Raw genomic sequence first — 144,179 nt, 5'->3', positions numbered from 1 at the left:
AAGGTAGATAGCTTCTCCATGGGGGAGGGGTGGAGGCTGTGGGGGTGCGAGAGGTCCTTCGGGTGGGGGTGCGAGAGGTCCTTTGGGGTGGGAGTGCGAGCGCTCCTTCCGGTTGATGAATCGGGCGTCGGGGGGGGGAAACTATGTAAAAAAAATTTTGTACAACGCGCTCACGCGTATAACACGCAAGGGTATGCGCGGTTCGTAAAAACCACGTATAACGCCCGCGTTATATGCAAGAAAATACGGTACATCAATACACCCATTGTAAAACTAAACAAGCCAGGCCAGCACAGATCAATCCTACATCGTCAATCCTAACAGAAAACCATGTCTTTCAAACACAAAGAACACAGAAAACACCTTCGCCTAGTATGGAATATGTCATCACAAACGAACCCCTCCCCCTTTTACAAAACTGTAGTGTGGATTTTAGCCACGGTGGTAACAGCCCTGACGCTCATAGAATTCTGAGCATCAGAGCTGCTACCACCACGGCTGGCGCTAAAAAACGCTCCACAGTTTTGTAAAAGGGGGGATAAAATAGAAATACACAGTTTCAACGCTCTAGCTCAGAGATGCCCAAACTTTTTGGGCTTGCGAGCTACTTTAAAATGACCAAGTCAAAATGATCTACCAAAAATAAAATAAAAAAACACAAAACACACTATACGCTGAGAAAATGTTAATTATCATTCCTATTCTGGGTTTTTTCAAAGAGGTCAAGGCAGATGACTCTATGCATTGTCACCTCAGTAACAACCATACAAAAATAGACAAATATACCCCCCATCCTTTTTATTAAACCACAATAGCAGTTTTTAGCGAAGGGAACTGCGCTAAATGCCCAGCGCTGCTCTACGCTCATAGGCTCCCTGCACTAAAAAACACTATTGCGATTTAGTAAAAGGGGGTATAGTGCAAAATATAGACAGCATATATAAATTCAGACACATTTTGATCACTAAATTGAAAATAAAATCATTTTCCTACCTTTGTTTGGTAATTTCATCTGGTTGCACTTTATTATTCTGACTGTGCATCCAATATTTCTTCCCTTTTTTCAGCTTCCTGTATGCTTCCTCTCCTCAAGACCTCATTCCCTCCCCCAACTTTTTCTTTCTTTCTCTATGTCTGTCTTTCTCTGATTCTGTGCCCCATTTTTTTGCTTTGTTTCTGGTTTCCTGTCCCCCCCCCCCCTTCTTCTTTCTTTCTTTCTTCCTTCCTTCCTCCGTGCCCCATTTTTTGCTTTTTTTTCTGGCTACTTGTCCCCTCCCCCACCTTCTTTCTTTCTTTCTTCCTTCCTGCTTCCCCCATGCCACCACCGCCGCGGAATGGGCTGCTGCCGCTGCCGCTGCCACAATCAGGAACAGGCCGAAATGTCCCTGCTTCTCCCCGCCCGACGTCAATTTTAACATCGGAAAGGACGTTCCGGGCAGCCAGGCAGCGATTGGCTAGCCAGAACATCCTCTCGACGTCAGAATTGACGTCGGGCCGCCGCGAGAGTTGGTCGGCCCAGCAGGGAGATCAAAGACACGGTGCCGGCCTGATCCCCGATGGCAGAAGTGAGAAGGGAAGGGAAGCAGGTTGGGCACCACTGCTCTAGACGAGCCGCACGCTAAGGAGAACAGTTGACCGCGCCCCCCCCCCCCCCCTTGGTACGCCACTGGAGCAGCAGCGTGTCTGGCCGGCTCATTCGTTCAAAGCCGCGGGTGGCGGCTCCTTGCGAGATCCGCGCCTGCGTCTGAAGCCTCTCTGATGGTGTGACATCAGAGAGGCTTCCGATGCAGGAGTGGATAGCACAAGGAGCCGCCAACCCGCGGCTTTGAACGAACGAGCCGGCTGCTGCTCCAAAAGAAGAATGATCGCCTCCAGACCGCGGGCCACAAATAAAACCTGGAGAGCCACACGCGGGCCGCGTGTTTGAGACCGCTGCCTTAGAGGGAACACTGCCTAGGACCCTGGGGGAGCCCGGGCCCCTGAATGCAGGACTGGTAGTACTGCCCTGATGGCGGCCCTGGCAGCATGTACTACTCAATTTCTTTATCTCTGGTTAAAACACAATAAAAACTTATTTTTGGTATGTCTATTATCCATTGACAGTTAAATAAATGGGATCCCTCTGTACCACTCACTTGTTGGAAGGGCTGCAATGACATTAGTACACTTATTCTTATGTGGTGGGATTGCCCATTTATATAGTCATATTGGACTGTGGTGATACAATATGTTAACAAATCCAATTATTACTTTCAATGATTTTTGCTAAGTGTAACTTCCCCTTCCAATACCACCTTGTAACACTGCAAATCTTTAAAGGCTCGTTGACAACTTACTTATTTCAAAAGGTAATTAATACTCTGCCGTAGCTCATGCTTTCATGATCTGGTGTTGCAGGTTGGGGGCTAAGCATCGGGTGTGTGGAGCACAGCAGTCCAGTGGTTTCTCTCCCTCTTTTCTTTGTGATGATTGTGGTTCCTTTCTATAGATATTTTTTAATTTTATTATCCAGAGCTTTGATGGTTTTCCCAAATCACTTACAAAATTATTTTGTTAACATTCAAAACCAGACAAAATAACCAACCCGAATTCATTAATAATCTTCTTATCCTTTATAATCCATCTAGGACTAAGATCGGCTGCCCAAAACCTTATTTCAATCCCGTCACTGAAGTACATAAATACAATGAGGTCTACCATTTTCTCTGTTAGTGCCCTGTCTCTTTGGAATAATATTCCAACCTACTTATGTGAAGAATCAATTCTTAATAATTTCAAGACAAAGTTAAAAACATTCCTCTTTCTCGATGCCTTCGAGACCTAACTGTCCTTCTAAGGGCAACCTAGCTTGATTTTATCTCTAGAAAGCCCCTCCTATTGTTTTTTCCCTAAATGTTTTCTTTCACCATGATTATTGTATTTCCTGCCCTATTACCCATTGTTCCCATTTGTCTTTGTTTTAAATGTCTTCAAATGTCTTTGTTACTCCTGGTGATGTCTTGTCATCTTAAATTTGTATTTTAACCAAAGTATGTTTTTACAGTTTTGTACACTGCCTAGAAGGTTGATTGGGTGGTATAAGAAATTTTAAATAAACTTGAAACTTGAAACATGAACATCCGGATTTCCCCGGACATGTCCTCCTCTTCAAGGACATGTCCGGGGGTCCACACGGCTTTTCAAAACCTGGCGCTTTAATGGGACAGGTTAAACTTGGTGGGAATCCTTGTGCCAAATATATAAATGTGAACATATGAGAGCAATACAATTGGGATATTATGAGAAATTTAAGGATGTTTGGGACCTATTGACAAAATTTTGTAAAGATTGATTATTGATTTTAGCCCTTTAGTTATACACATCCAGGATGGGTGGATGGGAGGGGGTATGTAATTAATTTATTCTTTGATTCCAAGGTTGATTATTTTGATCATTTGCATTATATTAAGTCTTTATAGGAAGGGTGGGGGGATGGGGAGAGAGTTATGTATGTATTGTTATCATTTGAAGGAAGTGAGTGCTGTCTATAGTGTTAATTGATTGAAAATATGTTGCACTTTGTGCTGGTTTTAAAATGAATAAAGATTAAAAAAAAAAAAAACAACCCCGGCGCCATGTCCAGGTTTTGAAAAGCTTCCAGTCAGCAGCAACACCAGGATGGCATATGCGCGGGCACAGCACGATGACATCAGGTGCACGCGCGTGGTCAACAAGTCACAGCAGCACCTGCGCAGATGCCCTCCCGACAAACGAAAAGGTTGAGAGGTGTGGCTGGGAGGCAGAACAGGCTGTGACTCGTGCGGAAAGGGATGGGGCTGGGCGGAACTGGAGTGGATCCATGGGTCCAGATTTTCGTTACAGAACTACCCTAAAGTGGGTAATCAAATAAACCTTGAACCTACTGAAAAGGTCCTTTAGATGATCTATCTTAGGGCTAGATTCACTAAGGGCATGGATCGGATCGGATCCGTGAGGGATCCGATCCAATCCATGTCCAGGGGGCTGATTAACGTATCGCCCTCATGCAAATGAGGGTGATCGGAATCATGCCCCCAACTGCCTGCCCGTATCGCTCTATAGCAATCCCAACGCATGCGCAGACCATCTGTAGATGGTCTGCGCATGCCCTGGCTCTCCATGCCCGGCAGAGCTAAATTTTATTTTTTTTAAACTTTTTTAAACTTTTAAAAACTTTTTTGTGAGCCTATGGTTTTAACCTGCTTAAAAACCCACAGGTTAAACCCATGGGCTTGCACAGCGCGGAAGGGCAGGAGAGTCGGGGCAGAGCAGGGTGCAGGAGAATCGCGACTTCGGGGCAGAGAGCAGGAGATTCGGGGCAGAGCAGGGCGCAGGAGAATCGCAGCTTGAGTTGGGGCAGAGAGCAGGATATGCAATCAGAAACCATTGAATGACTGCTCCCCAGCCATGGAGTATTCTAAAACCATTGCTGTAAGTGGCTAACAGCTGCATTCTCAACTACATAATTGAGGCTATGTGGTCAACCTTGAAATCGATCCTTCATGAGGCAACTATCCGCTACATAAAATCGGTAACCAAACAACAAAGAAAAAAGAAACCCCAATGGTTCACAAATGAGGTATCGTGCCTCGTCAAGGAGAAGAAAAGAGCATTTCTCTCATACAAACGCACGGGGGAAAAAGAAGCAAACATTGAATACAGGAAAAAGTCTGCAGCAGTCAAAACAGCAGTCAGGGAGGCCAAAATTCGTATGGAAGAAACTCTAGCAAAGAACATCAAGAAAGGGGACAAATCCTTCTTCAGATACATTAGCGACAGGAAAAAGAACGCAAACGGGATAGTACGCCTTAGAACACCAGACGGGAATTATGTAGAAACAGACTCCGATAAAGCCAAACTACTGAATGATTACTTCTGTTCAGTCTTTACCTGCGAAGCACCAGGGCACGGGCCTCGGCTAGCAGCAAAGCAAGGCATGGAAGACCCATTTCAGAAGTTTGAGTTCACACCAGCTGATGTTTACAAAGAACTGTCAAAAGGTGAACAAAGCCATGGGACCGGACAATCTGCACCCAAGAGTGCTCAGAGAGCTATGCGATATTTTGGCGGAACCATTAGCAATACTCTTCAATCTCTCCCTAAGCATGGGGAGAGTCCCCCTGGACTGGAAAACTGCCAACGTGGTTCCTCTGCACAAAAAGGGTTGCAGAGCGGAGGCCGCAAATTACAGACCAGTAAGTCTCACATCGATAGTGTGTAAACTCATGGATACTCTACTTAAAGAGAAATTAGACGCAATATTGGATGATGGGAATCTGAGGGATCCCTGTCAACATGGATTCACTAAGGGCAGGTCATGCCAGTCCAATCTCATCAGCTTCTTTGATTGGGTGACAGGAAAGCTGGACTCGGGAGAGTCTCTGGACATAGTATACTTGGATTTCAGTAAAGCTTTTGACAGTGTCCCACACCGTAGACTATTAAACAAGATGAAATCGATGGGGTTAGGTGAGAAACTAACGGCGTGGGTCAACGATTGGCTGAGTGGAAGACTTCAGAAAGTGGTGGTCAATGGCACCCTCTCTGAGACATCGGAGGTGACTAGCGGTGTGCCGCAGGGCTCAGTCCTGGGACCATCCCTTTTTAACATATTCATAAGGGACTTGACCCGAGGGCTTCAGGGTAAAGTAGCGCTGTTCGCCGACGACGCCAAACTGTGTAATATAGTGGGTGGAAGCAATCCCACGGATGGTATGACGCAGGATCTGATCAAGTTGGAAAAATGGTCCACGACATGGCAGCTGGGCTTCAACGCTAAAAAGTGTAAGGTCATGCATCTCGGCAGCAGAAATCCATGCAGAACATACACCTTGAATGGAGAAACACTAGCTAAGACTTCAGAGGAACGGGACTTGGGAGTGATTATCAGTGCAGACATGAAGGCTGCCAAACAGGTGGAGAAGGCCTCATCCAAGGCGAGGCAAATGATGGGATGTATCAATAGAAGCTTCGTCAGCCGCAAACCTGAAGTCATAATGCCACTGTATAGAACCATGGTGAGACCTCATCTGGAGTACTGTGTGCAATTCTGGAGGCCACATTACCGTAAAGATGTGCTTCGAGCTGAGTCGGTCCAGCGAATGGCCACTAGGAAGGTCTCTGGACTCAAGGGTCTCTCATACAAGGAAAGACTGGGCAAATTGCAGCTGTACTCTCTAGAAGAGCGCAGGGAAAGGGGTGACATGATTGAGACTTTTAAGTACGTCACAGGTCGTGTCAAGGTAGAAAACGATATATTCCTTCCCAAGGGACCCTCGGTCACAAGGGGGCACCCGCTCAAACTCAGGGGAGGGAAATTTAGAGGTGACATCAGGAAGTATTTCTTCACAGAAAGAGTGGTGGATCACTGGAACAAACTTCCGACGCAGGTAATCAAGGCCACAAGCGTGCTCGACTTTAAGAATAAATGGGACATCCAGTGGGATCCCTACGTGGGTCGAGCAGCACTCAGACTTAATGGGGTGGGTCAGTAGAGTGGGCAGACTTGATGGGCTGTAGCCCTTTTCTGCCGTCACCTTTCTATGTTTCTATGTTTCTAATTCTATGTGCCTGATATTAAAAATAATTTAAGTGGGCAGGAATATATCAACAGGCAAAACTCAGTTTTGAATCAAGGTATAATTAAGGTTGTTATTTTTTGGGGCTTGAATATTTTTGCATAGGTTGGAAAATTAATCAATAGCTTACAAACAAAATATTTAGAAAAAATAAGGGTGCCAAATAATCTTTGAACAAAGAAACCCCACAAAAGCAACCTCAGCAAACTAATCCCTCCCCCTTTTACAAAATTGTAGCATGGCTTATAGCACAGTTCTTCAACCGCCGGTCCGCGGACCTGTGCCGGTCCGCAGAAAATTCCTGCCAGTCCGCACAGGACCGGCGAGATCAACATCTTCAATTTCCTGCTGGTCTGCGCAGGACCGGCAAGATCGAGGAGCGCAGGGCCGGAGAGATAATGGGGAGCCTCAGACTGTGCTTTCTTCCCTCCCAGCGGCTCTCCTTACAAGCACAGTGATTCAGGAAGGAAGCCTTGGAGCTTTTGCTGAGTCGGGCCGCCTCTGATGATGCAACTTCCGCTTTCCTCAGAGGCAGTGCGACCCAACAAAGGACCCGAGGCTGCTTTACTGAATCGCAGCGCTGGCAAGTAAGGAGAGTTGCTGGGAGGGGAGAAAGCTGCTGGGCATGGTGAAAAAAAAAAAGGGACAGCTGTTACTGGACCTGGAGAGTGAGCAGAGATGCTGCTGGGAGGGGAGGAAGGAAAGGAGTCTGGGAAGCTGCTGGATAAGTGGAAAAAGGGACAGCTGCTACTGGACCTGGAGAGGGAGAAGGAGAGATGCTGCTGGGAGGGGAGGAGGGAAAGGAGTCTGGGAAGCTGCTGGGCATGGTGAAAAAGGGATAGCTGCTACTGGACCTAGAGAGGGAGAAGGAGATTGCTGCTGGGAGGGGAGGAGGGAAAGGAGTCTGGGAAGCTGCTGTGCAAGGGGGGAAAAAGGGACAGCTGCTACTGGAGGGAGGGAGAAGGAGAGATGCTGCTGAGAGGGAAGGAGGGAAAGGAAAGGGAAGAGAGTTACTGTTGGACAGGGGGAGGAGGGAAGGGAGAAGAAAAAAGGAAGGAAACAGCTTGCAGGGAGATTAGAGGAGGGGAAGAGGAGAGACAGAAATGAGATGGGAAGGGGGATCAGCAGAGAAATTGAGAGGGACAAAGATGCTAGATCTGGTGTAGGAGAGATAAAAATGAAGAGAGCAGTGAAGCTGGAATGAATCGTGTAAAAAGGAGAGAGGGGCATAGGCTGAATGGAAAGGGGAGGGGGCATAGAAAGAAGACAAATACCATATGGAAGGGGGAGAGATCAGACAGTAGATGGAAGGGGCAGATGCTGGATTGAAGAGACAGAGAGGGCAGACGCTGGAAGGAAGAGAGTGAAAAGAAGATGAAAGCAGAAACCAGAGACAACAAAAGGTAGAAACAAATAATTTTATTTCTATTTTGTGATTAGAATATATCAGATTTGAAATATATATATCCTGCTAGAGCTGGTGTTAGACATAACTGGGGACTGCAAAGTCCAGGCAGTGGTTTAGGGCTTTCTCTGATCAGGGGGGCAGTTGCCCTAGTTGCACTCCCCTAACCCTATTCCTGCAATGTGTGACTGCGGTATTCTGTTAGCATGATATTTCTGTGTAGCATTCTGTAATAATTTGGCTTATTCAGTTTTCTTGATAGTAGAGGGGATATATGTGAAGGGGAGGGGAGACGGGGGTTTTGTTGATCCTTGCTCTGTATTATTTGTATTTATAAAATGACAATTGTACAGAATATTGTTTCTTTTTATACTTTAATAAAAGACATTCAGTATACAATCATAACTGAGGCTTGTGCGGATGGGATCAGATGGTTTGCGAGGACCGAGCTCACGGAGACGGGTCGGAAACGGGGTTTTTAAATTTCAGTCCAAGTAGTTTGCCGGTCCACAAAATAATTTTTTTTTCCCGCCGGTCCATAGGTGTAAAAAGGTTGAAGAACACTGGCTTATAGCACCAGCCTACAGTGGAAACAGCTCCGATGCTCATGGGAATTCTATGAGCTGTTACCACCCTGGCTAATGCTAAAATTCATGCTACGGTTTTGTAAAAGATGGGGGATAAAAACATTGAAAAAGGATAAAAAAGGTAAACTTGGAAATAATTTAAACAGCAGCAGAAAACTGTCAAATATCACTCTATATGTAATCATTTACCTGAAAAAAATCTCCCTCCCCCCCCTTAAAAACCCAGAAAGTCACCAAAGTATGAAATAGTCACCATGAAAAATATGCCTCTTATTGTTTATATAAATGTAGAATTACTGTATATTCAGAAAACTTTATTTAGTTGACTGGTCAGCCTGCCATTCCCTGGCATTCTTCATCTACATCTTCCAAATCTCAGATACAATAAAAATTGTTGCCATTGCCAGCTACTTCAGGGAAGGGAATGATACACAAGATTAAAAAAAAATCTAAAAGTCACATGGAAAAATAGGGGACCTTTTACTAAAGTTTAGCACATTTCATCTGTTACAGGACCCATTTTATTCCTGCTGCAGATGGCACGAGCTAATCTTTACAAAAAGACCATCATAAAAGTACACAGTAATGTTGGTTCTGGTTGTTTGTAGTTTTATATTTTGTATAAGTGATGCTACTATAAGAGCTTTTCAATGTATTGAGCTATATATTTTCATATCAAGTTTTGATTTTTTTTAAATATCTAATATGATAATATTTTGCCTCAGGTGGACACTGCAGTTATATATGGCTAGAAAATCAATCATACAGATTTTCAATACCAGTGGCTGCTGGCGCAGTCACAATGAAATCTATTGGACTCTTTTATGAAGCTGAATTTAGCAATTAATGCATATTAGAACAACCAGTTTGACAAAAATCTGCATTGAGGATATAATTCTACAAAGGGTACCTAACCTAGTTGACAAAATGCCCTTAATAGGCTTAATAATTGCTTAAAAAAAAAATAAAATTGGATGATAGGCACCTGGAATACTGTGTGCAATTCTGGAGGCTGCATTATCATAAGGATGTGCTGAGACTGGAGTCGGTACAGAGAATGGCCACCCAGATGGTCTCGGGACTCAAGGATCTCCCGTACGAAGAACGGTTAGACAAATTACAGCTATACTCGCTAAAGGAGCGCAGAGAGAGGGGGGACATGATCGAGACGTTCAAGTATCTCATGGGCCGCGTCGAGGCGGAGGAAGATATCTTCTTTTTCAAGGGACCCGTGGCAACAAGAGGGCATCCGTGGAAAATCAGAGGCGGGAAACTACGAGGTGACACCAGGAAATGTTTTTTCACTGAAAGGGTGGTTGATCACTGGAATGGTATTCCACTGCACGTGATTGAGGCCAGCAGCATGCCTGACGTTAAGGCCAAATGGGATCGACACATGGGATCTATTCACAAGGCAAAGGTAGGGGAGGGTCATTAGGGTGGGCAGACTAAATGGGCCGTGGCCCTTATCTGCCGTCTATTTCTATGTTTCTATTGTATGGCATTTAGCTGCGTCTAACGCCTAAGTGGGCATTTCTATGGGTAGAGCGTGACTTAGGCACCGCTAAGAATGATTTTATAAAAACTTAGGCACCTGAAATGTAGGCCATTAAAACCCTGGCCTACACTTCAAGTGTCTAAGGGCTAGATTCACAAAGCAAATCGATCGTATACCGATCGGTTTGCGACACCCTTTGCGACCAGATTTCCCTTAGGCCCCATTCACTAACTTCTCCGATCCGCTTCGATCCTGTGCATGCAAATGAGGAGAAACTGAGAGAGAATACAGCATGGAGGCTCTGGATACATCCCGGAAAGTCCTGACATTAGACAGGTGAAGGGGGATGAAAGGAAGACAAAGATCACTTTTCTCTTTACAGAAAAATCTGCTCTCACCCCCTGCAACTGACATCTACCTTATCTATCTCTGCAGATGATAGAAACAGTAGATTAACTATGGAAAGATATTTCACCATTAACTGAAGAGCATGCAAAGATGGAGAAATACGCTGTTTTATGAGTTCAATTAGCTACTAAAACTAGAGAAAAAGCAACAGGTCCTGAGGTTGTGGGCTAGCTGTGGTTTTACACCAAGGCCCACCCAGCCAGATACCATGAAGAGATAAACAGACCATGGTCAGAAGACAGAATTCTCAGAAGAAAGAATTCATAAGAAAAATCATCTAATAGAAAGTATCAGGGATGTTTAAAGTTGGGAGGGGGGCTTGTGCTCGGAAATACTAATATGGTGGGGAAACAGGCATTTCGGGGAAAAGGTAGGTTTTACGGAAAACAGAGTAAAACATATAACATGACGTAGGTGAGAATAGCCAATAAATGAAAGTAGTTAGGCAGTAATGCATAAGTAAATAACCAATAAGGATGTATCATGTGATGTAAACCAACGTGGTGTTGGCCACTAAGAAATGTATAAAAACCAGGCCTTTAGAAGGGAGAGGGCAGAACAGACATCAGAGGACCTCTAGGCCTAGAGGTCACCTTCTGTATCACCTTCTGTTACACTATATACTATATGATTTATTCCTGTAAGCTGTTATTGATTGATAAAATAAATATATACTTATTGAAACCAGTATATAGTGTTCGAGGTCTCATTACCGAGGTAGGCCTGGACAGCGGCCTATCTACCTCAGTGGTGACCCCGACGTGACCCCGACAAGTGGTTATGTCTAACCAAATAACTGACAGGCATTAAGTATAACTGACAATGTAAAAAATAAACACACCCTTTGTCTTTCTAGGTCTGGGATTTTTATTATGGGCTTTTCCCATCACCTCACTTTTTCCCATTACTAACGATCATTTGTTTTCTAGATTTAGGAAAAACTACAGTGCACTTGAATTATACAAGAGGGGGACTCCCTTAATACTTACTAGCAATTAATGTCTGTCTATTTTTCAGCGTTACAGTCTTTTTTGTTACTATGAGTCATTATCTGTTGTATTGTGCCCTGTGTCAACTTCAGTGTTTATGGAAATACGAGTGGATTTCCATTTATGAGCGCTCACTATAATTACCAATATAATGAAAGAAGATTTATTTTTTACTACTCACCACAACCATTTCAAACCTTATTCTTTGTCTGTGATCAAAGTTTAAGAAAGAAGTTATGCTTCTTCTTCTTTTTTCCGTTACACAAACATACCGAGCTACTTCCTGGTTGATGTGTCTATGTTTAGGGACACTGGGAAATGTAGTGCTTTATTTCTTTAACTTGAAATTATCAGTTGCTATTTTCTCTTTGTTTTTTCATTATTCATGTCTCTACAATAACTGGAACATATTGCATAGGGTTCTTATGATCCGCTTCTATCCCAAATGGTAATATTAATTAATGTCATGCTAACACACCGAAGCGAAAGTAACTTCTGCTTTCTTCATGTACTGTACTGTTAACCCATTGCACGGTTAACAGCAATATAAAAGGGAAACTATTGTTCCTTTACTTATCATAACAGTTTCGGAAAAAAAACCAAACTTCTAGCAGTCTTTCTCTCTCTGCCTTTTCTTGGAACTTGTAAAAGAAATGTTACTTCTTCTTTTCCTTACATATTCTCTGATACACGCAGAAATACTTTTTGGTTTAACACAATGCAATTAGCGTTTGGCTTTATTTAAAAAAAAAAAAAAATGGTTCTAACTGTTGTTTAAGAACTTTTCTAATAAGTTGCTGAAGAAAATGTCCAGTCCTATTGATTGGAATTCAAAATACTGTAGTTTAGGTCTTTTTGCTGATTGACATTCAGAATATTAGTGAAAGAAACAAAATTGAACCCATGATTTGATAGAATCCCATGGGAAGGACATTTCTCCCATAAATCCTATTTTATTTTAATTTTTAGGGTTTATCCTCTTTATTTTAGTATGTTTCAATATAACCTATGTGTTAATATGTTTAAGGCTATATCTTAGCCATCCTTTTGCTTGGGTTTGACTCTTTGCTAATTCATATTTATGTTTAGCATATTACTCCTGTCCTTTGAACATCATATGCCATTGTAACTATAACTCCCTTAGGCTGACAAATATAATTCAGCTAATACATATATTAGACCTTAGCCTATCTGAATTAAAGCAGATAAGTTTTTGTTTTCTTTTGTATGTCATCTTTTAACGCTGTACTTATCCTGTTAGTAATATTGCTCAGGTATTGTTGGAAACAAGTTAAATGATATATACAGTATAGATATTTTTGCCTTATTAATTATGGATCACTTCACAAAGACAATTGCCTATCAGAGGAAGCTGTATGCTACATGAGAATCCGTGTTTACATCCTTTTAATGTCTATTAAGGACTTATTTGCATAATTATGGACTAATGCTATTTGAAATATCATCGCTGGAAGAAAGATGTTCGGCCGTAGGAAACCCCGATGACGGGTGAGCCCCAACGGAAGGATCTTGCTACCGGAGAAGAAACTGAATAAGTGCCTAGACTTACCAGCGAAGACTTCCTGACGGTTGCTACCAAAGACGGGATGACCTTTATGACCTTGAACTTTTACAGCTTTAATTATGGACTTATTAATTTGCACTTTTAACTCTTTTATGGACTCATGCAGTATTAGTACATATATATATTTTCATGTGTTGATAATTATTTCTAACAGCCCTATTGCAAGATTCATGTGTTTTTCTTGATTGTGACTTTATGCATTTTCATCCTGTTTTGACTCCCACAATAGCTCCCTAGTTATTTTCCCCTCCAGTTGGATTCTTTCCATTCCCTTTCTTGCTGCTAAGCTGAGGAGAACTGCAGTGAAGAAGAAGTGATGAGCCCAGCTGAAGGATGATGATGTAAGATTTGATGTGGTTACCTGGACTTTCACCCCTGGCGTCTGGACCCAGCCGAGTCTGCACCGATCCCAGCTGTTTTGGAAGAGCATGGAAATAATCTAACTTGTTAATTTATCCCGCCATCCCTTTTGGATGTAGTATGCTCATAACAGGATGAAGCCATAAAGAGAGAATATATTAAAATGTATCAGGTTAAATTATGAACCCCTGCAGATGCCTGGTTGCCTGAACTATCCCAAATGTTGAAATAGAGACCCCTACACAGACCCATACACAACATTTTTGATAATCTTGACTTGGCTGATTTTTAATGTACCTCCCTATGAAACACAAGCAGCTGATTTCCCCTCCCACGAGTCACCACCTATCCCCACTACATCAGTAATTTATGCTGATGTTTCTATCACAGCCCGGCAGGTATAAGTCATTTATTTGAAGCTTAAATGCCCATGATTTCTGCTTTACACAAATATCTGAATTATTGACTGCTTAGCCTAGTATTATAGGCAATAAGTACACTACGACATGTTATACTGCTCTGTTCACGGTAGCATAGCAAGGGTGGGTACTTGTCTCTTTCCTTTTCCATGGGTGATTCCTAGCACATAGCCCCGGCCCATAATATACAGTTTCTGATACAAACTAACTCCTCACCGAATGAACAGGGGTCAAAGCCACCTGGCGGGGCTTTGAAGAGGGGATGAGAGAGAATACAGCATGGAGGCTCTGGATACATCCCGGAAAGTCCTGACATTAGACAGGTGAAGGGGGATGAAAGGAAGACAAATATCACTTTTCTCTTTACAGAAAAATCTGCTCTCACCCCCTGCAACTGACATCTACCTTATCTATCTCTGCAGATGATAGAAACAGTAGATTAACTATGGAAAGATATTTCACCATTAACTGAAGAGCATGCAAAGATGGAGAAATACGCTGTTTTATGAGTTCAATTAGCTACTAAAACTAGAGAAAAAGCAACAGGTCCTGAGGTTGTGGGCTAGCTGTGGTTTTACACCAAGGCCCACCCAGCCAGATACCATGAAGAGATAAACAGACCATGGTCAGAAGACAGAATTCTCAGAAGAAAGAATTCATAAGAAAAATCATCTAATAGAAAGTATCAGGGATGTTTAAAGTTGGGAGGGGGGCTTGTGCTCGGAAATACTAATATGGTGGGGAAACAGGCATTTCGGGGAAAAGGTAGGTTTTACGGAAAACAGAGTAAAACATATAACATGACGTAGGTGAGAATAGCCAATAAATGAAAGTAGTTAGGCAGTAATGCATAAGTAAATAACCAATAAGGATGTATCATGTGATGTAAACCAACGTGGTGTTGGCCACTAAGAAATGTATAAAAACCAGGCCTTTAGAAGGGAGAGGGCAGAACAGACATCAGAGGACCTCTAGGCCTAGAGGTCACCTTCTGTATCACCTTCTGTTACACTATATACTATATGATTTATTCCTGTAAGCTGTTATTGATTGATAAAATAAATATATACTTATTGAAACCAGTATATAGTGTTCGAGGTCTCATTACCGAGGTAGGCCTGGACAGCGGCCTATCTACCTCAAAACGCATGCAAAGTAGGCAGGGACGCGATTCACAACACAAATTTTATGATCCGACTGAGTTGGCCGATCAACTCAAGAAGTGACTGCTGGGGACCAGTCGCAAACCTTCTTTTCCCACTCTCTAGCTCCATTGCCGCCCTGCTCTCTGCATGCCCTGCTCTCTGCTGCCCCGATATCGCTGCCTTCACTATTTCAGGGGCTGCAGTGCCTGTTGGCCGCGTTGTAGTTTAGGGATTGTTTCATTCCAGTTTAGAAGGACAGGTGCAAACACGAAGCTGCCTTCACAAAAGAAAAGGTTAAGAGCACCCCTACTTCCGTATGGCAAGAAAAAAAAAAAAGCAAACAGCTAAATGCCGAGAGGCTCCTCAGACCTGAAATTGTGAACACGTCGGCCGTGTTATTGTGATAAAAATACTAGGCTCCCTGACAAATGAAGCTGGAATGGGCATTTTTTATTAGCTCTTCTCGCTGCCCAGACTGATCTCTGCTGCCTTCCCTGCAGTGCGAGCCCGCGGGTTTAAAGCAGGCTGCACACCGCAGTTCAGCCCTACTTTAAACCCACGGGCTCGCACTACAGGGAAGGCGGCAGAGAGCATGGGAGTCTGGGCGGCAAGTTTGGCTAGAAGGGGAGAGCAGGAGAGTCAGCACGCGTGAAGTAAACAAAGTTAGAAAATTTTTTAAAAAGTCGCAGTTGGACGGGTCTAGACGCATGCGTAGACCATCTACAGATGGTCTGCGCATGCATTGGGATCACAGACCTGCGATCCGTGCCAGTCCGATTGCCCCCATCTGCACATTAGAGTTTAGGGAATTCATCCTAAATTTTTTACATAGACGCTGCTAGCCGCAATTTTTTACATGGTGCTTAAGTGTGATTGACACGCAGCTGGCACCATTTATTTAGATGCCAGCCGATTTAGGCACCATTTATAGAATCAGCCTCTGAGTGTGCATGACAAGGGACGAGCATAGTTGTGGACAATTAACACATGAGCACTTACTAACACCTATTTTCTAGGCGCTATAGGGGGGTCATGTGCTAATCATGCCCTAATCGGGTAGCATGTGACCATGTAGCTCCACTACACGCTTTACTGCTTGCTGCAACTCAATAAAAGGGCCCCATAGTGTTAGTGCTTCATTTTGTTTAGTTCAGTTTGCTTTATTTTATAGGGGAGTTATTGTCACTGCCTTTCAAGTTTATCTAATACATATGAGGAGCGTTCAGTAATTTATGTATCTGATTATGAAAAAAAAAGTAGCAAGCGTGTTGAAACAAGTCTATGTATGTTGTGACATGTCTTGAGGTTACTCATGCATAGCTATGGCTCAGTGCAAGTCTAACATTCCAAGAGACAGGATGTTAAGAGAGTCCTCGTACGAATTGAGTAAGAAACTGCTAGATTTGGAGCACCATTCAGTGATAAAAGAGGAGGTAAATATACAAATTAGCATATTTTATAATCAATGCATGTAGTTGCAAACTGTGCCCACGCTGACCAGATTATGTCCCTAGAAATGCCAATTATAGAAGTACACACAAAAATGCCTTTATAAAATTACTCCTCCAATGTGTAATTTTAATTATCTATATTTAGGGGGTGAGGTGGTAAGGCAATGTGGGGAGATCAAACGTCCTGTGTCTGTTTTTGTTTTCAGCATTGCTGAGTGCTGCAATCTGCAGATTGGTCCTGGGAGATGAAGCACCAGCTGTAGCAGCAGAGGAACAGGCGATGCTTGCCTAGGAGAGTGAGATGAGAGGAAGAGGACATGATGGCCCAAGAAGAGATGAGAAAAAAAAAGAGATATACTGTATAAGATGAGATAGATGTAAGAAAAAAGTGGGGAGTATGGGAGAGCAAAGAAATGCTGAATGTGAGACATAATAGGAGATATTTTGGCTGAGAAAGGAAAATATTTTGGTTCATTTGAACTTTTTCCCTAATATTCAGACATTTCTTGTTCCACACATTCATTTCAATTAACAAAAAATTGCTAAAATACAAATAAATCTTTTTTCAGAGATGGGGAAGTGGTTGAACTTGAGGACATGAACTGAGGTTGCAAGATGGCAGACCTAGGAGTGACATCAGAAAATGCTTTTCTCATGGAGAGAGTGATGTATGCCCGTATTACCCTCTTGATGGGCAGCTAGCTTATGCAATGTTAGTAGTCGTTGATGTTTGATATCTATTTTATTGTGTTGTTAGTAACTAATATGAGTTGCTTCAATCATTGTACATTTTATATTGCATTTTATTGCTATTAATTGTAAACGAATTAGTGATTTGGTCTTTAGAAAAGCAGGTTATATATTTATAAATAAAAAATGAAGCCCTTTGATAGCATAAAAGCAGTGAGTTAATCAGCCTGTATATGGTGCAACTCATGCATGTACTTGAATGAAATGCAAAGAGGTTCTTTACAAGTACATCTTAGTAAAACATGCACATTTTTAAGCAATGGCTCTGCTCCTATACTGATCGGTGTGACTTCATAAATCACTCGTGCTCAGGTTCTGCACTTCTTGAAAGAGGCTCTTCTGCTGTAGCTTCCCTTGATAAAATTATTCATTATTATTTTTGCAGACAGCTCATTATCTCATAGTGTGCCACAGCTCTTGAAAGACCAAGAGACCTTGTAAGTAATCCAAAGAAGATGGTACTCTTCTCCTGTTAACCCTATATTTAGGTAGGTCTGAATTGTCATAAGATTATGAAGTGATTATTGGCTAGTCCAATAATCCATACCAGTCTATGTCTAACAGAAAATATTTTCTTTTATCTGTGCACTAATGATGTAATAGAAATGAATCCAGTTTTGTTATTGCAGATGCTGTTGCCTTAATTACCTTTGGACTGCTGCTCCAAGCTTATCCCTTCATTCATACATTATTCATTGGGAATTATCTTGCTACAGAATTAGCCAATCAGTCTTTCTTGACACTTGTCTGCTATTAACTGGCCAATTCAGTGGCTGTTAAGCAGGAATGAATGTCTAAGGATCTATGCTGAAAAACATGTAGACATTTAATAGTAATTACATGGAGACCAGAATAGACACAGACAATATATTCCCAGTGTATCTTAAATTTCTGTTAAGCTCTTGACCTTGTATACCAGCTAATAACAAATTATTTCATATTCACAAAGCCCAGGTGATCAACCGACAAAAGAATAAGCAATGCAATGCACATTTGTTCTTGATTACTAAGATTTACTATGGCTGTGTGTAACCTGTTCCCTTGCGTGAAAGCTATGCTTAAAAGTCATATGAATATGAAAACGAGCATACAAATGATACATTTTACACGTTTACAACTATTCTTCACTGATTACTTGCATGTAAATAATAACACTGACTTAAGACAAAAATGTTAACATATAAAATTGTTTTTCTATCTTACAGAGTTCTGTTAATTGGTGCTTTTGTTTTGCTGTAGTTGGTGGAATTCTGCAACAGCAACTTTTAGATTGCAGGAAACTGAGGTTTTTTGAGCTTTTGGAGGTGTAAGTGAAAGACACCATAAAAACTGGACAAAGAAGGACAAGAAGGACAAAGTAGGCAAGGCAAGCAACCAGCACTGGTCACCAAGCATCCCAGAAAACAGCACAAATGCTGGAGCTTGATCATGTCTAATAATATAGCCTACTCGGATATCTCCAGGGTCTCTGCTATCTTTTTAATGGATATTCTTCAATTGTCCAGGATCATGGAATGAATGGCATCCATGTTTGCCTCTTGAGTTGGTCTCCCAAAATGTTCTTTGTCTTTTGTGCTCCAATGTCCTGGTCTAAACGCGGTCTTTCAATTCTTAAACACAACAATTCTATAAACTGTATCCATAACCTTATATTCTACGCTGGTTCACAAAACACCGTTGGGGTACAGGAGGCTTCAGATTGCCACAGGTGTAACATAACACCAAGTGGTTGCAATCCTCATTAGTGTCCTGTATCACAGTGCTATTAAATTTTTTAGTTTTTTTATTTTTATTTATTTTAAATTCTTTTTTCAATAACTTAATTCATTGTTTGATACTTATTTTGCTTCTTATAAATTTTCATACTTAAATATATAAACTTAGCTTAATGCTGCTCCAACACTGACTCGTTCCCCCTCTCTCTCTCCGACGCGTTTCGATCACTTTTTCAAGGTCGGGGAAGACACTGAAAAGTAAAACATAATGAAATGACACTCCCGAAAAGTTAAATCCACAACGGGAGGGCAGGAAATGTCCTGCACTTAAGTCTAATAAAGGAGAGCTTAGCATGAATGTTGTCCGTTATTCAACACTGCCGGTATCAAACATGGTCGCAGCATCCACCAGTGATTTTAAAAAAATTCTTACTGACATCATCACCCAGCTAACCAATCCATATTCTTTGACCTCATTTAAGCAACTCCCTCCAGGAACATCTAATCAGCTAACGCCATCCAGTCTTCCATATCATTAAGACCATTATGTTTCATAGAATTTTAATGGTACAGCCATCTAAGTTCTTTAATATTTTAGTTAGAACAATTTTGTATTGAACACACCAGAAATAGAAACAAAGACAATGAATACAACAGAGAATGCAAGGGTACCCCCAAGAGCCATAAAGCAAGTATCCCCCAAGCCCAATAACACACCAACCCCCCCCCCCCCAGTACAACAATGACCAAAAAATAGAAAATGAGAAAAACTGCCAAAGGAACCCAACCCAAAACAGAATGCAGTAGAGACTGCTGCCAGCATAACAAGAGAGTTACCAACCATAAGATAGCAGTAAATGAACAAGCCGCCCAACCAATCCAAAGAAGGAGGTCACAACAAGAACCAAACAGAAGCGGAACCTTCAGGGCCCTGGACTCTTTCGAGCCCCAAAGGATTATGTAGAGGACCTCCCAAAGAGAGAAAAAAAAAAGAGAAGAAAAGAAGAGAAAATAATAATAATAATGAAAAGTTATAAATGAAACCAAAATAAAGGGGGGAGAAGCTGGGGAGAAGCCACCCCAAGGCAGCAAACCCCTCACCGCTCAGTGCAAATCAAATAGGCAAAGTATTAAGAATCAAACTACAGGTTCTAGGAGACAAGGAGTAAATATAAGACCTCACACTTGCAAAAAAAATTTCAATTGGCGCAAAGAATGACGCACCTGACCCCACTCTAGCAGCATTAAAGCATGCAAACAGTTACGCCAAGCCCAATAAGAAGTAGCACGATCTGAAACCCATTCTCCCAAAATAATTTTCTTAGCCACTAATCCTGCCTTCCGACCTACCCCAGGGGGAAAGCGAAAAGCTTCATATTTATCTAAAAGAAACCCCACCGGAGTGAGAGGTATAGAGCGGCCTAACAAAAGCTCCAAATAGCGAATTACCCATCTCCAAAAAGCCCAAACTGCAGGGCAGCTCCATAAAGCATGGAAAAAGGACTTAGTAACACTAGTGCATTTGTCACATTGCGCCGCCTCTGCGAAATCTGAGTGAAATAATTGAACTCGCGTAAAATAAGCACGATGCAAAACCTGAAACTGACATTCCCAAAGCTCAGCTGAAACCGAAAGGGTCGGAATATGCTTAATAAGACATGCTATATCCAAATCAGTGGGCCGCAAGCCCAAGTCCGGAGCCCAATGAGCACACAAGGTGTCCCATGACCTGGGCGGGGCAATACAGTACAACGCCTTATGCAACGCCGAGACAGACAGGCCATCCTCCGAAAAGGGATCAAAAAAGGCGCGGAGCCTACCTCCCAAACCCAGCTGCAGACCCTCCACCTCCAAAGAGCGCACATAATGACCCAATTGCAAGTAAACAAAAAATCAGCGCCGTGAATCCCATCGTGAAGCTGAAAAGAGTGCTCTGAGGGAAGCGTGCCATCCGAAGCAAGGACATGCTCCAATACCATTAAACCCAACTGGGTCCAGCGTCTAAAGGGGGGAAGATGTCCGTCCAGGCAAGAACTGATGATTCCCCTGAAGAGGCAGCAAATCGGACCCTCCTGGGTTCCCCCCAAGTTGATTACCAAAACCCTCCTACAGTCACGTAAAGAACCCAGTAGAAGACTAGATCTTAAGTGGGTAGGGAAAAAAGATTGAGGAGCATGTAACAAAGAAGATAAATGCTATGGATGATAGAAAGCTAATTCATAATCATAACAGGTATAGTCGTGTTGCTCCAAGATCAAATCCCCCAAATAACAAAGTAAACAGTTCTTTAATATTTAATGTCCATTCAATATTACCTCCCTCCCACCCCAGCTTAATGCTATCTATAACCCACCATTTTAAATCCTGTAGCAACCCAGTTCTTGACTATGGAGTAGGAAGGGCACATCCCCCAATGTAACTGACCTATCATTATAAATTTGTTGGATCAAGTTCCCTTTTAGTAAAAAATATGTCACCACTGTTTGGTACTCTTTTGCAGTGAAATCTCCATTGTTTTGCACCATTTTCACTTCGGATCTGCAAAAAAAATTAAATAATCAAGCTACAGTTAAGAAATTTAGGTCACACACATACGAAACGATTAACTTCAATATGATTAAAGTGTTATTAGCCTAAAAGTAGGTAAAATAGGAAAAGACAAAGACTTAGCACCTTCTTCTATGTTTAACTGCTCTGATACTAGTTTTAATGTGTTTTGTATTGCATGTTAATGGATTTTCAAAGGAATGAAGGTCTGGAAAATGCACCCCCAACACCACCCCCAATCCAATCCCTGTGCTTACCAGGGGTTCCTGGTGTCTAGTGGGGTGAGACAGATGCCTAATAACTTCCACCTCATGCCCTCCAAATTTCAAAATGTCAACCAAGACCTCTACTACTATAGGTCAGGCTTCCATATATGGGCTGTAATATTTACTGGCAGGTGACAAGGGGTTTGTTGCTGTGAGGGAGAGTCCGGTGTCCTGCTAGGGAGAGTTACTGTAGCTGTGGTTCCAGAAAAGGGAATTGTGTGTGCTGTCAGGGATTGTCATGTGTGGTACCAAGGAGGGAGGTTTGGTGTGCTGTAGGGAAGGGTTGGCTGTACTGTCAGGGGATGTCAGGTGTGCTGCCAGGAGGTCTACGTGTACTGTCAAGGAGGGGTAGGGGTGGGGAAGCTTGCATCAGGTCACTATTAGAAGGGTGATGTACTGATCATGGAGGGAGCAGCAATATCACGCACTCCTCATCCTATCTAAGTTTCAGAAAACTTGTAAAAACAAACTTGTTTAACCAATTTGTAACCAAGTCCTCTCAAGCCTCTCCTCTCCAACCCTAACTGAATTGTTCCCAAAATCTCTTGTGCCTCACCTCTGTATCATGCTCTCCTGTATTTTGATGATCTTACGTCCACATCTGGAATACTGCGTTCAGTATTGGTCGCCGCACCTCAAGAAAGACATGGCGGTACTTGAGAGAGTCCAAAGGAGAGCAACGAAACTGGTAAAAGGGCTGGAACACTGCCCATACGCCGAGAGGTTGGATAGGCTGGGGCTCTTCTCTCTGGAAAAAAGGAGGCTCAGGGGAGATATGATAGAGACCTTCAAGATCATGAGGGGCATAGAGAGGGTGGATAGGGACAGATTCTTCAGACTGAGGGGGACAACAGGTACGAGGGGGCATTCGGAGAAACTGAAGGGAGATAGGTTCAAAACAAATGCAAGGAAGTTTTTCTTCACCCAAAGGGTCGTGAACACTTGGAATGCGCTACCGGAGGAAGTGATCAGGCAGAGTACGGTACATGGATTCAAACAGGGATTGGACGGATTCCTGAGGGATAAAGGGATCATGGGATACTGAGAGAGGTGCTGGGATGTAACACAAGTATAGAAAGCTAACCAGGTAATAAGTATAGAAAGCCAACCAGGTCGTGCATGGGCAAGACCGGAGGGTGAGGACTTTGATGGGAAGATAGGACTTTAATGAGAAACCAAGGTGGCAAGGGGCCCCTTCTGGTGATTCAGACAGGTCGTGACCTGTTTGGGCCGCCGCAGGAGCGGACTGCTGAGCAGGATGGACCTATGGTCTAACCCGGCGGAGGCACTGCTTATGTTCTTATGTTCTTATGTACATTGCACCTGCATTCGCTGTTTGTCCAGCTCTTCTTTGTTGTAAACCGCCTCGAACTACCACGGCTTTGGCGGTATATAAGAATAAAATTATTATTATTATTATAAAACTGACCCCTTGTCTATGTGGAGGGAGAATATATTTTTCCCACATCTCCAGACTTCTAAAATCTCTGCTCCCTCTTGATGTGGAGGGGCTGGATGGACATTTTACATTTAGCTGAGCTTCTTATAGCATAGGATTCCATACCTCCTGAATTGAATGTTTGAATTTCCTCTGCATATCATTTCTAAAATGTGGCTCTATATTTCAATCCTTTATACTGTATTATTATTTCTGTAACTAAGGGCTCCTTTTACTAATGTGCGCTAGCATTTTATAGCGCACGCAGCAGATTAGCGCACGCTAACCCCGCGCTATGCAGCTAGAACTAGCACCAGCTCAATGCTGGCGTTAGCGCCTAGCATACGCGGCATTGTAGTGCACGCTATTCCGCGCGTTAATACCCTAACGCAGCTTAGTAAAATGAGCCTTAAGAAAATACTTAACATTTTTACCCATATAAACAAAAAAAATGTTTACATTAATTGTGGTGGCTTAGTATGACCCAGTTCTACCACCCTACTCTCATATTACTCATAAGCTACCAAGGGCTTGATTCACTTATTTTTAGACTATTTTTGGCAAATAGTAGATCATATTTGAGATTTATCAAGTTGAAATTCAACAGCTAACAGCAGAGTTTTTCAAAAATAATACATTTATGTTTCTGGTGAAAATCACTATAATGTTCTTTCTAGAATTACTTCATACAGTCATCAAAACCCTCATCATTTAAACAAGAAAAAAAACTCCTACTAGTTATATAATGTTATTTATACTTATGTTGTACCAGAATTGTGATTCATTTTGGGATTCATCAATAATGCATTTTCCTATATTAGTAATAAAAATCTTACAATGTTTAAGTATTTTCTTAATGAATATATAAGGAATGTTATACTGTTTGCAATAATTAAAATGAGAACGCATGGATACAGTAGTAGCTATTACTGGTAGTAATGGCTGTACCTTTCATCTCTTCTCAAGCAGAATGTAGTGGATTAAGACCAGAAGGAGGCTATCATCTTTCTCATTTCCTGACTCAGACAAAAGGCAAAAAAAAAGGTGCCCGTCTGAGCTGATAGGTGTCTGATCAAAGAAGCGAAACTGTCAGAAGTCAGACAGACTCTGAAGCCAGATTGCTATTGAATGGAATATATATTGTCTTTGATCTACTTACAATTTAACTGCAGGGACTGATGTAGGGGAAAAATGTGATAAAGAGGAAAAAAAAGTGCCTTTGTCTACAATGAAGATGCAATATTTGGCAATACTAGTTTTGTTTTACTACTGGTACAAAATGGGAGAATTTATTTTTTAAAAAATCAGTTAATACATCTGAAACAAATTAGCAACCCCTTCCTTTACAAAGCCGTGCTAGCGTTTTTACCGCCAGCCACGGTGGTAGCAGCTCGGATGCTCATAGGAATTCTTTGAGCATCGGAGCTGTTACCGCAGCGGCTGGCGCTAAAAACGCTAACGTAGCTTTGTAAAGAAGGGGGTAAATAAATTGATGGGATAGAGAGGGTTAAATCACTCTATTTATTGATTAATTTACCCCTCCCCCATTTACAAAACCACACAAGAGATTTTTAGCGCTGGATGATACGCCGAATGCCCTGTGCTGCTTCGATGCTCATACGAACTCTTTAAGCATCAGAGAAGCGCAGAGCATTCAGCGCGCCGGCCAGCACTATAAACCTCTTAAGTAGTTTTGTAAAAGAGGGGGTTAATTTGTTTCTGAAGTATTAACAGATTTTTTTTTTTTTTTTACAATTTTACCTAAGGTGGTATACAGCAAGCAGAACAGGGCATAGTTTAGGCAATTATAGTGACTTTATAACCATTTAGAAACTCAAATATCAACACAGTATGCAATCAGAAAAAGGCAATAAAATGATGTAACAAAACAATAATTTATTCAATTTTCTATACCATTCTCCCAGAAGAGCTCAGAACAATTTACATGGGTTTATTCAGATACTCAAGCCTTTTTCACCTGTCTGTCCCGGTGGGCTCACAATCTATCTAATGTACCTGGGGGCCATGAGGGGATTAAGTGACTTGCCCAGGGTCACAAGGAACAGCAAGGGTTTGAACCCACAACCCCAGGGTGCTGCGCCTGTAGCTTTAACCACTGTGCCACACTCTCCCCTGTCTCCACTGTCAACACGGTGCACATTTAAATGACACCGATGGATGCCTCTGTACCCCTCAGAAGGGAATCGCCAACCACCACTATTTTTTACCTCCTAGTGGTCACAGATTTAGCAACTTTGGGGATTTGTAGCTTTGTGCTTCCTTTCTCTGGAATGCTTTTACCTCCACCACTTCCAGGGCTGCATACTGGTTCTTCAGTTTGAGGAGTAGAATGACTGAGTCAACCCTTCTTTAACTGATAATTTACTCAAGTACGAGATATCTAATAATCCCATGCAAATGTATTCACATCCTGGGCACTCTTTTTCTGTTTACACATATGAGGAGTAAATCTCACCATGTATTAAGACATGATTTACTATGCATGTAAGGTCTAAGAATCTTCCTCCTGCTTCAGACAACTTTTATATATGTTTTTAAACTTCGTATTTTCTCCCTCTATTAAACAACAGTGCATGTAAATTGGCTTTGCAACTCAAAGCTGTTCAGTTCACTTTAATAGTCTGTGAAAATATATTTTCATATAAAGGGATTATATAGCATCCTTCCAGTGGAGATATTCTAGCAAAAACCAGACAGAGAGAATCAACAAAGGCCATACATTTTTAAGAAGAGAAAAGAAGGCCAGATATCAATATCTTTAGAAAGGTATGACTAATTGGTGGCAGACTATTTCAACAGATTGGCCCAAGTGTGTGATCTATGGCTAGTCAGCTATGCACCCCAAAAGTATAGGTTGCGTTTTAATAAGAGAAAACATAAAAGCACTACTTTCCCATAAGTCAGGCTTGGATACAAACTGTCCAAAAATTGTTGCACCAGTAGATCTGCTTACTTCCTACATTCAGCTCCTGTACAACATAACCATGTTAGCCTGAAAAACTGGCTCCGGCAAATTTAACTTCAACATGGTAGGATGGCAACTGGAGAGATGATTTATAATCTGTCTTCTTCCTATAAATGTGAGATGTATATTGGCATATTTACATTAATATAATTGGGATTAATGCATTTATTAAGATTTATTAATTGCCTTTTTGAAGAGATTTACCCACAATGGGTTAAGGATACATCCATGAAGTAAATGCTTTGATAAAATTTTTGCAGATATATTTGGGGTTTATTTTCTCACTATGGGTGCAATGTATTGCTCACAATTGTTGATTTCCTGCAAAAGAATATAAAGATCCATTGGGCCCTATTTAAGAAAATGCTCTTTTATATGTGAGTCAGGACTTTCCCTATAAGAAGAGGACCCTGGATCTGTGATATAGGAGAAAGGGAGGCTGCTCCCATTTTCCTAAAGAGAGGGATAATATTATAGAGGGGGAACTCAATGAGTCCATGGGATTCAGAGAATGAGCAGCGGCCAAGGTGATATCCAATCTTTAGATGGTATGTCAACATATAGTGCTTTGCATGGACACAAAATATGTGGTGCATACATTTTTCTTCACTCAGGATTATTTTTTATTTTGTACATCCAAAGTTATGTTAATTTTTTAATTGACAGGAAAAATGTTTTTGCAGGTCTCTGAAAATTTGAAGAAAACTTGCAGATTGGGTATAGTCTATCACAGTCCCTCTCATGGCCAAGCCTACTTTTGAGATTCATGTGGTAGAATTTATTCACACAACTCTAGAAACTATGCTTAGCAAGTTCTGTGCATATATTCTAATTATTGCCAGTAATTGCTTGTTAGCAGTATAGAAGCTTTCAATAAACAATAAGTGGCAATTATTGATGCTGATTGGCTTGTTAACCAATCAAACTGTGCACGCAAATCACCAGTGCATATAGGCCTGTGCATAATGGGTTTCAACAATTTTGGGATTTTATATTTGCTTGCTAATGAATGTTGCCAGAAGTGGAGCACTCTGGATGCCTCTATGCATTATTGAATCCTAAAGCAAATTCAGCATTGCAAAGTGTACATTCTACAGCTGATCACATGGTACTACTGAACCCATAGAGTAGTTTGTCTCAAATGTGGAAATACCTCTGAAAGACTGCAATTTCACTGAACTAGGTGAAATGGGCAGAGAATCATTTTTGGAACACATTCTTCGCAGTTAAGATAGCTCATACACCACACAATTGAGCTCAGTAAGTAGGAAGAGTGCAGCTAAATATAATGACTCTTGGCGACAATATCCAAGACTTAACTCAAAGTTACTCAGCCAGATGCTAGTCACAAAGTCTCATAGCAAGTGAATACATAAAATATGGAGCAATTTCAGAAGCCTTTAGGGATCATGCAAAAGGTTTAGAAGGACACACAAACAGTGGCATAGCAACCGAGTGGAATGGGTGGGAAATCCAATGAGCTCCTGAGCCTGGGAGGGCCCCCTAAACTCTAAGATAGAGAGTTGCACAGGGACGTTTGATGCCCTTCAATATTTCAGCGCAGCCTCACTTGCTCTCTTCAAAAAGCTGCAAGCAGTGGTTTCTACACACTGCCCATGGATGACTCTGAAACGTTCCCTCTGACGTGTTTTGCATTAGAGGGAAGGCTTCCGGGTCAGCTGCTAGCAGCGTGTAGAAACCACTGCCCATGGCTTCTTGAAGAGGTAGGAGGGAGTGAAAGGAAGTGCTTCATGGCAGGGGGGGGGGTAAATAGAGAGGAAAACTACAATATGGAGAATATTATATGGGGGCCTTATCAATATTTTTGCCCATGGGCCCACGATGTTCTAGCTATACCACTGTACACTGCGAGAATATTTGTAAACTACAGAAAAAATGCCTTAATATGTAAGCCAAGACGAGTACTCGAAGTGGTTGAATTTAATGAAATAAAGCATACAAACTCTTATGAAAGCAGTCAGCAAGTTTAAATTAACACTAATAACGCTGTGGTAGGTTTTCAGTCAGGTTAAATATTCACTGAAATAAAAGGCCAGCAAGATAAAGTATGAACAGAACATAGGAGCACAAGCAAATATAATATCACTGAAACTGTTTAAATAGCAAAGGTTTCACAGAAACTATACAGCTTGGCACCAAGTAGCTTTTTGGATACAGAAGCAAACAACTGATGTAATAAGTATACACACCATGGATTGCAGATACAGATTCCACTAGCAAACCTTGATATTATGCATCCTGCTGATTGAACACCAAAAGTGGAACTTAAAGCATGCCTAGATCTCCAGGTTGTTCAAGAAAACATTTCCACCAGTCCAGACAAAACATCAAAGGAACATTAAAGTGTGTTTGAAATCCTGGTGAAATCTTCAGGAGACAAATTAAATTGGAGGATGCTAAGGACCAAGTTAACCTATTAATACAAAGCTTGTGTTAAAGAATCTGCAAACAAAAAAATCATAGTGGTATCAAAAGACCTCAGATATTGACAGAAATCCCTCAGAACTCAATTCTTATGTATTTTAGTTAAGCCAAGTTCTATATTCACTGGTTTAAAAAAAAACCCAAACTTCCATATATTAAAAAAATCTTTTTTACAGATACTAATCCAATCTATTAATCCATTATCACTGAATTTGTACATAAATATGACTAAAACACATGTGGTTATGTCATCAGAATTTTTTTTTTTTAAACTACACATGTAAGTGTGCTATCAAAAAAATAACAGCTTATGAGGGAGTCGGGGATTCTCCCTCACGAGTGATGTTGTTTTATTGGTGGGCAGTAGAGGGCGCTGGCCAATTAGTGAGTAAACTACAGGGCCAGAATGCATTGAGCTCTGTAGTTCAGAGTTCAATTCTCATCCAGCAGGTGACACTGAATTACAGGATCCAAGATGCATTGAGCTTTGTAGCTCAGAGCTCAACCCTCATCCAGCAGGTGGCACTGAACTGTATGAACAGGCTACCCTGCTGAGTCATGGGGTGGAACCCAGGCAGGAAGAGCTTCATTCTGAGAGGTCCCCAGGAGAGGGTACCTGTGGGAAGGTGAGAGCCTCCACAAAGAGACTTCCCCGAACAAAGAAGGCTCAGAAGCTGTGGGTTAAGGAGAACCCCGGGGGAAGACTGATAAGAATTGCTTGGAAGAGCTGGTATGGTGAATGGTGGTGTGCTTTGCTGGATGAGTAGCCTTCTGAAGGTATTGGAAGCTTGGACAGTAAAGGTGCTGGCTAAGATAAGCTAATTATTATTTGGTTGAGGCTGTGTGCTGAAGAGCCTAACACTGCTGGGAAAGGAACAGCTAATGTCTGGTGTGGTTGAGGTAAGCCACGCAGGTTTTGAAATTGCTGAGATCTGATTACCTGACTAAACACTGAATGGGAATTGATACTGACTATAGAACAGACTGTTACACTGGACTAAGAGACGGAACTTAATGTACAGAGTTTTGGTTTCTCTGAGCTTGTGAAGGAACAGACTCAGGTCCTGTATACCATTAAGAGTGTTCATTATACCTTCAAGAGTGTCTAGAAGTATATATGTGTTTGAATACAGAGAGGGTTGTTAGAAAACCTGGCCTGGAGCACTGCAGGTCCTTGCAATGTGATGGGAAAATGACCGCTCGGCTCGTCACACAGCTAAAGTGGGGGAAAAAAAAACCACATTTATAATACCTAGCAAAATTCAGAGAGCAGCTGCTCAACGAATTCATTTGCACTTAATGCACAGTTCCACCACTAAGGATACGAAATGCATGTGTAGTGTAAAACTCCAACAGAGCTGAGAAAAACCAAGACAAAAAAAGCATCAGGCATGGGATTGCTAGGAAAGAGGAGGCTACCTTCCTCAGTAAAGCAAAAGAGTTCAAACATTTGTGCAAATCTGCAGATTCCAGCATACAAAATGAAGTCTAATTTGACCTCAATTAGAGAATTTGTGAGCACAGGTAAACTTCAAGCCATCAGGAGGTTATAGGCAACGTTAATATAAAGAGGCACCCATAAAGTGCAAGGGACCACATCACAGAACCAAACTGCAAACAGTTCTATAAGAGGAAATCTGAGTAATGATGCAGGAACTAAGCTACAAGGATTGAATGAAACCGATTATATAAACGCCAAAACGAGAGAGCAATAAGTCACAAATGACCTGCTCTAGCCACTTATTAAAACCACCTTAACATCTAGACCAGGGATTCTCAATCCAGTCCACAGGACAAACCCATCCAGTCAGATTTCATGATACCCACCATGAATATGCATACAATAGATTTACATTCAGAGGAGGCAGTACATGCACATTTTTAACTCATTCATATTCATTGAGAATATCTAATCTAATCTTTGATTTTTTTTTTTATTCATCCCAACAGGAGGGCTCGACAAAGCTGTCAGCCAAGTGGATGACCCAAATGTTTGAATGCTGATGAGAAACAATGTTGAGTGTACACTTCCAAGTTGATTTTGCAACATTTTCAGTGAGCTGGTACCAACATTTTGGAATGACTATTTACTGCTGATGAAACATGGTTACACCACTATGATCCTGAGATAAAGCAACAGTCCATGCAATGGTGGGGTTCATAGACAACGGCGCGAAAGACAAAAGCGCACGCCGACAATTGAGCGCAGCGCGCGCTGCCGCGCCGCTGTAAATTACAGTTTTTAGGTGCTCTGACGGGGGGGTTTGTTGGGGAACCCCCCCAGTTTACTTAATAGACATCGCGCCGGCGTTATGGGGGGTTTGGGGGGTTGTAACCCTCCACATTTTACTGTAAACTGAACTTTTTCCCTAAAAACAGGGAAAAAGTGAAGTTTTCAGTAAAATGTGGGGGGTTACAACCCCCCACACCCCCCACAATGCCCCCACAACGCGGCGCAATGTCTATTAAGTAAAGTGGGGGGATTCCTCCCCCACGCCCCCCCCCGTCAGAGCACTAAAAACAGTAATTTAGAGCGGCGCGGCGGCGCGCGCTGCACTCAATTGTCTGGGCACGCCTTTGTCCCGGCGCGCTTTTGACCTGACACCCAATGGCGGCACTCAGGTTCTCCAAAGTCAAGGAAATCTGAGACACAAAAGTTAGCAAGAAAGATAAAGACCACAGGAAGGCGGGATGAAGAATATATTTAATGACTATCTTCCACGAGGACAAATAGTTACTGCAGACGACTACTGTAATTTATTATGCTGATTCAAGGAGGCATTGAAAGAAAAAAGGAGATGGAAGCTGCGGAAAGAAGTTCTCTTTTTGTAAGACAATGTACCTGCTCACCAGGCTGGCAAAATGATAAATGTCTTGACACAGTTGGGGTTTCAGAGCATAGACCATCCACCCTATTCACCAGATCTTGCTCCATCTAACTGTTTTCTGTGTCCAACCCTTAAAGAGCTTGAAAGGGTAACAATTTATGAGTGATTCAGAGGCGATTGCAGCAGCGGAGTAGTACTCCAGTGACTAGATATCAGAGTATTTTTTGGGAAGGGTTACAGAAACTTCAGCCACAATGTGTCAACTATGTTGAACTTAGGGTTGAATATGTAGAATAGCTTGTACGTTTCATGGTTCTACATACAGTGGTGCCTCACACAACGAACTTAATTGGTTCCAGGAGCAAGTTTGTTATGCGAAAAGTTCGTTATGTGAAACGCGTTTTCCCATAACAATACATGTTAAAAAAAAATAATTCGTTCTGTAGCATAAAATATGCTAATATGACATAAAAAAAGATAAATTTTTTGTTATTATTTTTATTTAGATACATCTAAAAACATAATTGTTTTTTAAAACAACACACATTTTTTAAATTTAAAGACAGACTAAGTAGAGTCTAATTTTACAGTGAGAGAGGGCAGAGTCTCAGCGGCAAAAACTGGGACTTAACTGTTCATTTTTTTTTTTTTCTAGCATCGGGGAAGCGGCGAGAGTAGCTCCGCCCCCCCAACGCATCAGCAGTAGGCGCCGGGCCCCTGCGAGCCGACGGTCCGCCACTGCACAGGGAGCCAGGCGGAGAGAGGGCAGTTAAGCGCAGTGCCTGCGCGGAAGGATGCAGCTCGGGCGACTTCGTTGTGTGAAACGAAGTTCGTTGTAGGAAGCAAGACATGAAGTTCGTTGTGCGCAGCGTTCGCTGTGCGAGGCGTTCGTTATGCGAGGCACCACTGTAATTCCCTTCTTGGTTAAGCTGAGAACTTTTCAACACCACCTTATACAATGAGGTCACCACATGTAAGCACTCAGCAAGACTTTGAAATAAAGTTTATTCTATTCCCTATCACTAGCTTGCTGATAAATACTGTGCTGTGCCTTGCCCCCTAAATTCCACTGAATTCAGGCAGACAAAATTTGACTGCTCAGATGGGGCACTCAGCTTTTGCTGGAAATGGCATTGTAAGTTGTAAAGAAGTTTTAAAAAAAATATAATATGTGCTGTAAACTAATTTATTTTTTTCACTTTTTATTTGCTTCATATTTCTTCTAATAGTCCTTCTTCAGTCAAGGGTATATTGTGTGTCATCACATTTCAATAACTAATGTAAACAAATTAATCCATTAATACTGTGTAAATTAAAGTTTAATTCATTCAAGGGATGTTCTTGTCTCCAAGGACACCCGCTGAAAATTGAAGACTATACAATAATTTTAATGAGTCTGACTTTTGTATAAAACACTGGCACTCAAATTCATATACTTGCTGTAAAACTGAATTTTAATAAATCATCTTTGTTCTGTGTACTTATTTAGGTCACTGTTTAAAAGTTAAGAAGTCAGTATTCAAATGCAGTTAAACATTTGCTAGTGGCCAGTGAGAGAAGCATGTGCAGGTCAGGGGAGTTCACTAAAGATGTGCGAAGTATAACTAAATATTGGAGCTCTGCACCTAACTTATGTGCTGTCAGTTGGTGTAAATCCTTGCGCCCAAAGTTTAGCATGGAAATCATCTATAAGTACTATTCTATAAACATGGTATGCAACTCAAAGCATCGTTTATAGAATAGCCCCCATGCAGATTTTTGGGTGCCATTTTCTTGCTGCCATTTATTGAATCAACTCCTTAATGTTTCTTTTTTATTATTATTATTTTATTTATCATTATGCAAATATTAAGAACATAAGATTTGCCGCTGCTGGGTCAGACCAGTGGTCCATCGTGCCCAGCAGTCTGCTCATGCGGCAGACCTTAGGTCAAAGGCCAGTGCCCTATTTGAGTCTAGCCTTACTTGCATATGATCTGTTCCAGTAGGAACTTATCCAACCTTGGCTTGAATCCCTGAAGGGTGCTTTCCCCTATAACAGCCTCCAGAAGAGCGTTCCAGATTTCTACCGCTCTCTGGGTGAAGAAGAACTTCCTTACATTTGTACGGAATCTTTTCCCTTCCCCTAGTTTTCCCTTCACCTTTGCGAGGATGAACAATTTCCCTTTCTCTACTAAGTCAATTCCCTTCAATATCTTGAATGTTTCGATCATGTTCCCTCTCGGTCTCCTTTTTTCAAGTGAGAAAAGGCCCAGTTTCTGTAGCCCCTCATACAGCAACTCCCCCAGTCCCTTAACCATTTTTGTCGCTCTTCTCTGTACCCTTTCGAGTAGTACTATGTCCTTTTTCATGTACCGTGACCAGTGTTGGACACGGTATTCCAGGTGGGGGCGTACCATGGCCCAGTATAACGGCATGATAGCCTTTTCAGATCTGTTTGTGATCCCCTTTTTAATCATTAAGAATATGAGAACATAAGAAGTTGCCTCCACTGGGTCCAGACTAGGGATCCATCGTGCCCAGCAGTCCGCTCACGCGGCGGCCCATCAGGTCCATGTCCTGTAAGTGATCCTTTGTCTAAAAGCCTTTCAATCCCCATTGTTCCTTTTTCTATACCCTTTCATAATCCTATCTCTACCTCTATCCTAATCCTATCTCTACCTCAATTTATATCCCTCAATCCCCATATCCTTCAGGAACTTGTCCAATCCCTCTTTGAATCCTCTTAATATACTCTGTCCTATCACATCCTCCGGAAGCGCATTCCAGTTGTCCACCACCCTCTGAGTGAAGAAAAATTTCCTAGCATTTGTTCTAAACCTGTCCCCTTTCAATTTCTCCAAGTGCCCCCTTGTTCTTGTAGTTCCCAATAGGCTGAAGAATCAGTCCCTTTCCACCTTCTCTATGCCCTTCATGATCTTGTAAGTCTCTATCATGTCTCCTCTGAGTCTCCGCTTCTCTAGGGTGAAGAGCCCCAGCCTTTCCAGCCTCTCTGGTTATGAAAGGTTTTCCATACCTTTTATCATTCTTGTCGCTCTTCTCTGAACTCTCTCAAGTATTTCCATGTCCTTCTTTAGGTACGGCGACCAATATTGGACACAGTATTCCTGATGCGGGCGCACCATCGCGCGATACAGCGGCATGATGACTTCCTTCGTTCTGGTTGTAATACCCTTCTTAATAATACCCAAAATTCTGTTTGCTTTCTTTGAGACTGCTGCGCATTGTGCCGTTGACTTCATTTTTTGTCCACCAGCACACCAAAGTCTTTTTCAAGGTTTCTTTCCTCTAGTACTAATCTCCCCATTTGGTAGCTGAACATCGGATTCTTTTTTCCTAAATGCATGACCTTGCATTTCCCTACATTGAAGTTCATCTGCCATTTATTCGCCCACTCCTCCAGTTTGTTCAGGTCCCTTTGTAGGTCCTCACATTCTTCCACAGTTCTAACCCTGCTACAGAGTTTAGTATCATCCGCAAATTTTATAAGTTCACACTTCGTCCCCGTTTCTAGGTCATTTATAAATACATTGAACAGCAGCGGTCCGAGTACCAACCTCTGCGGAACGCCGCTCGTGACCCTCCTCCAGTCCGAGTAGTGGCCCTTCACTCCAACCCTTTGCTTCCTGCCTGCCAACCAGTGTTTAACCCATCTGTGTACGTCCCCTTCCACCCCGTGGTTCCACAGCTTCCTAAGTCAAAGGCTTTTTGGAAGTCGAGATAAATGATGTCTGCGGGTTCCCCTTGATCCATCTGGCTGCTTACCCCCTCAAAGAAGTGCAGCAAGTTTGTTTGGCACGATCTTCCTTTGCAGAAGCCATGTTGGCTCGCTTTCATTAGTCCATTTTTATCAATGTGTTCACAGATCCTGTCCTTTATCAGTGCTTCTACCATCTTGCCCGGAACCGATATCTGACTTACCGGCCTGTAGTTTCCCGGGTCTCCTCTCGATCCCTTTTTAAAGATAGGTGTAACATTTGCTATCCTCCAGTCCTCCGGTATCTCACCAGTTTTCAAGGATAGGTTGCAAACTCGTTGGAGTATTTCCACTATTTTATTTCTTAGTTCTTTTAGTACCCTTGGGTGGATTCCATCCGGGCCTGGTGATTTGTCACTTTTCAATCTATCTATCTGTTGGAGGATATCCTCATGGCTCATCTCTATTGTTGACAGTTTATCTTCTTGGTCTCCATTGAAGATCTCTTCGGGTTCTGGTACACTGGATGTGTCTTCGCTTGTGAAGACTGACGAGAAGAACTTGTTTAACCTATCAGCTACATCTTTTTCTTTTTTTATCACTCCCTTTCTGTCTCCATCATCTAACGGTCCTACTTCCTCCCTCGCTGGTTACTTCCCTTTAACGTATTTGAAGAACGATTTGAAATTTTTTGCCTCCCTGGCCAGTCTTTCTTCATATTCCCTTTTTGCTCTCCTAACCACTCTATGACATTCTTTTTGGCATTTCCTGTGTGCCTTCCAGTTTTCCCCAGTTTGGTCCTTTTTCCATTTCCGGAACAATTTTTTCTTGTCTCCTATCACTTTCTGCACTTCATTAATTATCCATACTGGGTCTTTTGTTCGGGTTTTTTTGCACCCTTTTCTAAAATTGGGGATGTACATATGTTGTGCTTCTTGCACCATGTCCTTGAATAGGGACCAGGCTTGCTCCACAGTCTCTGTTTTCCGTGAGCTGTTTCCTAGCATTCTGTTTGCATTGCTCGGATGGTTTCATTGACTTATCTACAAATACTCTCAAGTCTCTTTCCTGGGGGCTCTCTCTGAGTATAGCACCGGATATTCTGTATTCATACAGATGATTTTTGTTACCAACATGCATCACCTTGCACTGATCCACGTTGAACTTTATTTGCCATTTTGCGGCCCATTCCTCGAGCATATTTATGTCTCTTTGTAGGTCTTTGCAATCCTTCTGTGCCCTCACTACTCTGACTAACTTTATATTGTCCGCAAATTTAATCACCTCACTCGTGCCAATTTCTAGGTCATTTATAAATATGTTGAAGAGCACAGGCCCAAGCACCGAACCCTGTGGCACTCTACTTGTGACGCTTTTCCAGTCCGAGTATTGTCCATTCAGCCCCACTCTCTGTTTCCTATCCGCCAACCAGTTTTTAATCCACGTGAGTATATTGCCCTCAATTCCGTGGCTCGCAATTTTTTGAAGTAGACATTCATGTGGAACCTTGTCGAACACCTTCTGAAAATCTAGATATACAATGTTGACCTTGTTTATCTTCGAAGAAGTGCAATAAGTTTGTCAAGCAAGTCCTCATCAGTTTGTGTCCGTCAAGGTGATCGATGATGCAGTCCTTTATCAGCACCTCTACCATCTTTCCCAGTACCAAAGTCAGACGCACTGATCTTTAGTTTCCCAGATCTCCTTTCTAACCTTTCTTGAAGATCGACGTTACATTCGCCACTTTCCAGTCTTCTGGAATCTTTCCTGATTTGATCAACAGATGGCTATTAGTTGGAGCAGTTCAGCTATAACCCCTTTCAATTCCTTGATTACCCTCGGGTGGATGCCATCCAGTCCCGGGGATTTATCATTTTTAAGCCTATCAATCTGTCTGCATACCTCTTCTAGACTGACAGTTCCTGTCAGTTTCCCATCTTCATTTCCTGTGTATAGCCTGTCGGCTTCCGGTATATTGGATATATCCTCTTTGGTAAATGCAGATGCAAAAAAATGTATTCAGTTTGTTGGTGATGGCTTTATCTCCTTTAGTACTCTTTTTATTCTCTGGTCATCTAACGGCCCCATCACTTCCTTCACAGGTCGTTTCCTCTTAATATATCGAAAGAACGGTTTAAAGTTTTTGGTCTCCTTGGCTATTTTTTCTTCGTACTCTCTTTTGCCCCTCTTACTGCCTTATGGCACTTGCTTTGATGTTGTTTGTGCTTTTTCCAGTTTTCTTCTGTCTTTGTCCTTTTCCTTTCCTTCCATCCAAGACACCATTTTTGTTCATTTGCCGAATGGCTTGGGTACCGGCAGAAAAAAGCTCTTCCAGAGATGCAAAACGATGTCCACGCATAGGTTGTTTCAACTTTGGAAAAAGGTTGAAGTTTGGTGGACTCATGTCTGGACTGTAGGGAGTATAAGGTAACACCTCCCAGCCGTATTTGTGTAGTTTTTCAATGACAACGTTCCCTATGTACAGGTGAGCGTTGTCATGAAGAACGAGCAGCCCAGCCAAGAGCAACTGAGGTCGGGTTTTGTGCATTTTTCTGCTCATTTTTTGCAAAAAAAATCACTATAATACACTGCTGTGACACTTCTTCCACATGGAAGTTTGTAATGATGATGCTTTCATGATTATAAGGAAAAATCATCATTTGTTTGACTTTTGATTGAGCTCGTCAAAATTTTTTTGGCCGTGGGGAAGATGGAGCTCTCCACTCATCATTGAAAAACTACACAAATACGGCTGAGATGTTTACAAGAAGTTATCAGATTGGGATGATGCAGAGAAAATATAGAAGGGGTAAATATTCAGGTTAACATTGTTTTATAGCTGGTTTACTCCTATATTAAGAATAAAGTTAGAATATAGTTAGTGATTTTAAGTAGTGTGGTGTTATTTTTACATATAGCTATTTAATGAAGTTGGTTTAACATAGAGCACTGAGCACTTTTGGAAAATTGATTAATGAAAAATTGATAAAATAAAATTAACGGGTCTAATGAGGAAGCCAATGCCACACAAGTATTTTTAGCCATTGAAAACACTTGGCTAATACTGGCACTTCTGAACACTTTAGAATAAGATAAAAAAAGAAAAAATGATTTTATGATACTGGTTTGTGTGTGGAACATTTTATGTGATTTGATGTGCTTTTATGCCTTATATTTTGTAGTATGTGGTTTTTATTTTTAATATAAACATTTTTCAATAAACCACTCAATTTTCCTGAATCATCCATAGATTTCTGTTCCACTTTTGTTTTCTCTATTTTTGACTTGCTCAGTTTTAGTGTGGAACTAAGGTTTTTCTTTTTGTTATGGTATAGTTTGCCCATGCTCAAAATGTCCATGCTCACTATATTTTTGTACCTCTATATTGGATCCTACAGGACAAAACTTCCACTTTCTGGGTCTAGCCCAAAGGCATTCTTCCCTAACAGATATAGCAAGTGTAGTCTCATTTGTTTCCATGACAGATAAGAACTTGGTGATAAGACTTTTCTTCAGTACAAAAATATCCTTATTCAGAACTTTCCGACTGTGAATTCATAGACATAGCAAAGGCTTAACCTCCCCAATATTCAGTCAGCAATAGTCAGCATACTGTTGCCAGCTAAATTAGTCCCCAACATTCAGTGCCAGGCCAAGTCTGAACACTGGCACTGAATATTGAGGGCTAAATGTGGACGCTCTGGGTGCTAGAGCTTATGCAGGCCAGCTAATATTCTGCCGGGCCAACATCAGAGAATTATGCAGACCCCAGCTGAATATCAGACTAGCACCCACATAACTTTTTAAAATCAATTTAAGCATCCCAAGCCCTTTTCTCCTCCTAACAAAGCCCCCTCCCTCCCAGTCAGCAGGAAGGCCCACCAAGCCTACCTCTATGCATGATGGTCCAGTGAGGATCATTGGGGGCAGTAGTGCAGTCCCCTTACTTCTTCCCCTCATGGTTGCTTGTCAAAATGGCTGCCACAACCTCTTGTGGCAACTCACAGTACTACACAAAGTACTGCAAGCTTTCATGAGAGGCTACAGCAGCCATTTTGACAGGCAGCCATGAGTGACAGGAGCAAGGGGGCCGAACCCCTGCCCCTAATGACCCTCACTGGCCATCGAGGATAGAGGTAGGCCCTCAGATGAATGGCTTGGAGAGATGGATGTGGGAGCATTCCAGAGGGAAGGATGGACTGATTGCTGTCTGTCAGCAAGGGGAGGGATGGAGGGCGACAGCTTTGTTGTGGAGGACAAGAAAGAGCTCCAGAGGTTCAAATTTTTTAAAAAATTATGCAGATCCTAGCCCAGTTTTCAGAGCTGGCATCCACATCATTCAGCAACCTAATTTAGGACAGCATTTGAGACCACTAAAGTAGGACTATTAGCTATGCAGGTATTCCCAACACCTACATAACCCCTAGATCTACTTTAACTCAGTCCCCTGTCCCATCCCAACCTGTCCATTGTTTTGTGAACAGCCAGAGGTGAGAGAATGAAAGGGCACTCTCTAAAGTTAAAATGGGATAGATTTCGTACAAATGTAAGGAAGTTCTTCTTCACCCAGAGAGTGGTAGAAAACTGGAATGCTCTTCTGGAGGCTGTTATAAGGGAAAACACCTTCCAGGGATTCAGACAAGTTCCTGCTGAACCAGAACGTAAGCAGGTAAGGCTAATCTCAGTTAAGGCACTGGTCTTTGACCTAAGAGCCGCCGCATGAGCAGACTGCTGGGCACGATGGACCATTGGTCTGACCCAGCAGCGGCAATTCTTATGTTCTTATATTCAATTGCACTGCCCAGTTTAGCGCCACTAAGATTGGGGGCTTAGGTGACCCAAGGAGATTTAAGCCTCTCCTGCCTGCTTAAATTGCTTTGAATATTGGCTCCAATGTGTTTTACAGATGGGTCAAGAAATGGTGACTTCAGGTAATGAGATTTTCTTGATATGTATCTTTCTAAGGGGTGAAGCTACTATGTGAGCTACTATTAAAAAGGGTTATTTTACTCTGCCATGCTCTTTTAGCAAAGGGTCTCATTGTATAAAATGGAACCCTATATTAAAATCCAATAAAAGAGAGCAGAACAACTCACTTTAATGGTTTGTTACTATCAGGGACTCCTGATGCAGGCGGTTTAGCCAAAACACATTGCGTGTTGGGTTCACGAGCTGTCAGATGTTTTTATGGTTTATTGACTATTTTATGCAAGTTCTGCACTATTGGTTGCCATTAAAGTGGGTTTCAAAGACCTGGCTTATTCTGCTCTCTTTTACTGGATTTTGCTGCATCCGAGCAGAGGTGTCTGTCTCCTTTGTTGTTGCTGACCCTATATTAAAATAGCATGATTTGAGATAAAATAAACTGTCTTCTAATAGATGCAAGGAACCAAAATGGGACTGAAATGACAGATTAGCATGGAAATATACTTATATTCCCAGTTATAGGATAGTGCCTAAGTGTATCAGAATGCATCTGCAAAGAGGGTATTCCCATCGGAGAAACATGGGCGGGTCAGGGCATTTTGGAAAATTGCATGCAGTATTATGGAATACTGCAGATGCATGCCCAAATTACATACCAGGATTTATACCTGGTTTTAGTTGGTTTAAGTCAGGGATAGGGAACTCTGGTCCTTGAGAGCCGTATTCCAGTCGGGTTTTCAGGATTTCCCCAATGAATTGCATGAGATCTGTTTGCATGCACTGCTTTCAATGCATATTCATTGGGGAAATCCTGAAAATCCAACTGGAATACGGCTCTCGAGGACTGGAGTTCGCTACCCCTGGTTTAAGCCCTCACGCCCAAAGCTGGGTGTCAAATTCAACATCCAACATTGTTCTATAAGGAGTGCACGCCTCAAAGCGCCCTTTATAGAATACTGCCAGACGCTAATTTTTTTCAACACCTATATTTGGGCACTGTTTACTGAATACTACCCTTAGGGACCAATGTTAAGCCCACAGCGGCTGGCAGTTTTTTAAACCCCTGACAGCTACAGCATTAATCCTGGATATTCAATGCTGGAACATGTCCAGGCTCAGCCACTGAATATTTGGGGTTAGCCACCAGCTTGGAAGTTATACAGATGCCGGATGATATTCAGTGGCTGACACCCACAGAGTTAAGCGGGCAAAGAGAGGACCACATAAAAGGTAGCCCTGTCTGCCCATTTAAGTATGCACTAAATATGACCATTGCTTACATAACTTCTTGCTCCTTCCCGATTCTATCCACAGACCACCCTAGCATGCCGCAGTAGTCAAAGCTAATATTTAGTGACACTGCCCAGTTAAGTGCTTCTGGATACTGGTGCGTGGATGCTGAGCATAATTTAACCCAGGGCTGCCCAAGTCCGGTCCTCAAGATCTACTGGCAGGCCAGGTTTTCAGGATATCCACAATGAACATGCATGAGAGAGATTTGCATACCAGGAAGGCAGTGCAGACAAATCTCTCTCATGCATATTCATTGTGGATATCCAGAAAACCTGGCCTGCCAGTAGATCTTGAGGACCGGACTTGGGCAGCCCTGATTTAACCAATCATAGGCCTCTCCAGCACAGTTACATTTATTTATATACTGCCTATTAATTGTCTAAGCAGTTTACATTCAGGTACTCAGTCATTTGTCCTGTGGGGCAATGGAGGACAAAGTGCTCTGCCCAGGGTCACAATGAGCAGCATGGGATTTAAACCCACAAACTCAGAGTGCTGAGGCTGTAGCTCTAACCACTGCACCACACACTCCCTAAGTCACAATTATTCTTCTAATTCAGTGGTTCCCAACCCTGTCCTGGAGGAACACCAGGCCAATTGGGTTTTCAGGCTAGCCCTAATGAATATGCATGAAGCAAATTTGCATGCCTATCACTTCCATCATATGCAAATCTCTCTCATGCATATTCATTGTAGATATCCTGAAAACCTGGCCTGCCAGTAGATCTCGAGGACCGGACTTGGGCAGCCCTGCTTTAATAGGTTGTTGTATCCTCCTCCCAAACCCCTTTAACTGCTTGCAAATGATTGGTCCTGCTGCATCTCCTAACCTCCACCCCCCCCCCCCCCCCCCTCCTCAACATCAGGCTATCTGGAAGTGAAAAACAAGCATTCAAGGTTTCTGTTTCCCCCATGTTCCCCATGGACTATAAGGACAAATTAAATGAAATAAACGATATAGAAACAAATTTTTCCTTGCTGTCTTTATTTCATTTAATTTGCAAATGACCTGAAACAGTCTGTTTCATTGCATTTTTCATTTCTTGTGCAAATGAATGCACATCTCTAATTAAAATTAGTAAAGTAGAAATGAGAGAGAATAAAGGAAAATGAAAAACTCATAAAATTAGCATTACAGAACTCTTTAAATTTGCATTATGAACCCTGTATGTAATGAAACACTGCAGTAATCTCATATCGCAAAGGGGTTCTCACCATGAGTTAAAGAATGGCTTAATATTAATAGTTAAAATAATCTAGGAATACAATGTAGCATGTTTTATTGGTAGCATTCAAATAATTCTCTAAACTTTCCAACAAAAAAGCCTTCGTTTCTCCTTACCTCTGTTTCTTCCCACATTTGGCAACATCTATTTATTGACTCGTTGTCATCTATTAAAGGGAAACTCTAAAATGTTTTCCTTTGTACAGTATATTAAATCTGCCTTCTCTGTCATTATAGCAGAGACAGCTGGAGAGTATTTTGATAGCCTGGAAACTAACATAATATTAAATCAGGGGTGTCCAACCTGCGGCCCCATGAAGTATTTTGTGCGGCCCCGGTCGAAGGTGATGCAGTGTTTTCCTCTGCTGCCCACTGGTGTTTACCGTCTTGCCAGCTCCCTCCTCTGTCTTGCTGCAGGGTTTGCACATTTGTGCGGTCCCTGAAACATTTTTTTTCGGCCAATGAGGCCCAGGGAAGCCAAAAGGTTGGACACCCCTGTATTAAATCAATACACCAGAACTTCTTATTCACTAAAATGAGCTACAACCTGCAGTAAAGAACAAATATTTCCTCCCTTCTGCTGAAAATAACCATTCAATCACTTATTCAATCTAAAAAATAAATGAAGAATAGTTCTGGGAGCCTACCATCTGCAACGTCCTTCTATCATGTATGTACCCAACTGCTCAGATATCTTATTATTACTGCAACAGATTCATCCACCGTTGCTGGCATCAAGAAACACTTCCAACATTGAATAGATACTAACACTCTCTTTTACTAAGGTGTGCTATGCTTTTTAGTGCATGCTAATCACGCGCTAAACGCTAATGCGTGCATGTTATCCTATGGACGCGATAGAGGTTAGTGCATGCGTTGATTTAGTGTGTGGTAAAACGCTTAGCACACCTTAGTAAAAGAGGGCATTAGGAGTCCTTTTATTAAGGCGCAATAACCGATTTAGCGCACTCTAAATACTAAGGCACCCATAGAATATTATGGATGCCTTAGCATTTAATGCACGCTAATTTTTAACACACACTAAATCGGTTAGCATGCCTTAATAAAAGGACCCCTAATTTTTATGTTCATTCACTACATAGATTCTCTTCTACCCCCATGCCTGAAACACAATCTGATTATCTTCCTACATCAGGGATGTCCAACCTTTTGGCTTCCCTGGGCCGCATTGGCCAAAAAAAATGTTTATGGGGCCGCGTAAATACTGCAGCAAGACGGAGGAGGGAGCCGGCAAGACAGTAAACACCCGGGGGCAGCAGAGGAAAACACTGCATCACCCTCAACCGGGGCCACACAAAATACTTCAAGGGGCCGCAAGAGGCCCTCGGGCCACAGGTTGGACACCCCTGTCCTAGATGATATAGAAACACAGACAACTGAACCTTTGGAAATGTTGTACCAAAACCAGAACAAAATAGAAGGCTCTATTTGTGATTTATAAAATTCTACAGAATATTGTCCATTTTTATAAGAACATAACATAAGAATAGCCTTACTGGGTCAGATCAAAGGTCCATCAAGCCCAGTAGCCCATTCTCACGGTGACCAAGCTAGGTCACTAGTACCTGGCCAAAACCCAAGGCGTAGCAATATTCCATGCTACCAATACAGGGTAAGCAGTGACTTCCCCCATGTCTTTCTCAATAAGAGACTATGGACTCCAGGAACTTGTCCAAACCTTTCTTAAAACCAGCTACGCTATCTGCTCATACCACATCCTCTGGCAATGCGTTCCAGAGCTTAACTATTCTCTGAGTGAAAAAAAAATTCCTCCTATTGGTTTTAAAAGTATTTCCCTGTAACTTCATCGAGTGTCCCCTAGTCTTTGTAATTTTTGACAGAGTGAAAAATCGATCCACTTGTACCCGTTCTACTCCACTCAGGATTTTGTAGACTTCAATCATATCTCCCCTCAGCTGTCTCTTTTCCATGATGAAGAGCCCTAACCATTTTAGTCTTTCCTCATATGAGAGAAGTTCCATCCCCTTTACCATCTTAGTTGTTCTTCTTTGAACCTTTTCTAGCACCACTATATCTTTCTTGAGATAAGGAGACCAGAATAGAATGCAATACTCCAGGTGAAGTCATACCATGGAGCGATACAGGGGCATTATGACATTCTTAGTCTTGTTAACCATCCCTCTTTTAATAATTCCTAGCATCCTGTTTGCTTTTTTGGCTGCCGCCACACATTGGGCGGAAGGTTTCATTATATTATCTACAATGATACCCAGATCCTTTTCTTGGGCCCTAACCCCTAAGGTGGACCCTAGCATCTGGTAACTGTGATTCAGTTTATTCTTCCCAATGTGCATCACTTTGCATTTGTCCACATTAAATTTCATTTGCCATTTGTATGCCCAGTCTTCCAATTTCCTAAGGTCCGCTTGCAATTTTTCACAATTCGCATGTGTTTCAACATTCCAATTTCCAGATCATTTATAAATAAGTTAAATAGCACTGATCCCAGTACAGACCCCTGCGACACTACACTGTTTATTCTCCTCCATTGAGAAAAATGACCATTTAACCCTACCCTCTGTTTTCTATCCGATAACCAATTCCTAATCCACAACTGAACTTTGCCACCTATCCCATGACACTTCATTTTTCTCAGGAGCCTCTCATAAGGAACTTTATCAGAAGTTTTCTGGAAATCTAGATACACTATATAAACCGGCTCATCTTTATCCACATGTTTATTCACACCTTCAAAAAAGTCAAGCAAATGCGTGAGGCAAGATCTCCTTCGGCTGAACCCATGCTGGCTCTGTCTCATTAAATCATGGTTGTCTACATGTTCCACAATTTTATTTTTTATAATCATTTCTACCATTTTGCCCAGCACCGAAGTGAGGCTTACCGGTCTGTAATTTCCCAGATCTCCCCTGGAGCCCTATTTAAAAATCGGCGTAACATTGGCCACCCTCCAATCTTCAGGTACTACAGACAATTTTAGCAACAGGTTATAGATCACTAACAGCAGGTCAGCAATTTCATGTTTGAGTTTTTTTAGTACCCTGGGATGTATACCATCCAGTCCTGGTGATTTATCACTTTTTAACTTGTCGATTTAGTTCAGTACATCTTCCAGATTCACCGTGATTTCTTTCAGTTTCTCCGCATCATCACCCTTGAAAACCATTTCTGGTTCAGGTAGATCTCTTACATCTTCTCCAGAAAGACCAAAGCAAATAATTCATTCAGTCTTTCCGCTATGGCCTTATGATCCCTGAGTGCTTCTTGATCATCCAACGGTCCCCCAGATTCCCTCACAAGTTTTCTAATTCTGATGTACCTAAAAAAATTGCTATGAGTTTTTGCCTCTTTTGCAAGTTTCTCTTCATATTCTTAGCTGTCTTTATCAATGTTTTGCATCTAACTTGCCAGTGCTTGTGTTTTTTCTTATTTTCTTCATTCGGATCCTTTTTCCATTCTTTAAATGATGTTTTTTGGCTCTAATAGCCTCTTTCACTTCACCTTTTAACCACGCTGTCTCTCGTTTCCTCTTCTTTCCACCTTTGCTGATATGTGGAATACATCTGGTCTGGGCTTCCACGACGGTACTTCAGGGAATCGCTATCGCAGCAAGACATAGCCAATCTCTCCTGCCGAGACACAACCCCCCCAAACCAATACGGGCAGGAGGGAGCCCAACCCCTCCTTCCCATGATGAACCCCACTCCCCCAAACTGATATAGGCAGGAGGGAGTGCAACCCACGATGACCCCCACCCACCCCTAAAATACGGACAGGAGGAATCCCAGGCCCTCTTACCCATGATGCACCACCCCCCTCCCCCTGTGACCCCCTGACCAGCCCCCCACCCCTGACACACACCCTTTACTCAAAATCAGTTGGCCAGGTGGACGGGTTCCAAGCCCGTCCGCGCGGCAGGCCCACCATCTGCCGAATGGCTGACCTTAGGGCCTGATTGGGCCAGCGCCTAACGCCCCACCCATAAAAGGGGCCTTAGGCGCCTGGGCCAACCGGAATAGACCCAGTTGCCTTAGGCCCTTCCTGTGGGTGGAGCCTTAGGCACATGGACTGGGATGGCCCCATGTGCCTAAAGCCCTGCCCACAGAAGGAGCCTAAGGCAACTGAGCCTATTCTGGTTGGTCCAGGTGCCTAAGGCCCCTCCTGTGGGCAGGGCTTTAGGCACCTGGCCTAATCAGGCCCTAAGGCCCACCATTTGGTGGATGGTGGGCCTGCCACACGGACGGGCTTTGGGACCCATCTGCCTGGCCAACTGATTGTGAGTAAAGGGAGTGGAGGGGGGCTGGTCGTGGGGTCGGGAGGTGAGGGGTCGATCAGGGCTTCGGGGAGGCGGTCATGGGGGGTGCATCGTGGGCAAGAGGGCCTGGGATCCCTCCTGCCCATATTGGTTCGGGGGGGTGGTTCACGGCAGTTACACTGGTTAGAGAATCCAGCTTTTAGGCAAAGTACTGGCCCCTCCTTTGCATAAAAGGTCTGGTTTTGGGCATTTTAGACTTAGGCTATATTTTGGTTGATGATGTGTTGTAAGTTTAGATGTAGTGATGGGCTGGCCGTTTAAACTGCTGAACGTAGAGGTAGACCATTCTCAAAAAAAACCCCTCATTTTTGATTGTTTGGTTGTTTTTTTGACAATGGACATTTTCCCTGCTGCTACTTTCAGCGTTTAGGGCTTTAGGCCAAAAGGGAACTTAAATGTTTTTTTTTTATTATTATTATACCCCTCATTGTGTTTTGACAGCAAAATCTGAGCATAAGAATACTATTAAATCTGAGCATAAAAATACTATTAAATCCTTTGAAAAGCTTTAGTCCCTCTTGCTGGACATCTCACATTTTTCATTTAAACATAACTAATGTGCTGATGGTTCCACATCTACTGTTCATAATTGTACTAATAGTCTCATCACGCTTTCTATTCCAACTTGTCCCAGTTATACTTCTATCATTTGTAACAACAATTGTTATTTGTTAACAGCATATTAGTCACCAAAGACCGTATCGTTAGGTTTTATTGACTTTGTTTGTACTATTTGATTATTGACTATTGGTTTAGTCAATGGCACTGTATTATATCTTTAATATCAGAACACTTTCACTAAGAAAAATGCACGTCAAGTGGTGTATTGATAACACAGGTCAGGCTTTAATGACAAACGAAGGAAAAAGCCTCAGACAAGGGCCCTCCCACCTCCACAAATGGTGGTTAAGCGTCCTTTACATAAAAAAGCACTGTGCTGTGTTACACTTTGCTTATATAAGCAAAGTGTAACACAGCACAGTGCTTTTTTTATGTACAGGAGGTTTTTTGCCAATGAGGTGAACGCTTAACCACCGTTATACCACCATTTGTGGAGGTGGGAGGGCTCTTGTCTGAGGCTTGGAGAACCTTTCATATTCCGAAAGGTTAGACAAACTGGGGCTCTTTACCCTGGAAAAGCGGAGACTGAGAGGAGATATGATACAGACGTATAAAATCATGAAAGGCATAGAGAAGGTAGAGAGTGGCAGATTCTTCAGACTAGCGGGGACAACAAAAACAAGAGGTCATTCAGAAAAACTGAGAGGGGACAGATTCAAAACGAATGCAAGGAAGTTTTTCTTCACTCAGAGGGTGGTGGACACCTGGAACACGCTTCCAAATGAGGTAATAGAACAGAGTACAATACTGGGTTTCAAAATGGGACTGGATGACTTCCTGGAAGCGAAGGGGATTACAGGGTATAGATAGAAGGTTACTCTACAGGACATAAGCGAAAAGCGTATGACAGTTTTAGGGTATGAGCACTATCAGGTCCTGGACCTGAGGGGCCGACGCGTGAGCGGACTGCCGGGCACGATGGACCTCCGGTCTGACCCGACAGAGGCAATTCTTATGTTCTTATGTTCTTTTTCCTCTGTTTGTCATTAAAGCCTGATCTGTGTTATCAATACACCACTTGACGTGCATCTTTCTTAGTGAAAGTGTTCAGATATTATTGTTGACTTTTCACAATATCTGAGTTTTGACTGTATTATATCTTTACCATAAAATCTTATAAAACTTATTGAATTTAAATATATTATCCAAAATAAAACACTTCAGCACATATGCCTCTTAATATTGTCTTTCATCTCTTTGAATTCCCCAATCTTAACATTTGTTTTACCTGCATTGTGACTAGTAATAACTCCATTTGGAGTTTCCTTTAAAGCTTCACAGTTTGAAAGAGAAGCTATATCAGCTTGATTATAAGTACAAAAGAACATGTCTTCAGATTTTTTAAAAATCATTTTGGAGAAATCAGAATCACCACAAAGAATGCTTTGTTTTAGTCCCTTGGCAAACAATATGGACTGAAACTAAAATTGACACCAGCTTTGCCCTTTCAATGAGAGAAGTTAATGATTTAGATATTAAGAAGTGGTTAGTCGATGAGTACGTTTGAAGGAGGTTTGAACTGAAAGCGAAAACTTTCACCCTGGAGTGCAGTAGCCTCTGTAGATCAATCATTCAGTAACATTACGTCACCTTAATTATACTATAAACCTTCCAGGGTCTAATTCTAAGCCTTGCTATCTTTCAAGAGCTGTGTTAAGCAGCTGATTTCAGCCTTGTCCTAAGGTCATGAAAAGTGGAAGAGTAGCCTAGGCAGAGCAGTATGTGAGACACAATAAAGCCAGTGTTCAAATCATGATTCCCATACTCATAGGTTTAATGATTTTGGACAACTTCCATTGCCTTAGGTGAAAATTTACACTGTATGTCCTCTGATACAGGGAAATAAATCCAAGGGCTATTACACTGTCATCACTGGAGTGCAAAAGTTACAAACTCTAATATAATACACCAGTGGGTAACCAAGCAACAATTTTATCTAGAAGACTAAATGGAACTGCAGAGATTTTTATTGATAGGAGAAAATTACTTATCACTATTATTTATACACAGAATTGATAACACACAGAAGGTGTTTGTTAAAATGAAAAATTAGTCTAATCATCCTATTCATATATTGCCAGATGTTATTCATAACGGTAAAAAATATGATCATGTCACTCCTTTTCTGATTAAATCTCACTGGCTCCCAATTAACCATCATATTACTTTTAAAATTTTGCTCTTAGTATTTAAAACCCTTTTCACTAATGAACCTCAATTCATTAATAAATTACTTATCCCTTATAGTGTGTCGCATTCTCTCCGGTCCACTAATCAAAAGCTCATAGTAGCTCCCTCTTTGAAAGTTATTGAAATCCGACGACATGATATGTTTTCAGTGATGGCCACAACTTTGAAACACTTTGCCTCAGCATGTAAGAGAGGAAAATGATTTGAGTCGTTTTAAAAGTAACTTAAAGAGTTTCCTTTTTAAAGATGCTTTTAATCTTTAAATTATGTTCAAATGTTACAATAGTCTCCTTCCAGGTTTCCACTTTTTCCTCCCTAATGTTCTTTCCATTTATGGTTCTCCTCTGTACTTTAAAGCATTGAATTGTAGCAGTGGCGTACCAAGTGGGGGGACGCGGGGGGGGAGGTCCGCCCCAGGTGAACGGCTTGGGGGGGTACACAGCCATCCAGGTCCGGGTCCTCCTGCCCTTCCTATCCCCCGACCCACACCGCTACAATCTTACCTCCCCCCGCCAACAAGAAGTCTTTCCGACGTCAATTCTGACATCGGAGAGGACGTTCCGGGCCAGCCAGGCAGTGATTGGCTGGCCCGGAACGTCCTCTCCGATGTCAGAAAAACTTCTTGTCGGCGGGGGAAGGTAAGATTGCAGGCGCAGACCGGGGAAAAGGAAGGAGAGAGGTGCTTTTTTTTTTCTTTTTTCCGCGGCAGGGAGGGCATGATGTAGGCAGGCAAGCTGGCTGGCTTTAGTGAAGCAGGGAGGGAGGGAGATAGGTATGCAGACAGGCAGGCTGGCTTTGGGGGTGGACAAAATCTGGTAGGCAGTGGGGGGGACATAAGGAGGCACTGGAGATACTAAGGACACGGGAAGGAGGCCCTGGGGGCACCATGGACACAGGAAGGAGGCACTGGGGGCACTAAGGACATGAAAAGGAGGCACTGGGAGCACCATGGACACAGGAAGGAAGCACTGGGGGCACTATGGACAAAGGAAGGAGGCACTGGGGGCACCATGGACATGGGAAGGAGGCACTGGGGACACCAAGGACACAGGAAGGAGGCACTGGGGGCACCAAGAACACGGGAAGGAGGTACTGGGGGCACTAAAGACATGGGAAGGAAGGAGGGAGGGAATAGAAAGGGACAATTGTTGGGCCTGAGTGCAGAAAGAAAGAAATGAAAGAAAGAATGCACAGTCAATTAATAGATGTCCCCTTTTGATGAAAAAAATAAATGGTCACGTTACCTCTGACTTACTTTCTCTGCAGCAGAATCGGCAGCCGCGCTGAGATGCAGGAAGGTCCCGCGATGACTCGTCTGCCGGCTCTGCTCTGGAAGAAGTAAGTTACATCGGAGGGAGTGGACCCGGCAGATGCAGTCATAGCAAGACTTTGCCATAACTCCCTGCGTCTGCCGGAGCAGAGCCAGCAGACGAGTCATTGTGGGACCTTCCAGTTTGCGGTTGCTGAGTCTGCTCCAGAGCAAGTACGTCGGAGTGGGGTGGACTAGCAGCCGGCAGCTACAGTCATCGTGGGACCTTGCTGCATGAAGGGACAGAAAGGAGCAGGATTGCTGGAATAGAAGAGTGGTTGAGGGAAAGAAAGAGGGCAGGGTGGAATGGAAGGGTGGTGCTGATAGAATTGATGTAAAGAGAAAGGGGAGAGACATAAGGGGGAAGGATATTGGAGGGAAAGAAAGGGGGCAGATGCTGATTGAAGAGGAGTGGATGGCGAGAGAAAGGACAGTCATTGGATAGTAGTGGGGTGCCTATGCTGGAAGGAAGTGCAGATGGGAGAGATAAGGGAGCAAATGCAGGAAGGAAATGGGAGGAGAGAAAGAGGGGAGCAAACGCTGGATGGAACTGGATAGAGAGAGGAGAAGGTACTAGATGGAAGGGTTGGAGAAAGAGGGTACATGATAGAAGGAGGGGATAAATAAAAAGAGGGCACATGATGGGGAGAAAAGGATTGAGTTAGGGAAACACTGGAGGGGTGAGGGAAAGAGGTGGCAAGCTTTAGATAGACAGTAAAAAGGACATTGATAAGAGGGTAGTAAGAACATAATCTAGACAGATGCAGAAAATAAATTGAAAAGGAAAATGAGGGAAAAAAGGGAAAGGGATTGCAGAGGAAAGGTGTGGGAGAGGGAAGGAGAGGAGAGAGATGCCAGACCAAGGAGAGATGGAAGGGGGAGGCATACAGTTTCTGGAAGGGGCATAGAAGGAGAGAAGATGCCATATAGGGGAAGAGAGACAGCAGACAGTGGAAGGAAGAGAATTACAAGAAGATGAGGAAAGCAGAAACCACAGAAGACAAAGGTAGAAAAAAAATTTCTATTTATTTATTGCTTTAGGAGACATGTGTCACTGTTTCTGTGGTGCACTGTATGCAGAGTCCAGCTTCTTACTGGTTCAATTTAACCTTTGTCTATGTATTTCTATTTTATCCCCCCTTTTACAAAACTGTGCAACGTTTTTTAGCGCCAGCCGTAGTGGTAGCAGCTCTGATGCTCAGAATTCTATGAGCGTCAGAGCTGTTACCACAGTGGCTAAAATCCACACTACAGTTTTGTAAAAGAGGGAGGGGTTACTTTGTGATTACATATTCCATACTAGGCGAAGGTGTTTTCTGTGTTTTGTGTGTTCGAAAGACATGGTTTTTTGTTAGGCTTGACTGCAGGATTGATCTGTACTAGTCTGGCTTGTTTATAATGGGTGTATTGATGTTGTACTGCTCACTGCAGTATGTAAGATGCTGCCTTTTCCTAGGTACTCATGTGTGACATGTGGCTTGTTACTAAAAATCATGTTTTTCGTACAGATGGGGGGTGTCAAAAAATGATGGGCCCCAGGTGTCACATATGCTAGGTACGCCACTGAATTGTAGTTCTGTCCCTTTTTACCTTGTGTATTGATTAGTCTGTAAGTCTGTTGGTCTAGCCCATTATTTTAAATTTTAAATGATATGTCTAAATATATGCTTATATTTTTTATTATTGTTGTATCTCGCTTAGTATAACTAAATAAGTGATTCATCAAACTAAAATAAAACTTGAAACTTAAAATAGCTACAGAGAGCAAGGTTGTGCAGAGACCTGAACCAAAAAAGGGAGAACATAGACAATTGATCTCAATGCTTTCAAGTCTTAGGAATCCTTAGTCCCTCCATATTAGAGGACTTGATTGCATCAAAAGTTGGCACACTGAGTCAGCATGTTCTCATTGTCGGAGTAGAATGTAGGGTTACAAACCCATTTGGAAAGGGTCAAAAGAGATAGTCCCTAGAAACTTGGCATATGTGAGGAGGCATCTGGAGGAACTTACATAGGCAGGGATTGTCTCTGAATCCCGTAGCCCAGACGTTTCACTTATTATAGCTGTAAAAAACAAAGGCATGAAGACTTTGGGCTCCTTTTACTAAAATGCGATAGCGTTTATAGCATGTGCAGGATTTTAGCGCGCTTAACCCACGTTACGTGGCTAGAACTAATGCTGGTATTAGCGTCTAGCACGCATGCCAATTTAGCGCATGCTAAAACCGCTATCGCAGTATAGTAAAAGGAGCCCTTTGTGTTGTACCCTAAATTCAAGGACCACATCTGACCGGTGCACAATTCCACAATAGCTTTGATTTTTCTTGAACCAGAAGTCAATGTTTCTTTTGTTTTGGACCTAAAAAATAGTTATTTGAATATGTCAATCTACTGTAAGGGGTTTGAACCAAAAGAAGTATGAGAAGAGACTGGAAGACCTAAATATGTACTGTATACTCTGGAGGAGAGGAGAGACAGAGGAGATATGATAAAGATGTTTAACTACTTGAAAGGTATTAATATAGAACCAAATCTATTTCAGAGAAGAGAAAATGGTAAAACTAGAGGGCTTAATTTGAGGTTGCAGGGAGGAAGACTCAGGAGCAACGTTAGGAAATTATTTTTCATGGAGAGGATGGTAGATGCCTGGAATGCCCTCCTGAGGGAAGTGGTGGAGAGGAAAACGGTGATGGAATTCAAAAAAGCTTGGGATAAACATAGAGGATCTCTAATTAGAAAACTAAGGATGTAAATTAGAGAAGTAAGGCTCGTACTGGACAGACTTGCAAGGTCTGTGTCCCATATGTGGTGATTTGTTGTAAGATGAGCTGGGGAGGGCATCAATGGGAACTCCAATAACTTGGAACATGAGGATGTTACTGGTCAGACTTGATGGTAGATATCCTGCAAACTGGATGGTTGGATAGGCTGGGGTGAGCTTGGACAACAACTTCCGCATTTGGAACCTAGCACAATACCAGGTGGACTTTACAGTCTATGACTCTGAAATATGAAAGAAGAGACAAATTAATTTAATCATGTATTTGTAGTAGGTATAATTAATGGGAAGACTGGATGGACCATTTCTGCTGTCATTTACTATGCTACTCCCCCACGGGTATTAAGGAATCCTACAATTGTCCAAAGATTAATAGAGAAGTGGAGGACATTAATCTCCTAGAAGTCCTAGTGCTGTGAGAGGACTACTAGAGACATAAAGATCTTCACTGGTAAGACTTTGCTAGGAAATTGCTTACAAATTTGAGAAAAGGGAGACCTAAAGCTAAATAGTGTGAATCATCAAGGAACTAGCAGCACATAAAAAGAGCAGGGCTGATTTCCCCCCTTAGTCCAGAAGAGGTGCTTGACGGGACTACCAGAGAAAGAAATCTTCACTGGAGTTTTCTTTTAGGCATCAGGATAAACACAGTGTTCAGTTATCTGTCAAACCACAGTGACCAATTAAAGACAAAAGTTCAAAAGAACCCTACTGACACATTATTTATGGTGTGAATCATCAAGGAACTAGTAGCACATAAATAGGGCAGAGTTTTTACCGCAGCCTGGAGCGCTAAATGCTCCGACGGTGCTCCAATGCTCATAGAATTCATTTGAACGTAAGAGCAACGTCGGTGCATTTAGCGCTCCAGGCCGCAGTAGAAACCTCTATCACAACTTAGTAAAAGAGGACCTTCCAAGTTCCCAAGTTTATTCAGAGCTTACTATCCCACTCCAAGGGTCAAGGCCTTACAATTTTCTTCTTAGGAAGTCCTTGCAAAATTAAGACAATGCTCCTCTCCTCCAGATAAAACAAGCTGAGACCTTGCTTTTTATCATTTTGGTTTTGAACTGCTGATCTAAGGCATCAGATTTAAGGGATGATACATTTGGTTTTGCAGTGCTGACTTTTGGGCATAATTGAAAAGTTTATTATGCACAATGTTGTTATACTGTGCATAGGTATCGGAACAGAGGGGGCCACAGAGGCCGTGGCCTCCTCCAAAATTGCCACTTTTAAATTGACATTTAATCCCTGGTGGTCAAGAAGTGCAGCGGGCAGGAGTGAGCTTTCTGGCTCCTGCTCCGCTGCTCACCCAGTCAATTGCAGCTGCTTTCTTCTGCCGCTGAGTGGCAATGAGCGGGAGCACGCTGTGGCGCTCCTGCTCAGTGCTTAGCGGCTTCTTTGACTGGCTCCTGTGAATTCTCATGATTCGTGAGAATTCATGGGAGCCAATCAAAGAAGCCGCTGAGCGCTGAGCAGGAGCGTCAAAGTGTGCTCCTGCTCATTGCCACCCAGCGGCAGAAGAAAGCAGCTGCAACCAGACCAGAGGAGGTAGGATGACAGGGCAGGGTGCACAGTGAGCGAGCGAATGAGCGAGGAGGGAGGGAGAGGGACGGGGAGGGGATGCAATTGGACGAAAGGATAGGGGGAGAGAGGAGAGCCTGCTGGGGGATGGCTGGCTGGGTGCAGAGTCTGACAAGGGCTGGCTGGATGCAGAGTCTGACAGAGGGTACAGAGTCTGACAGGGGGGTGGCTGTGGGTGCAGAGTCTGACGGGGTGGCTGGGGTGTGTAGAGTCTGACGGGGGTGCAGAGTCTGATGGGGGTGGTTGGGAGGTGCAGAGTCTGACGGGGGAGTGGCTGGGGGTGCAGAGTCTGATGGGGTAGCTGAGGAGTGCAGAGTCTAATAGGGAGGTTGCAGAGTGACAGGGGGATGGCTGGCCAGATGCAGAGTCTGACGGATGTGGCTGGGTGCAGAGTCTTATGGGGTGGGGTGGCTGGCTGGCTGGCTGGATACAGAGTGATGATGGGGTGGGGGTGGCTGGCTGAGTGCAGAGTGATGGGGTGGCTGGCTGGGTGCAAAGTCTGACGGGGTGGCTGGGTGCAGAGGCTGATGGGGTGGGGGTGGCTGGCTGGGTGCAAAGTCTGATAGGGGCTGGCTGGGTATAGAGTCTGACAGGGGAGGGGTGGCTGGGTGCAGGGGGTAGGGAGTTGGGAATACAGATGCTCAGGGGGTTGGGAAAGACAGATACTGCACTTACTGGGAGAGGGTTGGGAAGGACAAATGCATGGGGGGAGGGGGGTTAGGAAAGGAGGAAAAGAGAGATGCTGCACAGGTAGAAGAGAGAGAAGAAATGCTGCCAGTGGGGGAGGAAAAAGGAACAGAGAATTGGACATAGGTGTGTGGCGTGAGAGGGAAAGAGAGATGATGTATACGGGGAAAGGAAGAAATAGGGAGAATTGTTGGACATGCTAGTGGTGGAGAGGAAGGAGGGAGAAATGTTACACTGGGAGGGAGGAGAGATGACCCAAAGAAGGGAGAGATGTTAGACCACTGTAATGGGAAGGAGAGAGAGAGAGAGAGAGAGAGAGAGATGCCAGACCACAGATTGGAAGGGAAGGAGGGGAGAGAGAGATGCCAGACCGCAGAAAGGAGAGGAGAGAGATATTAGACCTCAGGAAGAGGGAGAGAAGGAGAGAGATATGCCAGACCATGGGAGAGGAAAGAGATTCCAGGCTAAGGGAAGGAAAGGAGAAAGATGCCGGACCATATGAGTGGGGAAGGGGGAAGACAGAGATGGCTGGTCATGGGAGAGGGATGAGATGGTGCATAGTCATGGAGAGGGAGACAGAGGGTACACATGGATAGATGGGAAGGGAAGGGATGGAAAAGTAGATTTTGAGAAGAAAGCAGAATTTTAAAAGTTAATGCTAAAGATGGATCTGTTTGGATCAAAGATGGATGGATGGCAGAAAGTGAAGGAGAGAAAAACATCAAATAGATAAGGTGGCCCTGGATACACAGTTAAGAGCACAGATAGAAGGAAATGCAGCCAGAGACTGGAAAAAGAAGGTTTGAAAACCAAAATCACCAGACAACAAAGGTAGGGGAAATGATTTTATTTTCAATTTAGTGATTGAATTGTGTCAGTTTTGAGAAATGACGTCTGCTGTCTATATTTTGCACTGTTCAGGAAGAAATGCATGTTTTTATTTCTCTGGGGGTTGTACTGCATGCAGAGTTTTTGCATCTTAGGGTTTTGTTTATATATATTAGTACTTTAGTTTCTGGTCCTGTATTTGCATAGGGGTTATCTGTGTTCTGTATGTGTGACCAAGGCCAGGTGTTCTGGTAGGAATGAATGTTGAGAAACATACACTGTGCTTTGCGTAGTTTAATTTTGTGGTTAACCATTGTTAATAATTGTATGGTTAATAAGATTGTATTGTGTGTATATATGAAAAATGAATGGGAAAAAATTGTATTACAATTAGTACTATTATGGGGGTTGGGTCTGGGGCAGATCTTGCGGGCCCCCCCAAACAAAAAGAGTTCCACTGCCTATGATACTGTGGATTTGATAGCACTGCACAGTATGAACTATGCATATTCCCCTCTTTTACTAAACCACGATAGCAGTTATTAGCGCAGGGAGCCGCGCTGCTCCCGAACCTCATAGAGTTCCTTTGAGCATCGGGAGCCACACAGAGCATTCAACGCGGCTCCCTACACTGCTAATAACTGCTATTACAGTTTAGTGAAAGGGGAGGTTACTAAGTTTTAAATCAGAACACTCATATATTCTTATGTTGTCTGGGAGACAAACTGTGTTCTCTTTCTTCCTATGACTCTATTAGGGTGGTTTTTCTTAGAGAGCTATGCCGATCCAGTTAACATGCTTGAATTATTTGGAAAATATACACGTATTCCCCTGGGATCTTAAGCAAAATATCTGTAAGTGTTCTGCGTTCTGTAATACTCAATTAACTTAATGACTATTGTTGAGTGTTACAAAGGGTTAAATTATCCTATTAAGAAAAGCAACAGTTTAACCTTTCCTAAGAAATTTAAACCACTGGCAAAGCTACAGGAAACATTTTCATCATCATCAACTATTTCAGGTTGGGCAGCCATGCCTGCGAGCTTCATTATAGATCACTCTCAGTCCACCTTTCTCCTAAGTCTGTTGGATCTCATTTCCCCGTAGGTCAGTATTAAATATCTAGGAGACATCTATCATATGAAGAATCACTGAAACTGAAGCAATACTGGAAAGGACCAATAGAAAGCTAGGATGTGTCAGGAGAGGAAAAAATGAGGCAATCATGCTTTTGTAGAAACCATTGTCGAACATCTATCTAAAGCCTGATGAAATGAAACTTAACCCTTTCAGGACCATAAGGATCGTAGGCCAATTTTTGTGGTTTTGACGACATTTTTATGGTAAAAAGGACTTGCAGATGCCAAAAAATTGATTTTTTTTTGTGAAATATCATAATTTTTTTTTAAAAAAATCAAACTTCTGGCTTATGGACAGTGTGGCAAGTGAATCTTCTCGTCAATCTGGCAACGACGCTAATGAATGAATGTCGGAACCAGTTTGTTTACATAAAGGCAGTATCCTATGGAATCCGTACATATCAAATTTAGAACTGTAGACTATCCCAATCAAAATTTATAGGATTTTAAAGTTATGGGACAAATATGTCCCTTGGTCCTGAAAGGGTTAAGGACCTAGATATACACTAGAGGGGATAAATAATAAAAGGGATACAGTATTTAAAAGGGTTTAACCGAGCAGGAGAATTGCCTACCCAGTTAAAACCTGCTGAGCTAGTCATCCACTGATATTCGGCAGAAGTTAACTGGGCAGTGCTGCTGAGTATCAGCCATGACCACTGTGACACCGTTTGCTTCATGGCAATGCAGTCCACAGGCAGAGACAGCACTTAACTGATTGGCAGTGACATTCAGTCCACTAACTGGTTAAGCAAGCAAAGTTAGGACATAAGAATAGCCTTACTGGATCAGACCAATGGTCCATCTAGCCCAGTATCCCGTCTTCATTGTGGCCAATCCAGGTCCCTAGTACCTGGCTAAAACCCAAATGGTAGCAACATTCCATGCTACCGATCCAGGGCAAGCAGTGGCTTCCGGTGGCAAATCTAATGCGCGCAAGACAAACGCGCGCTGACAAATGCGCGAAGACAACTCAGCGCATGATAATTGAGCGCCCGTATGTCCTCGCGCTTTTGTCTTGCGCGCAACTGGCTATGAACCGTGGCTTCCCTCATGTCTATCTCAATAGCAGACTATGGCCTTTTCATATAAGAACTTGTCCAAACATTTTTTTTTGAAAAACCCACCCAGCTATATCATTTGGTTTTCTAAGACAAGCCAAAACCTCCCAAACCCCAAGAATAAAAAATGGATAGGGGGGAGAGACAAAGACAAGCAAAGAACACAGCTAGCTTTAACAAAAATTATTAAAACGGGAGAGCCCTCAGTCACACAGCCACCGCTGGGAATTCCCAGAGGAAAGGCTGTCACTGGCTTACACCCAGAAGAGTGTTAACTGTGAAACATCCCCGGGCTCTCTCCGTGTGAGTGAATAAATAAAGTGCACCCAACACATGCAGTGTGTGAAAAATTATATGTGAATAAATCAAAAAACGCACTCTGGTGACTAAGTTTGAGTTTGTCTCTATCCCCTATCCAGGGGGCCAAAAGGAAAAACAAGTGTCCAAATCTAACCAAGCCAAACACAATCTGGAAGTACTTAGCTTCTCCGTGTGAGAACAGCCAGCAAATGATGACTTCGTCCAACAGGACTCCGTTTCGGGGGTGCACACCCCCTTCTTCAGGAACAACTGGACTGCGCTGAGTCTCTCAATTCCTCCGACACAGCTTGGAAAGCGAGGTAGAAAATGGCACTCAACCGAAGAGGACGCCTCCGATTTAAACTGCAGACACAAGTATGATTGGTTGAATAAGTCAGCTGACAAGTCAGCTGACTCACCGGTTCCACATCCATTCAGAAAAATAAACAAATAAAAACACTGAAAAAAATGTAAGTAAGTTGCCACGAAAGTGACAGTACAGGCTAAACGAGACCCCAAAACAACTAATACTAATAAGTATATTGCCATTCGATGTAATCGTTATGTCCATTGGGGGTCAAAGCTTGGAGTTCAAAAATCCAATACTGTTCATCATTTGCTGGCTGTTCTCACACGGAGAAGCTAAGTACTTCCAGTACTGGCTGAGTGGCAGACTTCAGAGGGTGGTAGTTAACGGTACCCTCTCTAAAACATCGGAGGTGACCAGTGGAGTATCTACTATGTTACTATGTTACTATGTCTTTTTATGATCATGACAGGCATAGCTGTTCAATTGATTACGAGTAACTGGAAAAACCATGACAGAAAAAGTTACACTTTTTGGTGGGTGAATTTGTGTACAACGTACACATATGAAAGAATTAATGTGGAATGTAGGGGTTTTAGTAGTGTATTTGATAAAGTTTGGAACCCATTGACTAAATTTGTATAATTATAATAATAATGTATTTTAAATCTTTTCTTTCCTTCTGTTCAATTACCTTTACACATCCTGGGGGGGAGGGGGGTTGGAGGGTGGGGATTAAATATTGATGGTGACATTTGGGTAACTTATTTTATTTTCATTTACTTTATATATTATGTTATGTTATTATTAAATGTAGGGAATCTGAAAATCTTGAATGATATATATATTACCTGTATAGCTAATAATGCATTGTATGTAATAATCATTGTTCTTTTATTTGTATGGCACTGTCTTTGATTAAAAATCAATAAAGATATATTTAAAAATAGGAAATTATCCAAACCTTTTTTAAACCCTGCTTATCTAACTGATTTTATCACATTCTCCAGCAATGAATTCCACAGTTTAATTACACATTGTGTGAAGAAATATTTTCTCTGATTTGTTTTAAATCTACTAATTAGTAGCTTCATCACATGCCCCCTAGTCCTACCGTAGTATTTTTGGAAAGTGAACAAGCGATTCACATCTACCCTTTCCACTCCACATTTTATAGACTTCTATCACAGTGATTCCCAACCCTGTCCTGGAGGAACACCAGGCCAATCGGGTTTTCAGGCTAGCCCTAATGAATATGCATGAGAGAGATTTGCATATGATGGAAGTGATAGGCATGCAAATTTGCTTCATGCATATTCATTAGGGCTAGCCTGAAAACCCAATTGGCCTGGTGTTCCTCCAGGACAGGGTTGGGAACCACTGTTCTATCATATCACCCTTGAGCCGTCTCTTCTCCAAGCTGAAGAACCCTAGCCACTTTAGCCTCTCCTCATAGGGAAGTCATTCCAAACTTTTCTAATTCCACTATATCTTTTTGAAGATACAGCGACAAGAATTGCACACAGTATTCATGTTGCAGCCGTACCATAGAGTGATAGAAGAGCATTATAACATTTTCATCTTTGTTTTCCATTCTTTTCCTGATAATTCCTAACATTCTATTTGCTTTCTTAGCCGCCGCCACACATTGAGCTGAGGGGTTTCAGCGTATCCTCAACAATGACACCTAGATCCTTTTCCAGGGCAGTGACTCCTAACATATAACACTCTCCCCTGAAAGTGAAGCCAGAAAAGAAAACCTGGGTCTATGTCAACTGCAGGCATTATGGACATTCTGAACAAAGCAGCAAATAAGTTAGAAAGTAGCCTAGATCAGGGGTAGGCAATTCCGGTCCTCGAGAGCCGGAGCCAGGTCAGGTTTTCAGGATATCCACAATAAATATGCATGAGATAGATTTGCATCTCAAATATTCATTGTGGATATCCTGAAAACCTGACCTGGCTTTGGCTCTCAAGGACTGGAATTGCTACCCCTGGCCTAGATAAATCACTAGGAATACAGTGAACACAGGTTTAAATCCTACTGCAAAGCTATTAATTTTTTTCTGGGGTTCCCTCCAGAAGCAGAAAAATTTTTACTGTACCTGAAGATATAAGACACCCACAAGCATGAATGTGTACATTCAACTCCAGTAGGTATTTTACTGTTTTTAGAGGGATGACATTTACAAAACAAAAAATAGAGCTACTCTGGGATTTGAACCTGTATCACTTGGGGCTCCTTTTACGAAGGTGCGCTAGCATTTTTAGTGCACGTGGGAAATTACCGCGTGCTAAACTGGTGCTACGCTTCTATAACTAACACCAGCTCAATGCGTGGCAATTTAGCATGACAATTTAGCGTGCGCTATTCCGCCCGTTAAAGCCCTAATGCAGCTTAGTAAAAGGAGCCCTTGGTTTACAGTCCACTCCACTGTTCTATAAGGGCATCTGTGTGGCCATTTTCATAAGAATTCTGCCAGACAGACATACTTGGGTTTGTTTTCCCCTATTTACAATTTAAATGTTTCAAATTGTAAAATGGTTGTTTAGGATGGATGACTCCAGACTAAGGATGTCCTTCTCACATATTTTTGAACAGGAAATCTGGACGTCATTCCTGCTTGAGAACAGCTGTGAACTAGACTTTTTATTTTTAACGTTATGAGCAAGATGTACCAAATCTGACTTGGCCGTTCTTTTGAAAATGCCCCTCCATGTGTCAAATTAGTCTCCCAAGGTAACAATGGTTTACGGTTTATTAAATTTAATTTACTGTACTGCCTTTCCTGAATACATAACAAAGTGGTATAAAATGTGTGTTTGTGCTTCACAATGTAAGTTATTGCATGGTTAATTTAGAGCTCTTAAGAATGCACCTATATTCATGTGTAATAGAAGATTTTGCTTTGTAAAGAAGTACCAAATACAGGATTATCAACAACTCAACAGAAGTGCTTAATTGTGCTAGTCACCTCATTATTTTCTTGACATAATCATGGCTGTCAGACTGTTACCCTGAAAGGTTCTTCCTCCATTTTCTATCTTTCATTTAAATGGTGTCTGACCAATAGACAAATTGATGAATGGTCAGGCTTCTGTTTTTCTGCAGCCTGGGTAATGATGAATGCAATATATTTGTTTCCAGTTGCAGACCACTGCCAGTGAATCCCATTTGTTTCCTGTGATCTTGCTGACCTAGTTTTTCCTTATGATTAAAGCGCATTTCATAGACTCGTTCAAAGAAACATAAGACACTGACCCCCGGAGTTACTCTTTCTTTCTTCCCAAATTGTATCTTATGCAATATATCTTGTGACAGAAATCTGGATACAGTGCCATAGATTTCTTCAAATTCCCTCCTTTGATTAATTTCTTCAAGAATTTGAATGATTTTTTTTTAATGGTCAAAACAAATCAAGGCCTTCTGAATGATGTACATAAATTCAGCCCTGTATAATAAATAATTGTAATTTAGGCTAACTTTTACTGGGATTGAAAGGTATACTAAATATCCAGAATGTCCTTCTACTAAATCCATTAACATGACATAAAATCTTCCTCATCTTGGTAAAAAGAGCTATGTAAAAGAATGGCCTTCAGATTTTCTTTCCAGTGCTCTGAGAAATTTTATATAAACATGATTTTTTTGCCAGATGAAATGGAATGTAGAGTTTCTGACTTAGGCCCTCCTTTACAAAGCTGCACTAGCGTTTTTAGCGCCGGCCGTGGCGGTAAGAACTCTGACGCTCATAAAATTCCTATGAGCGTCAGAGTTCTTACCGCCATGGCCGGCGCTAAAAACGCTAGCTCGGCTTTGTAAAGGAGGGGGTTAGAGATAAACAAACTTGCAAGGGAGGAAAATGTAATAACAATATTATATAGCTAAAAAAACACAGATTTTGTGAAAAACTCAATAGTATCTAGAATACACTTTCACAAGAGCAATATGCAATGTCAAGTGGAAAATAAACAGCACAGCTTAGGCTTGATTATAGTGTGCAGTTAAAAAATTGAGGATAAAGCTTCAGACTGGAACCCTCCCACCTCCACAAAGGTGGTTAACAGGTAGTTAGGCGTTAACCTCACTGGCAAAAAATCTCCGTTGCACTCCAGAATATAAAAACCTTAAGCAGAGCTGTTAGTGTTGAACGATAGAAGAAATGACTTTCAACTTATCTTTTGTTGATCGGTACACCAACGGTGGCCAGCGTTTCACAAGTCTGCTGCCTCAGGGTGTAACGTATCCAATCAAACTTTAATAAGGACGTCAAAACGCATCCCTATTAAAGTTTGATCAGATATGTTACACCCTGAGGTAGCAGACTTGTGAAACGCTGGCCACCGTTGGTGTACCGATCAACAGAATATAAGTTGAAAGTCATTTCTTCTGTCGTTCAGCACTAACAGCTCTGCTTAAGGTTTTTATATTCTGGAGTGCAACGGAGGTTTTTTTGCCAGTGAGGTTAATGCCTAACTACCTGTTAACCACCTTTGTGGAGGTGGGAGGGTCCCAGTCTGAGGTTTTTTCCTCCATTTTTTAACTGCACACTATAATCAAGCCTAAGCTGTGCTGTTTATTTTCCACTTGACATTGCGTATTGTTTTTGTGAAAGTGTATTCTAGATAACAATATTATATTACACATGAGATTTTGATCTCTAAGGGATCCTTTTACTCAAGGCAAGCTTAGTGAACACTAATGGACATCAGTGTGTGCTAGGTGCTAAGAAGCCCATGAAATACTTATGGACTTCTTAGAACATAGCATACTAAAGCGTGTCAATTTTAAGAATAGATTGTTATTTTTTTAAACTTTACAAACTACTATTGACCAAATTATGCACTTTTGCATGCTCATTCTAAGGGCTCCTTTTATCAAGCCACGCTAGCAGTTTAACGCGTGCAATAGCGCGCGCTAAACTGCCGGATGCGCTAGCCGTTACCGCCTCATCTTGAGCAGGGGTTAGCGCGTGATGAAAAGTCGCGTTCGTTAACCCCGCTAGCGTGGCTTGATAAAAGGAGCCCTAAATCTTTCTTCAGAAAATGCTTAAAGTAAGTTTTGCCTACATCAAATCACAGTTGAAATATGAAGAAATTAACTCCCTCCCCCCCCCCATCTTTTACAAAACCATAGTGCAGATTTTAGCACCGGCTGTGGCGGTAACAACTGTTACCGCCACAGCCGGCGCTAAAAACTGCACTACGGTTTTGTAAAATGGGGGATAAGTCGTTTTTATTTGAACATACAAATAATATGAACTACATCTGTATCCACAAAATTGTAGTTTAAAAGTCATTTATGCCGTAAATTTAATATTATTTAAAACAATCCAGCAAAGGCTTCTGTTTCGGCTCATGAGCTCCCTGCTGACCATCTGACCCTTAATAAAATGTTTCCTATTCTTACATGGCTAGCAGCTATCATTTTTACACACCTTTCTGTGGTATGGGTTTGTGAGGGCCAGTCTGGAATTACCATGGACTTACTCAGAAATGCCTTGATCTCTGCTGTTACCATGATACAACTAAGACATAGCTTGGAAAAAGCAGGTTGAGACCCAGGAAAACACCATCCATGAACAATGAGACAACTACACTCATCCTGGTATAGGAGTGCCCTATTTTCTTTGATAGTTTTCTGTTACCAGTTTCTTTGGAGCACTTTTCTGATATATTTTTCCTACTTCTTAGTAGGTTTTTTAACTAACATGCTCTTTTTTTTCTGGTATTATTAGCTAATGATAGGATTCTGTGCTCCTGGATAGCGTGGAAGGGCATAATCAAAATAAATGTCTATGTCCATTTTGGGTCCAGGGCGCTATTCGCCCAAAGTTGGCAGCATCTAAAGTACATTCTCAAAAAATATGTCCAAAATTAAAAAAAATAATAATAATCTATTTCTACGTCCAGCCATTTGATCATCCAAACCACTAGTACATCTATCTTTATACCACATTCTCGTCCAAAAAATCGTCCAAGTCCCAGACTCCTAGAACAAGACCTTTTGGATGTGGGAGGGGTCAGCAAAGTGAAGGACTGGCCACCTAGACATGGCAACAGAGTAGTGGGGCACCTTACAGGGCACTGTTGTGAACTTCACAAAAAGGGTGCCACATAAACATCTCACCATAATTCCCTTGCAGGTCATGGTGAGCCCCTCATAACACCCCCAAAACCTACTATACCCACCTGTCTACAACCCCAGTAGCTCTTATGGCAGTACAGTAGGATTTGGGGGGCGTTTGGTGGACTCACATTTTCCATCATGAATTCAGTGGTTAGAGTGTTTTATGAGCCTGGGTCCTCCTCTTATGGTTTACTAGCCTAGCCCCCAGACTACTTAAGCCACCTCTGTGCAGCTCTACTTGGCTTTCCTATGCCAGGTGCTGATGTTCTGGAGGTAGGTATGTATGTTTTTAGTATGATTTTTATGACGGGGGGTCAGTGATCACTGTGGGAGTCTGTACTTTGTGACTTCAGTGGTTATATGGTCACTTTGAATACCTTCTGGGCACTTAGACCTGTTTTTAGATTGCCTAAGTCACAACGTATAAGTTCCATCTAGGCAGTCTCGTAAAACTGTTGATTATCTCTGCAGTACAACTATGTCTAGGTCTGCCCACATCCTGCCCTAACTACTCCTTCAAAAATGCCCCTTTCAGTTCTGGGCACACAGCAGGATTCAGAGGCCTAAAAAAAATCTCTGGATACATCTAAAAACCTGTTTTGATTATCGGCACTTGGACGACATGTCTTTTAGGTTATTTTGAATTATGTAGGTAAATGCTGTAATTTGCTTAGATTTTAAGCAAAATACACATTCTTTTAATTAAAAAAATAATAAATTTGATTCTCAAAGGGTATGTACATAGTCTATCATCATAGATTTGCACCATCCTTCAAAGCAGAACTTCTGACCTTTTTCAAGCTGTTTGATGTCCTTTCCATTTGATTGCCTCTGAAACAACCCCCAATCCTACTCTCTTCCTTCATGATCATCACTGAAACATGGACACTCAGGCCTAGATTCTCAAAAAGCCGCTGAAGGTTAGTTGCTAGCAGGCTCCTAGATTATACCTATCAGCAACTAACTTAAGGGTTTTAATTGGTTCTAAATGGCATGATAATTAGTCATGCCAATATAAACCAATTAAAACCTAATCAAAACAAAAAATTAAGCAATGCTAGGTGGTCTCCCAGACTTGCGCCTAGGTCCATGGTGCCTAGCATCACCTAGTGATGACAAAGCCCAGAAATGGGCATGTTTAAGGGTGGCACCAAGCTTCAGCATCACTAGGTGACGATAGCTGCAATTCAAAATGGACCCCGGCCTACATTTCCGGCTCTTTGGATCCTTGGGAGCTGCGATTCTCGAAGCAATGCCTGTCAGTGCATGCAGCAAGTGCCCGTTTTGTAGGTGCCTGTTATGGCAGGTGTTGCTTACAGAATTCAAACCTCAATCTTTCTCTCTCTCTCTCCTAACTGATTGTCATAGAAAGATGACCTCTATACTTATTGATGCATCAGTAGGTGGCATTGTGCCATTAGATGGTAAACCATGGTGATCTCAAGAGGGCTTTTATGTTTCTCTTGCTGGTGAAGATGGAGACAATTGACAATTTAAAACATAAGAACATAAGAACATAAGCAATGCCTCTGCTGGGTCAGACCTGAGGTCCATCATGCCCAGCAGTCCACTCACGCGGTGGCCCAACAGGTCCAGGACCTGTGCAGTAATCCTCTATTTATACCCTTCTATCCCCTTTTCCAGCAGGAAATTGTCCAATCCTTTCTTAAACCCCAGTACTGTACTCTGCCCTATTACGCCCTCTGGAAGCGCATTCTAGGTGTCCACCACTCGTTGGGTAAAGAACAACTTCCTAGCATTCGTTTTGAATCTGTCCCCTTTCAACTTTTCTGAGTGCCCTCTTATTCTTTTATTTTTCGAAAGTTTGAAGAATCTGTCCCTCTCTACTCTCTCTATGCCCTTCATGATCTTATAAGTCTCTATCATATCCCCTCTAAGTCTCCTCTTCTCCAGGGAAAAGAGACCCAGTTTCTCCAATCTCTCAGCGTATGAGAGGTTTTCCATCCCTTTTATCAGACGTGTCACTCTCCTCTGAACCCTCTCGAGTAACGCCATGTCCTTCTTAAGGTACGGAGACCAATATTGGATGCAGTATTCCAGATGCGGGCGCACCATCACCCGATATAAAGGCAGGATAACTTCTTTCATCCTGATTGTAATACCCTTCTTGATTATACCTAACATTCTATTTGCTTTCTTAGCGGCTGCTACGCACTGTGCCATCGGCTTCATTGTCATGTCCACCATTACCCCAAGTCCCTTTCTTGGGTACTCTCATTCAATAACATCCCTCCCATTGTATAGTTGTACCTCGGGTTTCTGCTTCCCACATGCAATACTTTACATTTCTCCACATTGAACTTCATCTGCCATCTTGCCGCCCATTCCCCTAGTTTGTTCAAGTCCCTTTGCAATTCTTCGCATTCCTCTTTAGTCCCAGCTCCACTAAATAGTTTTGTATCGTCCGTTTATAGAAGGGTGGTGAGTTACAGGTGGGGTCTAAGGGAGATCTCACTACTTTGGGGCAAGAAAAAAATCTGGAAGAAGTTGTTGGGGAGCAAAGGGTGTCATGCTTCCATGATGATTGGACAGGAGGGAAGAGACTGAGGAGGTCCATTTTCTGTGGTAATCAGATAGAAACGGGGGTGAAATGAGGATGTTTGTTTCATTAGAGATTAGAGGAAATTTTGTTGATAGAATCTACCTGTCTAACATTCGTAAGACATTAGGAAGTAGGTCTTAGGACAAAGATATAAATTCAGTAAGCCATTCAACAGCTAACTAGCTACCAATTGTGGCTAATTTTCAACCACAGCTGGTCTTAGCTTTTCAGCTTTTCTTTGAAATTTAGGGCTTCTTTTACTAAGCCACATTAGGGTTTTAACACGCGGAATAGTGCATGCTACATTGCCATGTGCACTAGACCTAAACGCCAGCATTGAGCTGGTGTTAGTTCTAGAAGCGTAGCACGCGGTAATTTCCTGCGTGCGCTAAAAACACTAGCATACCTTAGTAAAAGGAGCCCTTAGTCCTTATTCAACTAAGGGCTCCTTTTACTAAGCTGCACTAGCGGATTTAGCGCGCGCTTAGTGCACACTACAATGCCCCGCGCGCTGGACGCTATTGCCTTTATAGAGCTGGCGTTAGTTTTTCCGCATAGCACGGGGGTTAGCGCACGCTAAAAATGCTACCGCAGCTTAGTAAAAGGAGCCCTAAAAGATTCCAGATATTTTGGACATTTCTATTATAGTATCTCTGAATTTCAACAGTTTCAGCTTTGTATATCAAACATACTATATTTTACTAGTTATTTATTTCTAGGAAAGGGCCATTCAAGCCACCTAGAAATAGTTTAAAAGACAAATTTAATTTTATTTATTTTTAAACAGTCATTTATATTCTGCTTCTACCCCATTACTAGGATTTAAAGCAGACCACAGCAAATAAAATCAAAATATAATGAATAAAATTACAATCCTTTCAGTTAAAAAGACAGAAAATATATGTACTGTAGTTTCTTTATTACTGGTAGAAATATTTTCTGTAATTGCAATTAATATCCATAAAATATTTTGAAATAAAAGTTCATATAGAATACTGTAGTATACCCTTCATCAGTCCTCATATCCTTATCCATAATTTCTTATGGATACAGAATGTTACAGAATTTATAACATGTGATATGCAGTCGTTTTCTACATCTATCAAAACCAACATTTTTTTTCTGCTGAATACTGAGTTTGGACATTTAACAATAATTCAGACTGTCCTATGAACAATTAAAATACAAATTTCAAGTGAAAAATGCAGCCAATAAAATCTGAAATGATTTGATCTAAAAATAGCAGATTAAGCCAGGTTTTTAAAGTCCTGATTTACTAAGATGGGAAAAAGTTTTATTAAATCATGCCTTGTTGTTACATATTCTGGATTAAAGTTCCTATGGGGATAAGCCTGAGAGATGGGGGGAAAGGGGGGAGGTGGGGAGAGCTGGGGGAGCTGGAGATCCTGACCTTAGGTACGATGTCTTACATATGCTCTATGTTATGCATTGTTGTTCCGGGGGTGTTTCCCCCTTCATTTGTTCCATGAAAATATGATGACTTCGATTTCAGTATTTTCTTTTCTCTGTGCAACATTTTCACTTTTGTTGACCATGGTGTTTTATTGTACTGCAAGTGGTTTTGTCATCAATAAAAAAAATTGTTTAAACATAAATCGTACCTAAAGCCCCCCACAGAACTTCTAAATAATTGCATTCTGCAGCAACTGATAGACTCCAAAGCCACTTTAGAGGACACTAGTAGAGTATGACACATTAAAAAAAAAATCTTGTGTTAAGCATCTGAGTAGCTGGGGGGGGGGGGGGGAGTTTCATGCAAAGAAAAATGGGATAGATGAAAACTCCAAACTCCTTACTGGAGTGCAATGTTAGGCAGAGATAGAGCTAACTCACAAGGCCATACCTCTGTAGAATATTGTCATTTTCATTTGGCAGTACAAATTCCTTCGTCCCTTAGTAGGGTTACCATATGGCTCCAAAAAAAGGAAGATGGATTGGGGGCTCCTTTTACAAAGGTGCATTAGGACCTTAACGCGCGGAATAGCATGCGCTAAATTGCCACGCATGACCTTAACGCCAGCATTAAGATGGCGTTATTCTAGAAGCATATCGTGCGGTTTAGTGCATGGTAATTTTGTGCATTCACTAAAAACGCTAGCGCACCTTAGTAAAAGGAGCCCTGGGTTGAAAGCAATGGAAGTAAGGAGAATAGATTGAGCCATCTGGGTTTTGCTTTCCTTGAAAGCAATGGATATAAAACCCAGATATCTCAATCTGTCCTCCTTTTCCTGGAGACATAAGGTAACCCACACAAATTTTTGGATGTGCGGGATATAAATGTTTTTCAAGAAATTAATTAATTAATCCTACGCCTTAGGCACATTACAAAGTCAACTCTCCAAGCCAGTCTCTGAACAATAACTGCTTTGGATAATTCTAGATGTCAGAAAGGTAATCTATAGATCAGGGGTGTCAAAGTCCCTCCTCGAGGGCCGCAATCCAGTCGGGTCTTCAGGATTTCCCCAATGAATATGCATGAGATCTATTTGCGTGCACTGCTTTCATTGTATGCTTATAGATCTCATGCATATTCATTGGGGAAATCCTGAAAACCCGACTGGATTGCAGCCCTCGAGGAGCGACTTTGACACCCCTGCTATAGATTGTTTTAAATACAGGGGTAGGCAATTCTGGTCCTCAAGAGCCGGAGCCAGGTCAGATTTTCAGGATATCCACAATGAATATGTATGAGATGGATTTGCATGCACTGCTTCCTTGAGATGCAAATCTATCTCATGCATATTTATTGTGGATATCCTGAAAACCTGACCTGGCTCCGGCTCTCGAGGACCGGAATTGCCTACCTCTGTTTTAACAAATAAATGAATAGCAGTTTATTGCTGTGGTTTACTCAAAGAAAAAGGCCAACATACAGGATTTAAAAAGTTGCAACAAACTCTTCTATGAAAATGCTGTAGGGTAGTCTGAATTTTTTTCTTTACTTTCACTGACTGTGAATTGTAGTAAGATCTTTATCTTTTCCCTTCTGGTTCCTGTTTTATTGTCCTTTGCATCTGTAAAGCACATTATTTTTTCTCCTTGGTTGTATCTTAAGTTGTGCAGGGCATATTTCCTCTGTCTTCTACCCCCAGGTAGTTTCCAGCCAAGAGATACTTTATAGTAAGTGCTAGGTGCTGTATTTTGCCTCTGATTGTCTACCAAAATGGTAAAAAATTACTTGCAGGATTTCTTCTCCTGTCTCAATTACACACTAACCTACTCACTCCTCACTACATGGTCCAAATACTTCTCAGCCTTGGCAGTCTTTTGGTAGAGGGAAGAAGAAAAAGGAGACCCTAAAGTCAGTGTATCGCAAACTGTGTGCTGTGGCACACTAGTGTGCCGCCCGAGATTTCAGATGTGCCCCCAAGACACCAGCGCCGGCCGAGTGCCTACAGGAAATGCCTCTCGCAGTGAGAGGCACATTCTGTAGGCAGTCAGCCAGCGTCATCACCTCTCCTCTTCTCTGTGCATCTTGCCTTCCAGCACCCCCACTAGTGGCTCAAGGCCCATCTGGAGGGCCTTCGCGTATGTGCTGACGTCGACATGATGTCGTGTTGACATTCACACACTCCTGGATGCCTCCAGCCACGGCTACCATAAGAACATAACATAAGAACATAAGAAATGCCTTCACCGGATCAGACCTTAGGTCCATCTAGACTGGCGACCCGCGCACACGGAGGCTAAGCTAGGTGTTCCCTGATGAATACCTTGTTAACCCATATCCCTCAATGTGATTTGCATGAAGGTGTGCATCCAACTTGCCTTTGAATCCCAGTAGAGAATGACACGGTGACAAAATTCATCACCGTTCCCGTCCCCGCGGATAACCGCGGGAAATAATCCCATGCCATTTTCTAGTGTCTATTTCAACCTCAGTCCTTCTACACCAGCATTCTTCAAAGCAAAGCTTGCGGGTCAGTGGTTGTGGCCATTCATACTCTGATTCTTCCCTCTCTCCTTAAAGAATGACATGGAAGATGGTTTCCCGCGGTTATCCGCGGGAACGGGAACGGTGATGAATTTTGTTACCGTGTCATTCTCTATTATCCCAGAATGGTGGTCTCCATCACAAACTCCTCTGGGAGAGCATTCCAAGCGTCCACCACTCGCTGTGTGAAACAGAACTTCCTGACATTTGTCCTGGGCCTGTTGCCCCTCAGTTTCAGTCCATGACCTATTGTCCGTGTCACATTTGACAATGTGAATAACGATGTTTCTTGCTCTATTTTGTCAAATCCTTTTAGTATTTTAAAAGTCTCTATCATATCCCCTCGCAGTCTTCTCTTTTCAAGGGTGAACAATCCCAGTTTTCCGAGTCATTCCTTGTAGCTCAGATTCTCCATACCTTTTACTAGCTTCGTGGCTCTCCTCTGCACCCTCTCCAGCAGGGTTATATCCTTCTTTAGATAGGGAGACCAGTGTTGGATACAGTATTCCAAGTGTGGTCTGACCATTGTCTCCTCCCAAACGGGCGCCTAGATTCCCCTAAACTTTCTCCACTGACCAAGACCACTCTTTCTCACATCCAAATATTCAAATTTCATTTTGCCACATAGTAATAGTGGGCATATCCACTTGCTTCCACAGGAGAAGTATACATTTACAATCCATCAAAGAAGCCTTCTGCATTAGGGGGGGTTTCAATTGAGTCGGACAGCACTAGCCAAAGAAACTCCACAAAACACCACCAAGCAGCTCATCAGCAATACTTACCTTTGGTTCAGATGAAAAAGTGCTACTCGCAGTGTCACATGCGGCTCGGGCTCCCTTTCCTGCTTCTGCCTCTGCTGCGATCCACCCCGCTGGAAACAGGAAGTTAGTGACGAAAGTACACTGATACTAAAGCGCATCAAGCTCCAACGGGGGGTGTGGCCATGGGAGAACGGAAGGTAAGAAAGAGGGCTCAGCCTGGATCACGTCGGGGACTCGCAAAAGCCTTTGCGTTGGGCCATGAGCAGCGAAGTTCCCGGGCCATGACTCCAAGGCCGGGAGCACCCCCCCATGAGCTTGTACCCAGGGCGGACCGCCTCCCCCCCTTAGAAACATAGAAACATAGAAAGATGACGGCAGAAAAGGGCTATAGCCCATCAAGTCTGCCCACTCTACTGACCCACCCCATTAAGTCTGAGTACTAATGACCTAGTTCCTTAACTCGACCCTCGTAAGGATCCTACTAGGGCATCCCATTTATTCTTAAAGTCAATAACGCTGGTGGCCTTGATCACCTGCTCTGGAAGCTTGTTCCAGTGATCTACAACCCTTTCTGTGAAGAAATACTTCCTTATGTCACTATCGAATTTCCCTCCTCTGAGTTTGAATGGATGTCCCCTTGTGACCGAGGGTCCCCTGAGAAAGAAGATGTCTTCTTCCACCTCGACACGTCCCGTGATGTATTTAAATGTCTCAATCATGTCCCCCCTCTCCCTGCGCTCCTCTAGAGTGTAGAGCTGCAATTTGTTTAGTCTTTCTTCGTACGAGAGACCCTTGAGCCCCGAGATCATCCTAGTGGCCATCCGCTGAACCGACTCAACTCTAAGCACGTCTTTACGGTAATGTGGCCTCCAGAATTGCACACAGTATTCCAGATGAGGTCTCACCATGGTTCTGTACAGTGGCATTATGACTTCAGATTTGCGGCTAACGAAGCTTCTATTGACACATCCCATAAGTTGCCTTGCTTTGGATGAGGCCTTCTCTACTTGTTTGGCGGCCTTCATGTCTGCACTGATGATTATTCCCAAGTCTCTTTCTTCTGAAGTCCTAGCTAGTGTTTCTCCATTTAAGGTGTAAGGTTTGCATGGATTTCTGCTACCGAGATGCATAACCTTACATTTCTTAGCGTTGAAGCCCAGCTGCCATGTCGAGGACCAGTTTTCCAACTTAAGCAGATCCTGCGTCATACTATCCTGCAGATTGCTTTCACTTACTATATTACATAGTTTGGCGTCATCAGCGAATAGAGTTACTTTACCCTGAAGCCCTTGGGTCAAGTCTCTTATGAATATGTTAAAAAGGAGTGGACCCAGGACCGAGCCCTGTGGCACTCCGCTGGTCACCTCCGATGTCTCAGAGAGGGTGCCGTTGACCATCACCCTCTGACGTCTTCCACTCAGCCAATCTTTGACCCATGCAATTAGTGTCTCGCCTAACCCCATCGATTTCATCTTGTTTAATAGTCTACGGTGTGGGACGCTGTCGAAAGCTTTACTGAAGTCTAAGTACACTATGTCCAGAGACTCTCCCGAGTCCAGCTTTCCTGTTACCCAATCAAAGAAGCTGATAAGATTGGATTGGCATGATCTACCCTTAGTGAATCCATGTTGACTAGGATCCCTTAGATTCCCCTCATCCAAAATCGTGTCTAATTTACATTTAAGTAGAGTTTCCATGAGTTTACACACTATTGATGTGAGACTCACTGGTCTGTAATTTGCAGCCTCCGCTCTGCAACCCTTTTTGTGCAGAGGAACGACGTTAGCTGTTTTCCAGTCCAGGGGTACTCTCCCTGTACTTAGGGAGAGATTGAAGAGCATGGTTAATGGTTCCGCCAGGACATCGCACAGCTCCCTGAGAACTCGTGGGTGCAATTTGTCTGGTCCCATGGCTTTGCTTACCTTGAGTCTTGACAGTTCGCTGTAAACATCAGCTGGTGAGAACCCAAGATTCTGAAATAGGTCTTCCTTGCTTGGCTTTGCTTCCAGCTGTGGCCCGTGTCCAGGTGCCTCGCAGGTAAAGACTGAGCAGAAGTAATCGTTCAGTAGTTTGGCTTTTTCGGAATCTGTTTCCACATAAATCCCATCTGCTGTTCTAAGACGTACTATCCCATTTGTGTTCTTCTGCCTGTCACTAATATACCTGAAGAAGGATTTGTCCCCTTTCTTAATGTTCTTTGCTAGAGTTTCTTCCACTCGAAGTTTGGCCTCCCTGACTGCTGTTTTCACCGCTGCAGACCTTGTCTTGTATTCAATTTTAGCTTCTTTCTCCCCGGTGCATTTGGATGAAAGAAATGCTCTTTTCTTGTCCTTGACTAGGTGTGAGATCTCATCAGTGAACCAACGGGGTTTCTTCTTTCTTTGTTGTTTATTTACCGATTTTATGTAGCGGATAGTTGCTTCGTGTAGTGTCTTTTTCAGTGTTGACCACATAGCTTCCACATCATCCGTTGTTTCCAGAGCCTGTAGCGTCTGATGGACGAAATCACCCATGCTTGCGAAGTCAGTGCCCCGGAAATTGAGTACCTTCGTTTTTGTTTGTGATCTAGGGAAGCCCTTTCTAAGGTTGAACCATACCATGTTATGGTCACTGGTTGCCAGCGTTTCTCCCACCAAGACTTCCGTGACGCTTTCCCCGTTCGTAAGTATCAGGTCCAGGATGGCCTGGGCCCTAGTGGGCTCTAGTACCATTTGTTTGAGCTGTACTCCCTTCATGGATGTTAATATCCTCTTGCTACTACAAGTTGTTGCTGAGAATGTGTTCCAGTCTACATCAGGCATGTTGAAGTCCCCTAACAGGACAACGTCCCCCCGTAAGGTGATATTCTCAATGTCTTCAATTAATTCATTGTCTTTGTCCTCCGATTGTCTTGGAGGTCTGTATACCACACCGAGGTATAGGCATTTCTCTCCGCCTCTGGCCAGGTTTACCCAGATGGATTCCCCAGTGTACTTGACATCTGTGATCCTAGTTGTCTTGATGTTCTCTTTGATGTAAAGTGCTACCCCACCTCCCAACTTACCCTCTCTATCTTGGCGAAGCAGGTTATATCCTGGTATAGTTATATCCCACCCATGAGAGTCAGTGAACCATGTTTCGGATATTGCTACCACGTCTAGGTCTGCATTTACTATTTCTGTTTCTAGTTCTAGAAATTTATTCCCTAGGCTGTGTGCATTTACATACATAGCTCTCCACTCTTTGTGTCTAAACCCCTTTAGAGAGTTACCCATCTGAATTAGAGTGTCTCCTAGCGAATCTTTTGCAGCAAGGGTACTTACCTCTGACTTAGAAGTGGAGTTTTGGTTCACCTTATTAGGATTGTTACTTACTGCTCCGGTATATAAATGGGTACCCTCCCCCAACTTACCTAGTTTAAAGCCCTTCGAAGCAGGCGGGCTACTCGGTGTCCGAAGACGTTCTTACCTCTGTTGGTCAGGTGGAGTCCATCTGATCCCTGGAGTCCCTGTAGTGCCTCCCCGTGATTCAGGAATCCGAAGTTCATTTCCCAGCACCATCGTTGTAGCCACTCATTTGTCTTCAGAATACGTTCGTCCCTGTCTCTTCCCTTGCCCCTAACAGGAAGAATTGAAGAGAATACTACCTGTGCTCCTGTCTGCTTCAGCCTCTCCCCCAGAGCTCTGAAGTCTCTAGCTATGCCCTCCAGAGTGTTCTTGGCAGTGTCATTTGTTCCGACGTGGATGAGCAGCATCGGGAAGTGGTCCTTGGGCCTGAGAAGCCTATCAAGACAGGCTGTCACATCTCGTATTCTGGCTCCAGGCAGACAGCAGACCTCCCTCGACTGCATATCTGGTCTGCATATTGGTCCCTCGGTGCCCCTCAACATGGAGTCCCCGATGACTATTACTCTGCGCTTCCTTTGGGGATGTCGATCAGATGTCCCCGGAACTGGAGTCGTGTGATGGGCGTCTTCCTGATTCTCGTCGGCCTTTCCTTCCTGTAAGATCTGGAATCTGTTCCTCAGGGTGAGTTGTGGGGTTGATGTGAAGCTACCCTGTGTACGAGAAAGAGAAGAAGATGAAGCTAAATAAGGTGTGGGTCTTCTGCGCTTGCCTGTTGAGGAGGTTACTAGCTGCCAGGAGTCGGCGTCTCCGGCCACCTCCTGCACCCCAATCATTGGTCTCAAAGCTGAAGGTTTGGGCGTCTCGAGGATGGACTCGTCGTGCGCCGGCACGGTGATGTGGGACAGCTCCTGGACGACCTCATCGATGAATGCCTCATCCTCTCGGATGCTCCGCAAGCGTTTCACCTCCTCCCTCAGGTTCCATAGTTCCTGCAAGATGTCACCGTCCAGCTGTTCCACCTCCTCTGTCTGCGTAGAGACTGTGGTATACTGCAGGGGGAAGGCCTCAGTCTGCACAGCGACCTCTGTCCACCGTCTCGGGTCCTCCTCTGTCTGAGCGCAGGCCGTGACCACCCCCTTCAACCCCTCGGTGACAGGAATGCTGTTCTTGATGGTAGTCTTAACGCTTCTTGTTCTCCCTGCCATATCCAAGTTGGATAAATAAAAAGAGAAATTAGAAAAGTCTGCCTAAGGTCAGTGTGAGAGTGACTGTGTCGGGCTGCCTTCTATATAGTTAGAGAGGTCTGCCTGTTTGTCAGAGTATTTTTGCCTACTTGTAAGTGAACCCGCTTGTGAGTGTGTGTTGCCTGCTTTTAAATGATCCTGTTTGTTAGTTTTTATAGCCTGCTTGACAGTGAGCCTGCTTGTTAAAGTGTTTGGCCTGCTAGTTAGTGTTTTTGCCTGCTTGAGAATGAGCCTGCTTGTGAGTGTGTTTAGCCTGCTTGTGAGTGTGTTTGGCCTGCTTGTTAGTGTGTTAGTGTTAGCCTGCTTGTTAGAGGATAAGAGGGGACCTTTTTCTGCCCTAAGGTGTCCTGTAGTCTGCCCTCTGGCTCTTCTTAAGGCTCTTCGCGAAGGCGATCTCGCTAAGGCGAGCGCCTTTGCCGCTCGCCTTCGCCGCGCGCCGAACGGCCGCGCGCCGTTGGCACGTCCCCTTTTATGGGGGGAGAGAGATCGAGATCGGGTGTGACGTCAGCAGTGGGCGGAGCTACCACCCGCCTCTTCTCTTCTCTCTGACCCGACTGCCTCTTTCAATCCCCTCCTCCGATGGCTTTCTCCGCCCCCTCTGCTCGCCTCTCCTGCCTTCTCCGCTCCCCTTATCTCCTCCTCCGGTTCTCCTCCGCTCCTGCTGCTATTCCACCCGCCCTCACAGCTTGTGTCAGTCTGCTGCACCTAACCTGAAAGAGAAATCAGCACAATCTCCTGCTTGCGGATCCTCCGATCTGCTCCACCACGTGCTTGCTCCCCTTTAGGCTGGCCCAGTGCTGACTATCCTCCGTTGGCACGTCCCCTTTTATGGGGGGAGAGAGATCGAGATCGGGTGTGACGTCAGCAGTGGGCGGAGCTACCACCCGCCTCTTCTCTTCTCTCTGACCCGACTGCCTCTTTCAATCCCCTCCTCCGATGGCTTTCTCCGCCCCCTCTGCTCGCCTCTCCTGCCTTCTCCGCTCCCCTTATCTCCTCCTCCGGTTCTCCTCCGCTCCTGCTGCTATTCCACCCGCCCTCACAGCTTGTGTCAGTCTGCTGCACCTAACCTGAAAGAGAAATCAGCACAATCTCCTGCTTGCGGATCCTCCGATCTGCTCCACCACGTGCTTGCTCCCCTTTAGGCTGGCCCAGTGCTCTTGGTACGCCACTGCTGAAGAGAGCTGATCAATGCAGCAGCTCTCCAACTAGCAGGGATCAGGACTCAGATTCTGGGGAGGTTTCCAAAGATCAGGAGCCCTGGGAGGATTTGGGACACTATGGGGGTAGAAACTCCTTTATGCCTAAGCCAGCCACTGTTAGGACACAACCTAAGAAACAAGCACTGGCTCCTTTAGGCACACACCTGCTGAGTTTAATAGCAGAGCAGGAGAAAGCCCAGGGAAAGCTGAAACCTGCCCATCCCCCACATAGGCTTGGGCGTGGCTCTCTCAGAGAAAGGCAGGTGGAGTAGTGCAAGTCAGGGAGAAAGAAGGCTGAGCTAGCAGAGGAAACAGATCCATGGCTAGGTGCTCCAGAGGTTAGGCAAGATAATGAGGTGAAAATTACAGAATACATGGGGAAAAAATTTGTCCCCGTCTCCGCAAGCTCACCCCCATCACCGTCCCATCCCCGTGGACTTGGTCCCCATCACCGTCCCGTCCCCATGAGTTCGGTCCCCGTCACCTTCCTGTCCCCGCAAACCTAGAGAGAAGATTGTTCTGTAAGTGGAAGGAGTTAACCAAAGTGGATGGGATTGGGGAAGGGAGGTGGGGAGGTAAAGATAAAAGGCAGGGGAGATTGATAGGTAAGAATCAAAAGGGGATAGCAATTCAAATATTCTTAATCTAGTCTCTTTCCCTGCGTCTTCTCCCTATTCTCACTTCCCCATTTCTCAGTGTCTTCTCCCCACTGTTTCTTCCTCATTTCCCAGTGTCTTCTCCCCTCTCTTTTTTCCCCAGTTCCCTTCAGGTTGCTTCAGTATCTTCTCTCCATCCCCCAGCACCCTTCGCACAGTCCAGCAACTCCCTCCCACCGGCAGGCCGTGCATCTCCCTCCCTCCCTTCCCCTTACCTTCTCTTCGTGGCGATTTCTATAAGGCACATTGTATTGCAGCCAGAGCCTTGAAGTCACGTCGCGTTGGCTGCTGGAAAGTCTCCTCCGATGTAACCGGAAACAGGAAGAGGGGAGAGGGGACTGCCGGACCTCACGCTCGTTCACCACGCGTGCTCACTCCTTTAACTGTGGAGACAAGACCATTCACCTGTGACCTTTTTTTGTCACCGTTTCGGCGGGCTACCCACAGCTAGCCATGGGTAACAACCACCGTGTCATTCTCTAGTGGAAATGAAAGATTGAGAAGAATCTTTGCCTGTAAACTAGCCAGACTGCCTGAGGCCAGAGGAAACTATGGACATTGCACTGCAACCAGTTTGTGACCAGATGGATGTGAGTTAAGTTTTTTCCTTTTATTTCTTTTGGCTGGAAAAAAAATCAACTGCACTGTGTTTTTGGAAGAAGGAACTGTGTGTTGGCTGGCTGCTTTTGAACCAAGCAGCCAAATGCTGTTTTGGGGGGGAGGGGGGAATTTAAAAGACAATTGAAGGGGAAAACGGTCCTGCCTAGAAAGGACAGAGACTGCTACAACTGCTACATTGGAACACTGTGAGCATTTGTCCGTGCTGTTTGTGGAACTTTATTTTTTTTTGGGGGGGGGGGTTCTCTGGTTTTTCCCTAGCTTGGCTGTCTTAAGCCACTCATGGCTGTGGTGGAGATTGTTTGGGGCAGAATCCACAAATAGATCCAAGGGTTGGGATTGCAGGGCCTATAAGAATATTACTTCAGTGGATTTGGCAATTCTCCCCTTGCCCCCACTCACCTGAGTTAGTGGTAAGCCTGACTGTATCCAAACAGGCACAGGGAGGTTTATAGCAGAGTGTTTGTGGACTATATGAACTGCTATGAGCATGTATGATTTGTGGTTTGAATTTTTTGTTTGAGAAAACTCAGAAGTTTAATTCCTGGACTTGCCCTGGAGAAAGGGTATAGCAAGCCATGTGCTAACCTGGCAGCCTGAGGAGCTGCACTGTAACCCCAGGAACAGCTGAACTGTTTTTGCTTTTTGCTTTATTTGTTGGTCTGGATATCACCTATAAGGAGGGACTGTTGTAATCTGTTTTATAGGAAGCTGAGTAAGCTCGGCAACTGAACTGGCATAATCTTTTTGTTAAATGTTTTGCAAGTTGCTGAGTGCTAAATAAAGGACTACTTTATCTTACCAGTGGCTGAGCTGCGGCCTTATTGATGTTTTGAACTTTGCCAGTCTAAAGACTATCACCCAAGCAGGGCTTTCACCTTTTGAGGGCACACCAAGGTCAGGAGTTGTGCCCGCCTTTGTACCCGGCACTGGCTGCGTGACAAGATGGATGACTTTCTTTTGTCTGCTTCGTTTGGTTGTATTACTGTGTTTGTATGTTTTATATGCTTAAATAAAGACATTTGCAATGTTAAAAAAAAAAAATTATATGAATTTCCTTAACAGGAACTGAAGCAATCTCCACAGGGATTTAAAATATTCAAGAGGCCTTCTAGAGTGAGAAAATGCAAATTTCTGTGCCTCCTGAGATTTGGGAAACAGAAAAAGTCATAAGATCTGCTTTAATATTACTACTACAAAGAGAAACCAAAACTCTATAACCTGCTAAAATATGTACCGTGTATTTGTAACTCTGTTTGCATGGTTTTCTTTTGTAAATTTTCATATTTAACATGAGTCCTTATAATCATAATAAAAAGAAAAAAATGTTAATATTTAACAATCCTGAGAAACTCTTATATATGCTGCATCAATATCATCCATCCTACGAAAGGTAATTTATAAGGAGGTGCCTAGTTTAAGAGGGTAATTATACACCTAGTCAGGTGCTTTTTTTATAAAGATATAGGTGCATATGTGTCCTTATAAAATACTAATGTAAGCAGCAGAAATTGAATCTACGTTGCAGACATGAACAATAAAACCTGCTCTCAGACTTGCCTCATATTTATTTATGCCACATATCTATTTAAATGTCTTTATCATATTTCCCCTTTCCCCCAAAGTATAGGTATTGAGATCTTTAAGTCTGTCACCTTATGTCACCTTATGGCTTAGACCAGGGGTAGGCAATTCCGGTCCTCGAGAGCCGGAACCAGGTCAGGTTTTCAGGATATCCACAATGAATATGTATGAGATGGATTTTCATGCACTGCCTCCTTGAGATGCAAATCTATCTCATGCATATTTATTGTGGATATCCTGAAAACCTGACCTGGCTCCGAATCTCCGGAATTGCCTACCCCTGATTTAGACCATCAACCATTTTAGTTGCCTTCCTCTGGACCAATTCCATCCTGTTTATATCTTTTTGAAAGTGTGGTCTCCAGAATTGTACACTATATTGAGATCTCACCAGAGTCTTATACAGTTGCATCAATACTTCCTTTTCCCTAATGGCTATTCTTCTCCCTATGCACCCAAGCATGCTTTTAGCACCGTTGCCTTTTCAACCTGTTTGGCCACCTTAAACTGAAATTATCATTCCCCTCTATAAAAGGTATATCCCGCGCAGGAAAACTTGGAACATCCCTCCCCTTTAGAACCACAGAACTCTGGAACAACCTCTCATCCCCGCTCAGAAATTCAAGCTCCCTCCAATCCTTCCGCAAACACTTGAAAACTTGGCTCTTTTCAAAAATCTAATCTCCTCCCGCTCTCTGGTACCCTTGTCCCTCTCTATCTTCTTAGCTCCTCTCCTATAACCCTTCAAAGAAGTCAAATGGAAAAAAAAACTGTACAGTGGCCTCCTGGCCACACAAGCAGCGAGATTAGACCACCAACTCTCTGCTTTGCTGATAACGACCCCAGACTACAGAACATTTAGAAAAGAAATAAAAACCATACTATTAAAAAAAAACCCTAATATCCAACAATTGAAACCAACCTAAAGCCTCTCTACTCTCTATAACAACCTAACGCCACAAGAACCACCTCATCTCTACGAACCAATCTATCTATTCTATAATTCCTCTGGAAATGGCCAGATAGATCCTTTATGTAATCCGCCTTGAACCGCAAGGTAACGGAATAGAAATCACCTAATGTAATGTAATATAATCTATTAGCATACAATGAAAGCAGTGCATGCAAATAGATCTCATGCATATTCATTGGGGAACCACCTTTCCTCCTAACTCTGTAAACCGTGCCAAGCTCTACGCTTGTGGAGATGGCGCGGTATACAAACCTAAGGTTTAATTTAGTTTCGTTTAGTTTAAGATGATCACATACTATTACACCTAAGTCTCGATCCTCTTTCATGCACAAAAGTTCTTCAGCCCCTAAACTGTACCATTTCTGCAGCCCAAATGCATGACCTTGCATTTCTTAGCATTAAATCTTATCTGCTAAATTTCAGACCGTTCCTCGAGCTTTGGTAGGTCCTTCCTTATCTTATCCACACCATCAGGGGTGTCTACCCTATTATGAATTTTGGTATCATCTGCAAAGAGATACACCTTACTTTCAGCAAGATCAGTTACAAAATGTTAATCACATAACAAATTGCAGTATAAACCTGTAACAAAGACTTCCTCTTTTCCCTTTGTAAGAAAATTGAAAATTTCAATAAAAATAAGAATAGCCTTACTGGATCAGATCAATGGTCCATCTAGCCCAGTATCCCATATTCGCACAGGCCAATCCAGGTCACATGTACCTGGCTAAAACCCAAACAGTAGCAGCACTCCATGCCACCGATCCAGCGCAAGCAGTGACTTCTCCCATGTCTGTCTCAACAGCAGTTTATAGACTTTTCCTCCAGGAACTTGTCCAAATTTTTTTAAAGGGTGCCAGCCCAAGAAGTGAACCTTGTGACACAAAATTGGTAGCATCCCTTTCCCCAGCTCCATTTACAATTACCCTCTGTCGCCTTTCACTCAACCAGTCAATTAATTTAGGGCCTATACCAAGGGAATTCACTTTAATTCTAAGTGATCTGTGTGGAACTGTGTCAAAGGCTATGCTAAAATTTAAGCACGCCACATCTAGCACTTCTTCTTGATGAACCCCATATCTCATTTCTTATGTCCTTATTCTAATATCTGAAAGATTTCCACTGGCATGTATTTCTATCGTCCAGTGAAATGCATCGGAATAAAGCAGGGGTGTCAAAGTCGCTCCTCGAGGGCTGCAATCCAGTCGGGTTTTCAGGATTTCCCCAATGAATATGCATGAGATCTATTTGCATGCACTGCTTTCATTGTATGCTAATAGATTACATTACATTACATTAGGTGATTTCTATTCCGTTACCTTGCGGTTCAAGGCGGATTACATAAAGGATCTATCTGGCCATTTCCAGAGGAATTATAGAATAGATAGATTGGTTCGTAGAGATGAGGTGGTTCTTGTGGCGTTAGGTTGTTATAGAGAATAGAGAGGCTTTAGGTTGGTTTCGATTGTTGGATATTAGGGTTTTTTAAAAATAGTATGGTTTTTATTTCTTTTCTAAATGTTCTGTAGTCTGGGGTCGTTATCAGCAAAGCAGAGAGTTGGTGGTCTAATCTCGCTGCTTGTGTGGCCAGGAGGCCACTGTACAGTTTTTTTTTCCATTTGACTTCTTTGATTGGGGGGTATGTGAATGGAGCGTGGGTTCTCATGCATATTCATTGGGGATATCCTGAAAACCTGACTGGATTGCAGCCCTCGAGGAGGGACTTTGACACCCCTAGAATACGAAGACTATAAAGTGAGAAAATAGAAAAATAATATTTTTGGTGAACTAAGATTAAGGAGAAGATATGACAACCAGTTTTGCTGCTCCTTCCAAAGTATTATATGCTTGTTACTGAATTTACCATTTTAAACCTTTAGGTGCCCACATGGTGATTGCATTCATTTCTCTAGAACAGCTCTCCTTACTTTAGTAGAACAGTCTTGTTCAATTAATGTATAATGGAAATATTGACCTCTGTTATCAAGATTTATTGACCACATGGCCTAATATTTACAAACCCTTTACCTTTCTCAATATTAATGTCTCGGTTCAATAAATCTTGGTGTTACTTTCTCAGAAAGTCAATATCTGCTTATTACGTACAGATAAGAAATGTTGAATTGCATGAATTTCTTCTGTCTTTATTTGCCAATTGAGTAACAAATTGTAGCTGTGGTTTTCAGGAAAATGTGATATGTCCATCAAACTTCCATCATCCAGGGGAAAAAAAAATGATTTTTTAAAGAATGTCTACGTAACCTTTTTGCAAGACTTGTTTAAAATATGAAAACCACAGACAGGTTTTATTGACATCTTGACTATTTTATTGCTAGTTTTCCTTATTACATTGAAATGACAAAGCACACAATTAACATGATTTGCTATTTCACAATGAAAGTTTTATATATACTACTAGCTGATGACCCGGCGTTGCACGGGTATTTAATTATAGCAATAACACAGTAAATGGATTCAAATAAAGATACTTTATAGTGGTGAATGAAATTATATTTTTACAGCTTTATAAAAAGTACAATATTAAAATTATAATGTGAAATATTTGACAAAATGAATACAATACAACAAACACAAAACTTGATTATAAACAACATTTTTAGTTTCACCTCCAGGAGCAAGAACATATAAATTCTTGGGTGAAGAGACCCCAGAACATATCACCCCAGGTAGTGAGGGATCTGCATACCAAGTTTCGATCAAATCGGTCAAGCCGTTTATTATTTACTGTGAGAATGGCAGCTGTGTACATTTTTTCCATTGACATGAATGGGTGAAATATGATTTTCTGTTTGTAGCTCTGCCCACGTGTGCAGGTGGGCCATGAGACCCCCAGAACATATCACCCCAGGTAGTGAGGGATCTGCATACCAAGTTTCGTTCAAATCGGTCAAGCCGTTTTTGAATTACTGTGAGAATGGCAGCTTTTTACATTTTTTCCATTGACATGAATGGGTGAAATTTGATTTTATGTTTGTAGCTCCGCCCACGTGTGCAGGTGGGCCGCGAGACCCCCAGAACATATCACCCCAGGTAGTGAGGGATCTGCATACCAAGTTTCGTTCAAATCGGTCAAGCCGTTTTTGAATTACTGTGAGAATGGCAGCTTTTTACATTTTTTCCATTGACATGAATGTGTGAAATCTGATTTTCTGTTTGTAGCTCCGCCCACGTGTGCAGGTGGGCCGCGAGACCCCCAGAACATATCATCCCAGGTAGTGAGGGATCAGCATACCAAGTTTCGTTCAAATCGGTCAAGCCGTTTTTGCGTGATCGCGGCACATACATACATACACACATACATACCTCCGATTTTATATATATAGATATACTGTAATTTATAGAAACAGTTTTGATTTGTAGGATTTAGAGGATGGTATCAAAGCAATTTGCTATGAAGAAAGCAAGAAAAACTTTGGGGCTTAAGAACTTCTCATGTGTGAATAATATAAAAATCATTACTTCCATTAGATGAATCCTATAAAAAACATTCTAATTGTTATACTCAAAAGTGGATGGGTGTGAATTTGTTAAATGCAAGTCCAGATAAAACTAATCCACTCTGAATGTGAGGCCCAATAAGATTGCATCGATTGTTAAGCCTCAGATAGATGGAGTGATTATCCAACCCAGTGCTGAATACTATTCAAACCTTGGGAGTAGTTTTATATTCATCTCTTTCCTTACTAAAGTAAGTCTCCAGGATGATCAATAAATTATTTTTATTTCTTTGATTTACAGAGCATATCAAAGTGATTTTTACTTGGATTGATCTGAAGAAGATTATACAGACTGCCATCATCTCCTTCCTAGACTCTGTAATTTATTTACTGAAGTTTATTTAAAAAAATAAGAAAGTACAGTCAAACCTCGGTTTACAAGTGCACCAGTTTGCGAGTGTTTTGCAAGACGAGCAAAACATTCTCGCAAATCGTGACTCACAAACCGAGCATTGACTCGATTTGCGAGTCCCCCCCCCGCCCGCTAACCGGCATGGCCCCCCCGCCCACAAATGCTGCTTCCCCACGAACCAGCATTGCCTCCCCCCTCGCGAACACCCGCCCCCCCACCCACTCGTGTGAACTGGCATCCACGGCTGCCCAAACTGCAAGCTTACCCCCCAATGTGGCACCGGCATGCAGCACTAAGCCACAGGATGTGCCGGTGCCAGTGCCCGAAGATCGTGCCTCTCCTCCGACTGGGCCTTGAGCATCTACACATGCTCAAGGCGTTCTGGCTCCTGCCTCTCCGAGATTGACCCTGGATACATCTAAAAAGCCATTTCGATTAGCGGCACTTGGACAACCTGTCTTTTAGATTGTCCAAGTGCCGACTTGGGTGGATTTTTAGATGTATATCAGTTTTGATTATGAGCCCCTTACTTTTCCCAAAGCTAAATAAGTTATTTGAGTACTTCTTCTGGAATATGTGTAGAAGCCATGATTATAGTTTCTGGATAATTTTGTTACTAATTTTGATGCAAAAATTTATACAAAAATTTTTGTATCACAATTAAGGGGCCCTTTTACTATAACCATAGTCAAATCTGCAGTTACCAAAGTTTAACACAGGACTTGACCACAGAATCATTGCAATTCCCAATATTTGTCTTTATAGGTTTCATGTTAAAAGTTCCATTAGCGTATAATACTCTGGAGTTAGTACAGAAGCACTTCAGAAAGTGATCCAGCATCAGCTGCACAGTTTGTACATGTTATTTACAGGAATACAGCATGCTAACCTCAAAACATTTTCCACGCCCATTTTTCACCCATGACATGCCCCCTCACACAAAATGCACTGAACATGAAATTTATTGCATACTAGCTTCAAAAATATTGCAAAGACTTTTAAAGTGGTTCTGCTTTAGCAGTAATTGCAATGTAAACAGCAATTTACTGTAGGTGCTTAATTTTGGTTTAGTAAAAGGGTCTCTTAAGTGTTGTGTTATGTAATTCACTCTGATCACAGATTGTTTAGGAAATATAAATTACCTTCTTAGAATACTAGGTTATTGTTAAAATTTTGTATTTGGCACATTTTAACTTCTGGGTGGGAAACCCTGTGCCAAGTTTAATAATAATAATAACAGTTTATATACCGCAGGACTGTGAAGTTCTATGCGGTTTACAATGATTAAAAGATGCTACAAATTGAGTAGAATTAACAAAGGTAAAAGCTAGTGATTAACAGCTCTAGAGATCAGTTATTGTAGAATAAGATTGTACAGGTCAGTTGCCTAAATACTTCAGGAACAGATATGTTTTTAGGTGTTTCCTAAATTCCCCATAAGTAGTAGACATAAGCAATTGTTCCAGGTCTTTATCTTTATAGATATGAGCAAATGAATTTGGAACAGCTGGGACATTACAAAAAATTTAATGAGACTTGGGGGCCATTGGTGACATTTGTAAAAACTGATCATTAGTATAAGCCTTTGATTTCTAAAAGGAAGTTCACATACATCCCGGGAGGGCGGGAGGGGGGGGGAATTTACTTATACCATTTTTGTGAGATAAAAGTGTTTTATTATACCATTTGTTGTATATCCTATTCCACTTTGTATTTATTTTAAAATTAATAATTAAAAAAAAAAAAAAGAAAGAAAGAAAGACACTACCCTGGTAGCATCCTTAGATGCTAAAAATGGTTTCAATCGAATTTAATAATGGTATGGGTTTGGAGACAGGTTTATTTCTATGTTCAAGGCATTTTGGCCCTGATTTTATAAACATAGAAACATGACGGCAGATGAAGGCCAATGGCCCTTCCACATCATCCACTATCTCATCTTCTCCCTAAGAGATCCCACAGGCCTGTCCCACACTATCTTAAATTCAGAAATAGTCTTCATTTCTACCACCTCCTCTGGGTTTCAAGGTTTAATAAAATTTGATATCCCGCCTTATCCAAATTCAAAGCAGTTGTACAGAATTAAAATAAAAATTTTACAACGATTAATAATAAAAAATAAAAGGGGGCAAAAACAAAAACTAACTTGACAAACATAAAGGCAAAGGACGTATGCAAAATATAAAAAACATGGACTAACTGGAAAGAGAGGAAAAAGGGAATAGAACTACAATATTTAGATAGTAAAGAACAAATAGGGATCATACAAGAAGGAAGAAAACAAGAAAGGGCGACTATTCCACACATCTACCACACTTTTTGTAAAGAAGTATTTTCTTACATTACTCCTGAGCCTATCACCTCAACTTCATCCTATGCCTTCTCCTTTCGGAGTTTTCATTCATTTGAAAAAGACTCGCCTCCTGTACTTTAATGCCATGAAGATACAGTGTTCCCCCAGTCATTTGTGGTCCCTGGTCATTTGCGGTATTCTCCCACCGGGACTTCCTGTGCTAAAGTTGGGCTTCACCAATCAGGAGCTGCATGTCAAAGCAGCTCCTGATTGGTGAAGCCTGACTTTAGTGCAGGAAGAGGTGGTCGGAGCATACCGTGAGTGATTTCTGTCACTTGCCGGCGCTCCAGCCGCCCTCTCCTGCCTCCCCAGGTGAAAACCCGTATTCACGGTTTTTCGATATTCGCGGGGGTTCCTGGAACGGAACCCCCGCAAATATCAGGGGAGTACTGTATATGAACATCTCTATCGTATTCCCTCTCTCCCGTCTTTCTTCCAGATTATACATATTAAGGTCTCGAAGTCTGTCCCCATACGATTTATAACAAGGCCCCTAACCCATTTTGTAGCAGCCCTCTGGGCAGGCTCCATCCTATTTATATCTTTTTGAAGGTGTGGTCTCCAAAATTGCACACAGTATTCCAAATGGGGCCTTATCAGAGATTTATATAACGGCATTATCACCTCCCTTTACCTCCTGGCCATTCCTCTACTTATGCACCCAAGCATTTTCCTGGCTTTGACTGTCACTTTTCTACCTAGTTTGCCAATCTGATATCAGACGCAATTGCCCCCAATCGTGGTGCCTAACTTCTAGGTGCAGAGGAGCTTAATTGTCAGTTTATAAATACTTTTTATAGTACATTCTTCCAAATGAGGATCTATACATGCTCAGGGAATGTTGAGCAGATGAAATTCAGTGTTGACAGCTGGAAGCTGTGGTAAGACAAAAAATAATTCAGGCATACAGAATACAATTCATTTTGTTGTTGTTAAGTGCCTTCAAATTGGTATTGACTCATGGTGAACCTCCAGATAGTTGCCCTGAGCCGTGTTCTGTCATCATTCAGTTTATTTTACAATAGAATGTGGCTATTATAACAATAACTGGTTACACTCATTCAAATCCAGGCATAAACACTGAACATTACTGAGTGTAAATCTTTATGATAAGTAGCATGGAGCTATGAAATAAAGATATTATGCTCACTAATAGAGGTTTTAGAATTTTTAAAAAATGTATTGTTTTCAAATTTTACAAACAATACAAGATTGATTTTGCCCCAGGAAAACAGAAAAGAAAACGTGTCTGTTGTATTTTTAACTATTTGTATTTCGCTGATTGTCCAGCCTTCTTTTGTGTAAACCGCCTGGAAATCGTTTGGTTATGGCGGTATAGAAGAATAAAGTTATGTTATATGTTATGTTATGTCATAACACTAACTGATATGTAAGAAAAATCTCAATTCTTCCTTAGACTGCCATCATATGAGGGGAGTAGACATACTACTACTACAATTAATTATTTCCATAGTGCTATCAGACGTAGCGCTGTACAGAGTCACAAAGAATAAGAAAACAGTCCCTGCTCGAAAGAGCTTACAATCTAAACAGGCAAGACAGACAGGATGTCATGGATACAGTTAAGGGAAACGGTTAATCAGCGGGCTGGGTTGGAGGGCAGAGGAGTAGAGTTAAGGATTGAAAGCTATATCATAAGTTTTAAAGCCTGAGCAGATATAGAAATTTGCGTCAGAGGGGGGCAGACCACAGTGAAGGAACAACACAGGGGAAGCTGCGAGCGGCACTAGAAAATCTCTGCTGTCCTGGTGACCCCCTTTACATTTTAAAAGGTATGGGGGGCTTCAAATGGGGTGGGGGAGAAGGGAAGGACATCCTGGCCCTTGGGAGCCCCCTGGAGCTGTGGAGTCCAAGGCAGCTATTCTGTTTGCACACACACACACACCCCCCTCCTTTTAACACCAGCCCTGTATTTAGCAGTGATTTTGCTCATGTCCCTGCTCTGTTTTGTTCATCTCTTAAACCATGCTTGATTCCACTTGTCTTCAGACAGAATATGCTGTCCCTTGAGGCGCCGATGGTAATTTATTTCCCTTAATGATCTCATTCCACATGAGGAGCTTCAATTATTTTTTACCATACTGAAGAACTGAATCAGTCCAGTCATTTCTATCACTAGCAGTTAAAGAGAGAAATTTTTAAATCAGAATTTTTCAGCTTTGCAAGAGGTGTCTTCTCATGCCGTTCATTCTCCAGCCGCAAATGCACCTAAGCCCATAGGAATTGAATGGGCTTCTGTGCATTTGTCATTGCATCTAGTGCAGCTCAGTAAATAGACCCCTTAGAGCACAATTTTAAAAATGAGTACACCAAATAGTTGAATACACTTTGATGCATCTGTGAGGAGAGGGTGACACAATGGGGAGAGCTATGGCCACCGCATCCTGAGGTTGTGGGTTCAAATCACATGCTGCTCCTTGTGACCCTGGGCACCTCACTCAATCCTACATTGCCCCAGGTACATTAGATAGATTGTGAGCCCACCAGGACAAACAGGGAAAATGTTTGAAGTACCTGTATATAAACCGCTTTGAGTGTGGTTGTAAAATTACAAAAAGGCAGTATATAAGTCCCAATCCTCCCTTTCACCTTCTTTAAGCAGACTTAAAGATAAGTTTGACAGTTACTTTGATCCGTTGAAGATCTCCCTGATAAATTCACTCGGACTCCAAGTCCTACCTCCTGCACTTTTTAAAATCAGATTGAATTGCTTTTTCTATTTACCCACTGGGGAAAAAAATAGAACGCATGTCAATATAAAAATATTCTTCGACTCTAACAGAGCCAAAAACCACACGCTCGCACAGAAAACTTCATGTTTATACACCCACTGTCAAATGGAGCAGTGCTATAAACAAGTACCCAGAAGTACAAGAAACTGGAGCGTGTCATTGGCGACAGTAATCAGCCGTGTCGCGTGTAAACGTACTGCTAGATGCTATTCTGGAAGGCCGTGTCTAAGTGCTACAGTGGGTAACTGCACGGGGAAATACTTGTACGGAGGAACATTATGGGCTCCTTTTACTAAGGTGCGCTAGCGTTTTTAACGTGCGCAGGATATTACCGCGGGCTGCACGGCTAGAACTAACGCCAGCTCAATGCTGGCGTTAGCGTCTAGCGTGCGGCCATGTAGCGCGCGCTATTCCCCGTGTTAATGCCCTAACGCAGCTTCTTAAAAGGAGCCCCATATATAAAAAGGATGGAATCCAGTTAAAGGAAAACATAAATGGCCTCATAACTGGTGTGAGCTTTGAGGGCAGCTTCAGGGGTTGTAAAATAAGACCAATGTCGAGCAGACTTCTACGGTCTCTTAAGTGGCAAAGCAGATCAAGAGCAAGGCTGAAGTGGTCTTCGAGGGTAACTCCAGTTATTGGGTGCATACTCCTGGGATGTCCTCTTAACACAGAAGCTGTTGCCAGCGATCCGTCACATGTCGGGAGATTACTTTATCTTCCAACTGGACAATGGCCTAGCACATTGGGCAAAGGACACCGTAGAACTGCTATATCAGAAGACCCTGAACTTCATTGGTCCAGACCTCTGGCCTGCGAATTCACCAGACCTAAACCCAATTGACTACCATATCTGGGGACTGATACAGGAACGCATCTACCAGGCAGCGATATTTGACATCGAAGACCTTAAACAGTGCCTTATCTCTGTTTGGGCTGAGCTGAAGCAGAGCGTCGTTGACAAGTCCATAGATCAGTGTCAGCCAAGGCTGAGGGCATGCCTTCATGCAAAGGGAGCCCACTTTGAACATCTGCTTAACTTTTTAACTTTAGATTTTTGTGCAAGATACGCCATAAAATTTTTATTTTTTTATTTTTTTTTAAATGCTTTATTCATTTTCAAAATTACATTAAGTGTATATGTATATTCAATCACATTAACAATAAATATATCACTTATATTCTATCATTTGTATATTACATAAATTCTTATCCCTCCCCCTTCCCATCCCTCCCTACCATAAATTCTATAATCATATAAATACATATTAATAAAATACCCCCCCTACCCAATTGAACTGATACATTTAAGGGAAACAGTTTCATCTAATCCGTACAATATTTTGTTAATGGTTTCCACACATCCTGATGCGCTTTTATCCAGTTCAAAATTCATTTTCACAAGGTAGTGTTGTGGTGTGGTGGGAAATATTTACAACATTTTACATCAACTATTCAAATATTTACATCAAATATTAGTGTGCGCTAACTAACACGTGCATGTTAGTCTATGGATGCGTTAACGGTTAGCTAAAACTCATACCGCACCTTAGTAAAACAAAGGGTAAATTTCATAAGGATTGACCGAGTTCTGTGGGAGATATGACAAAAAAAACCCATTTTTGTGTGGCTTTTCTCCATTCACAGCTATAAGTTTTCTATTTTTATCATTGACATTACTGAGCTAGCAGCCACAGATCTATAAACCTTTCTTCGGTTTGTTCCAGTTTATTTTCAGTAGCCTGAAGATATATCATAAAAACAGAAAAATATGACTTTGACCCTGAGTGACCAAAGCCAATTCTAATCATTTAGATGCCTTAAGGCATCATACAAATACAGCATCTGTGACCTTTAAGAACAGAAATATTCTTTAACACATTCAATTTTCAACAAACGTAGAAACATTTACGAGTATGTGTGTTTGCTTGCATGTATACCTAAAATCTTAGTAGCTTTTCATTGTGGAATAATTAAAGTAGACCTTCAAAGAGCTATACTTTTTGTTTTAATATTTTTCTACTAGAAAAATATATTCCAAACTTTAACTACCGGTACTGTCGGGTCTGAGGACCCAGTTTGCACATACTGTTACATTTAAGTAGGAATGTGAAGCACAAGAAAGCAATTAAGAACATAAGAACTGCCATCTCCGGATTAGACCTTCAGTCCATCAAGTCCGGCGATCCGCACATGCGGAGGCCCAGCCAGGTGTACACCTGGCGTAATTTTAGTCACCCATATCCCTCTATGCCTCTCGTAAGGAGATGTGCATTTAGTTTGCTTTTAAATCCTAGAACGGTGGATTCCGCAATAACCTCCTCTGGGAGAGCATTCCAGATGTCCACCACTCGTTGCGTGAAGAAGAACTTCCTGATATTTGTCCTGGACTTGTCCCCCCTTAGCTTCCGTCCATGTCCTCTTGTCCGTGTCACATTGGACATTGTAAATACATTTTTTTTCCTGCTCTATTTTGTCAATTCCTTTCAGTATTTTGAAAGTCTCGATCGTATCCCCTCGCAGTCTCCTTTTCTCAAGGGAGAACAATCCCAGTCTCTTAAGTCGTTCCTCGTATTCCAAGTTCTCCATACCTTTTATTAGCTTCGCTGCTCGTCTCTGCACCCTCTCCAGCAGTTTTATATCCTTCTTTTGAGCCAGTGCATAAACAATATTCACATGGCCATGAGACTCCAAGGGAACAGCAGGTAAAATGCTACCTACAGCACTGATTATCTAGAAATAAAAATGAATAACAACTTAAAACTGTATATGGTAAGACAGGGTAACACATATAGCATGATTTCTTACAGCATAAAACTTCAGGTCAAAAACAGAGAAGAAAATCATTTAGAAATGTGTTTCAGAAACTAGAAATGTTATGCAGGAGACAGAGTTTTTTTCTCATTAGTTGGGGGTTATTTATGGTAAAGTTATCCATAGGGTCACTGACATGGAATAGCTGAATGCATCATTTGCAGAGTCCATGACCATCGAAAAATTCTGATCAAAGAGTACTGCACTGCTTAGACTACTCAATGAGATGAACTGATGACATGAACTTTAGTTATTAAGCATTTCTCATACTATGCACACAAAGAAGCAAATTCTAAAGTTAAGCGCCCAACTTAATTAGTAATAATAATAATAACAGTTTATATACTGCAGGACCATGAAGTTCTATGCGGTTTACAATGATTAAAAGATGCTACAGACTGAGTAATGAGGTTTCAATGAGCTCAGAAGGCTCATAATTGAAAAAAATAAAAAAAATTAATTGGGCAATAGATGCCTATCTTCTTAGGTGCAAGTCTATGAAAAGTAGGTGCCTATCACATGGTGCATAGTGATGCCTAATGCCAAAGCACACGTGTTTAGGGGTGGAGAACTTAGACGCCACTGGGTGTGATTCTCTAATGGACTTAGGCTTCTATGATGTGGGCCTTTAAAACCCTGGCCTACATTAGTCACCTAAGTTTTAACTTAGCCCCTAAGCGTGAGTGACACACGATTTGCCTCTACATTATAGGTGCCTATCTTTTTAGATGCCATCTACAGAATTTATCCCAAAGGTCCTGATTCTATATATGTTGCCTAAAAAAAACGGTGCTATAATGTGTGATTCTATAAACGTTTTGGGGCTCATAATAAAAAGAAAAAAACAGCTTAGGCCTTTCCCCTGCCTCTAAACGCATAGAGCGAATAGAGGCGTTTTTAGAGGAGGGGAAAGGGCAGGTGGTGGGCGGGAGGTGGGCCAACCTAGACCTAGGCGTACAGCAGGTATAACCAAAACTTTAGGCAGGTTGCCTAGTCGGCACTTATACGTTTTGACTTAGACCAAGTCAAAACAGGTATAAGTGCTGAAAAGGTGGCCGCTGAGCTGATCGCTGCAGCTCAGCGGCCCCAGCAACCTGCCTATCGATGCAGGAGAGATGGCTCATCTCTCCTACCAGCGATGGTGATCGCCCACCCCCCTCTGAATTGCGGCACTTCGGGGTGAGCATCACAGCAGGGCATCTCCCCTGCTGGCAATCCTCACCCCGAAGTGTCGCGGTTCAGAGGGGGGTGGGCGATCACCATCGCTGGCAGGAGAGATGAGCCATCTCTCCTGCAGCGATCAGCCCTCCCCTGGCTATTACAATCGGGCAAGAGGGGGCCCAAGCCCTCCTGCCTGGCGGCACCCCAACCCCCGACTACGTTCAGGGCAAGAGGGAGCCCAAGCTCTCTTGCCCTGGTGGCACCCTGAACCCCCGACTACATTCGGGGCAAGAGGGAGCCCAAGCCCTCTTGCCCCGTGATCCCCAACCCTCCTCCCACTCCACGATCTGGCCAGGAAGGAGCCCAAGCCCTCCTGGCCCGGCGACACCCCCTAACCCCCACCCCCACTAAAATACAGGCAGGAGGGATCTCATGCCTTCCTGGCCTCGATGTAACCCCCCCATGACTGCCCCCAGAACCCCCGATCGCCCCCCCGCCAACCCGCAACACCCTTCCCGCCGACCCCACGACCCCTCCCCACCCCCTCCCCATACCTTAAAAATTGTTGGTCGGACGGATGGGTGCCAAGCCGGACTGTCCGACAGGCCAGCCATCTCCGGAATGGCTGGCCTTAGGGCCTGATTGGCCCAGATAGATCAAACCCCGCCCACAGGTGGGGCTTTAGGCGCCTAGGCCAACCGGAATCAGCCCAGTTGTCTTAGGCCCTCCTGTGGGGGGGCCTTAGGTACATGGACCCAACCTCTTTGGGCTAGATTCACTAACAATAGCAACTCAATCACTGTTGACTGATTCTCTGGCCGATTTTCCAACAGCGATTGATTCACTATTAAGTTTGCAAATGATTTGCATGGAGGTGCAAATCTTTTGCATGCAAACCAACTGACTCAATCGTTCAGTGATCAATTGACACAATGCAGAGCCCTATCTTTAGTGGCAGGGGAAGCAGCCTCCTGTCACTGCTGTCAGGGCTTCTGTTTTTATTTTTAATGGAACAGATGTTCTACGCACCATCTGTCCCATTAAAAAAGCCACTACCACCACCACACTAGCACTCCTAAGCTACCATCCCCCCAAACCCAAAAAGATGGCAGGAGGGATGCCCACTCCCTCCTGCCCGCAAATACCTCCCTCTCCCGCCCACAAAGAAAAAGGCAGGAGGGAGGCCCACTCCCTCCTGCCACCGGAGGCCCCCCTCCCTATCCTGGCCCCCATACCCCGTACTTTTGACAGGAAAAAGAGGTACTGAAAACTTCGCCTGCTCTGGGTCCTCTGTGATGACACTGGGCCTTAGGCCCCTCCCAAGTGCATCATGTGATGCATGGGGAGGGGCCTAAGGCCCTGATTGTCTCAGACTCCTCGGGCTCCTCCCTTGGGAGGGGCCTGATGGGTCTGAGCCAATCAGGGTCTTCCTTAGGAAGGAGCCTAAGGAAGTCCCTGATTGGCCATTTGTTTTGGCCAATCAGGGATTTCTTTAGGCTCCTTCCTAAGGAAGTCCCTATTGACTCAGACACCTTGACCTCCTCCAGGCTCAGACGCCTTGGGCTTCTCCCAAGGGAGGATCCCAAGGTGTCTGAGCAAATCAGGGCCTTAGGCCTTAGACCCAGTGTCATCATACAGGAGCCAGAGCAGGAGGTGTTTTCGGTACCTCCTGCTCTGGCTCCTCTGTGATGTAACTGGGTCTTAGGCCTCTCCCCCGTGCATCATGTGATACATGGGGAGGAGCCTAAGGTCCTGATTGGCTCAGACACCTTGGGATCCTCCCTTGGAAGGAGCCCAAAGCATCTGAGCCAATTAGGGACTTCCTTAGGAAGGTACGGGAGCAGGGAGAGGAAGGGGGCCTCCGGTGGCAGGAGGGAGTGGGCATCCCTCCTGCCTTTTTCTTCGGGAAAGGGGGAGGTATTTGTGGACAGGAGGGAGTGGGCATCCTTTCTGCTATTTTTGGAGTGGGGAGGGGAGGGTCAGGGGAGGTTCTTCATGGCAGGAGGGAGTGGGCTTTCTTCCTGCCATTTGTGGGTTGCCACGTTTGTCAGGGGGCATGCATTTGTCAGGGGTGGCGGTGGCGGTGGGTGGCGGTCAGGGGTGGCGGTGGCGGTGGATGATTTTTAAAAAAAAAAATTTTATGGGACAGATATTTTATGCGTAATACATGCAAAATATCTGTGCCATTAAAAAAAATGGAAGAAAAAAAACCAGCAGACCTGTCAGTAACACAGTTACCGGCAGATCTATAGGAATCTGGTTATAGCATCAGTAAAACCCGATGCTAAATAGCCATGCGATGTAAGTGAATCAATCGCTTGGCTATTTTGCATGGGGTTTTACTAATTTGCATGGCCAGATAAGATCGGAAAATGGGCAACGAGGGGAAAAACATGCGTTGGGCCATTTGGAGAATAAGGTTAGTTAGCAGTGATCATTGCTAAACCTGTTAGCGACAGTCACTGATTTTAGTGAATCTAGCCCTTTGTGCTATGCACCTACCAAGTTGTGATAAACCCAATATTACACTCCAGAACTGCGCTGTGGAAATCACCTACACAGTGCAAACTACCGACAGAGTGGAAATGAGGTGATTTCCCCAGCGCAGTTCTGGATTGTAATATTGGGTTTATTGTAAGATTTTTTACTCCAGGACCTCCAGTGGTGGTTTTTTGTCCTACCAAGTTGTGCGCATAACTTTCAATTAACTCCAATTTGTATCTATTATGAGTTGTTAATTGTTAATTACTGACGCAAATTAGGCCTGTTAAACAATTACTGATTGAGCTTACTAGGTTTAGACCTTTTAATATCAGCTAGCCTTTTGATTTATGCAAATAATTTTTCTTTCCTTTATACGTACATATAAGTAAAACCACCGTTTGCTGATACTTTATATATCTTTTATAGAAGGAAACCTGTTTATTGTATCGGTCTTCCCTTACAGTTCTTGATTATAAGTTTAAACTAGGCTTTCCTTCTACCTCTACTTCACAAAAGAGGAAACAAGTTACACGCTTTACACTACTGTATATACACTACAAATTGTTTAGCAGCATTAATATTGCTTGAAAGGTTAATCAAGAAATCACCAAGTCACATATTACTTACAGTACATCTTAATAGAAATCAGTTTTTATTTCTAGCCCTTAATTAGAACTTTAATCCCTTCAGTTAAAACTACTAATCAAGCACTAGTCTACACACCAGATATACAAAATATGTTCAAAACAAGTTTAAAAGAAAAAAAAACAGGGTTGCAACCTCAATAAGTATTGCGCTTTCTACCCACAGGTTCAAAAAGCTCTTCTAGTCAGTATGGCTATGAAAAATCGTTCCTCCAAAGCTACTGCTGCTCTCATTACTGATTACTATTTAAAGCAATGAGTGGAGACAGCCCAGCCTACTTGAACAACCGCCTTATCCAAACTGCCACAACCAGGCTAAGGAGAGCCCAGACACCATTCACGCACTTTCCCCCCCCCCCCCCCCCCGCCCCCCAATCAGAGACGTCAAACGCAAAAAAATGTACGATGGCCTACTGGCCACACAGGCAGCGAAACTTGACCACTAACTATCCAATCTACTGATCACGACACCAGACTACAAAACTTTCAGAAAAGAAATAAAAACCCTGCTATTCAAGAAATCCATCAAGACAAACTAACTACACAGGAAGCATTTCAATCCCACAAAATAACCCGCTCAACTAGGTAACTCCTCTGGAATTGTCCAGATAACCTCTTATGCAATCCGCCCTAAACCGCAAGGTAATGGCGGAATAAAAGTCACTAATGTAATGTCATGTAATTACAGTTTCTGCATCAGTGCTGACTGAATGCTTGATCCAAGGTGAGGGACTGATCTCATGTGCAAGATGTTTGCATATTGAATCCCCCATGAAAGAAGCTCAAGAACTTAGAGATGCAGTGGCAAGACTAAGAGACATCTGTGATAATCAGAAATTCATCCCAGCTATGCATTTTGATGCATCGGGAATTCCCAGCAAAGATGATGGATGCACTGGCCTGAAAGAAGACAGCTGGAAGCAGATCACCAGACCCTTCAAAGTGAGCTTCACTACTCCATCTTGTGTTCAACTGAAGAACCAGTTTGCAGGACTTGAGGAAGAAGATACAAAAACATCTCAAGAACAGGAGGAAACAAATCTCAAAGCTGCTAGAGCAGTATCCAATAAGGAGCAAAAGGTAGTAATAGTGGCGATTCCCTTCTGAGAGGTACAGAGGCACCCATCTGCTGATTAGACATGATGTCAAAGGAGGTGTGATGTCTGTCTGGTGCAATGATTTGTGATGTAGCAGTACATTTGCCAAGACTCATGAAGCCTTAGTACCTTTGCTGCTCATCCATGTTGGCATAAATAATAAATTTTATTTTTATACCGCAGTATCTCTCAGTTCTATGCGATAGTACAATAATAGCATAAAATTGGTAATGGCAGCCGGCAAATCAAAAGAATAAGTTGAACATTTTTTTCTGAAGCTTGAACAAAAACAGCAATAGTGCAGCAATAGCATTAAATTTGTGATAAACATCAGACAAATTTATCAAGAAAATAGGTTTTAATGTTTTTCATAAATGATACTGCTACGCATTCCACTGAACATATCAAAAGTGAATGTATCAAAAGCTTGTCCTGAAGAGGTGCTGAGTGAGGATCTGCAAAGGGGAAGAAAACCTCCAATGAGATATCCTACCTGATGGCATTCAGACTTAGGAATAGATAAACCTGGGCTTCCCATATCATTGTAATTCTTTTTAACATTTTCAGTTCAGTACTCTGCTTTTTCAGCAAAGTCAGTTTAGAAAATAGTGTAGCTTTTAGAGGCTCTGTTAGGCTTTTATATAAAAAGTGTTTTAGGGTTTTATATAAAAAGTGTTTTAGGGCTATTCCGCACGTTAAGGCCCTAGTGCGGCTTTGTAAAAGGAGCCCTTAGTGTAGGGTAGTATTTTAGTTTGCAGTTGAGGAAAGTCTCTATTTACTGTTTAATTCCATCCCATACTCCCCAGCTCCCACCCACCCAAAGGCCCACCTTTTGATTTAAGCCAAGGGATCTTCAGCCAATCAGGAAGAGGGACATTGCTTTGGTAGGATTTTTTCACTGCTTTCTCTTTTTCTTTCAACAGGTGCGAGCCTAAATGATTATAAAGCCTTACGTGATAGGAACTTGAAAGGATATACATATCATAAGAGGTTCTAAAGATCGATGTTTTGCAACATTTATGATATGCCCAGCACTAGTTTCATTGTTCAAAGAAGAAAATAGTAAAAAAAAAAAAAAACATGGTTAAAAATGTTCATTATGAATTATTTGTAAAGGTGGTGTTATGATGACAGTCAGAACATAAGAACATAAGAACATAAGCAGTGCCTCCGCCGGGTCAGACCATAGGTCCATCCTGCCCGGCAGTCCGCTCCCGCGGCGGCCCAGACTGGTCACGACCTGTCTGTATCACCAGAAGAGGCTCCCTTGCCACCTTGGTTTCTCATTTAAGTCCTGTCTTCCTATCGAAGTCCTAACCTTCCGGTCTTGCACATGCACGACCTGGTTTGGTTTCTATACACATTACTTGGTTAGCTTTTTATACTTGTGTTACATCCCAGCTCCTCCCTCAGTATCCCGCGATCCCTTTATCCCACAGGGATTGGACGGATTCCTGAGGGATAAAGGGATCGCAGGATACTTAGAAACTGTTCATCATATATTTTATATTTATCATCTGGATACCCCACTTTTTTCTATTCAATTATTGTTTATTGTTTGTTTATTTTAATTATTTGATTAAACGCCTTATCGATTCTACAAAGCGTTGTACAGAATAAAAAATTTTTCCTTTAGACAAACAATATTACAATTAATACATACTTTTTTTAAAGAAAAAAAGAAAACTACAGACGAACTATAATACATACAAAGTTGTTGTGGACGAACGAACAAAAGACACACAAGGTAAAGAGGGGAGAAATACAATAGTTATAGTAAATAGACGAGACATTAATGGAAAGATTCAATGTTCCTCACGGGGTAGATGTCTTAAGGCTTCATTCTGTGAGAGGGCTGGTTTAAGCATAGTTATAAATGATCTGGTAAGAGTAATAACAAATGAGGTGATTAAATTTGCAGATAACACAAAGTTCTTAAATCACAAAAAGACTGTGGAAAATTGCAAGAGAACTTGACGAGACTGGAAATGGTGTTCAAACGGCAGATGACATTTAATGTGAGCAAGTGCAAAGTGATGCATGTAGGAAAAAGGAGCCCAAACTATAGCTTTGTGAAGCAAGGTTCAACATTAAGGGCTCCTTTTACAAAGGTGCACTAGCAGTTTTAGCGCGCGCGCTAGCCACTAACACCTCCTTTTAAGCAGGCGGTAGTTTCTCGGCTAGTGCGCGCTATAGCGCTCACTAATCTTGTGTGTGCGCTAAAAATGCCAGCGCACCTTCGTAAAAGGAGCCCTAAGAGTCACCGCTCAGAAAATGGATTTACTGGAGGTGACGCCAACGATAACACCTTGAAATCCATTGCTCGGTGCACGGCGGCAGCTAAGAAAGGAAATAAAATGTTAGGAATTATTAAGAAAGGAATGGAGGACAAAACGAAGAATATTTTAATGCCTTTGTGTTGCTCCATAGGGCAATTGCACCTCAAATTTTGTGAGCAATTTTGGTCACCACATCAAAAAAAATATACCGTATAGCAGAATTAGAAAAGCTAAAACGAAAGGTGACAAAAATGATAAAAGGATGGGATGACTTGCCTAAGAGGAAAGCTTTCCAGCTTGGAGAAGAGATGACTGAGGGGAGACATATGTATTTATTCAACTATCTATACTGTTCTCCCAGAGGAGCTCAGAATGGTTTACATAAATTTAATCAAGTACGCAAGCATTTTTCCTTGTCCTGGCGGGCTCACAATCTATCTAATGTACCTGGGGCAAGTGTTGGATTAAGTGATTTGAACCAACAGCCTCAGGATGCTGAGTCTCTAGCTTTAACCACTGCACCACACACTCCCCCTAGAGATCTATAAAATACTGAATAGAGTGGAATGGATAGATGGGAATCACTTGGTTGTTCCTTCCAAAAATATAAGGACTATGCAATGAAACTACTAAGTAGTACATTTAAAACAAACTAGTGAAAATATTTCTTCACTCAATGTGTAATTAAACTCTAAGGGCTCCTTTTACTCAGGCGCGCTAGCGTTTTTAGCGCGCGCTGAAGATTAGCCCGTGCAAACCCCACACTAAACGAAAAATACTAACGCCAGCTCTAAGGAGGCATTAGCTTCTAGCACACGCGGCATTGTAGCGCTTGCTAAGTGCGCGCTAAAACCGCTAGCGCACCTTAGTAAAAGGAGCCCTAAAATTCATTGCCAGAGCGTGTGATAAAAGCTTAGCAGGGTTTAAAAAAAATTTGCACAAGTTTGTACAAGATAAGTCCATAAGCCATTATTAAGATGGACTTGGAAAAAAAAAAACCCTGCTTATTCTGGGAATAAGCAGTATAAAATCTGCTTTACTCTGTTGGGATCGTTCCAGGTACTTGTGACCTGGATTGTCCACTGTAGGAAACAGGACACTGGACTTGATGGGCCTTTGGTCTAACCTAGTCTGTTCTTATGTAAAACCCATGGTACACAATATATGTTGTTGAACTGCAAATGACCTCTCATAAGCAAATATCAGGTTTTTTTAAAATCAGAGAGCTGTACAGCAATGTTTGGTATGCACTGACGCAGCTACAACAGCAGCCATGACTTCAGGTGCTTGAAATGATCTATGTGCAATCTACGTTTTATATCAAAGCTTGTGCTTTGCTGGGGGATGATCGTAACAGGAGCCTGACTTAGGTATTATTTCTCTGGGCATGGCTGACTTTTTTTTCCTTCATATTCTTTTTGTTCATGATTATTATGCTTTCTTTGTTCTTTTTAAAAAAAAAAAATCATGCTCATGGGAAATTGATTTTTGGGTTCAGTAATCCAGAACAATAGCACATACTTTGCTAAGCAGACATAAAATGTTTTTGTGCAATATTTGCTTCTAGTAGGCTTCTTTTTTATAATAACATATTTAGGTTGGTGAGGGGCTCTGCTAACTGTGTGCTACATATCAGTTTAGTGCCGGAGCGTACAGAATTGCTTTTGCATGTTCTATTTCATTGCTGGAAGAGCTCTGGCGGGAATAAATGGTTAAATACTTAAATGCTCCATTGTTGCATTTTAGGTCAGGTTTGAAATTTCTTGGAGAGGGCGATTGTTATTAACTGGAACTCCTAATAGAGCTACAAAAAGAGCAGATAAAGACCTGAACAGTCCATTCATCTGCCCAACAGTCACACTCATTATCAATTCACAATTACCGTATATACTCGAAAATAAGTCGATCCAAGCAGGGCCGTATTAATGAATAGGCCCAGTAGGCACGTGCCTAGGGCCCGAAACTGTGAGGGGGGTCCGCTGAAGCAGGACGACTTACCTTGCAATTTTTTAAAACAGCAACGCCCCCCCCCCCCCCCATTGAGGCAACAGGCCCCACCCCATCGACGGCAATTGGCTCCCTCCAGGCATCAACGGTAACGGATCCCCCTCCATTGATGGCAACACAGCTGGCTCTGTTACAGGAAGGTCTTGCGATGACTGCGTCTGCCGGTCCATCCCCCTCCGACGTCACTTACTTGCTCCGGAAAAAGTGACGGAGGTGGGATGGATCGGCAGATGCAATCATCGCAGGACCTTCCTGTAACAGAGCCGGCTGTGTTGCCGTTGATGCAGGGGGAGTTTTTGCCGTTGATGCGGGGGGGCGTTGATGCGGGCGGGGGGCCCGTTGCCATTGCCAGCGGTTCTATTTCTGCTTTCGGGCTACCTTTTGCAAAGGAGCTCAGAGGGCAGAGCTGGCAGCTGCAATGTTTGGAGGGCGAGAGGAAGGAGCATGGAAGGGTGGTGGAGGAAGAGAAATGGGATAGGGTGGTATTGAAGGGTTGTGAGAAGGATGGTATGGATGGGTGGTAGAAGAAGAGAAAGGGGGCAGGGTGGTATGGAAGAGTGGTGGGAAAGATGGTATGGAAGGGTGGTGGAGGGAGAGAAAGGGGGCAGGGTAGTATGGAAGGGTGGTGGAAAGGATGGTTTGGAAGGGTGGCGGAGGGAGAGAAAGAGTATGGAAGGGTGGTGGAAAGGATGGTTTGAAAGGGTGGTGGAGGGAGAGAAAGGGGGCAGGGTGGTATGGAAAGGTGGTGGAAGGAGAGAAAGGGGGCAGATGCTGATGGAAGTGGAGGAAGGGAAAGGGTAGAGAGACATAAGGGGGAAGAATATTGGATGGAATTGGGTTGGAGGGAAAGAAAGGGGGAAGATGCTGATAGATGTGGGGGGAAAGGAAAGGGGATATAGACATAAGGGGGAAGGATACTGGATGGAATTAGGTTGGAGGGAAAGAAAGGGAGCAGATGCTGATGGAAGTGAGGGAAGGGAGAGGAAAGAGTGAAATGGGAGAGGGAAGGGAAGGAGAGGAGAGGAGAATGATGTCAGACCATTAGAGGAGGGAAAGGAAGAAGATGGATGCTACACCAATTGGGGAGGAGGAAGAGATGGAAGGGAGAGGCAGACAATTTCTGGAAGAGTCATAGAAAGAGAGCAGATGCCATATGGAATAGGCAGAGAGAGGGCAGACAGTGGATAGAAAGAAGAGAATAATGAGAAGATGAGGAAAGCAGAAACCAAACAAAGGTAAAAAAAAATTATATTTGTTTTATTTCTTTTTGCTTTAGGATAAAGTATTATTGTAGCTGTGTTGATAATCGTTTATTAATTGAAAATGGGAAAAAGGTGATCCTGTTTATTGGACTTTTTTATTTCAGAAATGTTATGACAGCTGAAATTCAGTTTGTTTAAGGATGATCTCTAATTTGTTTATTTGTTAACCATTTAAAGCTCTATTTTATAGGGAAGATGTTGTATATAAGAAGCTTAGATTAGATCTAACGCAACACAATGAAATTGCTTTCGGGGTTCTGCTGCATGGGGGAATGGGAGGGAGGGATAGAAAGATGCTGCACAAGGGGATGGGTGAGAGATGATCGTTGTACATACACAAAAAAAGAAATCCCCCGAAATAAGCCCTAGTATATTTTTTTGAACCCCAAATTAATATAACAGTGTAGGAAATTCTTTTTCACGGAGAGGATGGTGACTGCCTGGAATACCCTCTCGAGGGAGGTGGTGGAGATAAAAATGGTGTCGTAATTCAAAAAAGCACAGGACAAACACAGAGGATATCTAATTAGAAAATAAATGGTATAAAACAAACTAACACCAGTACTGAATGTTCCAGTATATGGTGATTTGGTTTAGGATGAGCTGGGGAGGGCTTTGATAGAAGTTCCAGTGACAGGATAGTTAGGATAGGCTGGAATAGGCTTCTATGGAAAATTCAGCAGTGGGAACCTAAATACAGTACCGGGCAGACTTCTGTGGTCAATTGCCCAGAAATATTAAAGAAAAGATCATTTAAGCATGAATGTATAATGAGTGTGAATGGTGGGCAAACTATCATTTACTATGTAAAAGGGTACAGTGGATGGGAAGGGGGACCAAGGAAATGGTGGTATGGGTGGGGCTGTGGATAGAGTGTGGAGCATTACCATCATATTTGATATTTGAATGTTCTAATGCGTGCTTATTAGGTATTTCATAAATATTATGCTGATGTTGTATTATATATCTGTTATTTGAATTGCAGTGCTGTTAAATAAGTATATTTTCTGAAACTCTTTCAATGTGCTAATTTTGAGTTAACCTCATTCATTGTATTTATGTTTATATTTGGGGTTTTTATTACTGCTATGCATTTAAAAAACTTGTACACTTTGAGTGAATCTCTCCATAAAGGCAGCTAATAAATCCCAATAAATAAATAAATGTACCAGCATTTAAAAAGGAAATCTGTTTTTCCGCATTGAAAATATGCTTGCCATCCTATGGACCCCAATTTGCCGTGATAATGGGCACACATAGGGCTACCAAATTTTTCATTTGGAAAATCCAGACCCCCTAGACCTGCCCCCCCAGCCCCGCCCAGTTCCACCCATCCCCATCCTATCATTCCCCAGTCACGCCCCCAATTCTGCCCTAGTCCCGCCCCCAATCCCACTCCAGCTGCGATGTGGAGGAAAGTTTTTCAAAGCCCGGACAAAGTGCCGGGTTTTGAAAAGCCACCCGGACCCGCGGACATGTCCTCTAAAGGAGGACATTTCCAGGAAATCCGGACACATGGTAATCCTAGCCACACATCACCTGCATGTCTCTCAGGGCAGGATGCACAAAACTCCAGTAACCCGGTAAAAAAATATCAGGTTGGGATTTTCCAGGGCATTCTCAGCACAAATAGCATCCAAATCATACGATATTTGCAATGAGTAGCCAGATAAAAAATGGAGGAACTGTGCCTGGAGCCTGTGCACAAGAGCTAAGAGATAGGCATAAATTTTCTGCACAGGGCCCGATCGCAGGAGCTCTCAAGCAATTTATTGATTGATTTCAGCCACAATATGAACACAGCAGTTGTGCATCTGTTGTGTGAGTGTGCGCCAAACGCCTAACAGCTACGTTCTGACCACAGGCATGCGCTCAAACAACAAATGCACAAACAGCTACTGGCAGTTCCAGACCTGCTGGAAAATTTTGACCAGTAAGAGGTGAGTATTCCCTTCTGTTCATTACAAGGAGTGCTCATTTTAATATTAATGAGCTCTTTGTAATGCATTTGCATAGGGTTATTTGAAGCTGCTACCACATTTAGCAGAAGCCCCAGAAAACCTTTTTGAGCATCGGAGGCTGAGCTGTCTTGCAAGGAAGATTAGCTACAACCAGTCTTACTTCCATGGCAAGCTTTTGAGCATCTCCCTCTCAATATCAGGAAAACATAATGCACAATTAACATTATTGCAATAAATTCATCCAACTAAAGCAGAAAATGAAAAGCTAAAAATAGATTGGGCAGGATTGGTTTACTATGCATCTTGCAACTCCAGAAATAGAGAGATCGCTGATTATTATTCATCTCGGAAAATGATTTCTTGTCAGGTCCTCCAGGGCTGGTGTTCTCAGCTATCTTTAATATATACATGCATCCCCTGAATATATTTCTAGCATCTCTGAGAGTTCAATTTTGAATTTATGCAGATGAAATTCGGTTGTTATGTCCCATCTTGTCAATCTGGATGCCTCAGCATTCATTTTTATGGTTCATAATTGACTGGCAGCAAACAAGCTGTTTTTGAATTAGAAAAAAAGACAGGATTGTGTTACTTTCAAGGTCCCTTGCCTTTGAGTTTCCTTTGGCTATTCTCACTGGCGGTGACCTCTTTTCCTTGCTTACTGAGTTGAGGTCCTTGGAATCCATGTTAGACACAAGACTGCCGATGTCTACAGAAATTAAAATGGCTGCTAATTTTAAATTATATCTAATGGGTCAGCTAAAATCTGTATAACAGGCTGAGGATTTTCGGTCTGTCCTACAGATGTTGAAGATAAGAATCAATTCACATAGACATCATAACAATCCAAGAATGTACAACTTTTGAAGTTAAAAATGATCATATATTTGAAATTAACAAGAAAAGACTTAACAAAGAACTAGATTTTCTCAACATTATAAACCATAGAAATGTACTGCTTTGTCACTTTCTAAAATTCTTAGCCATCTTTTTCCCTCCCCCCAACTTTTTCCCTGGAGATTAATATTGGAATGCTTCAGTTTTGTCATCTTTGGCACATTCCGTCCTAACCTGTGGTAGAGCTATAGAAATGATTAGTAGTAGTAGTAGTAGGTAGAGGGGTTTAACTTGAAAACTAAATAAAAAATGAATTAAATTTTGTTTTGTATTTAACTTAAAATAATATAAAAATATATTTATAAACCATAGTACCTTAAAAGTTCTATGCGGTTTACAAAAGAAAACTGAACAATTAACAATAAGATACAGAACATTAAGGGCTCCTTTTATAAAGGTGCGCTAGCGGGTTTTATCGCGTGCTAGCCGCTACCGCCTCCTTTTAAGCAGGCGGTAATTTTTCGGCTAGCGCGTGCTAATCTTGTAAAAAAAAATCTTTGTAAAATGAGCCCCAAATTTACAAAAATTTTGCAAATAAATGGATCTTCAACAATTTCCTAAAATGCTGATAAAAGAGAACTATCAGACAACTAAACACTTTCCCCCCTCTTCTACGAAACCGCGCTAGCGGTTTGTAGCGCAGAGCCACGCTGAATGGCCCGCGCTGCTCCCGGTGCTCATAGGAACTCATTGAGCGTCAGGAGCAGCGCAGGCCATTCCGCGCGGCTCTCTGCGCTAAAAACTGCTAGCGCGGTTTCGTAGAAGAGGGGGTTTATCCCAAGTAGCCGCTCGAATTGATAAGAACCGTTGAAAGTAGCGTTTGTATAAATAACCCTTTTCAGATTGTAAAAGCAAATAGAGTATGAATATGCTGAGAACATCTTAGATTAGCATGATAATTGGGTGCAAGATCGTGTAAAACCTTATAGCATATGCATCCAAATTTAAGGCTCCTTTTACAAAGCTGCATTAGGCTATTTTATTGCCGGCCGCAGCAGTATTAGCTCCGACACTCACAGGATTCCTATGAGCGTCAGAGCTAACACCACCGCGGGCAGTGATGAAAACAACATCTAACGCAGATTCGTTAAAGGGGGGTTAAATATTACTCTTGCCTCTACTGGAAGCCAATGTAATTTATGATAATAAGATGAAATGTGGTCTGACTCTTTATAATTAAAAATCAATTAGGCAGCTGTATTTTGAATAATGCGCAATCTGTGGAGACTTTTTTGGTAACCTGCAAAGTAAATAATATTGCCGTAATCTAAGATACTCAAAACAAAAGACTGCATTAGCAGTTTGAAAGAAGAAATATCAAAGTATGGTCTAATTGTTTGTAAAATGATCCCTAAAATTCTAATTGTGGTATTAATCGGGTATAAAGTTCCATTCAAGCTTAGACTCGATTCAATTTTCGTCTTACATGGAGCAGCATAGAAGAATTTTGCTTTGTTTGAATTGAGTTTATGCATGTTTTGCTCCATCCACTTGTCTGTATGCCCATCTATGCACATGGGGACACAGACACACACATATATGCACTCACAAAGACACAGACAGACACACATGCATACAAAGACATGCTCAAGCAAGGACTCGATATATGCAAAGACACAAAGAAGCACACACAGATACAAACATACATTTTAAGAAATTCAGGGTAATACATTTGGGCTGCAAAAACCCAAGGGAATGGTACATTTTAGGGGATGAAGAATTTTTATGCACAAGAGGAGTGGGACTTGGGTGTGATTATATATAACCGGCCAGATATTAATTTGATGGTTGGTATATCAAAATCAATAAAACTTGAAACTTGATTTGATGATGTTAAGGTGGCCAAACAGGTATTTATAAAAATAAAGGGCAATGTCAAAAGCTAGAAGGATGCTTAGATGCATAGGGAGTGGGATGGCCGGTAGAAAAAAGGAGATAATAATGTCCCTGTATAAAGACTCTGGCAAGACCTCATTTAGAATATTGTGTACAATTCTGGAAACCACAACTTCAAAAAAGATATAAACAGGATGGAGTCAGTCCAAAGGAAGGCTACTAAAATGATCAGTAGTCTTTGTTATAAAGCATATGAGGACAGACTTAAAGATCTCTTCCGCCTTTCCTGGGAGGAAAGGCAGAAGAGGGGCAATACAATATGGACTTTATCTGCTTTCTTTTTTTCTCTGTTCCGATGTTTTCTCTGATACTTCTAATGAATACAAGTTCCTGCATTATAACTGCAAATTGAATATTTTGAGATATATAATTCAATAGGTGTTAACTGCCAATTATCAATGCTGATAAATAATTAAGTTGTGCATGCAAATCAGCTGTCCACCCCAATTTGCACATGCAACTTAAGACGCTATATACTGTACAGAATTTTGGCCTATGTGCATTGTGCCTTTTGGCCTACGTGCAATGTGCAAGTTATAGAATACCATGTAGCATCCAAATAGCACATATAGAACTGTACAAGTCAAGCACATAAGCGCTTATATTCTATAACTGTAGGCGCCAAGTTATAGAATGAGCAGCTCAGCAGACTGTAGTCAGTGCATGGTTCTTGAGCCAATTCTTTTGTTATTTAGTCAAAGAAATCAAATCAGATTCGTTTGGCACGATCTTACCCTTGGTGAAGCCATATTGTCTCAGATTTTGCATCCCATTGCATTGTAGTACATTTATAATCCTTTCCTTCAGCAGCGTCTCCATTATCTTTCCTACCACCAAGGTTAGGTTTATGCACTACGGCAGGGCTGCCTAAATCCAGTCCTCGAGGTCTACTGGCAGGACGGGTTTTCAGGATATCCACAATGAATATACATGAGAGAGATTTGCCTGCACTGCTTTCTTGGTATGCAAATCTCTCTCATGCATGTTCATTGTGGATATCCTGAAAACCTGGCCTGCCAGTAGATCTCGAGGACCGGACTTGGGCAGCCCTGTCCTACGGTTTCCCAGCTCTTCTCTTTTCCTGCTTTTGTGAAGAGGAACCACATCAGATTTTGCTCTAATCCCATGAAATTTCCCCCCATTTCTCAAGGATCTGATAACTATATTTATTTATTTTATTTATTTATTTATTTATCAATTTTCTATACCATTCTCCCAGGAGAGCTCAGAACGGTTTATATGAGTTTATTCAGGTACTCAAGCATTTTTCCCTGTCTGTCCCAGCGGGCTCACAATCTACCTAATGTACCTGGAGCGATGGGGGGGGATTAAGTGGCTTGCCCAGGGTCACAAGGAGCAGCGTGGGTTTGAACCCACAACCCCAGGGTGCTGAGGCTGTAGCTTTAACCACTGCGCCACACTTTAGAGGACCCACCAATACCTCTCTGAGCTCCCTCGATATTCTGGTCCTATGGTTTCATCTAATTTCAATTTTGCAATCTGTTCATTAACACTTTTAAGTGAACAGTATGATATTGTATACAGTATATGCCATCTCCAGGGAAAAATGCTGACTAAATTAATGTAAACTGTTCTGAGCTCCTCTGGACGAATGGTATGGAAAATTGGATATATAAATAAATAAATAAAATGTATCTTTGTCAATCATCAGCAGGCCTTCTCTAGGTTTTTGGTTGTTGTTTTTAACTCCATACAGAAGTATTTGATGAGCATTTCTGCTTTTCCCTCAGTCTCCTATTATGAAAGATAATGTGGTTTAGCAGAAAATAGGATATCTGGAAAATTTGCTGATCCTACCTTTCCCTCTCTCAGAAACTACCTCTGATCTAACTTTGTAACCCTTCCCTCCACAACTCTTATTGTAATCCGCTTTGAACCGAAAGGTAAAGGCGGAATAGAAATCTGTAATGTAATACAGTTTCCAAAGGTGTCCTTGAATATCCCTCAATTGACCTTTAAATGTTATGAATTTGAGATTTTAATACTGCCTGAACATTGATATTTTTTTCCAATATGTAGGCCTTATTTGCCTACTTTTGTTACTTAAAAAGGGGGAATGCCAGATTTTGGTGCCTGGTTCATGTGTTTCTCTGGATGTATTAAATTTGACTCTGACTTTGAAACATGAGGATGTGGATGCTTCTCTGGCTTCTTCAATTGTAAACTGTGTCCCAGAACCAGACAGAGACTGGATTTTGAGACTTTTTTCTATAACCATAGTATTTCTTTTTAAACTATAAAGTCAGAGTATATCCAGATGTTGCACAAACCACTCAAAAAAAAATAAAAAAGGTAGCCGTTTTTGGTTAAATTATCCATGTAAATCTGTAATTGAATTCTGTCAAGTACGTGTTTTATGAACAGATCACCTGGTAACTTTCCTGAATTCCAAGCCAAAAGGAATTTCACCAGCTTCAGAATCTCTGATAACATCAACTCTGTAATCATGTTTTTCACTTTGCTAGGCTACCCTCAGGCCACAAACATTTCCTGGAATTGTATCTGGCTGTCTTTATAACAACTAGTTATTACTTAGCATACACCTGTCTTGCTCTTGTTGCCGTTTTATGTGATTTGCTCCGTGTGTGCGTGTGTAGTTTTTGTGTAAACCTTGTTACAGCTTATTGCTGGTTATATGATTATATATTTATATAGTCCCTGTTCCTATTTGTATCTATGTGTGCTGGGGGCGGAGGTATGATCTTGCTGCTATTCTCTAAGCTACAGAATTGCTACAGTCTGCTCCTGCCAGCCTCTCCCCTGCCTCTTGTTGTCTACTACCTCTCATGCTCATAACCGACTGCCCACCTGCTCAAAGCCTGTAGTGATGTTCTGTGGCCAGGACTTGAAAGGGGCATAGACTGAGCCGCAGAAGTGGTAGCTGAGACTGCAGGACAAAGCTATGAATGTACAACTCCCAGATACTGTGCTGAACCACCTGCTGATGATGAAGGCTATCTGGTGGGTTCCTGTACAGCAGTGTCACTCAAACTGTGGTGTCCCTGAAGAGATTCCGGGTGTGCCATGACAGATTCCAGAATTTTAATTCATTTTTGAAAGATTCCCTTCATAAGTATAACTAGAATATATGACATGTATGTCACGTACGCAAGAGTCTGTCAATGTTATGAGCGTCTGTGTGCATAAGGAAACAACCACCCACACAGCATCATTCTTTGACGTGATTGGTCCTTGAAAACTAAACGGCAAGTAATTTTAGTTTTAGTCTTATGCAGTAGTTAGCCTAACTTAATCAACAAAGCAATCAAGGCTTTGTTACCGTCTGGATCTTCTGATCTTTGAAAACTTGAATTTTCAGCTCTGACAGAAATTAAATTGAAAAAAAAGAGAACGACTGCAGATGGTGGATGATGAAATGCATGTTTGCTTGATGGCTATCGAGCCGCGTTGATTGGCAATTCTATTCTACTTTAGTTTCACCATTGTTATAATTACCCTTACATAGCTTAAAGAACTTTAAATAAATAAATCTCGAATTAATTTTTTTGTTGGTTTTGCAATTTTATCATTTCAATTCTAATGTACCGCAAAAACCATTTTCTCCCTTTAGTGTGCCGGAGCTAAAAAAAAAAAAAAAAGTCTGAGAGACATTGCTGTACAGGAAGAGCAAGAGCTGACACAGCATGACTGGGATCTCAGGACACATGCAAGTGTTTTGGAGAGTTCCCTCTTTCTCCTCCACACCCCAACCTCCATTCCTCTGTTTCCCCAATCACCTCTTGCCCTTCTCTCCCTGCTCTCTCTTTTGGTTCCCCCCCCCCCCCATTCCATCCCTATTCTCCTCTGCAACTTGCCCTTCCTGCCTGCTGCAGTGTTCTCTCTACCCTCCTAGCTAAAGAAACAACATCTTCCTTTTCGGCCATGGCACGGCCTCCTCCTAAGTAGTAATCAAGCTGAATGGCACAGCCTCCTGCTTCCTCTCAAGTTAGTGTGCACACCAATACAATGGGTTGCGGTGTTTGCCATGCTATCCAGAGTTTTGGGGAGGGGGGGTTGATGCTGCATGGGAGGTGGCACTTCATTGCCATTGTGATGCTGCTTTGGAACCTGGAGAGTTGAGCTTTATTAAATTGTGTTGTGCGGCAGCTTGGTTGACCCTGGCTGCCAGCTGGAAACAGCCTGAGCAGCTGGACTGGCGTTTGCTGCTTGATAAGTTGCGTCAATGGCGCACTATGTACAGACTCACTGTGCTTAAACATGACACTCTTTCTAAATTTCACTGTATAAGGGGGCGATTTACTTCTTTTAACCTGTGTCGATGTTTTGTATATTTATGGTTATGGTGTCCTGCTAGGACAGGGGTAGGGAACTCCGGTCCTCGAGAGCCGTATTCCAGTCGGGTTTTCAGGATTTCCCCAATGAATATGCATTGAAAGCACTGCATGCAAATAGATCTCATGCATATTCATTGGGGAAATCCTGATAACCCGACTGGAATTCGGCTCTCGAGGACCGGAGTTCCCTACCCCTGCGCTAGGAGAAGCACTTTATTTGATTCTTGCTTTGTGTTGGGGGGGACGGGGTGGGGAGGCATTTTCTGGGTTTTCTTCTCTACAATATTGGGGTGTTTCTGGTGTTTTTTTGCCAGTTATGTCACTATCCTCCTCTTTTACTAAGGTGAGCTAATCGGTTAGCAGACCTTAGTAAAAGAGGGCCTATGTATTTGATGTTCTGTTATATCAGACTCTGTTCAATGAATATGTTTTTCCATTTGGACTGTTATATTACTTTATGAAAATAATAAAGTTTTTTCCAGTTAAAAAGTCAATCAGGTAGGTTGAAAAGAGACATGGATAGATGGAAATTAGCAGGGACAGAGAGAACACTTAGACAGACCCTCCAAAAAATAAGTCATGGAGCTACGATATCTGCAAAAAGCTAATGAGTTTCAATACAGCAAGACAAAAAAATAAAATAAAAATCAAACCGCCTGATAGCAAGAATCAATATAATAAAAATTGCATCAGAAAAGAGTTATTTTACCCTAGATCACATACTGTGTTTAGCTCTCTAAAATAATCTTGTAAAAGGAAACATCAATAGATATTTTCAGTGTAATAGAATTGCTGAAAACAAATTCAATCCAGCTGATGTAACTATGGCCTGTCAAGAAGAGTTTTATGACTATTCTCTGTTAAGTATTACTGAGGAATCTGTAAAGTAACAAAAATAATCCCACAGCCATTATATCATAGTAATTAGAGCTCTAGTGATGGGTAAAAATGGAATCAGATGTCTCCTACTTTATTTTATGCTATTAGCTTGCTACAACTATTTGAAACATTTCCTTAGAGAGTAGATTCCACTTATCAGGAAACATGTAGGAAGAGATTTTTTTTAAAAAGTGTTCTTACATTTAGAATACTCATATGAGAGATGATGTATTTTCAAAAATCTTATATAGGACTAGGTTTACTGAAAGATGGCACTGGATTACTGTGCATTAAAATGAAATTTACAACAGGTCCCATTTTATGCCATGGACCTGCAAGATTTACTAATGGTTAGAGCTTTGAGCTGAGAACCAGGGAAGCTTTAACAGCATTAGCGCAGGATAACTGGGAGCACAATAAAACAAATGGGAAGTAATGCTTTTAAGCTGGCAAGATAAAGGTAGGTTTTATTTATGTGGTTACTACAAATTTGAGGAAAAAGAGGCAACCTCCCTGTTTGTCCTCAATTAGAATTTTTAATCTATATGTATCATTTTCAAGATATTACATGGTGCTGCACCAGATATCTTGACTCAGCTTAATCTTGCTCCCCAGACTACACAAGATAATCATTTACTTGTAGTAACATAGTAAATGAGGGCAGATAGACCCGAATAGTCCATCCGGTCTGCTCAAGCAGACATAGCTTGAGAGAACTGGAAAGAGCAACCTGGGTATCCTATTATCCTGTAATCAGACCAAGAAGCTGTGGACAGGATGGAAATAAAAAGGATTTTTCTGGGCATACATGCTCTATAAATTAATGATTTAATTTAAAATTTTCTTTTTCTTAACTATTTCTCTGCCCGGTACGGTGCTTAGGTTCCATCTACTGGAGTCTCCATCTAAGCTCACTCCAGCCCATCTTAACCATCCCAGCCATTGAAACCCTCCCCAGCCCATCCTCAACTGAATGGCCATATACGGGACACAGACCATGCAAGTCTGCCCAGTTCTGGCCTTAGTTCTTCAATATATACCCATTATTTTCTGATTAGAGATCCTCTATGTTCATCCCATGCTTTTTTGAACTCTGTTACACCACCTCCCTTGGGAATGCATTCTGGGCATCAACCACCCTCTCTGTAAAGAATTCCTAATATTACACTTGAGTCTACCATCCCTCAACCTCAAATTATGCCCTCTGGTTTCACCATTTTCCTTTCTTTGGAAAAAATTTGTTCCATGTTAATACCCTCCTTTCCTCTAGGGCAGGGATCTCAAAGTCCCTCCTTGAGGGCCGCAATCCAGTCGGGTTTTCAGGATTTCCCCAATGAATATGCATTGAAAGCAGTACATGCACATAGATCTCATGCATATTCATTGGAGAAATCCTGAAAACCCGACTGGATTGCGGCCCTCAAGGAGGGACTTTGAGACCCCTGCTCTAGGGTATACATATTCAGGGCTTCCAATCTCTCCTCATATGTCTTTTGGTGCCAACCTCCTACCATTTTCGTCATCTTTCTCTGAACTGCTTCAAGTCTTCTTATGTTTCTTGCCAGATACAGTCTCCAAAACTGAACATACTACAAGTGGAGCCTCACCAATAACCTGTACACCTTCTTTCTTCTACTGTTCACGCCTCTCTCTATACAGCCTAGCATCCTTCTGGCAACAGCAATGCAATTTAGCTGCCAGCTATTAGACCATTCCTTTAACTTTTGCAGATCCTGTTTTCCACTCCCTCCTTGGTATCTACTCTTACAAATCTTGGTATCATCCGCAAAAAGACAAACCTTTCCTTCTAACCCTTCAGCAATGTCGCTCACAAACATATTGAACAGGGTCATGTAACACAAAATTTTCCCTCTTTCAAAGGCATTTGATGTATGAAAAATAGAATCATCTTTTGTTTTGCAGGCTGTACAACTTTGGAATAAGTTGCCTCACTTTTTAAAATGTAATTTGTCTTACATTTCCTTCTGGAAATGTTTAAAAATCTACTTGGTTCAAACAGTTAATAACAGTAGTGTGAGTTATATACAGGGCTCCTTTTACTAAGCTCTGCTAGTGGTTTTAGTGCGCGCGTAGCGCACGCAGCAATGCTGCGCGCGCTAGATGCTGATGCCTCCATTGAGCTGGCATTAGTTTTTGGTGCATAGCGCGGGGTTAGCATGCACGGCAATGTAGCGCACGCTAAAAACACTAGCGCTCCTTAGTAAAAGGAGCCCATAGTTTATAATGGTGTTTTTTGTTTGGGTTTTTTTTTTTTTAATGTGATCAATTTGGCCACTGTAGGGAGTAAACGGTTGATAAATGTAAAGATTAAATTAAGTTTAGGGTAGTGGAATGAAAACAAGAATGAGGGTAATAAAGCATGGAGCTAAAAGATAGACAGATAAGATTTTATTGCTAAGCACTAGTGATATTACATAATTAGAAGTAACTAATTAACAAAGAGTTAACGCAGGACCATTTACCACCACCCAAATAGGAGTTGCTAAGTGCTTCTGTATTAACCTGGGCCAGGTATTGTGCAGTAATCTGAATGTTAATGCATGACCCACAATTTAAAAAAAAAAAAAAATTGGGGGAATACCCCTTCTTGATTACACATAACATTGGGACTCATGCATCAGCCATTCTGAAATACATCATCCATTTCCAATAATAACTATTACATTGTTACATTGGGCAAATATTGGCCACAGCTTTATTTCATATTATTTTAAACATTAATTTTCAAAACTTTTGTAAACATACCAAACTTCACATTTAACCATTTATGATTTCCCTCAAAGAGCTATTCGGTATCGACACTAGCCCTCTTATCACAAATTTTCCCCTAATTTCCCGGTGACTTACAGTGTCGTCAAGTCACCTCACCTCGTGACAGTGTCGCACATGAGGACATATTTACTATTCACAATCATAGTACTTCCCATTCTATCTGCCTCTTATAACGGCTCTGCCCTTAGGCCTGCCAACCTACTAGCTGCGAATGACCCTCCCCCCCCTCAATTCCTCACATGTCCACCCCCCCCCCCCCCCACCATTGTTCACCCCTCACACTCTTAAATCCACAAAGCGGTGGGAGGGAGGGAAACTGAAATCCCTTTCCTCTCCTCCCTTGCTCTTTTCTATGTGTTTCTTATTTAGCCTGCCAATTTCTTTCTTACTCTCCTCATCCCCTGCTCCACCCCTTTTCCTTTTCCCCCCAAACCCCTGCTCTTACCTCCCTCCAATCAAAATTATCCTCCTTGTTACTAACCTCTCACTCTTCTTCCCTAACCCTATTCTAACCCCTTTACCTTTAAAATTTTTGGGCTTTGATGTCGCCCACTGTTATTGGCCACCCAGATTAGCTGGGTGGCCCTTTTAGTTTTGGACTTGCTATGCATGAAAATTCTGTTATAGAACATTTACCCCCAATTCTTTAAATAGCCCCATAAATTGTACATGCAAATCCATGTGCGCAGTCAATTTGCATGCACGACATAATTGTTTAACAAGACCAATCGATGCCAATAGCTGGCAATTAACACCTCATAACTGATGGTAATTAGCATTCATTAGAAGTTCATGCACAACTTAGTTGGTACATTCTATAAACTGGTGCACGTCAGTTCTAGTGCGTGAATCTGAAAAGGGGGCATGCCTATGGAAGGAGCATGGGGGAGGGGGGCCCATGGGCATTCCTAAAAGTTAAACACACTGATATAGAATGCGCCTGGTACAGGTATTTAGGCCTGGTTTTTCTTGGTCTAAATGGGTGCACCTAAATGTTAGTAATGCATAAGGCCGCTAAGCACAATTCTACCGTATATATGGTACATGCCTTTTATAGAATCACACTATGTGCCATTCTATTTGGCACTGAATTTTTGGGTGCTATATACAGAAAAGGGCCTTTAGCCTAAAACATATTATAGTGGAAGGGGCCCCTTTGTTACCTATTAACTTTGCACTAGAAACCACCCCCCCCCAAAAAAAAAAAAAAGTTGAGAAGCTTAATGTTAGAGCAGTGGCGTGAAAACGAGGGAAGCCTGGTTCAAATCCCATTGTGGCTCCTTGTGATCCTAAGCAAGTCATTTAACTCCCCTCAGGTACAAACATGGATTGTGAGCCCTCTAGTGACAGAAAAATACCTACTGTGCCTGACAGTACACTGTTTCTATGTCTTTCAAGCCTACTGGTGCCTAGAAAACTGACACCGCTTCAAGAATCTGGGTCTTCATGTATATTTACTGTGGATAACCTGATAAACAGGCCCGTTTGTGACTCTTAAGGACCAGAGTTGCCCACCCCAGCTTTAAGAAACATGGAGATCATAATTCATATTACTATATGATTTGTATATTGGATTGAATTGCTGGCATCAATATTGTTACAATTAAAACAAAACTATCCTTTCTCAATTTATAGGAAACTATATATCACTAAGTATGCATGATTTAACCATCATTTATTGGTGATCAATCAATCCAACGGTGGCATGAAGAAGTGAAGTCACAAGGAAATAGAAATGGGGTCAATAATGCAGGAAACTAAATAGAATAAGAATTCTTAATGCATTATATATATGTAATGAGATTTCCTGGCAGAACTTTTTTTGTTGGTTGATTTGACAACATAGAAACTTCTTTTTAAAACCAATAGGAAAACTGATCAATAAACACACGTATTTATGGCCTCCATTATAATTCCACCCATTCTTATAACTTCCACATAAATTATTATCCCAAGACAATGAGAAGAAGGTGCCAGTAGATGATCTTTTACATAAATCAATTTGGTAACAAAATCAGAAAATATAACGGCCACGCAGAAAATTAGTAGAAGAGAAAATCACTTCAGTAGACTTGGATTGCCTCAACACAGTACAGCCCATTTATCTCACACACAGGCCTACTTCAGCAGGAGCAGCAGCAGGATCTGAAGTGGCTACCTCAGGAAGAGGAGGAGGATGAGTGGGAAGAAAAGCAGGAGATGGAACATGAACAGCTGCTCAAATTCTGTAAGAGAAAGTGGAGGAAAAAATGCTACAAATAGAGGAGCAGCAGCAGGTGTTGGCTACCTCCTCCCCCCTGGAGCAGCAGACCACCTTAGAGGAGCCTGAGGGACAGGCAGCACAGGAGCAGAAGAAGGACATCTGGGCAGATATGCTAGCCCTGGAGGGGGGAGGATGAAAATAATAATAATAATAATAATAATAATAACTTTATTTTTGTATACCGCCATACCCAAGGAGTTCTAGGCGGTTTACATTAGATTAACAAAAAATTACAAGTGGTTTAAAAACAATTGAACAATATTAGAGGCAAGCAATAAATAATACGTGGTTCGAAAACAATTGAACAATATTTGGAGCAAGGAGGTAGAATGAAGTTAGGAGAAGAGAGGGGGGTAGGTTAGGGGGGGGGAGGGGGTGGGTAGGTTGGGAAAGGAGGTGGAAGGGGGGAGGAGGAGATTGTTGTTCATTGGAGAGGGGTGTTAGGTGTCTTGTCCATGGAAAATGAGCATTAGGTCCCCCTAAGAGAGGCCCATGTCCCTGCTACTGGGTCAAGCCTACCAGCTGGACCCACCACCTATGAGCTAGGCCAGCAGCTTCTGCAACAAGTCTCCATCTTCCTTCAACAAGTTTCGCTAATGCATAGAGACTTGCTACAGGAGCTGCATGCCCAGACTCAGATCCTAGTCCAGCTGATGGGCCTGAGCCAGAGGCTGATGGTGCCATGAGAGCCATGCAATCCCTCCCTTCCCCCAACTCAAGTGGCTAGACTGAGACAGACTCAAGCTCTAGTATCCCATCACCAACAGTGGCCAAAGCAGGTCCTATGAACATCCGGTGTGATAATATGCTTTCCAAGACAGCTGCACTAACTGTTATAGACTAAGTTATGAGGGGGGGGGGGGGTTTGACTGTAAATATAATTTTCCGTTGTTTTCCATAACAATATGTATGCATCATCATTGTTAGTAATGGCAGCATACCCTGTGATGCAGGGCTGATGGATGAACTGGGCTGTAGGCTCACACCACCAACCTGTGAGGGGCAAAGCCTTAACACTGGGAACTGTAGAACATACACAATGCTTTGCTTTGTGTGTCACCATTCAACCTGTGAGCCAACCTATATGGCTGTGGTCTTAGGAAATGCACAAATACCTGCTGCAAAGAAACAGGTGACAATGAATGACATGTGACAGAAGAGAAATGTCTTCAATGTTTATTAATGCAAACTTCACAAGGTAATGTGACAAACAGGTTTGCAAGAGCAGAGAGATGGTACACATCAAGTTGACAGTTGTCAGAGGAAATGCACAGCTTTCCAAAAATACATTTAGAAGAGTAACTTCTGACATCACTTCACATGTCAAGAATGATGCTATCAGATACCTCTTTCAAATAACCAAGACAGGCATGAACAATATAATCTCTTGGGTAACAGGGTATGCAAACAGATAGATCTCTGAATGTTGACACATGTGCAGCTGAAGGGGGGAAACATAAAGGAAGGGAGACAATGGGCTAGAGATACAGGAGGAAGAGGGCAGGAAACACTATGGGCTCCTTTTACGAAGGCACGGTAGCAGTTTAACACGCGTAATAGCGTACGCTAAACCACCGGCCGTCCTAGCCGCTACTGCCTCCTCTTGAGCAGGCGGTAGTTTTTTGGCTAGCGCGGGGGTTAGCGCGTGAAGAAAAGTCACATGCGCTGAAGCCACTACCACAGCTTTGTAAAAGGAGCCCTATATGTAACAGGAAGAAAACAAAATAATAAATTTAAAGCACTTACAAGGGAGAGGCAGAAGGGAAATCCTGAGAACTGCCCATGCACAGAGCCTGGGAGCTACAAGGAAGTCAAAAAGACAAAGAGACAGGAAGCTTGGAGGAAGCTGCATTTAATAGCAGCTGTCTCATTAAGAGCCACAGGAGTTACTGTGAGCTACAGGAGAGCAGAGAGATTAAGGTAGCATAAGGAATTGTGAGGAAATGGTGTGTAGCTGAGGAGTGAAAATTTTTGTCAGCTCTAGAGTTTGTGTGTGCAATGGTATAGTATGGGGAGTTCAGGAGTGGTGGTCTTCCTAAGAATGTGGTACCCTTCCTTCTCTCCACCCCTCCCACTTCTCTCTTTGCCACGCATGCATGCCCCTTGCCTTTCCCCATACCTTTTTTACTTCCCCGGTGCAAGGTTGCTGCCCACATCGGCATTGGTGCTCTGTCTGACATCACTTCTGGTACTCGCGCCTAGGAAGTGACATCAAAGGATGAGACTACACCAACATGGGCTTGCTGCTTATGCCAGAGAAGTTTAAAAGGTATGGGGAAAGGGAAGGGGGGTGCACACATGGCAGGGGGGGCATGGAAGAGGGTGGAAGAGTGGCACCACTGCCCTGAGTGCTGCTCATCCTTACTATACCACTGTGTGTGTGTAAGGAGTGAATATTTTTGAAATATTTCCTGTAAATGTTTAATTTCATTAGAAATGCTACAAATTAAAACTGCTTATGGGTTGTTAAGCTAAGGTGTGCAATGAGAAGGTTGTGGATGATACAGCTGAGTTTGTGTGAGTTGTGGATCAATAACTTATCTGATATCCGCTGGTTCTCATGATTTGAGATTCATCTAGGAAGGTTAGGGTTTTGCTTCTTTTCATTTGTTTCAGATAGGATAGTAGCAAATATCCGAATCTTCAGAGTTGCTGCTGGTTCTAGACAGGTCCAAATAAACTGTGGCATAAGTTAGAATGTTCCTTAAAGTCCAGTACTATCTCATATAGGCGTTTATCATCTGGACTCTATATTGTTAACATCAGTAATAAATCTCAAAGGGAAGCCTCAGCCCTACCACTCCACCACAAAGCCGCTTTTCAAATTGCGGGAAGCCTTACGTGGCGCCTCATCATTGGCTGTCACCTTCTTGATAGTAAACTTTTCTTTGTTCTGCTTTTTATGTGGTGAAATTATCTAAAAAAAATTTTGTTGCATAATAGCATTTCCTCTAATAAATATATATAAATATAAAGTGCTTAAATAGTGCATTTGTACTTAGCTTATATCACAGCCAAAACCTAGGAGTCTGACCCGACATGTTTCGCATACATTGCTGTATCAAGGGTCCCCCGAGGTCGCTGTTGTCATCTGACTCCGAGATCACAGATTTTGGAGTCGGATGACAACAGCGACCTCGGGGGACCCTTGATACAGTAATGTATGCGAAACATGTCGGGTCAGACTCCTAGGTTTTGGCTGTGATATAAGCTAAGTACAAATGCACTATTTAAGCACTTTATATTTATATATATTTATTAGAGGAAATGCTATTATGCAACAAAAATTTTTTTAGATAATTTCACCACATAAAAAGCAGAACAAAGAAAAGTTTACTATCAAGAAGGTGACAGCCAATGATGAGGCGCCACGTAAGGCTTCCCGCAATTTGAAAAGCGGCTTTGCGGTAGAGTGGTGGGGCTGAGGCTTCCCTTTGAGATTTATTACTGATGTTAACAATATAGAGTCCAGATGGTTCTAGACAGGTGGCAGGACAATAACTCAGCGGTACCCAATGCAAGAAAGAGGTAATACCAATGAAAACAGTTTTTTTAATACTTTAATTTGTGTGCACACATATATACTTGTTGTAGTTTATTGAACTTTGAGACTAAGAAACACTCTTTGGTTTTAAAAGAGTCACCTAATCAAATACCTCTGGTTCTGGGTATCCTGGAACAAAGTTGTTATTAAGCTGAAAGGCATTATAGGTTTGTTTGATGTTTGAATATTATTACTAACTATAATGATGTAATCAATGTAAATTTGATCATATATGCATTTATATTTAAATTTAATTTACCTTGTTTAAATATCAATAAATACTATGCTCTACTAAATCAGCTGAGAGTATTGTCTGAACAGAAGAAAAAGCCTCAGCTGATTTAATGGAGCATAGTATTTATTGATATTTATATATTTATCCAGTTCACTTTTTTATTTACCTTGTTTAAACATTTGATACCAACAATTGTTGGACTTAACATCAAAACTGATCAAAAAATTGCAATTGCTCCAAAATACTGTGGTTAGATTAAATTTTGGTCTAAAAAGATATGAAAGTGTTGCATTAGTGTATAAGAATCTTCATTGGTTATCGGTTGAGAGGTGAATTAAGTTTAAATCAGCTTGAATAGTTCATTGTATATTACAGACTGACTCTTCAGATAATGTGATTTTGCTTTTTTCTCATTTGCATTATTCATCCACCAGATTATGTGGTATTTTATTACTACATTTTCCACAGATTAGAAAAGTGCGCTGCCATTACAATTTGCAATAATCGACCTGTTTACATTAGGACCGATATAAATTACTTAAGGTTTTATAAAAATTTGAAAACTTTTTATATGACTTTCTTCGTTGCTTCGCCACATCCGCTTGACACCAAATCACCACTATGTATCAATAATCTTAATTACCCTATCCAACCTACCATAAAGATACTAGGTGTAACTTTGGATCAGTGCCTAACCATGAGAGACCAGGTGGACTCGATCAGAAAGGGATTTTTCACTCTCTGGAAACTCAGATCCATTAAAGCTTATTTCGAAACAGCGGCATTCAGAACCCTAGTCTAATCCCTCGTACTGAGTCTACTTGACTACTGTAACATTGCCTATTTAGCAATTTCCCAAAAGAACATGCAGCGTTTACAATTGATGCAAAATGCAGCGGTCAAACTGATCTTTGGGCTGAGGAAGTTTGACCACGTGACACCCTACTACCGGCAGCTGCATTGGCTGCCAATGGAGGCGCGCGTAAAGTTTAAATTTGCCTGCTTCTGCCCCTAAATATATAACTGACCTTTTCGTCTTCTCAGCCAACAGACACAAGAGAAGCACACATTCCAACTTCGTTTCCCCCCAGTGAGATGTTGTAAACTGAAAAAACACCATGAACATCTTCTCTCGCACCAAGCAGCATCATAGGGTAAAGACCTAGAACAATTGCTTTCACCCACTACTTATGAGGAATTTAGGAAACGTCTGAAAACACACCTGTTCCTAAAGTATCTAGACAACTGATCCTCTCTTCTCTCTCCCCTCTATAGCGATTAACTTGTTCTATTGATCACTCTCTCCTCAAAAATGGATTTCCTGTCCTATTAACCCTCTTTTTTCCTCCCCTCTTAAAGTCAATCAATTTGAACCTTTGCTTAATCTTTGTAAACCGCATAGAACTTCACGGTATTGCGGTATATAAGCTGTTATTATTATTATTATTATTAATATTCATGTTAGAATTCAATGCAAAGAAATGCAGAGTAATGCATTTGGGGATTAATAATAGGAAGGAACCGTATATGCTGGGAGGAGAGAAGCTGATATGCACGGACGGGGAGAGGGACCTTGGGGTGATAGTGTCCGAAGATCTAACAGAAGATTTAGAATCAGAAAATAATATTAAATATTGAACTAGGCCAGTTACTGGGCAGACTTGTACGGTCTGTGTCTGTGTATGGCCGTTTGGTGGAGGATGGGCAGGGGAGGGCTTCAATGGCTGGGAGGGTGTAGATGGGCTGGAGTAAGTCTTAACAGAGATTTCGGCAGTTGGAACCCAAGCATAGTACCGGGTAAAGCTTTGGATTCTCGCCCAGAAATAGCTAAGAAGAAAAAAAATAAAATTAAATAAAATTAAAAAAAAAAAAAAATTAAATTATATCAGGTTGGGCAGACTGGATGGACCATTCGGGTCTTTATCTGCCATCATCTACTATGTTACTATGTTACTATGTAGGATGATATTTTCATAATTGATTACTTTTGTATTTTCCCATTGATTTTATGGCCTCTTTGAATGTAAATCGCCTTGAACCTTTTTGATATAGTATGGTTAATAAATTGTGTATTAGATTAGATTAGACATACCTATTTAGGAACATCTGACTGTGATTATAACATCTCATACATTTAATTGTAAAAATTAAATTGTAATGTAATTACATCACATCATCCTTAAGGGATTTTACATATAGACATGTATGTTGGCCCAGCACAGCAACTTGTCAAGCAAAGGCCAGCAGGTGGAGAGAATCAACTCTGAGGATAGGGGGCCAGAACACAGGGAAATGCAGTGGGCAACAGCCAGAAATGCAAAAGGAAGCTGCCTCAGTTGTGGGTACTATAGCCCCCCCCCCCCCCCCTAATTATCAGTATGGATTGACTTGTTAATTAACCCCCTCTTCAAACCTATTAGTGCACGCTAAACGCTAATGTGTCCATAGACTAACATGCACGCGTTAGCATTTAGCATGCGCTAAATTGATTAGCGCACCTTAGTAAAAGAGGGCCTAAGTTGTACATGCAAATTGGCTATGCACACAGATTTGCATGGACAACTTAAGAAGCCATTTACAGAATTTGGGTCTTAGTTAATAAATTGGACCACTCCAAAGAACAGAACATCTAAAAACAACAATCACAGATAACACAGGTAGCTAGAGAGGAGAGTGGTAGAAACAGAGCTGAGTCTGCTTTTACATAAACCATTTCTGCCAGGACCAGCTCATAGAGATTTGTAATTTCACATATTCATATATTTATTTAAAATGATCATAGATCCACCATGGGGTCCTTTTATTAAGGCACACTAACTGATTTAGCACGTACTAAATGCTGAGGTACCCATAGAATATAATGGATGCCTTAGCATTTAGCATGCGCTAATGTTTAGTGCACGATAATCATTAGCGCACCTTTGCCCTACAGGACAAACTCCGCCTCTCTCGCAGAACATTACTGTTCACATTTCCTTCTCCCAAAGGATGCAAATTCAAATGATTCCTCAACAGGCCACTCTCCTTTCAAGCAGGGATCTGGAACAGCACCTTAAGAGACCTAATCCTAAACGCACCAACATACCATTCATTCAGAAAATCACTAAAAACCACTTATTCGACAAAATTTATCTGATCTTTCTATTCCATTCCTCTCTTACCTCTTCTTATTTGCTCCTTCTTCCTACCTTACCACCCCGTTCACTCAACTGTCTTCCACACCTTCCCAAATCTAACTGATGTAACCTCGCTGTCTTTACAGCATCTCTTGTTGTTCTTATGATATACCGTCTTGAACTGAAAAGGTATGATGGGATATAAATAAAGCTATTATTATTAATAATAAAAGAACCCCTAAAACAGTCATTTTGAAAATGCACAATTTTAAACTTGCAAAAACATCCTAGTAATAATTTAAAAAAAAAAAAAAAAAGACATTGCAGTTCATTCTATAATTTCCCATCACAAACACTCCAGCATCTCTAAGCTTTTCTTTGCAACAAATTGCAATGCAGGTTTGGCTTTATTTTGCCAGTACTTTACTGCCACCTTCCACTATAGGGGGGAAAAAACTACAACTCCCTTAATTGGGCTCTACATAGTTCAGCCAAAGCTATCTGATCGCTCAAAACATGTCACATAAGTAAAACTATTTTATTTGATGTTCCTAAGGTCTTATACACACACAAATATTCAGTCAGGACAATCAGAATATTTTTTAAAATGCCGTCTGCTGCATCTCAGTTAAATCCAGATATTAAATGCCAATAAAATTAAGACAGCCTTTTTCATTGGAATAATTTAATCCTGATGGTTATCCTGTTAGCAGACTGAATATCAGTTTCTTTTAGGTATTTATATACTGCCTATCAGGTTATCTAAGCAGTTTACAATCAGATACTCAAGCATTTTCCCTATCTGTCATGGTAGGCTCACACTCTAATGTACCTGGGGCAATGGAGGATTTAATGACTTGCCCAGGGTCACAAGGAGCAGCATGGGATTTGAACCCATAACCTCAGGGTGTTTAGGCTGTAGCTCTAACAACTAGGCCACTCCTTTCCCATGTTAATTAAGAAACTCCTAACTCCAGCCAAGCTCCACCCACAGACTTCATTGGACGTGTAACCCCCTCCTTCTCAGACTGAGGTAAAAGGTATCCCTCTTGAAATAAGATTTGTTTTGTAGTCGTACACACCGAGGGTTAAATTGATACCTTTCCCCAGGAGAAGGGGCGAATTACATAAATAAAATAATAATCTATAATAATAAAATACTAGCCGCGCATGCACACTCTCGCCGCATGTTCCCTGAGATTTGATCTGTTGCGCTAGATGAGAGTGCGCATGCGCACTTAAAACCACCAGGATCCACTCCACAAGCCAGGACCGCAGACAGCCGCCAATTGCCTCCACAAGCCCATTACTGGAGGATCGCCAAGGGAGCTCCAGGAGAATGCTGCGGCAGCGGGAGAGGGGGGTTTGGAGGAGAGGGACCGGCGCTGAGGAGAAGGCATCGCCGCCGAGCGCCCCCGAGGGCAGAGACAGCCCACCCGCACAGTGGACCTGAGCGCGAGGATGGACGCCCTCGCAAACTGACAATTAAAAAGGATCATGCCGCGGCCCCGCCTCACGCGCTCGGCCCCCGAGGCGCAACAGCCCTTCATTGACTGGCGGTGACCTGGGAAGGGGTGGGGGAGGAGGAGGAGGAGGAAGAGGAGGTGGGAGCTCGCGTGCAACCGGCCCCCCCCTACCTACTCCCCACCCCTGGATTTACTTCCGTTTTTCCTATCGGCTCGCCAGCGTGCGGACCTCGGTTTCCCCGCCCCTCCCCCCCGGAGGGACCCGACGGAGTGAAGCGGTGGCAGTGGTTGCGGGAGCTGCGAAAACTTTCTTAAAGGGACAGTAACGCCAGCTGCTCGCACGCTCCTCTCTGACAGATGCTGCAGAGCAATGATCCTTTATAATAATCAAAAAGTTGGGCACAGGTATGAAGTATGCAGCTTTCAGCTCTGTCTCTACTGAGATCCAACACAGTGTTTGGAGACCTGGGGAAGGGGGCACAACAAATACTTGACCCAGACACAGGGAGGGGGAGAGTGGAGAAACACACTGGACCCAGGAGTGGGGGAGAAATGCTAGGCATAGGGTTGTGGGAGCTGAGGGAAGGGAAAGAGAGAGAAACCTGGAGCATAAGGGGGCAGATGCTAGATTGGGGGGGGGGTGCAGTTGCAGAAGGAAGAAATGCTGATCCAGTGGAGGGGAGGAGAGATAGATGTGTAGACTACAAAAGATGGGTGGGGGGTCAGGAGAAGGCAGGAGGAAGGAGAGGAACTAGGCAATAACGGAGAAGGCAAGACCGTGGGAAGGGAAGGGGGGGGCCCGAAGGCCAGACTGTGGGACGAGAAGGGGGGTGGGGGGAAATGCTGCTGCTGCTGCTGCTGCACAGGGGGCAGGGAAACAAACAGAAAGACAGACAAAGAAAGGGGGTCAGGGAGAGAGAAAGACAGAGAGAGAGACACAGAAAGAAAGAAAGACAGACATATATTCTAGCATCCGTTAATGTAACGGGCTAAAAGACTAGTATATAATAATATGGTATAACCTTGGAATAAAAATATTTATTAAATATATAATAAAATAAATATAAAGAAGCACTAAGGATTCAAAATTGAATATAGAAATAAAATTTAATAAACAAATGTTGTAAATCAAATCTGAACAAAGAGATTCTTCTTCCCCTCTGTAAAGTTCTTCTTTTTCTTCAGATTTGGGTATGCGAGGCTTTATGTTCTTTCTATGTAGGGGTACCACGTAGGTGTGCTGTTGCTAGCAGAATCTCTTGGTAGCAGACTCTCTTTTGCTGGAACCAACCTACTACTCTGACTTAAACAAACCAATAAGGGAAAACCCTATCCTAATCTAATAACCCCAAAATTTTCTAAAATAATTCCTAAGCTAGAAAAAACCAGATAATTGATATTCCCTATACTTTTCCCTTCCCAGAATTTCCTATATCTCAAAATACAAATAAAACCCAATTCTCAATAAATTTTACAGGAGATTTTTTTTAAAAAAATTCCAAAAGTTTATCAATTTTTCTTCACCAATATTCCCTCACAACATTACACAGAAATCTCACAGACTATTTCTAACACCCAATAGTCTCACAGTTAAAACAATTCTTCACATCCGCCAGAAAGAAATGTTTCAACCTTGGAAATTATCAGAATCTATGAATCAAACCTCAACTTCAACCACAACCTATAATTACCTTCACAAGAGCCACACAAGCCAAAACACCTCCTCATAGAACCAAGTCACCCTCCCAACTGTCAAATCTAACAGTTAGAATGTTCACCCAGCTGATCCTGATCTATGCACGAGGATAGCAAATCTGTGCAAGAGATCAGGAACTACAAACCTCAAAATTACAGGAAAGCATGAAAGAAACTAGCCAAACAATAAATAAATAAAATAAACCAACATTCTTACCTGAAAGAAGATTTTCAAACTTTTAGAAATCTTAAAACTTCTTTTTTTCACTTCAAGAATGTCCAGCATGAGCCAACTGACAGTACGAGCCAGCTGACAGCTCGAGCCATCACCATGACAGCACTGACGCTGTCAGCTGCCCGCGTGCCACTCGCAACCAAAATAACAAACCGGAAGAAGAAATCTTCAGGGGAGGCTCTCCGAAGCCTCTCCCCATGGCCCAAACTTCCTCTATTGTTTGGTGACACTGCCATTAAACTTTAAAAGTTTAAATAAAACAAAAATTTGCCTGGGTGCATCTCGTGCCGGTCGCTGCACTGCGCATGCACCAGCACATGACACGTCTTCACCACGCAAGCATGATGACGTCTTTCACATGTGCAGTGCCAGCGATCCAGCTCCAAACAACCCCGGACATCCTAAGAGGCCCACACCGGCCCTACCTCCTCTTCGCGGCCCGACGCACCACAGAACAAAACCTTGGAGCTCTAAATTAAAGCTCCGGGACTTCCTCCTCTTCAGGCTGACTTCGGGCCCACTGCACATGCGTGAATTTCACAATGTCATCATGCCTCCCTCAGTCCTGGCTCTTCCTGCCCAACAATAAACAACAGGGCTGCAAGACCGGCAACCTGTGGCCTAAAACTTCTTGGTGGCCCAACACCTGCCACCAGCACCTGTCTGCAGGCTTGATGCGACCCAAATTTCAATGGCCACAATCGGGTCCCTGAATGACCCACCCAACACGTGGATCCGGCGCAATCCCAGATCCAAACTCCGGATCCGAACCTCCCGGATCCTAGGTAAAATGTTTTAATTTTTAATTTAACCTGGTTGCACTAGTCATATAGTGCCACAGTACATACGAACATAAGAATAGCCTTACTGGGACAGGCCAATGGTCCATCAAGCCCAGTAGCCTATTCTCACAGTGGCCAATCCAGGTCACTAGTACCTGACCAAAACCCAAAGAGTTGTAGAGGGCAGTTGTAGTTTAGGAAGCCAACATTGGACCAACAGTTTGCTGTTTCAGATAAGTGTTGCTGATTTACAAGCTTTAAGCTACTGAGTTAAAAACAGAAATTGGTATCTTTGGGGCAGCTAAGTTCATGAAATTTGAAATTGCACACTAATGGAATATAGGTATATTTCACTAATTAGAATGAAATGAAATAAAAGATAAAAAGTAATAAATAAAGGGAAGGAGGTCATGGTATAAATGACTATTTGAAAACTGAACAGTATGTGGACTTGGGATAATGTTATGTGAGGTCCTATGCACTGAAATCTGTTTACATTGTATGATATACCATCCTTCTAGTTCATTATCTGAGAGTCTAGGAATTGGGTGCATGTAAAAAGATATAAAATAAGTTAAGCTACATTATTAATCAAAAAAAGGAATTTGAAGGTTTATTTTTACCTATTTTAAATAATATACAGTAATTTATGAAATATCCGTTAACCCTATATATTGTAATCAAAACCCAAAGAGTAGCAATATTCCCATGCTACCATTTCAGCACCATTGAATATCCACAGATAGGCCCAGCTAAGCCATTTATCCAGATAGCAGTGATGATTATTCAGATAAATGGCTTTGAAGACTGCCCAATAGTTTACAAAGCTCTTACTTCCCCATATCAACTCACCTTGTGGCATTTAAAATGATGCTGGGAGGAGGTGCTAGCAAGATGAATCAAGCTTTTGGATCCTCTTCCCACTCCACCTATATGTTCATTTGTATGGTGATCAAGCAATGTCTATTACTATTTTTCAGTTTGTAACTATTACTGTTGGAGTCTTATCCACATCAGAGAGGGAATGACTAAAGCCACCAATATCACTGACTTGCTTGGAGGCATCAGTATGGTGACATTCACAGTGTAGTGTGGCGGTATTGATCAGTGAAGAACTACTGTTGATGTAGAGTGCTGAAAGATATACTGTTTCACAGATACAGTGGCTGGCTCAATGACGATCAACTGAATGCAGTTATTTGATGTATTCCCAGAATGACCACAAGTTATAATGATTCTTCACCCAGTTCCTTGGTGGAGTTTTCAGAATTGAGTCCGACATTGATTTAGGTTTATGGGGTCGTTCAAAAGGATATAGCAGCTGAAAGTAATAGGTAAGTGCCTTAGCAGAGCAGCTGACTTTAAAGAGTATCTCTGTTAAGATGTGACGGGGGTTGAAATTTTCTTCATTAGAACACAGAAGGGTCAAGTAAAAAGTAATGCCTCCTCCTTCTCCATAATTCAGCAATAGATGGCAGTACTGATACACTACACATGTTCTTGTTCTTTGAAACCTCTTCCCTTCACCTCATTTGGCAAGAATTGCTCAATTATTGAATTCTCCCTTTTGTGTACCCAAGTCATCAGGGGAAATAATCAGATGGCATTAAATTCAGAAAGTTTTTAAAAATTCAAACTGCAGGATTAAATAACATTGAACTCTAATAGTCTGTTCTCACCATTTGGAGTATAAACAGACCTCATTGAATAGTATCCAAAGCATCTACTTCAAAGAAAATGAGATACACATCTTCATAGACATCTCAATATGCATTATCCAAAAGGATGAGTTTTTACCCTCTGACTCAACATATTAAAATGAAAAAATTAAATACAAGTAGGGTGTGTGGACTATAGCTTTACTGGACAGTTTACAGCTTTCCAGAACAGTCTTTGTAGATTTCCTCACTGAAATCTCCTCAGGCTTTTTACTGAAAACATGATTCCTCTGAATTGCCAAACACTATTAAACTCACTCTGAGTTATATTGGCAATTGTATGAAGCTCCTATTCAGTTAACCCTTACTTCTGTAATCTTAGGAACTCTATGAGTGTCAGGAGCAGTGCAGAGCATTCAGCGCACCAGCCTGTGCTAAAAACCACTATTGTGGTTTTGTAAAAGAGGGGGGAGGGTTATGAGATAGGGTATCCTAGGCATATGATACAGAGGACGTATATATGTGCTTATAATGCCCATAGGGAATGGTTAATACATCCAACAGAGAAATCTCAAGATCATGTATGTGTCTTACCCTTCTCTCTAAAGGCTAAATATGTACATGCAGCAATACTACAACATTGGCCAATATTAAGATATCATAGGATTTTTTATAAGCAACCCCAATTTGCTTATAAAAGGGGTAGGAATTTGGCTGATCAATTAGTGCATTCATCACCGCAGCAACCTATGGGAAATGATAGGAGGGGGGGGACACATGAAATGTCACAATTGAACCTATTGTATATACTGTTGGGAAACACATAAGATTCAAATACCTAGAACAGATCGAATGTATAAACTGAGAAACAATACAAATTGTATTTCATTGTGGGTAGTATATTGTATAAAATGCCCCCATGACCTGTATTATACTGTATAGGCAGTACTAAACGTAGTATTAAAGTTAGAATAGGGGAACATCTTAGTAATATCACATATACTCAGTGGCATACAAGGAGGGGGCGGGGGGGGGTGGTCCACCACAGATCCATGGCTTGGGAGGGTGCACAGCCTCCTGCCCTACTACCCGGGTCCTCCTGCCCTCCTGCCAAGTCCGGGTCTTCCTGCCCTTCCTTTTCCTTGGTCCACGCCACTCCAGTCTTACCTCCCCGCTGCTGCTGCTAATCGCCGACAACAAGTCTTCTTTCCGACATCAATTCTGATGTCGGACAGGATGTTCCATCAATTCTGACGTCGGAGAGGACGTTCTGGGCCAGCCAGGCAATGATTGGCTGGCAAGGAACGACCTCTCCGACGTCAGAATTGACGTCAGAAAGAAGACTTCTTGTCGGTGATTAGCAGCAGCAGCGGGGAGGTAAGATTGCAGCGGCATGGACTGGGGAAAAGGAAGGAGAGAGGCGCTTTTTTTTTCTCCGCAGCAGGGAGGGAGGGGATAGGTAGGCAGGCAGGCAGACTGGCTTTGGGGATGGACAAAATCAGGAAGGCAATGGGTGGACATAAGAAAGAGGCACTGGGGGCACTAAGGACACAGGAAGGGAGCACTGGGGGCATTATGGACACAGGAAGGAGGCACTGGGGGCATTATGGACACAGGAAGGAGGCACTGGGGGCACTATGGACACGGGAAGGAGGCACTGAGGGCACTAAGGACACGGGAAGGAGACACTGGGGGCACCATGGACACAGGAAGGATGCACTGGGGGCACTATGGACACGGGAAGGAGGCACTGGGGGCACCATGGACACAGGACGGAGGCACTGGGGGCATCATGGACACGGGAAGGAGGCACTGAGGACACGGGAAGGAGGCACTGGGGACACCAAGGACACAGGAAGGAGGCACTGGGGGCAATAAGGACACGGGAAGGAGGCACTGGGGGCACGATGGACACAAGAAGGAGGCACTGGGGGCACCATTGCCCCAGGATGGAGGCACTGGGGGCACTATGGGCACAGGAAGGAGGCATTAGGGGCACCATGGACACAGGAAGGAGGCACTGGGGGCACTAAGGACACAGGACGGAGGCACTGGAGGCACTATGGATACAGGAAGGAGGCACTGGGGGCACCATCGACACAGGAAGGAGGCACTGGAGGCACCATGGACACGGGAAGGAGGCACTGGGGGCACTAAGGACATGGGAAGGAAGGAGGGAGGGAATAGGAAGGGACAATTGTTGGACCTGAGTGCAGAAAGAAATGAAAGAAAGGATACACAATCAATTAATAGATGTCCCCTTTTGATGAAAAAAATAAATGGTCACGTTACCTCTGACTTACTTTCTCTGCAGCAGAGTCAGCAGCCGCGCTAAGGTGCAGGAAGGTCCCGCGATGACTCGTCTGCAGGTTCTGCTCCGGAAGAAGTAAGTTACGTCGGAGGGGGTGGACCCGGCAGACGCAGTCATTGCGGGACTTTGCCACAACTCCCTGCATCTGCCGGGTCCACCCCCTCCGACGTAACTTAATTCTTCCAGAGCAGAGCCAGCAGACGAGTCATCGCGGGACCTTCCAGCATGCAGCTGCTGAATCCGCTCCAGAGCAAGTACGTCGGAGTGGGGTGGACTGGCAGCCAGCAGCTACAGTCATCATGGGATCTTGCTGCATGAAGGGAGAGAAATGAGCAGGATTTCTGGAATGGAAGAGTGGTGGAGGGAAAGAAAAGGGGCAGGGTAGTATGGAAGGGTGGTGCTGATGGAATTGATGTACATAAGGGGTAAGGATATTGAAGGGAAAGAAAGGGGACAGATGGCGAGAGAAAGGGCAGACATTGGATAGTAGTGGGGAGCCTATGCTGGATGGAAGTGCAGATGGGAGAGATAAGTAAGCAAATGCAGGAAGGAAATGGGAGGAGAGAAAGAGGGGAGCAGACGCTGGATGGAAGTGAACAGAGAGAAGAAGGTACTAGATGGAAGGGTTGGAGAAAGAAGGTACATGATGGAAGGAGGGAATAAATAAAAGGAGGGCACATGATGGGGAGAAAAGGATTGAGTTAGGGAAACACTGGAGGGGTGAAGGAAAAAGGTGGCAAGCTTTAGGTAGACAGTAAAAAAGGACATTGATGAGAGGATAGTAAGAACATAATCTAGAAAGATGCAGAAAATAAATTGAAAATGAAAATGAGGGAAAAAAGGGAAAGGGATTGCAGAGGAGAGGTGTGGGAGAGTGAAGGAGAGGAGAGAGATGCCAGACCAATGGGGGTGAAAGGAGAGATGGAAGGGGGAGGCATACAGTTTCTGAAAGGGGCATAGAAGGAGAAAAGATGCCATATAGGGGAAGAGAGACGGCAGACAGTGGATGGAAGGAAAAAAGTTACAAGAAGACGAGGAAAGCAGAAACCACAGAAGACAAAGATAGAAAAAAAATGTTCTATTTATTTATTGCTTTAGGAGACATGTGTCACTGTTTCTGTGGTGCACTGTATGCAGAGTCCAGCTTCTTACTGGTTCAATTTAACCTTTGTCTATGTATTTCTATTTTATCCCCCGTTTTACAAAACTGTGGAGCGTTTTTTAGCGCCAGCCATGGTGGTAGCAGCTCTGATGCTCAGAATTCTATGAGCGTCAGAGCTGTTACCACCGTGGCTAAAATCCACACTACAGTTTTGTAAAAGAGGAGGGTTTAGTTTGTGATTACATATTCTATACTAGGCGAAGGTGTTTTCTGTGTTCTGTGTGTTCGAAAGACATGTTTTTTTGTTAGGATTGACTGTGTAGGATTAGATCTATACTAGTCTGGCATTGTTTAGTTTTACCAATGGGTGTATTGATGTTGTACTGCTCACTGCAGTATGTAAGATGCTGCCTTTTCCTAGGTACTCATGTGTGACGTGTGGTTTGTTACTAAAAATCATGTTTTTCCTACAGATGGGGGGGTGTCAAAAAATGATGGGCCCCGGGTGCTAGGTGTGCCGATCAGCATATGCTAGGTGTGCCGATCAGCAGATAAGTGGATTTTTCCTCTATCAGTCTTTTATTTATTGGTGAAGCACAGTTTTAAGCTCAAGTGCCCAGTATTTATTGAAGGTTTTTTGCCAGTGAGATTACCGCTTGACCACCTTTTACTATCCACCTTTGTGGAAGTGGGAGGGCCTGTTCTGAGGCTTTTTCCTTCATTTTTTTTATCTGGTATAGAGTCTTAACTGTTCTTACACTATACTTTTGAACATCTGACTAGTCTATATTGAAAGTGTTTGCCATTACATATGCTAGGTACGCCACTGCATATACTCGAATATAAACTGAGATTTGAAGGCCAAAAAAATGGCCCCAAACTGGGGGTTTTGGTTTACATTCGGGTCAGCGTAGACCCGCCCTCCTCACAACCTGTTTGCAGGCTTCTGCCAAGCCTGCTGTGAGACCTGGTGGTCCAGCAATGCTGTTAGCTGATTGACTGCAAGACAGCCATCAGCTAGTGGCTCTGTATGAGTGACCTGTCTTTGCTCCTGCCCATGTAGAGCCGCTAGCTAATTGGCTTTTGGGAGTTCTCACTGTCTCTTCTTCCAGCAAAACCAGAAGTTACATCAGAAGGAAGGACTCGGTGGGAAGAAGGTTCCAGAGCAGCCCTGTGTGCAGGAAGCTTCTAAGAGGCTGGTAGGCCCACCCCAGGAGGACGCAAAAGGGCTGACCCATGGGAGTCGCAGGTTTGTTTGTTTTTATTTTTTGTGCAAGTTTTGACCAGGAGGGGGGCTGTTGGATCCACAATAGGGAGGGAGGGGAGGCTGCTGGACTCATAAAGGGGGCTGCTGCTGCACCCACGAATGGGAGAGGGAATATGAGGAACAATACATACACAGAAAAAGAAGATGGATGGAAAGCATGGAGAAAGAAAAAATGCCAAATGGTAGAAAACCCTGGCAGGTGAGTTAAGAGTAGACAAAATAAAAAAGAGCCAGCGCCTGAGAAACATACATGTTTTGAAGAATAAAATGAGGACAACAAAAGTAGAAAAAAAAATATTTTCTATTTTGTGATTAGACTATATCAGATTTGAAATATGTATCCTGCTAAAGCTGGTGTTAGACATAACTGTGGACTGCAAAGCCCGGGCCGTGCTTCTTTAGCTTCCAGCTGGCTTAGGGCTCTCTCTGACCAGGGGGCAGTTGCCCTAGTTGCACTAACCTAACACTATTTCTGTCATGTGTGACTGCAGTAGTTTATTCGCATGATTTTTTTGTGTAGCATTCTGTAATAATTTGGCTTATTCAGTTTTCTTGATAGTGGAGGGGATATTTGTGAAGGGGAGGGGGGAGGAAACAAGGGTTTTGTTGATCCTTGCTCTGTATTATTTGTGTTTATAAAATGACAATTGTACAGAATACTCATATTGTTTCTTTTTATACTTTAATAAAATAAGTTCAATATAAAATCATAACTATTCAAGGCTTGTGCAGATGGGATCAGATGGTTTGCGGAGACGGGGCAGGGACCAAGCTCACAGGGACGGTGATGGAGCTTGTGGGGATGGGGCGGGGACTAAGCTCATGAGGATTGGGCTGAGATGGTGACAATTTTTTTTCCCCATGTTATTCTCTAGTTGTGACTAAAATATTAAAAGAACTGGTCTTTGAATAATGTGATGATTGAAAATGGGTGCTGTTTCACTAATCACTACGTGCTATTCATTTTCTGAGCACTTTATCTATATATATAAAATCGGATGTATGTATGTATGTGCCGCGATCACGCAAACACGGCTTGACCGATTTGAACGAAACTTGGTATGCAGATCCCTCACTACCCGGGATGATATGTTCTGGGGGTCTCGCGGCCCACCTGCACACGTGGGCGGAGCTACAAACAGATAATCGGATTTTACCCATTCATGTCAATGGAAAAAATGTAAAGAGCTGCCAACGCAAAAACGGCTTGCCCGATTTTGAACGAAACTTGGTATGCCGATCCCTCACTACCTGGGGTAGATATGTTCTGGGGGTCTCACGGCCCCACCTGCACATGTGGGCAGAGCTACAAACATAAAATCAGATTTCACCCATTCATGTCAATGGAAAAAATGTAAAACAGCTGCCAACGCAAAAACGGCTTGCCCGATTTGAACGAAACTTGGTATGCAGATCCCTTACTACCTGGGGTGATATGTTCTGGGGGTATCGCGGCCAACCTGCACACCTGGGTGGAGCTACAAACAGAAAATCAGATTTCACCCATTCATGTCAATGGAAAAAATGTAAAAACTGCCTCCGCAAAACCGGCTTGCCCGATTTGAACGAAACTTGGTATGCGGATCCCTCACTACCCGGATGATATGTTCTGGGGGTCTCGCAGCCCAACCTGCACAAGTGGGCGGAGCTACAAACAGAAAATCAGATTTCACCCATTCATGTCAATGGAAAAAAATGTAAAAAACTGCCATTCTCACAGTAATTCCAACTACCTGGGGTGATATGTTCTGGGGTCTCGCAGCCCACCTGCACACGTGGGCGGAGCTACAAACAGAACATCAGATTTCACCATTCATGTCAATGGAAAAAATGTAAAAAAGATGCCATTCTCACAGTAATTCAAAAACGGCTTGATCCGATTTGAACGAAACTTGGTATGCAGATCCCTCATACCTGGGGTGATATGTTCTTGGGGTCTCGCGGCCCACCTGCACACGTGGGTGGAGCTACAAACAGAAAATCAGATTTCACCCATTCAAGTCAATGGAAAAAATGTAAAAAGCTGTGGACCGATTTTGAACGAAACTTGGTATGCAGATCCCTTACTACCTGGGGTGATATGTTCTGGGGGTCTCGCGGCCCACCTGCACACTTGGGAAGGGTGGGTTCACCCAATAATGTATATGTTCTTGCTCCTGGAGGTGAAACTAAAAATGTTGTTTATAATCAAGTTTTGTGTTAGTTGTATTGTATTCATTTTGTCAAATATTTCACATTATAATTTGAATATTGTACTTTTTATAAAGTAAAAAAATATTTTCATTCTACCACTATAAAGTATCTTTATTTGAATCCATTTACAGTGTTATTGCTATAATTAAATACCCGTGCAACGCCGGGCCATCAGCTAGTTATATATATTTTAAAGAGGTGTATGTAAGGAAAAAAAAAGAATTCTCCTTACAGCAATACAGTGGAAAAAAAATAAGAATAATTCTGTGCTAGAGATAATCATAGTCTTGACTGTTCAGTAATTCACTGAGACGGGGGAGGGACTCCATATGTGTGGTGAGATTGGATATGATGAAAAACCAACTCTGGATTGCCTCAGGGAGGATGTGATGATTCTGTTGAAGTATATTTTTCCAAGGAGAGGGCAAGAGCTCTATAATTTTGAAGAAGTATGTTGTAGCTGTCTAGTCTATCACTAGAGGGTTATTTTCTCCAGATACGTTCATATCGTCTAACTATACGTTTTATCAACCTCCCAGCCCTTTCTTTCCACCTAGCTGGTGCAAGGTTTCTGCACTCTCGAGACAGACTGGGCTGATTAGCCAACCAGTGGAGCACAGAGGGGGAGAAGAGAACATATGTCTCCACTTTTCTGAACCTTCTCAACTTCACACCTCAGGCAAGCACACACAGGTGCCTGAAAACAGCGATGACCCTTTCGAAAGGACAAAAAGGGAAGGGGTAAAACGCGGACCTCACGGACCTTATGGATCTCGCGGATCTAAAACCGCACGTCCTTAAAAGTCCGAGGTCTTGCATTGACAAGTCCGCCTTCGCTTTCCCTGCAGCTCAGCTCAGGCCCCCGGCTCCCTCACGGACCTCACGGATCTGAACTGCACGTCACATCCTTAAAAATCCGGGGTCCGCGCCACTTTTGAGGTCCGTGCCACTTTTAGTCTGGCTCTGACAGAGCTCTAGGGCAATTTAACTCTGACGGATCCTAATGCTTTTCCCTCCCTATGCTAGGATCCGTCAGAGTTAAATAGTCATTGAGCTCTGTGGACCTCAAAAGTGGCGCGGACCTCGGATTTTTAAGGACGTGCGGTTTTAGATCCGCGAGGTCCGCGTTTTACCCCTTCCCAGACAAAAACAATGTGAGTGAACAGAAACCAGCATTGAACAGGTTCTCCACATTCTTAGTAGGCTGAAACTGATCCCCACCGCCACACTACCTTCGCTTCCAGTGGAAAAGAAATACCGCCCATGTTTTAAAACTGAGCAGTCTTATAGGGCACAAACTGATATTAATTGTTGCAAGACTTCTCAACAACTAAATAATTTCAGTGGTTAGAATGTTAACAGCTGTTGCAGTCAGCATTCCATAGACATGACATGCAATGTCAAGTCAACAGGGTGACCACTAAAGATTAATCATTTGTGCTAGTCATGGTGTACAAACACACTTTAGTGTTACTTCAGATATTTACTTTATCAAACACTACAGTCTAGATAATTTGCTAACAAGATAGAGGCACACTATAAAAGGGGAAGGAGAAAGCTATGTAAATATCAGGGCACTCATGGATATTTAACTGCCTATCAACTTCAGTCAATATGATCAAACTGCCAAACAAGTCACCTAAAAATTCTTCAACAAAACCTGAGTAGAATTCAATATCAAACGAAGTCCTGCAATGCTGATTTGTACAATGACCCTTCTAATCTGATTTTGTACAATGACCCTTCTAATTAGTTAATGCACTATCCATTTCTGAGTTCTGTATTAGTCAGGCTTCATTGTCTGGTCTTATCTTACATGAAACTTTCAAGTAATTATTTTGTCAACAAAAAGAAAGAAAACACTACCATCTTGGGCCTTCAGAGGCCTATCCACGTCCAACTGCAAGTGGAAAAATATTACAATTGGGATCCTAAGTGGCAGGGGAGAATAGCTGTCAAGTCATGTCATGTGTCTAGAAATGACATCTCATTTAGTGCTGTGTTTTAAAATCTTACTTCATACAATTTAGTTTGAAAACCCAATCACTTCACATACCCCACTCCCAAAAGTAATATTTACTCACTGCTTTCAGCACTGACAAATGTACACTCATGTATATATTCATTGCGGCTAAAGGCATGAAAGTTCAAACAGGTTTCAGTTCAAAGGCATGAAAAAACCTAGCTGAAAAAAATACCATAGAAAACCACTCTGTCATTTCTATAGTGCTACCAGACACACACATTGCAGTACATTAACACACAAGAGACAGTCCCTGCTCAAGAGAGCTTACAATCTAATTGTGACAGGACAAAAAGGGTGAATCTATACACGCTTCTTAGGTAGGGAATTATAGATGTACAGCTATATGATGGGAGGGATGTTATTGAAGGAGAGTACCCAAGAAAGGGACTTGGGGGTAATGGTGGACATGACAATGAAGCCGACGGCACACTGTGCAGCGGCCGCTAAGAGAGCGAATAAAATGCTAGGTATAATCAAGAAGGGTATTACTACCAGAACGAAAGAAGTTATCCTGCCGTGTATCGGTGATGGTGCATCCGCATCTGGAGTACTGTGTCCAATATTGGTCGCCGTACCTTAAGAAGGATATGGTGTTGACTCGAGAGGGTTCAGAGGAGAGACGACAACGTCTGATAAAAGGGATGGAAAACCTTTCATATGCTGAGAGACTGGAGAAACTGGGACTCTTTTCCCTGGAGAAAAGGAGACTTAGAGGGGATATGATAGAGACTTACAAGATCATGAAGGGCATAGAAAGAGTAGAGAGGGACAGATTCTTCAAACTTTCAAAAAATAAGAGAACAAGAGGGCATTCAGAAAAGTTGAAAGGGGACAGATTCAAAACGAATGCTAGGAAGTTTTTCTTTACCCAATGTGTGGTGGACACCTGGAATGCGCTTCCAGAGGGCATAATAGGGCAAAGTACGGTACTGGGGTTCAAGAAAGGATTGGACAATTTCCTGCTGGAAAAAGGGATAGAAGGGTATAGATAGAGGATTACTGCACAGGTCCTGGACCTGTTGGGCCGCCGCGTGAGCGGACTGCTGGGCATGATGGACCTCAGGTCTGACCCAGTGGAGGCATTTCTTATGTTCTTATGTTCTTATGATAAGGGAGATAGTTTGTTTCCCCTGCCAATCTCCCCAACCTTGCCTCTGACTCACTCACCCCAGTCCCAACACTTTACTGCAACGCAAGATCCGCTTGCAACAAGATTCAAATTCTGAAGGACCTACTCGAGGATTTTGACCCTGGTTTCCTATGCATCACGGAATCATGGATTAAAAAAGATGACCTATTTACACAAAATGAACTCTGCTCCCATGGCTACCAAGGTCTCTTCTCACCCAGATCTAACCGTAAAGGAGGTGGCCTGGCAATTCTCTATAAATCCTTTTTCGATGTTCAGCTCCTCGAAAGGGGTAGCCACACCTCACTAGAATACATGCTTGCTTCTGTCAACGATGAACTTTACCCTCACCCACTGAGCATCTTGCTCCTATACTGCCCACCTACCCCTTGGAACAATTCCTCCGAACTCGTCCTTGAGACTATAACAAACGCCTTCCTCAAGTTCCAAAGGTTACTGATCATTGGAGACATCAATCTCCACCTAGACGACATCACCAGCAAGGATACGATTGAACTTATTAGCTTCCTCACCTCCCTTGGCCTCCCCCCCTGCACCATCCCCAACCCACGAAAAGGGGCACACACTAGACCTCATTAGCTTCCTCGATCTTACCGCTCACAAGACGTCAGTTGACGACACTTGCTGGGAACATGTCTCCTGGTCTGACCACTTCCTAGGGGCTTTCTGTCTCCCCATCTTTATGTCGCACCTTGGGGCTCCACCCCGCACTTCCAACCCCATTACCTTCCGCAAAAAAATCACAAGCGATCTGTTCTGGTCTAAATTTCTCAATCTATTCTCCTCTGCCCCTAAGCCTGCAGATTCAGGTACTAACTGGCATAACTGGGTCGCTCTCTCCGAATCCATCTATCTTTCCCTCGCCCCTCTTTCCACTAAATCCATCTCCTATCCCCGCAAGGCCCCTTGGTACCTCCCATATCACAGAGAGCTAAAACAGAAATGTCGAGCTCTGGAGCGCATATGGAAAAAATCA

Source organism: Geotrypetes seraphini, chromosome 3 (assembly GCF_902459505.1).
Source record: "Geotrypetes seraphini chromosome 3, aGeoSer1.1, whole genome shotgun sequence".
NCBI classification, from domain to species: domain Eukaryota; kingdom Metazoa; phylum Chordata; class Amphibia; order Gymnophiona; family Dermophiidae; genus Geotrypetes; species Geotrypetes seraphini.
Note: the sequence above shows the minus strand (reverse complement) of the source record.